At 41.9% G+C, this 144,179-nt stretch overlaps 3 protein-coding genes and 1 long non-coding RNA gene across 7 annotated transcripts; 2 read left to right on the top strand and 2 right to left on the bottom strand.

Moving 5' to 3' along the window:
- Window positions 1-11,976: 11,976 nt before the first annotated feature.
- LOC118386466 (uncharacterized) lies at window positions 11,977-12,946 on the bottom strand. 2 transcript variants are annotated; one of them, XR_008139665.1, is made up of 3 exons: window positions 12,516-12,946; window positions 12,336-12,440; window positions 11,977-12,178 (listed from the first exon to the last, which is right to left on the bottom strand). It is a non-coding gene; the product is annotated as an uncharacterized LOC118386466 (long non-coding RNA). The 2 variants fall into 2 exon arrangements; XR_004826217.2 differs by having other exon boundaries at window positions 12,336-12,946.
- An 11,588-nt stretch (window positions 12,947-24,534) lies between these two features.
- On the top strand, window positions 24,535-63,375 carry LOC118385914 (solute carrier family 35 member F5-like). 2 transcript variants are annotated; one of them, XM_052521916.1, is made up of 16 exons: window positions 24,535-25,997; window positions 26,936-27,008; window positions 27,128-27,269; window positions 27,804-27,953; window positions 28,116-28,181; window positions 28,334-28,415; window positions 35,524-35,714; window positions 36,302-36,383; window positions 36,639-36,726; window positions 36,814-36,878; window positions 37,266-37,370; window positions 57,622-57,781; window positions 58,659-58,749; window positions 59,209-59,366; window positions 59,719-59,819; window positions 60,797-63,375. In XM_052521916.1, exons 3-15 carry the CDS (start codon window positions 27,135-27,137, stop codon window positions 59,798-59,800), a joined length of 1,455 nt encoding a protein of 484 aa, XP_052377876.1. In that variant the 5' UTR covers window positions 24,535-25,997; window positions 26,936-27,008; window positions 27,128-27,134; the 3' UTR covers window positions 59,801-59,819; window positions 60,797-63,375. The 2 variants fall into 2 exon arrangements, with proteins under 2 accessions (XP_052377876.1, XP_052377877.1); XM_052521917.1 differs by lacking the exon at window positions 24,535-25,997 and adding an exon at window positions 26,585-26,599 and having other exon boundaries at window positions 27,125-27,269.
- Window positions 63,376-65,527: 2,152 nt separating this feature from the next.
- LOC118385912 (G-protein coupled receptor 39-like) lies at window positions 65,528-115,634 on the top strand. 2 transcript variants are annotated; one of them, XR_004826122.1, is made up of 3 exons: window positions 65,528-66,822; window positions 94,707-95,298; window positions 114,772-115,634. XR_004826122.1 is itself a non-coding variant. In XM_035773139.2 (2 exons), the coding sequence occupies exons 1-2, from the start codon at window positions 66,036-66,038 to the stop codon at window positions 95,207-95,209; spliced, it is 1,290 nt and encodes a 429-aa protein (XP_035629032.1). In that variant the 5' UTR covers window positions 65,528-66,035; the 3' UTR covers window positions 95,210-99,651. The 2 variants fall into 2 exon arrangements, 1 of the variants encoding a protein (XP_035629032.1); XM_035773139.2 differs by lacking the exon at window positions 114,772-115,634 and having other exon boundaries at window positions 94,707-99,651.
- LOC118385913 (ly6/PLAUR domain-containing protein 1-like) lies at window positions 101,204-134,257 on the bottom strand. Its single transcript, XM_035773140.2, has 3 exons — window positions 133,930-134,257; window positions 127,299-127,433; window positions 101,204-103,599 (listed from the first exon to the last, which is right to left on the bottom strand). Exons 1-3 carry the CDS (start codon window positions 133,976-133,978, stop codon window positions 103,343-103,345), a joined length of 441 nt encoding a protein of 146 aa, XP_035629033.1. The 5' UTR covers window positions 133,979-134,257; the 3' UTR covers window positions 101,204-103,342.
- Between the last annotated feature and the right edge of the window lie 9,922 nt (window positions 134,258-144,179).

Below are 144,179 nucleotides of genomic sequence, written 5' to 3'. Positions count from 1 at the left end.
CATATATTTATATGTACATATTCTTATTCCATCCCTTTACTTAGATTTGTGTGCATTGGTTGTGGAATTGTTGGATTACTTGTTAGATATTTCTGCACTGTCAGAACTAGAAGCACAAGCATTTCGCCACAGTCACAATGAAATCTGCTAACCATGTGTATGTGGCCAATGCAATTTGATTTGATTTAATTAGTGCTCCGAGACAGGATTCTGTCGAGGCATAGACCTGGGGAAGGATACCCCCCCCCCCAAACAATTGCAGCATTGAAGACCCCCAAGAACACATGGAGGTGACCAAGAACCGGTTGGTCACTCTGACAGAGCTCCAGAGTTCCTCTGTGGAGATGGGAGAACCTTCCAGAAGGACAACCACCTCTGCAGCACTCCACCAATCAGGCCTTCAGAAGCCACACCTCTGTAAAAGGCTCATGACACCCTGTTTGGAGTTTACCATAAGCTGCCTAAAGGACTCTCCGACTATGAAATTCTCTAGTCTGAACTCTTTGGCCTGAATGCGAAGCGTCACGTCTGAATGAAACCTGGCACCGTCCCTACGGTAAAGCATGGTGGTGGCAGCTTCTTGCTCTGAGGGGATATTTTTCAGCTGCAGGGACTGGGACACTAGTCAAGATCGAGGCAAAGATGAACAGAGCAAAGTACAGAGAGATCCTTGATGAAAACCTGTTCCAGGGTGCTCAGGACCTCAGACTGGGGTGAAGGTTTACCTTCCCACAGGACAACAACCCTAAGCACACAGCCAAGATAATGCAGGAGTGGCTTCGGGACAAGTCTCTTAATGTCCTTGAGTGGCCCGGTCAGAAACTGGACATGAACCCGATTGAACATCTCTGGAGAGACCTGACAAATAGCTGGCCAGCAACGCTCCCCATCCAACCTAACAGAGCTTGAGAAGATATGCAGAGAAGAATGGGAGAAACTTCCCAAAATACAGGCATGCCAAGCTTGTCGTGTCATACCCAAGAAGAATTGAGGCTGTAATCGCTGCCAAAGGTGTTTCAAGACAACCTGGGCCTTCCTGACCTCTGCTTCTAAGCAGAGCACTGGGTCCATAGTTCCCCTTCCTAAACCCACTCTGATGTGTTTGCATGCTGTTTCTGTATAAGCACTTTGTGACATCTGCTGATGTAAAAAAAAAGGTATTTAGAAATACATTTGATTGATTGATGTGTTGACACTAGCCCCCTGCTCTCCAGGAAGTAAGTTAGTCTCTCCGTAATCATACGTTCCGTAATCTTACATACATGTGATGTTAGGGCTATTGGCCGATAGCTTGTATGCCTCGTTGAGTCCTTCCCTGTCTTCCGGATCGGCACCACTAATGCCTCCTTCCGGCTGCCCACTAGTTTCCCTTCCTCCCACACTTGTACAGACCCAATACCTTCTCCAGCGCCTCATCAATGAGATGAGCCAACATGACATAGTACACCTCATCTTCCCCAGGTGTTAACACAGCCTTGCCTATTGCCCTCTACATCTCTGCCATGGTAAATGGTGCATTCAACACCGCATAATTTACATCCTCCCCCCTTTCCAGCACTCCAGGCTGCTCCTCTCTCATTCTTGCTCTCCCCTCTTCCTCTGACAGATTAACAGAGCTTTGCACTTGGACGAATGCTTTGTCCATCATCTCCAACCTTCTCCTCATCTGTTACTGTCATATCCCCCAATTTTGTCAACACAAGATAATCCTATTCCCTTTGGACCCCACTCATCCTCTTGATCATCTCACACTGCTCCCACAGATGTCACCCTTCTAATGGTATCACAGAAATGATGCCAACATGCCCTCTTTGCCTGATGAATAGTCCTCCTCATCAGGGCCTGCTTATATTGAATTAGATGTTGGAAGTCATTCACCGCCGCGCTCTCCCTTCCTCCGTCCCCTCAAACTGACCAACAGATGCAGGCCATCAGTCCAGTAAAATAAAATAAAGCAAATTATTATACTCACTAAGCTTTGTAACACAATAAATGACATATTACCAGTGTGATCATATACCTACAATTTAAAAAATATATAATTTAAAAACAGTCTGAGAAGAACAAAATTGGCAGGGTAATTCAAGGATAGCCAATATGCATTGATAATGTATTGGGCCTACTGCACAAGCCTCATTACTACATAACTGTTTTTAGTAGATTATTGATGCATAAGTTTATGTTTTTTAAGTCAAGTTTAAAAAAACATCTGAGCGGTAGATCTCGGCTTGCTTTTTGACTCAGAATCAAATAAAATATTATATTTGTCACATGCGCCGAATAAAGCAGGTGTGGACCTTACAGTGAAATGCTTCCTTACAAGCTAGTAACCAAAAATGAAGTTTTAAGAAAAATACAAAAAGAAAAATAAGAAATAAAAGGACAAATAATTACAGAGCAGCAGTAACATAACAATAGCAAGTCAATGTGCCCCGCACAGACTCAATGTGCGGGGGGCACCGGTTAGACGAGGTAATAAATATGTAGGTAGAGTTATTAAAGTGACTTATGCATAGATACAGAGAGAAGCAGAAGTGTACAAGAGGGGGGGACGACAATGCAAATAGTCTGGGTAGCCATTTGATTAGATGTTTAGGAGTCTAATGGCTTAGGGGTAGAAGCTGTTTAGAAGCCTCTTGGACCTAGACTTTGCACTCCGGTCCCGCTTGACATGCAGTAGCAGAGAGAACAGTCTATGACTAGGGTGGTCTATGACTATTTTTAGGGCCTTCCTCTGCCACCGCCTGGTATAGAGGTCCTGGATGGCAAGAAGCTTGGCCCCTGTGATGTACTGGGCCGTACGCACTACCCCATGTAGAGCCTTGCGGTCGGAGGCCGAGTAGTTGCCATACCAGGCAGTGATGCAAACAATCAGGATGCTCTCGATGGTGCAGCTGTAGAACCTTTTGAGGATCTGAGGACCAATGCCAAATCTTTTCAGTCTCCTGAGGGGGAATAGGTTTTATCGTGCCCTTTTCACGACTGTCTTGATGTGCTTGGACCATGCTAGTTTGTTGGTGATGTGGCCACCAAGGAACTTGAAGCTCTCAACCTGCTTCACTACAGCCCCATCGATGAGAATGGGGGCATGCTCGGTCCTCCTTTTCCTGTAGTCCACAATAATCTCCTTTGTCTTGATCACGTTGAGGGAGAGGTTGTTGTCCTGGCAGCACATGGCCAGATCTCTGACCTCCTCCCTATATGTCGTCTCCGTCTCGTTGTTGTTGGTGATCAGGCCTACCGCTGTTGTGTCATCGGCAAACTTAATGATGGTGCTGTGGAGTCGTGCCTGGCCATGCAGTCATGAGTGAACAGGGGGCATGCATCCCTGATGGGCCCCCGTGTTGAGGATCAGCGTGGCAGATGTGCTTTAACCTACCCTTACTACCTTGGGGCAGCCAATCAGGAAGTCAAGGATCCAGTTGCAGAGGGAGGTGTTTCATCCCAGGGTCCTTAGCTTAGTGTTGAGCTTTGAGGGCACTATGGTGTTGAACGTTGTAGTCAATGAATAGCATTCTCACATATTTAGCTACCTTTTGTCCAGGTATGAAAGGGCAGTGTGGAGTGCAATAGAGATTGCATTATCTGTGGATATGTTGGTGGGTTATGCAAATTGGAGTGGGTCTAGGGTTTCTGGGATAATGGTGTTGATGTGAGCCATGACCAGCCTTTCAAAGCATTTTATGGCTACAGACGTGAGTGCTATGTGCGTGAGTGCTATGGGTCATTTAGGCAGGTTACCTTAGTGTTCTTTGGAACTATGGTGGTCTGCTTGAAACATGTTGGTATTACAGACTCAGACAGAGACAGGTTGTAAATGTCAGTGAAGACACTTGCCAGTTGGTCAGCACATGCTCGGAGTACACGTCCTGGTAATCCGTCTGGCCCTGCAGCCTTGTGAATGTTGACCTGTTTAAAGGTCTTACTTGCATCGGCTGCGGAGAGCATGATCACACAGTTGTCCGAAACAACTGATTGTTTCAGAAGTGATTTAGTTTGTTTGGTAGGCTCGTGTCACTGGACAGCTCTCGGGTATACTTCCATTTGTAGTCTGTAATAGTTTTGCGAACCCTGCCACATCCGATGAGTATCGGAGCCGGTGTAGTACGATTCGATCTTAGTCCTGTATTGACGCTTTGCCTGTTTGATGGTTCATCGGAGGAAATATCAGGATTTCTTATAAGCTTCCAGGTTTGAGTCCAGCTCCTTGAAAGCGGCAGCTCTACCCATTAGCTCAGTGCGGATGTTGCCTGTAATCCATAGCTTCTGGTTGGGGTATGTACGTACAGTCACTGTGGGAACGACGTCATCGATGCACTTATTGATGAAGCCAGTGACTGAAGTGGTGTACTCCTTTGAACATATTCCCGTCTGTGCTAACAAAACAGTCCTGTAGCTTAGCATCTGCATTATTTGACCACTTTTTTATTGACCGAGTCACTGGTGCTTCCGGCTTTAATTGTTGCTTGTGAGTAGGAATCTGGAGGATATAATTATGGTCAGATTTACCAAATGGAGGGCGAGGGAGAGCGTCTCTGTGTGTGGAGTAAAGGGGGGGGTCTAGAGTTTTTTTCCCCTCTGGTTGGACATTTAAAATGCTGATAGAAATTAGGTAATAAATATTTAAGTGTCCCTGCATTAAAGTCCCTGGCCACTGTTTGCTTATATACAGCTCATTGAGTGTGGTCTTAGTGCCAGCATTGGTCTGTGGTGTTATGTAGACAGCTACAAAAAATACAGATGAAAACTCTCTAGGTAGATAGTGTGGTCTACAGCTTATCATGAGATACTCTACCCCAGGCGAGTAAAACCTTGAGACTTCCTTAGATATAGTGCACCAGCTATTGTTTACAAATATACATAGACTGCCACCCCGTGTCTTACCAGAGACTGCTCTTCTATCCTGTCGATGCAAGGTGTAACCCGCCAACTGTACTGTATGTTATTCACGTCGTGGTTCAGCCACTACTCGTTGAAACCTAGGATACAGTTTTTAATGTCCCATTGATATGTTTTTGTGTTTTTAGCTTGTCCAATGTATTTTCCAGCAATTGTACGTGGGCCAGTAGTACAGATGGCTAGGAAAGATTAGCCACTCGTCTGCAGACCATCACAAGGCACCCCGATATCTTTTCACAATATCTTTTCCGTCTCTTTCTCGAGAGAGTGACGGGGAAGAGGGCCTGTTCGGCCCTCGACTCATTAAAGAGAAATTCTTCATCCAGGTCAAAGTGATGGTAGCAGCAACATTATATACGGAATAAGTTACAAAAATAATACAAATAATAACAAAATAGCATGGTTGGTTAATAAGAACCCATGAAACGGCAACCATCCTCTCTGGCGCCAGCTGTGCAACAGCTATTTGACGAAGAAAGAGCGGGATGGAGTGCTGCATCAGATGACCTGGCCTCCACACTCACCTGACCTCAACCTAATTGAGATCATTTGGAATGAGTTGGACCGCAGAGTGAAACAGCCAACAAATGCTCAGCATATGTGGAAAACGTTCAAGGTGAAGATGGTTGAGAGAATCCTAAGAGTGCGCCTTGCAGTCATCAATGCGTGGTTACTTTGAAGAAACTCAAAAAGAAAATATATTTTAATTTAACACTTTTTTGGTTACTACACGATTCCATGTGTTATTTCATAGTTTTGATGTCTTCACTGTTATTCTCAAATGTAGAAAATTGTAAAAATCAAGAAAAACCCTTGAATGAGTAGGTGTGTCCAAACTTTTGACTGTTAATGTATATAGCCTCCTGTTCAAAAGTTTGGGGTCACTTAGAAATGTCCTTGTTTTTGAAAGAAAATATATTTTTTTGTCCATTAAAATAACATCAAATTGATCAGAAATACAGTGTAGACATTGTTAATGTTGTGAATGACTATTGTAACTGGAAACGGCTGATTTTTTATGGAATATCTACGTAGGCCCATTATCAGCCACCATCACTCCTGTATTCCAATGGCACGTTGTGTTAGCTAATCCAAGTTTATCATTTTAAAGGGCTAATTGATCATTAGAAAGTCCTTTTGCAATTATGTTAGCATAGCTGAAAATTGGCCTTCTTTAGATTAGTTGAGTATCTGGAGCATCAGCATTTGTGGGGTTGATTATAGGCTCAAAATGGCTAGAAACAAAGACCTATCTTCTGAAACTTGTCAGTGCAGCGAGAAAAAGGTCACTGTAATGACACAGTATTATCAGCTTTAACATTACAGGCTTCACTGTCATGGTGCAGAGTAGAGGTCAGCACAGGACTGGTTTCTTCATCCCGCTCTCCACCTCACCTGCTGGTTTTCTGTTTGACTTCCATCCGCTACCGTAATAACTGGTCCCAAACCCAACTGCAGTTCCGCAATGTTACTTTAGCCATATGTGAAGCAGCTCACTTGCTAGCCATGGTCCCAGCAATTTTGCACCCTATAGGCAATATCAAATGCGCAAAAATAACTTAAGAAATAGGTTTTATTACTAGAGATTCTCACATGGCCCTTACATTGTATTACTGGGCTATATCAGTCAATATGCTAGATGTAGTTTGAAGAGAGCAGAGTTGGAGAGACTTGCACAAATGCTTAAAGATCTTGCCCTTTTTTCAATTTTTGCCTAAAATGACATACCAAAATCTAACTGCCTATAACTCAGGCCCTGAAGCAAGGCTATGCATATTATTGGTACCATTTGAAAGGAAAACTTTTAACTTTGTGGAAATGTGAAGGGAATGTTGGAGAATATAACACAATAGATCTGGTAAAAAAAAATATACAAAGAAAAAACAAACGGTTCTTTTGTATTTTTTTGTACCATCATCTTTGAAATGCAAGAGGAAGGCCATAATGTATTATTCCAACCTAGCTGCAGTTTAGATGTTGGCCACTAGATGGAGTGTATTTGCAACATTTTAGACTGATCCAATGAATTATTGCATTTCTGTTCAAATTTTGTAGCAAGACTGCCCAAATCTGCCTAATTTGTTTATTAATAAATTAATAACTGTCCTCAAACAATATCATGGTATTATTTCACTGTAATAGCTACTGTAAATTGGACAGTGCAGTTAGATTAATAAGAATTTAAGCTTTCTGCCAATATCAGATATGTCTATGTCCTGGGAAATGTTCTTGTTACTTACAACCTCATGCTAATTGCATTAGCCTACGGTAGCTCAACCGTCCCGGGGAAGGGACACCGATCCTGTTAAGCTTTTTTTATATCCTATCTTTTAGGACTGGGAAGATATTCAGTTGGAGAACTATGGGTTATCAATATTTAGGCCTATTTCTAGGCAATGTAGTAAACTAAAGCCTAATCATAGGCCTATTTTGGAAGAACATTTCCTTGGAAAGATAACTGTCTGGTGCTTCTCCGCCCATGTATACATAAGCTATAGCCTACTCTACTTAATTGAGATCACTGTGTACCTGATCTTGCAGATCTGGCTACCGAACTCATTTTTCGTAATCCTATAGGATGTAGCCTACCTTTCAAGAGGATGTTTGCAGGCAGAGACAAATAAATGGGTAATCCATACACTCGCTCAGGTTGTGCCTTTTCAATCATGATTACATTCTTTGATTGCACTTCCACTCATGTAGGTTGAGCGCCCTCCACTTTTCATTATCAATATTTATTTACAGACACTGTAGTAAACTACAGCATAATCATATTTAAGTTCATTTCATATTCAAAAGTCAACTTCCACATGATTCTCCACCCATGTAGGCAGTCTACTCTATTTCAATAATACCACAGATACTAGGCGCACATGAACTTTCACACCCAACTAGGAGAGGTAGGCTACTGAAGTTGAAGCAACAAATTCTGAGTGTGCGAATAATGCAAAAAATATATGATTTTAATACAATAGGTAGGCTAACGCATACAAAGCAGAAAGAGGACTGTTTCAAAATAATCTGTGGGACAACAAAACATATTTTCATCCTAAAGTCATCTGTCTGACCGCCCGCCCGTTCCCGTCTGCAGCATGTAAAATGCAGAATGCGCAGCAATGATATCTGTCAGGACCCTCAGGCGTCCCGTGGGAATGCAGCTGTCTAGTGCACAACACAATGCTTATCATGTCTTAGCAGGATCGGATGGTGACAGGGGTCCCAGCACGATCAGACAGCCGAGGAAGACCAGGCTACAGAGCTCAGGTGAATTTTGCAGTATATTCAGTGTTCCATCTCGAATTGATGGGTAGACCTACAGTAGCTACAGGACAGCAGCTTCAGCTTAAAGCTACAGTCTGTGATCTGGGAATAATGGTAACTTAAATTATTGAAGCTTTGATTATTTTCTGGAATAATATAATGTATAAATGTACACCAAGGTAATTCTTTGTCATGACTCATTTTAGGAGGATCAGATGGTGACAGGGGTCTCCGCAGAGTCAGGCAGCCATGAAAGACCAGTCTGTGACAGACGTGATGTGAAATTGTACAGATACAACACTTTATTCTCTCTGTCTAGAGAACACTGAACAAGCCAGATGCTATTTTAAGTCAGGCTGACAAACCTCCAAAGCGATTTCCAAACTGTAATAAGGGTTGATAGAGGATTTTCCCGATGACACAAAACATATAAAACAAAAATGTGAGGAAGACCTGGGAGACGCAATTGATAGTGACGAATGGGTACAGATGTTAGAATGCCCAGTCATGTTCATATAATCTCAGACATAATTTACTGCAGTTTAAGATCATCCATAGAAAGTACTATATGCCAGTGAAACTGAATATCATGCATTCGGAAATTGTATTACTCTGCATGAGGGATAAAGCACAAAAAGGGACATATTTGCATATGCTGTGGTCTTGAAGGCTGTGGCTGAATTCTGGCAAACAGCATCTTTTATCTCAGCATGTCTACAGATTCCTCCTTCTCCCTGTTATTGCTTGCTTGGAAATATTAATACTGGAAACTGTTGTCAGAAGAAACTGTGTAACCTAGCATTTATAATGGCTAATAAATGCATTGCCATTAATTGGAAGGTTGGTTATCCTCCCACAATGTATGGAATAAATGTCAAGTTATGTACAGTTTCACTAGATCTGTTTTAAGATTAAGGGTATACTGTGCAAATTTCAAAAGGTCTGGATGCCTTATATTGAATACTGTAAGACAAAAGAAGTCTGTATTGAAAACATGCCCACGTTAGGGGAGATTTAAGCAATCCCTAGCTGCTATGCTGCTCAGTCCTGGCCCTGGGGGTCTGCTGTACTGTTGTCACTCTGGCCTTGGCCTAACACATCTGAAACCAATAATGAATGTTTCACTAAGATCCTAAAGCTGAGTGGGGTGTGTTGTGTTGGGACACTATAGGGCCGTGGACCCCTAAGGGCAGGACGGGATTACCCAGCTATATTGTTTGAAAGTAAAAAAGCTCTACAGTACTATTAGGCCTACAATATGAATTATATGGAGGGTGTATTACTTCGGTGTGTTACTCTGTAGGTGTACAGTGGTTCTTCCTTTAAAGATTTTAAGTTTATGCCTGCCGCGACCGTTTGTGGTTGATAGTGGCAGATTGCATCGTTCTGTCATTGCACCACACTATCACAAGGGGGAGTTAGAATGCTGATCTATCGGTAGTCTAAACTGTGGCACAAATTGACTATCTTTTCGTAAATGAATGGAGGTGTTTTCAGTCCGAGAGTCTCTCTTCTCTGGCACTGGTCCCGAATCAGGCAACAACAACAACAAACAACGTTGGTGGTAGTCCTGGAGTTGAGAGAGACTTAGGTAAACACAAATGGGGGAATAACACTTGACATGTGGACTGACGATAATTTGAAAAATAGGCACCTTGGGCTTTTGGTTTCTCTCCCTCTAAAAACATTAATTGTAAATAACAAACTGGATTGATTTACCAGTGTGAAAGAGTGATAGCCCCTCTATATAAAGTGAGTTTCTGAAACATGGAGTCCTTCTTTGCTGATGTGAAGAAGTAGTAGTCTTTCATAAAGAAATGCTTTCACTGTTTTGACCAAATTAATCTGCTCATGCTGTGTGTGTTCAATTATGTGTGACATTGTGGTTACAATGAAGAATGTAAACGAAATAAGTCAAATAAATCCTATTCATAAGGAATAATCAGACACGTGTTGCCAGCTTTATTATATATATTTTTTACTTACTATATCACAAAAAAATATACATTTTACATTACCGTGTAGTTTGCCTTTAAAATGGACTGAAATGATCTCACTCCAATAAATTTTTATAGAAAGTTAGCAAAAATAGTTAAGATCTTGCTACCATGGAAAGGAAAATACCTGTCTATTTGTGGAAAACTCTTTAGTCACATCACAGTTTCCCTATTTACTTACGGTTTTACAAATCAAAAAAGATTCAATTTTATTTGGAATGGCAAGCCAGACAAAATTAAAAGGGACTATTTATATAATGAATATGAATTCTGGGGGCAAAAATGATTAAATATTAAAGCATTTGACCTCTCACTAAAGGCGTCAGTCATACTAAAGTTAGACTTAAATCCGAACTGGTTCTCTAGCAAATCGGTAAGAATGTCTCACCCTATGTTCAAGAAAGGCCTTTTCCCCTTTATTCAGATAACAATCACTCACTTTCGGTTATTTGAAAACTAAATAAGCTCCAAAATATCGTTATTTTTTAAACAAGCCATATAAACTTGATTGCCATTTCAGTTTAATCTACCAGAAAAGACAGAACAAATAATACATAAAATACTTGTGGTTAAACTCAAATACACAAATTGATTTTAAAAAAACATAATTTTTTTATTAAAAAAAGAAAGAAGGTATAATCTTTGTAAATTATATGATATGTAGAACTGGTGGAGTTATGTCACACGTACAGCTAACACAAATATATGGAAATGTCTGCTCTACCCAAAGTTATAACCAACTAATTGCAGCATTACCGCAAAAATGGAAGAGGAAAGTGGAAGGGGGGAAAAGTAAGGAACTTGTCTGTCATCCTTGCATTAAAGACCAAAATTGGTTAAGAAAATTGTGTTGAATAAAAATATATACCAGTTCATTCAAGGACCAAAAAATGGACAGTTGTGCCATGTAGATTGCAAAATAGTTGGGAAGAGATTTTCTATGTACCGACTTCATGGCACAGGCTGTACCCCAACCCGGCCATGATTGGGAGTCCCATAGGGCGACACACAATTGGCCCAGCGTAGTCTGGGTTTGGTCGGTGTATGCCATCATTGTAAATGAGAATTTGTTCTTAACTGACTTGCCTAGTTAATTAAATAAAGGTTACGTGAATCGACACGCAAAATGACACCGGATCTAAAACTCAGAATTGTATTATACAACATTCTTGCAACCAATAGAATGTTTATATATATGGGGGATACAACCTTCCCAGCTCTGCAGATTCTTTTGAAGCTAGAAGCCACGTCTTATTGAGTTCCGAGTGCGGATTTGTTATCCAACAATTATTATTATTATTATTAACCCTGCATTATTATTGTATAAAATCCGCTTTGATATTAATTTAGAATCCTCCAATTCTCTAAATGTAATTAGATCTACAGGAACATTTTATTGATTTTCATTTAGAGCCGTGTCATACCAAATATAATTGGAATTATTCACCATGGCAACCACTTGTTAGTATAACAGATTAAAAAAAATCGAATTCAATAACATATTTGTATCACTGTAGATGCTGTTTTTATTTACAGTAGTGACAGCTGGAGGCATTTTGAAAACATGTTTTCAAACACTTGTTTTTCACAAGTGTAGCAGGTTGTGAACTCTGCAAATAACGTTCTGATGATGGGCTACTAGCAAGCAATAGACTATACCTCCATTTATTTACTAAAGGATTCTCACCTTGCTAGGTGTGAAAAAAAATCCCCCCTATTTACAAGTACTCAAAAATGTTCTCCAAACCTCATGCAACAGCAAAATGTCAGACAAGGCGTATAATTTATTATTTCGTTAATAAAAGAATGATAAAAATACTATTTCAAAATGCAGATGTTTATTTCAACTACTTTACATTTCAGCTACATTTCATTTGCTCCACATGTAAAACCTTTCTGAAATGATCAATGTATTTGTTGCATTGTTGTATCATCCGTTTCTCAAGCCAAAAAGTCTTGATGGCCTTCACTAGTTCATCTTTGCTTGTAGGTTTGGCAGAGTTACAGATGAATGTTTTCAGCTGATGCCAAACAAATTAGATCGGGTTTAAATCAGGAGAACTACATGTAGATATGAAAAAAAAACTAATTTTAAATATACTTCAGGCCTACTGTAGGTGCTGTGAGTCTCACTAGTGTTGAGTAATGTGCTGTTAAAAGTGTTGTACGTCTACTTACTCTGCTGGTGTCTTGACCCAGTTTATGCGCTCATTTGCAATGCAAACCCGGGGCGGCAGTGTGTTTTGGGTCATTGTCATTTGGAGAGAAAAAAACGACATTAGCCTAATAGTCAACATTAGGTAAAATAATAGAAATATACATGTAAATAGGCCTAAACATAACATAACATAAATCTACCTTGAAAGAAACGATGTGGTCCCAAAAACACTTCTCTGACATATGGTCCAGCATATATCTTGATGATGTCATTGAATGTCTCACCAGCTTTGATCCATGCCTGGGCCTGCACTACGCAAAGTTCTTTGGTAGTTCTTTTGTAGTTCTTTGGTTGTCAGACAAATCATTGTGTCGAAACTACAGAACAGTGCAAAACAAGAGAACACACAGTGGTTAGTCCACTCAGTCTTCTTTCTTTTTACCCCCTTTTCTCCCCAATTCTTAGTAGTTACTATCTTGTCTCATCGCTACAACTCCCATACGGGCTCGGGAGAGATGAAGGTCGAAAGCCATGTGTCCTCCAAAACACAACCCAACCCGGAAGCCAGCTGCACCAATGTGACGGAGGAAACACTGTGCACCTGGCAACCTGTTTAGCGCGCACTGCGCCCAGCCCACCACGGGAGTTGCTAGTATGCAATGAGACAAGGATATCCCTACCGGCCAAACCCTCCCTGCTCAAACCCTCCCTGTTCGTGACCATAATCCCTAAATCTAACAGTATTTTACCGACATGTTTAATTATTCAAGGGTGCTTTCTCTTCTCCGTGCTGGAGTTATTTTAAGAATACAAAAGAAGCCATCCACCCTTGATGGGCTATCAGCAGGACAATAGACTCTTACTGAGTTTAGGGACTTTAAACGTATTGATGGATGTTTGCGAGGCATGTTACTACTCCATCGCTTTTGCATAGCCCACCAAATGCATTGTTTTCTAACCACCTCTGGATGGATCCATAACGAATTACTATGGGAATAAATATCACTGAATGACAGAAATATTGGAATAAAGTAGGCAAATTAAGGCAACAAATTGTTGCTTACTGGAACACCCAAAGTCATCCAATTATTATAATAGGATTTGAAGCAATAGCATACCCGCATGTGGTCAACTATTTCAGCACCGTTTTGCATTGCTCTGAGATAAACATGGGGACTGGTCTTGATAAATCAACAATATTTTCATTTTCACTGAATCCTCATTTGGATATTGGTTAGTCTACAATTAGGGTTTGAAATGTGAGGATTATTTTGCTCTTCATTCGCAATCACTTAGTAGCCTAGGCCTATCCTGACCAGTCACGTTGTACAGCATCAGATTTTCCTAACGGAATCCCTGAGGGCTACTGTAAAATGCATTTATGTTTTTCTTGGAATAGAAACACCATAATATTAATTAAATTAATTAAACTACATTTCTAAAAAATCAATCCCATACACTATGTTCTTACAAAAAAAGGTTTTAAATTCTCTAGTACAGCCAATATTAAAAACAGTCGAATGCTTCTCAAAGATGCCCCCTGGTGGTCAAACTAGCACTAACGAGCATTAATGGCAACAATGGCTGACACTTAAATAACGTGCCGTAGAATTCTGTGGCAAGCCCGCAAGCTGTGCTGCAATACGACACAACTTTTAAAGGAAGAACTGCTGTATGTGTGTTTTCATTCAACTTCTGTTTTTCAAAGATGGGAAGGAAATTGTCTTGCGGAGAGAGTTGAGTTATTGAATGGTGGGGGTCAGGCGTGTAGGCGGCACAGGTTGGGTGAGCGGTCTGGCTGAAATTTGATATAGAAGATGCCTTAAAGGAAATCAAGAACTGTCTTTGTACTTTATTTTTTAGAGTTGTTAATTTGTTAGGCTACTTGTTAAAGGTGCAACACAATATTGATTATTTCATTATCATGGATCTAGTTCAGTCTTATCAATCACCTAAAAATATTGAATAATCTCTTACCTGGCTTGACGATTGTGGAAATTTTTGCTTACTTTTTGTTGTTCTAAATAGAGACGCATAGAAGGGCCATTTGTCATAATAGATTGTGTAGAAATGCAAGAAATGTGTTTCAGATGCCCAAAGAAATGTTAGGGCCCCCAGATCCCCTACCATGTTATGTCCCCATCTGCAAATAGCACTGGTTGGTGATTTAAAAAGTCATAGTCAATCAATGATATAATAACTCTTAGCAAAAAAGTTTATTTTTTATTTACAATATGTAGAATCTATGAGAATAGAAAGGTTCAGAACTTTTTGTGAAATATCACAGCTGAAAAATACATGGCAAATAGAACTCAAAAATAGATGGGAGGGTTTGAGTGGATCTGAATTATGGGACTAAAAACAAACAAAAGAGAACTATTGTAAAATGTACTGTATCCGTAAAATGTATATAGTATGTATAAGCTGAAGTCTAAGTGTTATCACCCCTCTGTTAAACACCTTTTTCTTCCCTACTTGCTTTACTTTGAGGGCTTTTCCCCCTTTTATCACATTCATCAACCTAATGAGATTCAGATCCCCAACTCCCTGCCACTTCCTCTATGAACTTCAGTCACTTTGTGCTCACTTGATTGATCTCCTCTTGGCATACCTTGCACTTCCTCCTTGCCTCTCTCTACCTCCAAACTGCATCTGCTGGCAGTGGAAACTACGTTGCTGTCTTCAATATCTCTGCTTCCATAGACCTCTCGCTCCCTCTTTCTTTTTCTGTTTCCTATTCCCCCATTTACTTGTACCTCTATGCTACATACTGGCTTTGTTTACTCTATCACTATAATCTGACTCAGTCACAGCACTGCCGTGCCAAACTGAAGCAGCACCGAGTAATGTTTGCTAGTATGATTGTTTGCTTATTCGAAACGTGTGCCATCAGCAAGCTCTTTTTCTTCGGTGGGGTATATCGGTGGTTGGCAACCAATGTTATGGTGCATTACCGCCACCTACTCTTGTAGCGCATCATAAAGCAGGTCTTGTCTGCTATGTGAGCTAAAGGACTGGAGACTCATCAACACTGCACATGAATTAGAGCAAATAACTTCTCTGTCTGTCTTGACTTCCTCTACCCACTGCAAGGCCAACAGTATGGCCATCAGCTCCGCCGTATATACAGCCAGATGATCTGTAATACGTTTCCTGACTACCACCCTACATTCTTGCACTACAAATGCTGACCCAGTACATCCTGTCCTTGGATCTTTTGAACCATCTGTGTAAATGGCCACGACATCCTGATACACAGTATCCAGACGTCTCTTAAACAAATCAGGTGGATCAACACCCTCCCTATCTTTTTTTAGTCTCTCCAACACTTCTACATCAACTACTGGAGGCAGGAGTAGCCATGGTAGATTTACAGGAATAGCTACAATTGAACTAAACTCCCTTCCATACGGTCCTATCTCCTTCGCCTGGGTATTACCCACCCACCCAAAGCTTGCGGATGAGGATGAGACACCCCATGTCCCTTAAGGTTAACCCAATAATTCATTGCCAGCTGCTGTCTCCTAATCTGCAATGGCATATCCCCTATGTCCACCTGTAGCGCATCAACTGGGGAAGTCTGAAACGCCCCACTACATATTCTGAGTCCTTGCCCCTGTATGACTTCTAGTCTTTTCAATGAGGTCCGGGGTGCCCAACCATACGCTATACTGCCATAGTCTATTACAGATCGGATCAATGCAACATACATGGTCCTCAATGAGGAACGCCCAGCCCTCCACTTCTTCCCCATCAGACAGCACATCACATTTAGCACCTTCTTACACTTGCCCACCATTCTCTCTATGTGTTCTGCCCAGGTCAGTCTAGTAACAAAGTTTACCCCTAGGAACCTGAAGTTTCTCCCATATAACCTCAAGCATACCTCATCTCCCACCTTCCTTCTGGTAAAGAAGTCTGAGTTTTCTCTACAGAGAACCTGGATCCCCACATTAATGCCTACCGCTCTACCTCATCAATTGCTTTCTGTACCTTCCTGACTATGTATGGCATATTTCTTCCCCACTTCCATAAGGCCCCATCATCCATAGTTCCCCTCCCCTTCCTGAACCCACTCTGATGTGGAGATACTAGCCCCCCTCTCTCCAGGAAGTAAGTTAACCTCGCCGTAATCAAACATTCCATAATCTTACATACATGTGATGTTAAAGCTATTCGCCGATAGCTTGTTGACCTTGTTGGATCCTTCCCTGGCTCCCGGATTGGTACAACTACTGCCTTCTTCCAGTTGCCTGGTCATTTCCCCTCCTCCCACACTCTGTTGTACCACACCAATACCTTATTCAGTGCCTCATCACTAAGATGGGCCAACATAACATAGCACACCTCATCTTTCCAAGGTGAAGTTAACCCTGCATTATCTATTGACCTTTTCACCTCTGCCATGGTAAATGGTGCATTCAATGTATCATTTACATCCTCCCTCTTATCCAGCACTCCAGGATGCTCCTCTCTCATTCTCTCTCTCACCCTCTGCCACTCCTCTGACAAATTTGCCGAGCTATGCCCTTGGACAAACGCTTTGGCCATCATCTCTGCATTTTCCTCATCTGTTACTGCCACATCCTTCCCACTCGTCAACACTGGATAATCCCACTCCCCTCTGACCCCACTCATCCTCTTAATCATTCCCCACACTTCTCCCACAGGTGTCGCAATTCCAATGGTGTCACAAAACCAACGCCAACGTGACTTCTTTGCCTGACGAATAGTTCTCCCCACCAGGGTCTGGTGTTCTCACCCAGTTATTCATACTATCCACATCCACATCCACCCAACTCCTGAAAATGATCCCAATTTGCCCTTCCAAACACTCACCTGCCTACTCTATCCACTGACACTTTCTCCTCCCCCCGGCCTACTGTGCATACTATGGGGTAATGATCACTCCCTACTGTCGACTTCTCTCATACCCCCAACTGACAGAATGATCTCCAACTGACAGACTGCCATCACACTAGATACCAGAATGAGGTCCAAGGCAGTCTTCCCCTGTGGCTACATCAATCCTGGTCCCTCGGCCATCATACAGGCACACCAGATCTTTCATTTCTATCAGATTTTCCATCACTTGGCCATTTCCATCCCCCACAGAGTGCGGAATTGTTGGAATTTAAATCCCCAGCACTTCCAGGTCCAATATCTATATTATAGTAGTTCACCAGCAAGCTCACTCAGTCTTCGTCTTCGAATGGTTTTCTTCTTCTTTGGTGGAATTTTAGGGCAGACTGCATCTATTGGATGCAGAAAACAAAAGGGGGGAAATCTAAGAGAGTGAAAAACTATGAAGTTTAACCCATCAAACATCGGAAAAACATCATGCAAAACAAAACCCCAAAAGTAATTCTGTCATTGAAATTCACTCATAGCCCTACACAGATCTAGGTACCTGAGAGGACTGAACTGTTCCAGCCAGTATTCCAAGTAGCTCCTCGCCTGTGACATTCTTCAAACCCAAGAAGAGCAGCTGCAGATATGAAGGTATAAATCTTTCTTGAATTCTTATCCACTCCAGCAGTGCAGTTTATCGCCATAGCAATAAATTCCAAGGGTTTCTGGATGGCAACCGACACACTCCCACTTTCTTTCACTCTTTTGCCACCTCAGCATAAGAGACATTCTGGACAGCTCTAATGGCCGCACTGTTGGCCTTGCAGTGGGTGGAGGAAGTCAAGCTGGACATAGTAGTTATTTGCTCTGACTCGTGCAGTATTGATGAGTATGCAGTCCTTTAGTACTCGAAGCAGACAATACCTGCTTTATGAGGTACTACAAACCCAAGGCTGGATGAGACAGATGAGTATACAGACAAGATTTACTTGGGTCCCAGCCTATGTGGTCGTAGAGGGGAATGAGGCAGCTGATGTACTAACTAAATAGGCCCTCAACAGTGAGGAGGTGGACTTTAAAGTTTTAAATCAAATAAAATGTTATTTGTCACAGTTGTAGACTTTACCATGAAATGCTTACTTACAAGTCCTTTCCCAACAATGTGAGTTAAAAAGTTAAAGAAAATGTGCTAAATAAAAAAAAGGAAATGGTAACACAATAAAATAACAATAACGAGGCTATATACAAGGAGTACCGGTACTGAGTCAATGTGCGGGGGTACGAGGTAGTTGTGGTAATTGAGGTAATATGTACATGGAGGGGTAAAAGGGGGTAAAAGTGACTAGACAATCAGGATAGATAATAAACTGATTAGTCGCTGCGTGTGTGAAAGAGTGTGAAAGACAGGGCTCTAACTCCTTTATCTCCATAATGAGATAGGGTGCAGGCTAGGCAGCAGGATGTTCGCCAGCCTGGCAGCTTAGTGGAGTCTGCCACTAGCACAGTCAGTATAGTCAGCTCAGCTATCCCAATTGAGACCGTGTCTGTGCCTCGATCTTGGTTGGGCAAAACTAAACATGGCGGTGTTCGCCTAAGAAATCTCACTGGAATAAAGACCTCCTCCATTCCTTTCATTATTGAAAAAGATTGAAATATCTCACTTCTCAAAATAGGGCTACTTAATCTTAGATCCCTCACTTCCAAGGCAGTTATTGTCAGTGAACTAATTACTGATCATTGAATTTTTTACATGTAATTTTTTCACCTTCATTTAACTAGGCAAGTCATCATCTTGATGTGATTGGCCTGACTGAAACATGGCTTAAGCCTGATGAACTTGGTTAAATGAGGCCTCTCCTCCTGTTTATACGAGTGACCATATCCCTTGCACATCCCGTAAAGGCGGAGGTGTTGCTAACATTTACGATAGAACATTTCAATTCCCCAACAAAAATTACTGCGTTTTTGTCTTTTGAGCTTCTAGTCATGAAATTTGTATTTGTATTTGCATTTATTATGAATCTCCACTCTTCCTGGGGTACAGCAAAATTAAGGCAGTTTATACCATTTTAAAAACATTACCCATACATTCACAGATTTCACAACACACTGTGTACTAAATAAAAAATATAAAAAATAAAATCAAAATCAAATTTATTTATATAGCCCTTCGTACATCAGCTGATATCTCAAAGTGCTGTACAGAAACCCAGCCTAAAACCCCAAACAGCAAGCAATGCAGGTGTAGAAGCACCTAAATCCATGTGTATGTATAGTGCGTATGTTATCGTGTGTGTGTGTGTGTGTGTGTGTGTGTGTGTGTGCCCATGTTTGTGTTGCTTCACAGTCCCCGCTCTTCCATTAGGTGGTTTTTTATCTGTTTTTTAAATAAAAATGTTCTGCTTGCGTCAGTTACTTGATGTGGAATAGAGTTCCATGTAGACATGGCTCTATGTAGTACTGTGTGCCTCCCATAGTCTGTTCTGGGGGCAGTGAAGATACCTCTTCAAATCAAATCAAATTTGATTGGTCACATACACATGGTTAGCAGATGTTAATGTGAGTGTAGCGAAATGCTTGTGCTTCTACTTCTGACCATGCAGTAATATCTAACAATTAATCTAACAACTTCACAACAACTACCTTATACACACAAGTGTAAAGCAATGAATAACAATATGTACAAACGTAAATGTCCTCTAACAAATCAACTGTAAGTTTCGGTGTTCCTCAAGGTTCTGTTTTAGGACCACTATTGTTTTAAATATATATTTTACCTCTTGGTGATGTTTCGGAAACATAATGTTAACTTTCACTGCTATGTGGACGATACACAGCTGTACATTTTGATAAAACATGGTGAAGCCCCAAAAGTTCCCTCCCAGGAAGCCTGTGTTTTAGACATAAGGAAGTGGATGGTGGCAAATGTTTTACTTTTAAATTCGGACAAAACCGAGATGCTAGTTCTAGGTCCCAAGAAACAAGGAGAACTTCTGTTGGATCTGACAGGCGTCTCAAATAAAACTGTGAAGGACCTCTGCGTTACTCTGGACCCTGATCTCTGTGGAATGGTCTGTCTATCCATGTGAAATATGCAGACTCGGTCTCAACCTTTAAGTCTTTACTGAAGACTCATCTCTTCAGTAGGTCCTAAGATTGAGTGTAGTCTGGCCCAGGGGTGTGAAGGTGAACGGAAAGGCACTGGAGCAACAAACTTTGCCTGGCCGGTTCCCCTCTCTCCACTGGGATTCTCTGCCTCTAATCGTATTACAGGGGCTGAGTCACTGGTTTACTGGTGCTCTTCCATTCCATCCCTAGGAGGGGTGCCTCACTTGAGTGGATTGAGTCACTGATGTGATCTTCCTGTCCGGGTTTGGCGCCTCTCTCGGTTTCGTCCTGTACTCAGCTTGTCTCAGGGTAGTAAGTTGGTGGTTTGAAGATATCCCTCTAGTGGTGTGGGGGCTGTGCTTTGGCAAGTGGGTGGGGTTATATCCTATTTGGCCCTGTCCGGGGGTATTGTCGGATGGGGCCACAGTGTCTTCCGACCCGTCCTGTCTCAGACTCAAGTATTTATGCTGCAATAGTATACGTGTTGGGGGGCTAGGGTCAATATGTTATATGCAGAGTATTTCTCTTGTCTTATCCAGTGTCCTGTGTGAATTTAAGTATGCTCCCTTTAATTTTCTCTTCCTCTCCCTCCCCGAGGACCAAATGCCTCAGGACTACCTGGCCTGATGACTCCTTGCTAACCCCAGTCCACCTGGTCGTGCTGCTGCTCCAGTTTCAACTGTTCCTTCTGCGGCTATGGAACCCTGATCTGTTCACCGGACGTGCTACCTTGCCCCGGACCTGTTGTTTTTTTCGACTGTCACTCTCTACCACACCTGCTGTCTCTAACGCTGAATGCTCGGCTATGAAAAGCCAACTGACATTTACTCCTGAGGTGCTGACCTGTTTCACCCTCTATACAACCAATGTGATTATTATTGGATCCTGCTGGTCATCTATGAACGTTTGAACATCTTGGCCATGTACTCTTATAATCTCAACCCGGCACAGCCAGAAGAGGACTGGCCACCCCTCAGAGTCTGGTTCCTCTCTAGGTTTCTTCCTTGGTTCCCACCTTTCTAGGGAGATTTTAATAGCCACTGTGCTTCTACATCTGCATTGCTTGCTGTTTGGGGTTTTAGGCTGGGTTTCTGTTTATCACTTTGTGACATTGGCTGATGTAAAAATGACATTAAAAATACATTTGATTGATTGATTGTGTGTGTGGCATCAATATGGATTTGTGTGTGTGTGAGCATATGTAGTGTGTGTATGTGTGTGTCTTTTTGAGGTTCTGAGATCCCATGCCAAATCTTTTCAGCCTCCTGAGGGGGAAGAGGCGTTGTTGTGCCCTTTTCATAACTGTGTTGGTGTGTTTGGACCATGATAGTTCCTTAGTGATATCGACACCGAAAGAACTTGAAGCTCTCGACCCGCTCCACTACAGCCTCATCGGTGTGAATGGGGGTGTGATCGGCCATCCGTTTCCTGTAGTCCATAATCAGCTCCTTTGTTTTGCTGATGTTGAGGGAGAGGTTGTTGTCCTGGCACCACACTGCCAGGTTTCTGACCTCCTCGATATAGGCTGTCTCATCGTCGTCAGTGATCAGGCCTACCACCATCGTGTCATCTGCAAACCTAATCGTGTGCGGCCATGCAGTCGTGGGTGAACAGGGAGTACAGGAGGTTACTAAACATGCAACCCTGAGCAAGGCAGAGGCAAATTGCCTGATATGGACAGTGGTGTTACAGAGATGGCAGGAGCAGTGGAATAGATCAAGACACTATTGGCAGGCATCTCTTTTAAATACAGAGAAAAGTTAGGGATGGGAGGAAGACAGCATAAGATAGAAGAGAGGAGTGAAGGTAACCTGTAGTGGACTTGTGATATTTGTTTGTGTTTCTTCTGACCAAAGGGAGCGGGCGCTCTGTGTCATGCAACTTGGGTCAAGATCTGTTTCATGCTTTGCTGTTTCTTGCTTTGCTCTTAGGAACAGGGCACCATTGAAATAAGTGCTTTCTAGGGTAGCGTTAAGTGTGGAGGTGGGGCAATTGAAGTTGAATATCCCTGGTGTATTTGATGCTCGCCATTTGGTGCAAACGCAGACCCGGTGGTGAGCGTGGTGAAACATAGTCACTGTCAGTCCCTTTGAGTTTTGAGGCAGAGTCTTTACCCGACAAAATCATGTTAGGATATATCAAGTGTCATGTTAGAGCTTTTGTGCCAAATCACCTGCGTTGCTTCTGGTGCAACGTTTATGGTCATGTCTCAGCAGTTTGTAGGAGGGAGATTCCAAGATGTGGGAAGTGTTCAGGAGGCCATGGGATAGAGGATTGTGTAGTTTTGGTGGATAACGTTGTGTGTGTCAACTGTAGGGGTGCCTATGTTGCTGGGGATTGGAAGTGTCTGGTGAGGGAGACGCAGGTTGAGGTGTGTTGTGGGAATTCAGTACTGAGAAAAATTGTGTAATTTCTTCAAACAATCATCTATATTTAATATCGATTAATTATTACAATAATGAGGCTGGTTGACCCCCCCACCCTTGAGTGTTGGACCGGGTAATCTAACCTTTACACAAATGCAGAATACTATATATAGCTGACACTAACAATGCTCAGTCATGGTTGGTTCAACCCCCCTTATGCAGACCAAGGAGCATCATTAGCCACTCTGGGTTCATCCTGTCATTATCTGCACATGGGTTGTCGTCTAAACCCCACCCTGGCTTATTTTCCCAGATGCAAGGAAGATTTAGAGACAATGAGGAATTTCTCTAAACTCCTCCTGGCTATCTCTATCACACCCACCACATCTTGTCTATGTAATGCAGTCTTTAACTCATTTGTCAGCTCAAGCCATCTCTAGTGACCATACACCCAGATAAGCTGCAGGGAACTAGAGTGGAGACCATAAAAACACAGACACTAATAGGGCAGAAATATCCCCCTACTTGGTAAGTATTAATCGCTAACTATTCATTTCAAACAAATTAGGTAAATGTGTCATTTTTTCTATCACAGGTGGCTAGTCAGAGTAGTGCAGAAGGTGTCACATGCTGAGGCAGTGAAGAAAGTAGAGGAGGATGGGCCAGGATGGGATGAGTTCAGAAGACTTCAGAAGAGTTACAGGGTGTGTTGAGTGATGGTGTCCCATCCTCCCAGTTCTTTGGTTTTGGTTTTATTTTTCCCTTTCGACATTTGGTATCACAAAGTATAATATATTTATATTATTCTCTAGTTCCTTGCGGCAATGCAACATATTTTTATGCCAACTGCCGTTAAACTTCAAAGAAGAAGAAGAATGATGTAGCTGCAGGAAGTGAACAGCATAGTGGGTAAATTTCTGCAACCACTAAGATCGTTGAAGCGCAAGGCTCAGCTTCACTGCTGTTTTGGTGCCCTGGCTACCACGTTGTGAACAGCATGAAGCAAACCTGTGTGTTACTGTAACCATGTTTCCATCCAACCATTTCATGTGGATGAATTACCTAACACATGAAAAAATTAAGGATTGGGCTGATGTAAACATTAAATGCCGACAGAACATTTGTTCATTTGATATGGTGGGGTCTTTTTGTGTCGGTAAAATGTATAATGCAATAAATGGTGATATGTTGTAGGGTCACTATGGCTTTGGAAAGCATGCCTTTATTAAAGGAAAACTCAACCCAAAACTATAATTTGGTATTTGTTTCATTAGTCCATTGTTGACATAGTCCCAAAATGTTTTGCTTGCCAGCAATCACGTTTTCAAGATACGTAACTTTGAACATACAGACATCATCCCTGTATGATGCATTTTGCATCATATAATACTGCAAGACTATGTCAACAATGGTCTAATTAAATACATACCAAAATATAGTTTGTGTGTGAAGTTTTCCTTTAAGCTACAGATTAAACCAATTATGATGACCTTCATAGGGAGATAAATGTGCAAGGTGATGAGTTTGATGCTCCTTTCCAATAAATATTGAGGGTCTTATTCTGGTGACATGATGATCGATGCTTGGCTGCAGTTTGACAAATACAAATAATATCGCTCTTATCCTTAATAATCTCATAATGTAGGTAGCCTACCTGCACTGTACATGCGAGCTGTTGTTTAAAGCGCATGTGCCAAGACCAGAGTGGGCACATTTGCTATATAACGCAACCGTTTTTGTGACAAAACCATCAATAGATTTGAAAATGTGATGGCCATTTAACTTGTATTTTTCATTCGGTACATGGGAATTTAATGCACTACGTCATCACGCACAGCGTTTTATCCGTTAACCGCAAAAAGTCAGTTGGATGGAAAAACATCTCTGGTGGAAAATGGGCATGTTGTTTTATGCCGATTTTTGAATATTCACATATTCTGTTTCAAATTGGATGGAAACCTAGCTAATGAGAGCGAAGTCTTGCATCTTGCTCATCTCAATATCTGCGGTGCTGCTCGTGGCAACGTAATTATGCTAAATCTACCTTTAATGACAAGTTGTATTGAATGATAGTGTCCTAGGATCAGAAGGGCCAAAGTAGTGGAATAGTGGTGAGGTTTTAATTGATGTAGGGTTAGTTGGTAGGGATTTAAAAATATATATAATTTTCCCCTACCCTTTTTGTGTCACAAAGTGTAATGAACTAATTCCACACTCCAGAACGGTAGGCGGACACACAGCCCACACAGGTTGGCAACATGCACCTCTAACGTATGCTTGGGGACTGCCATAATATCATAGAACAAGAAGAAGAATTAGGAGTGTTAATGGGAGGCATTAATGTTATGAAGAATCGAGAGACAGGGTGTAGTAGTGCGATTCTGCTGGGTCCCAGACCATAGCGTTGAGTGTAGAGGTGGATCAAATTAAAAGGAATATTCCTGGTGTTTGTGACACCTGCCGTTTGGTGAGATGTAGACCCGGTGGCAATGGCACAACTGAGAATACCGTCTCTCTTGTTGAGCTTTGACAGAGTGTTTTTACCCGATAAAGTCAGGTTAGGCTATATTTGCTATTCTGTCAGGTCCTATGTTCCGAACTGGCTACGTACGGTGCATTAGGTTCCCACGATGTGAGAAATGTGCAGGAGGGCATAGTTAGAGGAACATTACAGTTGAACATTACAGTTGGAATGAGAAAGTACGTGTGTCAACTGTTGGCGTGCCCATGAAGCTGGGGATCCAAAGTGAGGTTACCAGAGTTTGAGAGGGTACGTTTCCTATGGTGAGGCAGTGAAAGCGAGTAGAGGACTGAAATGTGACCGAAATGTGCAATTCGCACTCTGACCTGCGAAAGACAGCAATATGCAACACAGCGTCCAGTCTGCCGGAAAGCCACAAGAACAATTTCGCCACAGTTATAAACTGTATATCACAAGTCTCAAAGGAGTCTAAAAACTGGACATTATTGTGGCTGCAGCAGAAACGATTTTGGGATTTAAGGATTTTACATTTGAAGACCGGAAAAACTGCACTCCCAGGTTCCCCTTGAGCCTACGTAGTAGGTATCCGATCTGTTTTTATTTTATTTTTTATTAGCAGAAGGGGAATCCTGTTTCCATCCCGCATAGTAGATGGCGGGATGCACATGACATTCTGTGATCGCTAATAATATACCATAGAAGAAGAGAAGGAGCGTTCATGTTTATGTTTACATCCAAACCAGTTTAGATATTTGTGTTATCGCATACTGTACGTTTATTACTGATGATCCAGCAGTTGTATTTTTCTGCAAAGGCGAAGAAGTAACGACCACGTCAAGAAGAACGAAGCCTACTTGCCATCTAACGGTAGCTAGGTAAATACGAATGGTTTGTTGTTGATGTTGCCGGCTAGCTAGCCAATTTAGCCTGCTAAGTTAGCTGTAACGTTAAACTTCGAGATAGCTAACATTAGCTAGCTAACAATGGCCTCCGTATGTTTCTACAGTACTACAGGTCTTATATTGCAACAAAGACATTGCTACCTATATTGTAAACTAGCTAGCTAGCATCTGTCTAATTTGCATGTAGCTAACACGCTTGTTAGTCGTGGTGAGCAGAGGAAGAAATTGTTGCTCTTGCTAGCTCACGTTAGGTATTGAAAGGTCTTCATTTGAAGATGATGGGGCCTTATGGTTAGAAGGGAATACATGTACCATACGCTGTCAGGAAGGTACAGGAAGCAATCGTTGAAGTGGAGAATCAGGTTTTCTATAGATAACCCAGACAGTGTTCTTTATCAGACTGAAGGTACGCCTGAGGGTGGAGACGATCGGGTTCCTAGAGGTGTACTTTGACACTAGGCCAACCTGGGCAGAACGCATCGAGAGACTGGTGAGAAAGTGTACGAAGGTTCTAAATGTGATACGCCGCCTGACAGGGATAGAGTGGGGTCTGGGCGTTCCTCACTTAGGACCATGTATGTATTTGTGGGGAAACCAGTTCAAAAGAGCAATTGAATATATGTGAAAATAATGTGTTAAATTGAGTTTGTAATGTCACAAGAAAGACAGTAGCTTTGGTTGATGTTGCTCTGAACAAAAGCCACATGTGTGTGTCCTAGGAAACTGTTTTCACCAAACAATTAGGCCTAGCCTATGTCATCTTTCTTGTTTCCAGATGGATTTTCACCCCAACAGCAACGTTCAGCGTTACATAACAATATTAATTGATAAGAGATTGCAGGTGATGAGCTCTGTGCACAGCAGATAGGAGGACTGTTGCACAATTTTTCTCATTATCTACTTTGACACAGTTTCAGATTCCTGCCTGACTGAGGAGAGTCAGAACGTCCAAAACGCTGAAGAATCCTGTATTAGGATTTCCAGGTACTGTCACTGTGTCACATCTGAAAAACATCTGACTTTTTTTTTTTGTTATTACAGTTTGTGAAAAGTTTTTAAAAAATGTGTTTGTGCGATAACGAGTTTGTGTGTTTGTTAAGCAGTGTCCAGATGGTGTGGGTGTTCCTCATGAACCGCATGGGGTCTCAGGGCAGCACAGTGGCCCAGCGGAGACGCATGGCCCTGGGGGTGGTCATCCTCCTGCTGGTGGACATCATCTGGGTGGTCTCCTCTGAGCTCACCTCAGTAAGACACTAGCACTTCCTGTAGTCCCCTGGTTCCGCAGGCCACAGGCCTACTTATTCTTGTATTTGCATTTTAGCTTGGAACTGATTGTCAGGGGCACTCTCCAGACAGAAGGTGCACAGGGAGACATGAAAACCAGCAACACTGCAGAACTGGATGGCCTGGGTTAGGCAACCCTTATTTTGGCTAATATGCTAAAGCTTAAGACTCGTGCTCAATTATAAGACAATGCTTGACCCCTAACCCCTACCCGATAGATTTAAAAGGATTGAATAAGAATATGGTAGTAGCTTCACCTTGCCTTCCAGTGGGGTCAGGGTTTCACTATGTTGCTAATAATATCTGTCCAGCCTTTGCAGAACTACACAAGTAGGGACTAGGTGGCAGTTTTGAGTACTTGGATTAGTCACATCTCATTAGTTTCAAAGTGACCTCTCCCTATTTATAAAAAAAAAAAAACTGCACTGGATCGGTTTTAAGTTCCAGCCATTCATACAGTAAGTCATGAGTATTTTCTCTACCCCCCCCCCCCAGTACATATTCAAGCGGCAGGAGTATAACAAGCCCTTCTTCAGCACGTTCACCAAGACCTCCATGTTTGTGCTGTACCTGTTGGGGTTCCTGCTGTGGCGGCCATGGAGGCAGCAGTGCACGGGCAGTCTCCGGGGACGACACGCAGCCTTTGTACGTCTTGCACTGATGTCTCGGGGGGGGCAGCGATACATTGTTGTTTCCATCTAAAGATGAATTGTTGCTTAATGCAGTATCTTAGTAGTGGTCGTTGATACTATGTTGATTTGCTATGATAAAACAGCCCATTCTAACCTATAGCGCCTCTCTCCACAGTTTGCTGATGCCGAGGCCTACTTTACCCCCTGTATCAATGACACCAGTTTGAATGACCATACCCTAGTGAGTATAATTGATTTGCTTTTTGTATTCTCTCTTACTCTCAATTTGATTTTACTGTTGGCTGGCTGAATATACTGTAATGAAAATAAATGGGATGATAAGTAATGCTTTTAGTTGAGTGCATTAGTTGAACTCTATATTTCTTTCTTCAGAGTGAACCCTTGTATGTTCCAGTGAAGTTTCAGGATCTTCCGACTGAACAGACAAACTGTGCCATTGGAGATTGTGATTCCAGTGAGTAATACAACTTTTAAAAAATAGAGAAATAAACATCTTTAGAAGACTAATCAACAGTCTGATCTATAAATAATGCAATGTATTGCCTTTTGCTGCTGGTCAATGAAGCTTTCAAACTGATACAGTGCATTCGGAAAGCATTCAACCCCTTTTGCTTTTGTTACAAAGCTGGATTAAAATGAATTTAATTGTCATTTTTTTGTCAATGATATACACAAACTGTCAAAGTGGGGAAAAATAAAAGTAACACTCCTATAACTTGATTAGTATTCAGCCCCCAGAGTCAATACATGTTAGAAACACGTTTGGCAGCAATTATAGGTGTACGTTTTTTGGGGGTAAGTCTCGTAAGAGCTTTGGACAAGAGGTGACAACTAGACCCGTTCCGTATAGACCTTGTCAGATCCAGACCTGATTCAGGTGAGGGAAGGAGCAGAAAAGTTTTTTTTTTAAAAGCTACTTTATGAATAGGAGCTGATAAAGCGCGAGAGGAGGGAGAGAGGTGCCACTCAAGCAGGTGGGGGAGTGAGTGACACAGGGAGGAGGGAGGAAGAGACAGCAACCAACCAAGCCGATTAGCACTATACTAGACTAATAGCTGCCATAGGTTATTTATAATCAAATATAATTATGTAGTACCTGTCTGTGACTGTAGCCTATTGCTGCTTTATGAATAGCCAACAACAAGCTACATGCGCCACACTTCACTCTCTTGAAAAGCAAGAGCATCTCTGTCTACTGCAGGAGTCTTGTTTGGATCTGTACGGGCCCTTCTGGACAAGTCAGTTAAAATTCCACATACCCGATACCTGTGACAATCAGATCCGACACAGACCCATGACATTATTTAGAATTCTGGATCCGTCTTTCAAAGCACATTTTTACTCCTGAACTTATTTAGGCTTGAATACTTATTGACTCAAGACATTTCATCTTTTCATTTGAATTATTTTGTAAAAATTTGTCAAAACAAAAACCCACTTTGACATAATTGGATATTGTGTGTAGATTAGTGATATACAATCTCAATTTAATCCATTTTAAATTCAAGCTTTAGAAGTCGTCAAGCCAATGTGGAAAAGGTACTGGGGTTAAACACTTTCTGAAGGCACTTACATTTACCAGATAGAAATAATGAGTGTTGTTGAAAGAAACCCTTCAATAATCAATTTTTTATCACTTTGGAGAATAGGAATCCTGTGAACTGTCTTGGTATTTGATTTATTTCATAACATTTCAAGAAAGCATAAAAAAATGATGTAGAAATGATGTAGAAACATGAAAGAAGAAGAAACATGTAAATAATGAAGTTGTAGAATGGAAAATACACTTTGCGGTGTTGACCAACAGAGGGGGCTGTTGAGCTGTTCGATGTGATGGCCCTCCCAGGTTTGACTCAGGAGAGTGAGTCGATAAACAATGTGAAAGGAAAGGTTGTCTCATAGGAACTCTGTCTGACCATTGAGTGACACTGGAGCTTAGTTTTCTATGACACAATGACAGGATTTCATATTTCTCTGTCTTTGCTGATCGATATTGGCTGATTACAGTATGTCGCTAGAGGGCTGCCCTGACAGAGATCATTGTGGCGCGGTCACCATTTTTCATGCTGCAGGCGGGACCGGGTGGTCAGACTGACAATTTTAGGATTAACATATTTTTAGACCCGCAGATTATTTGGAAACTGTCGTCTTTGCGCTTTGTATGCGTTAACTTATCTATTTTATTAAAAGCACATCTCTGTCACACTATTCACCAACTCTCATCATTCGCTGCTTCAAGTTAAGTAGCCTATCTATCGCAACAGTGGTAGGCCTATTTGGATCATCATTCTTTGCACCTTTTCCTTTTCAATAAATAGCCTATTATCATGTATTTGTCTCTGCCTGCAAATCGTCCCGCTCCTAAAGGTAGGCTATTTGCAAAACGTAGCTCAAGAGAAAGTCCGTGTCCGCTCTCATGATTCTTACTGCTTCAAGTTCAATAGCTTACCTTCACTCTCCTAGTTGGACATGCGAGATCAGGTGCTCATGTGGTCTCAATTCAATAGAGTAGACCTATCGGCACTAGGCTATGTATGGGTGGTGAAGCACGGGACAGTTATCTTTCCATTTACTTCATAAACTTGATTAGGCTAAATCATCCCACTCCTAAAAGGTAGGCTATATGCAAAACGCAGCTCAAGAGAGAGTGCAAATGTCCGCTCTCCAACTTTTGAACTATGTTTAGCCTATTGGTTGATATAGCCCATTAGGCCTAATACCGATAGCCTAATACAATGGGCGGAGCGATAATCTCTGGTAATTCTTGTATTTCTTAAGTTATGTTTGTGTATATAAGGCCCAAAATTGCTGGGACCAAAGCTGCCAAGCGAGCTGAGTCAGATACACCTAGAATAACATTTGCAGGACTGTAAAACCTGTTTTTGTGGGTGTGGGTGGGAGTCAGACAAAAAAGCCATCGGGAGCAGGCGGGTGATGTATGAAATCAGTCCCACAAAGACCTCTAGGGGTCTCACACATTCAAGTCAATCAATCAAATCACATTTATTTATAAAGACCTTTTTACATCAGCAGTTGTCGCAAAGTGCTTATACATAAACTGAGCCTAAAACCCCCAAAGAGCAAGCAATGAAGATGTAGAAGCACAGTGGCTAGGAAAAACTCCCTAGAAAGGCAGGAACCAAGGATGAAACCGAGAGAGGAACCAGGCTCTGAGGGGTGGTCAGTCCTCTTCTGGGTGTGCTGAGGTGGAGATTATAAGAGTACATGGCCATTAAGGCCAGATCGTTCTTCAAGATGTTCAAACGTACATAGATGACCAGCAGAGGAGGGTTGTAACAGCAGGTCCAGGACAAGGTAGCACGACCTGGTCAGGGTTCCATAGCCACAGAAACTGGATCAGCAGCACAACCAGGTGGACTGGGGACTGGGGACAGCCAGGAGTCGTCTGGCCAGGTTGTCCTGAGAAATGGTCCTAGGGCTCAGGATCTACGAGAGAATTACACCAGATATGACAGTATTAAAACATAGGTACTGGGGACTGAGACAGGGGTGGTCGGAGGACACTGGCCCCATCCAAAGTTAACCCGGACAGGGTAACCCGGCAGGATATAACCCCACCACTTGCCAAAGCACAGCCCCCCCACACCACCAAAGGGATCAACACACTAACTTACTACCCTGAGACAAGGCCGACTATAGCCCACAAAGATCTCCCCCACCGCACAAGCCTGAGGACAGTAAGTATGGGAGAGCACGAGCAAGCCAGTGACTCTTGTAATAGGGTCAGAGAATCCGAGGGGAGCCGGCCAGGCAGAGACAGCAAGGGTGGTTCGTCACTTTAGTGCCTTGCCGTTCACCTTCGCACCCCTGGGCCATACTGCACTCAATCATAGGACCTACTACAAATGTTTATGATGGCGCGAGAGGGGATGGCTGCAGTCTTATTGGCTCTTAACCAACCAACCATGCTATTTTGTTAGTTTTTTCGTGTTGTTCGTAACTTGTTTAGTACATAATGTTGCTGCTACCATCTCTTATGACCTAAAAGAGCTTCTGGTCATCAGAACTGTGATTACTTACTTCAGATTAGACGGTTTTTCTTCAATGAGTCAGACGGGAAGGATATACTACAGACACCCGACCAGGCCCAGAACCCCGTCATTCGCTGGAGGAAGAAATTGAGATTTTGCGTATAAAGATCAGGGTGCCTTGTGAGGATCAGCCTTTGCCTTTCGTCCTGCTAGCCAACGTTCAATCGCTGGACAATAAATAGGACGAACCACACTATCTTCCTAGAGAGTTTTCATCTATATTTTTCGTAGCTGTCTACATACCACTGCAGACCAATGCTGGCAATAAAACCACACTCAATGAGCTGTATACCACCATAAGCAAACAGGAAAACACTCATCCAGAGGCGGAGCTCCTAGTGGTCTTGGACTTTAATGCAGGAAAACTTAAATCAGTTTCACCTCATTTCTATCAGCATGTTAAATGTGCAACCAGAGGTAAAACATTCCAGACCACCTTTACTCCACACACAGAGACACGTACAAAGCTCTCCTTTGCCCTCCATTTGGCAAATCTGACCATAATTCTATCCTCCTGATTCCTGCTTACAAGCAACAATTAAAGCAGGAAGCACCAGTGACTCGGTCTATAAAAAAAGTAGTCCGGTGAAGCAGATACTAAGCTACAGGACTGTTTTGCTAGTACAGATTGGAATATGTTCTGGGATTCTTCCGATGGCATTGAGGAGTACACCACATCAGTCACTGGCTTTATCAATAAGTGCATTGAGGACTTTGTCTGTTCCGGACGACTGTGTTATCATGCTCTCTGCAGCCGATCTAAGTAAGACCTTTAAACAGGTCAACATTCACAAGGCCGCAGGGCCATACGGATTACCAGGATGTGTACCCCGAGCATGTGCTGACCAACTGGCAAGTGTCTTCACTGACATTTTCAACCTCTCTCTGTAATACCAAAATGTTTCAAGCAGACCACCATAGTGTCTGTGCCTAAGAACACTAAGGTAACCAGCCTAAATTACTACACGTCTGTAACACTCACGTCTGTAGCCATGAAATGCTTTGAAAGGCTGGTCATGGCTCACATCAACACCATTATCCCGGAAACCCTAGACCCATACTAATTTGCATACCGCACCATCAGATCCACAGATGTAATCTGTATTGCACTCCACACTGCCCTTCATACCTGGACAAAAGGAACACCTATGTGAGAATGCTATTCATTGACTACAGCTCAGTGTTCAACACCATAGTGCCCTCAAAGCTCATCATTAAGCCAAGGCCCCTGGGACTAAACACCTCCCTCTGCAACTGGATCCTTAATTTCCTGACTGGCCACCCCCAGGTGGTAAGGGTGGGTAACAACACATCCGCCACGCTGATCCTCAACACGGGGGCACGTCAGGGGTGCATGTTCAGTCCACTCCTGTACTCCCTGTTCACTCATGACTGCATGGCCAGACCCGACTCCATCACCATCATTAAGTTTTCTGATGACGCAACAGTGGTAGGCCTGATCACCGACAACAATGAGACAGCCTATAGGGAGGAGATAAGAGACCTGACCGTGTTGTGCAAGGACAACAACCTCCCCCTCATCGTGAGCAAGACAAAGGAGATGATTGTGGACTACAGGAAAAGGAGGACCAATCACGCCCCCTTTCTCATTGACGGGGCTGTAGTGGAGCAGGTTGAGACCTTTAAGTTCCTTGGTGTCCACATCACCAACAGACTAACATGGTGCAAGCACACCAGACAGACAGTCTTGAAGAGGGCACGATAAAACCTATTAACCCTCGGAGGCTGAGAAATTTGGCATGGGTCCTCAGACCCTCAAAAGGTTTTACAGCTGCGTCATCGAGAACATCCTGACGGGTTGCATCACTGCCTGGTATGGCAACTACTCTACCTTCGATCGCATGGCACTACAGAGGGTAGTGCTTACGACCCAGTACATCACCAGGGCCAAGCTTACTGCCATCCAAGATCTCCATACCAGGCGGTGGCAGAGGACGGCCCTAAAAATAGTCAGACTCCAGCCACACTAGTCATAGACTGTTCTCTCTGCTACCGCATGGCAAGCAGTACCGGAGTGCCAAGTCTAGGTCCAGGAGGCTTCGAAACAGCTTCTACCCCCAAGCCAATAGACCCCTGAACAGCTAATCAAAGGGCTACCCAGACTATTTGCATCGCTCCCCCCACCCCCTTCTACACTGCTGCTACTCTCTGTTATTATCTATGCATAGTCACTTAAATAACTCTACCTACATGTACATATTACCTCAATTACCTTGACACAGGTGCCCCGCACATTGACTCTGTACCGGTACCCCCTGTATATAGTCTCCACATTGACTCTGTACCGGTACCCCCTGTATATAGTCTCCACATTGACTCTGTACCGGTACCCCCTGTATATAGTCTCCACATTGACTCTGTACCGGTACCCCCTGTATATAGTCTCCACATTGACTCTGTACCGGTACCCCCTGTATAAAGCCCCACTATTGTTATTTACTGCTGCTCTTTAATAATTTGTTATTCTTATCTCTTACTTTTTGGGGGGGTATTTTATTAAAGCTGCATTGTTGGTTAAGGGCTTGTAAGTAAGCATTTCACTGTTGTATTCGGCATGTGACAAATACAATTATATTTTATTTGACTAAAGAGATGAGTCTTCACTAAATACTTAAGGGTTGAAACCGCGTCTGCAGTTCTAACATGGATCGGCAGACCATTCCATAAAAATTGAGCTCAATAGGAGAAAGTCCTGCCCCCAGCTGTTTGCGTAGAAATTCTAGGAACAATAAGGAGGCTTGCGTCTTGTGACCGTAGCGTACTTGTAGGTATGTACGGCAGAACCAAATTAGCGAGATAGGTAGGAGTAAATCCATGTAGGTTAGCAGTAAAACCTTGAAATCAGCCCTAACCTTAACAGGAACCCAGTGTAGAGAGGCTAGCACTGGAGTAATATGATCAACTTTTTGGTTTCTGGTTAAGATTCTAGCAGCCATTTTTAGCACTAACAGGTTTATTTAGTGCCTTATCCAGGTAGCCATGAGTAGAGCATTGACATAGTCTAATCTTGAAGTGACAAAAGCAAGGATTAGCTTTTTCCGCAGTGCTACGAAGATGAAAAAAGTAGAGATCGGGGTCAAGAGTAACGCAGAGGTCCTTCAGTTTTATTTAAGATGACTATACAACCATCGAGATTCATTGTCAGATCCAACAGCAAGATCTCTTTGTTTGGACCTAGAACTAGCATCTCTGTTTTGGCCGAGTTTACGTGATGGGTCACATTTTGAGGAAAGTGGTAATTGTGGTTTTAATTCGAAAGCTGTCTTATTCAATCCCAGGCTATTGTGCCTAAAGCACAGTATAGGGTATGAGATGCTTTTCAGAGAATGACTGTGCAACATTTTCTCATGGTTTTGGTTCCTAAAACAATGACATAAGCTAACGCATGCTTTATTTCTACTTAAAGTTTTCATTGTCTGGTTCATTCTATTGGTCATGCTGTGACCCATCTACCACTTTACCCCCTGTCCTTTCCCTCCAACCTCTCAGCCTCTAAAAAGCAACGGGTGCGCTTCAGCAACATCATGGAGGTGCGCCAGCTCCCGTCCACACAGGCCCTGGAGGCCAAGCTATCGCGCATGTCCTACCCCGCCGCCAAGGACCACGAGTCCATGCTCCGCACAGTGGGAAAGCTCACCGTCACCGACGTGGCCAAGATCAGCTTCTTCTTCTGCTTTGTGGTAAGTTAATTCAAATAACTTAATTTTTTTATCTGTTTGAGGGGAACTTTTTTTGTCAGTGTGTGTAGACATATGACTTGTTAGACTCTCAGACATTCTGTATACTAGCTTGGAACTTCCTTATTAAGTTGGAGGGGGGACAAATTTATATCTAAAATGAGTCTGTGGAGTACCTGCATTTGGGAGCTTTTTGATGTCTCTCATTACTGACATTACTGTCAATTTGCTAGGTAAGTTAACCAAAACCTTTCTGTTTTTTTTCATTGAGTTATTGCTGGTGATACTACTCATTTTGCTGCAGAGTGTGTTTGCTGTACACTCAACATGTCATGGCTTTGGACTTCTCCCTTCATGAATAGTGTAAATGAGTATAAATGAACACATTATGCATGTAAGAATCTTCAACTCGTTTGTCTTACTAACTTTGGGCTTGTAAACACATCTTTGTATAATAACTCATTTCCCACATGAGCAATGACCCAGAACTGAGGGTAGACTACACACACGAAGAGTAATAGTAAGTAAACTACCATCTTTGGTACAAATCAGAGGTGTCATGCTGACACTTCTACTTCTCTCCTTCACAGTGGTTCCTAGCAAACCTCTCCTACCAAGAGGCCCTGTCGGACACGCAGGTTGCCATAGTGAACATTCTGTCCTCCACTTCAGGTGAGTCCAAATACTAAATGTGATTTTACTCAGCGAAATATACATGTAGGATCTTACAATGAATAGCAAAAACACTGATGATTATTACTTTTTTGTAATACAGTCATTATGGGCCTTTTTAATAACATTGTTGCAAATAAATGTTCCAATGTTGGAAAGTCACAGCATGTGTATTTAAAAATGTCACCTTGAACAGGTTGAACTCTGTACAGGATGTGTTGTGAACAGTCTCGCTGTTATTGTCCTCCTCACCAGGTCTCTTCACCCTCATCCTGGCGGCCATATTTCCCAGTAATAGCAGCGACCGCTTTACTCTGTCCAAGCTCTTAGCTGTGGCTCTGAGGTAAGCCTTGACATCAGCTGAATTATTGTAGTTACTCTGGGTTGCTACTCTATAGTTACACTGTTTCTCTGGTCTCTTTCCCTGTAGCATGGGAGGAGTGGTTCTTGTCAGTTTCTCCAGCATGGACAGCCCTGACGGAAAAGGCACTATAGGTAACCAGGGAGATAAAAGTGCTGCAGATGATAAACTTCTTTCCTCAAAATGTTTTGTTTTTGTTAGGCTTTTTTCCCCACTATATTCCTTATTCCTGCCTCCTGTTACCCTCCTATCTCACTTCATATTGGTTGTATTTGTCATGTCTTGTACTGTACTTGATGTACTACTTTAACGTGTCCTTGTGTCATATTAATATGCTATGTAAAACAATGTATTATTAAACCATTAAATCTACTCTGAAAGTGCAAGCCATGCCACAATGTTACGTTTGCTTGCATTGCTAGCAGAAAAACCCTTTGGAGTGTAACCATGAGAGTTGTAACTCATGATACAGGGATGTATTAGCGTAAGATAATGTGATGATGAAGTCATGTTGTGTTCAGGCTCTCTGTGGTCATTGGCTGGGGCTGCTCTGTACGCAGTCTACATCGTCATGATCAAGAGGAAGGTGGACCGGGAAGACAAGCTGGACATCCCCATGTTCTTTGGTATGTAGATCATAGTTATATCTATGACCTTTCTTACTAGAGTCAACTGTGGCAGCTTGGTCTGCTGCTGATTTTCATATGCTCTTTTATTTCCTGATATAACTCTATGATCCTGAATTGATTATAGGTATATACAGTGCCTTCGGAAAGTATTCAGACCCCATGATGTTACAGCCTTATTCTAAAACGGATTAAATAAATAAAAATCCTCGGCAATCTACACACATACCCCATAATGACAATGAAAAAACAAGTTTTTGGAAATTTTACCAGATGTATTAAAAATAGAAAACAGAAATATTAATAGTATTCAGACCCTTTGCTTTGAGACTCGAAATTGAGCTCAGATGCGTCCTGTTTCCATTGATCATCCTTGAGATGTTTCTACAACTTGATTGGATTTTCCACCTGTGGTAAATTCAATTAATTGGACATGATTTGGAAAGGCAAACAACTGCCTATAAAAGGTCCCACAGTTGATAGTGCATGTCACAGCAAAAACCAAGCCATGAGTCGAAGGAATTGTCCTTGGAGCTCCAACCCCCGATTGTTTCGAGGCACAAATCTGGGGAAGGGTACCAAAAAGAAAATGTCTGGACTTGAACCCGATCGAACATCTTTGGAGATACCTGAAAATAGCTGTGTAGCGACGCTCCCCATCCAACCTGACAGAGATTGAGAGGATCTGCAGAGAAGAATGGGAGAAACTCTCCAAATAAATGTGTGCCAAGCTTGTAGTGTCATACCCAAGAAGACTCAAGGCTGTAGTCACTGCCAAAGGTGCTTCAACAAAGTACTGAGTAAAGGGTCTGAATACTTATGTAAATGTAATATTTCATTTTTTTATTCTTATAAATTGGCAAAAATGTCTAAACTATTTTTGCTTTGTCAGTATGTTGTATCGCGTAGATTGAGGATTTTTTATAAATATATTTTTTGTCCATGTAATGTAACAAAAATGTGTCAGTCTGAATACTTATCGAATGTACTGTTTAAACATAGCCAAAAAAGTCAGTGATAAGGTGTCTCCTTGTTTTACACCCGAGGGTGTGGGAAACCAATCTGTTTATGATATTAATTTACATGCACACAAGCAATCGGTACTTTGTAAAGAGACTGGATTGCGTGATAAAATTTCCCATCAACCCCCTACCTTTAACAAACTCTAGGCTAAAATATACCTATTTACAAAATCAAAAGCTATTGGGAAATCAATTAAGAATGCAAAAGTAGGCTTGTCTTCATGTAATCTATTTCTGATTATTGTACAGACCGAGAAGATATGATCTATACATACTCTGGATTGACGAAAACCATTTTGTTCTTCCACTAGAATGGGGATCGATGAATATAATTTATAGACTGTACATAATAATCTTATGCCTCAATTGTTCAGTGGCACTTTAGGGTCTTTTTTTTTTTAAAGATTTGGGAATGTGATTCACTATAGACTTATACCAAGTGGATGGCAGTATACTGTACTCAAAACAAATTAGGAGCAAATCATATAGGACGTCATTTAATTCAGGGGATTTTAAAACTTCATTAGGCTGTTCATCAATGTCAAATGCGTTCCCATTTTTTGCAGGGTTAATCACCTTAACTTCTGCCACAGACAGCGCCTCATCTAAGTACGGGTTACATATATAAGAGGCTTCTAACATTGTGTTTTCCAGTTTAGTTCTCAGGTAACATATGTCTTTGTAAAATTCTTCCTCCAAAATATGCCACATTTTCGTTACCTGAGAACTAACAATCCCCTTCTCCCACTCCTTAAGTACCTGCGTAATATGAGAGTTCAGCCACCCCTGCTATTTTCTTATGTCGTTTTGGACCTAACTTGTTTATTTGGCTCAAACTGTTGAGGATTTCTTGTCTGTATCTCCTCAAGCTGCAATAACTGCCCTCTCTGATATCTCCGTTTCAATAGGCACAGACTTTTATCAAACACATGCTGTTTTTTCTTGAATTCCTTCTTACGCTGTTCTGTTGTATTCCTTTTCACACTGTAAAAAATTAGTAATCAGCCTTGCGCATTACAGACCGTAGGTACTGTAACTCATCATTCCAGTAAGGCTTGTTCGGCTTGTAAACTTTCCTGGACTTGGGGGTGTATTCTTTTATTCACATAATTTTTCCCCATTTCAGAATATATAATATCACAAAATGTTTCATACCACACATCTAAATCAAATGTTGTTTCTTGGCATCTTTGCAGAGTTTTGATGAGTTCCACCAGAGCTCTACATTTCAGAACATAGCAATTTGGCACATTTATTAAATGTATCGGTATGTATCTGTTGCCCCAAATAATGCACAGTAATACCTGGTTGATAAAGTTTGTGGCCAACACAAAATAATAATAATAAACGAGAATGATCAGGAAGTAAAAAAAAAATGTTCTCTCCAATTAAGTCAAAACATCCGCATTCTTCAATCATCTGTGTAGGGGGTAACACCTTAAACTAAACAAGTTTAGATAGTTGTGGGGGGTAGCCCCTGCTCAAAAAAATAAAGGGAACACTAAAACACATCCTAGATCTCAATGAATGAAATATTCTTATTAAATACTTTTTTCTTTACATAGTTGAATGTGCTGACAACAAAATCACACAAAAATTATCAATGGAAATCAAATTTATCAACCCATGGAGGTCTGGATTTGGAGTCACTCAAAATTAAAACAGGAAAACCACACTACAGGCTGATCCAACTTTGATGCAATGTCCTTAAAACAAGTCAGGCTCAGTAGTGTGTGGCCTCCACGTGCCTGTATGACCTCCCTTACAACACCTGGGCATGCTCCTGATGAGGTGGCGGATGGTCTCCTGAGGGATCTCCTCCCAGACCTGGACTAAAGCATCGGCCAACTCCTGGACAGTCTGTGGTGCAACGTGGCGTTGGTGGATGGAGCGAGACATGATGTCCCAGATGTGCTCAATTGGATTCAGGTCTGGGGAATGGGCGGGCCAGTCCATAGCATCAATGCCTTCCTCTTGCAGGAACTGCTGACACACTCCAGCCACACGAGGTCTAGCATTGTCTTGCATTAGGAGGAACCCAGGGCCAACTGCTCCAGCATATTGTCTCACAAGGGGTCTGAGGATCTCATCTCGGTACCTAATGGCAGTCAGGCTACCTCTGGCGAGCACATGGAGGGCTGTGCGGCCCCCCAAAGAAATGCCAGCCCACACCATGACTGACCCACCGCCAAACCGGTCATGCTGGAGGATGTTGCAAGCAGCAGAACGTTCTCCATGGCGTCTCCAGACTCTGTCACGTCTGTCACATGTGCTCAGTGTGAACCAGCTTTCATCTGTGAAGAGCACAGGGCGCCAGTGGCGAATTTGCCAATCTTGGTGTTCTCTGGCAAATGCTAAACGTCCTGCATGGTGTTGGGCTGTAAGCACAACCCCCACCTGTGGACGTCGGGCCCTCATACCACCCTCATGGAGTCTGTTTCTGACCGTTTGACAGACACATGCACATTGTGGCCTGCTGGAGGTCATTTTGCAGAGCTCTGGCAGTGCTCCTCCTTGCACAAAGGCGGAGGTAGCGGTCCTGCTGCTGGGTTGTTGCCCTCCTACGGCCTCCTCCACGTCTCTTGATGTACTTGCCTGTCTCCTGGTAGCGCCTCCATGCTCTGGACACTACGCTGACAGACACAGCAAACCTTCTTGCCACAGCTCGCATTGATGTGCCATCCTGGTGAGCTGCACTACCTGAGCCACTTGTGTGGGTTGTAGACTCCAGAGTGAAAGCACCGCCAGCATTCAAAAGTGGCCAAAACATCAGCCAGGAAGCATAGGAACTGAGAAGTGGTCTGTGGTCACCACCTGCAGAACCACTCCTTTATTGGGGGTGTCTGGCTAATTGCCTATAATTTCCACCTGTTGTCTATTCCATTTGCACAACAACATGTGAAATTTATTGTCAATCAGTGTTGCTTCCTAAGTGGACAGTTTGATTTCACAGAAGTGTGATTGACTTGGAGTTACATTGTGTTGTTTAAGTGTTCCCTTTATTTTTTTGAGCAGAGTATATACTCCACCACAGCTTTTCCTTTGCCAGATATGGATGTAAAGTTATCGCTTCAGGGGCATATCCTTCCATTAATGATACACATTTTAGTGTCCTGAAGGAATTCTATTAGGGTTTCAAATCAAATCAAATCAAATTTATTTATATAGCCCTTCGTACATCAGCTGATATCTCAAAGTGCTGTACAGAAACCCATGATGGGTTTGCCCATGATGATTAACAATGTCATCCAAAGCAATACGCAATGGAATATTATCAATATCATTTATAGTCAGCTAACCTCCCAATTGGAGTAAATATCTCTGCTATATCCTTTTCCCTCTCGCTCTCATCCAACACTTCCCACACTGCCCCTACTCGGATGGTATCGCGCCGTCCCAACCTTCGCTCTCTCTCCCCCGCTACTCTCTCCTCTTCCATCCTATCATCTCTTCCCTCTGCTCAAACCTTCTCCAACCTATCTCCTGATTCTGCCTCCTCAACCCTCCTCTCCTCCCTTTCTGCATCCTTTGACTCTCTATGTCCCCTATCCTCCAGGCCGGCTCGGTCCTCCCCTCCCGCTCCGTGGCTCGACGACTCATTGCGAGCTCACAGAACAGGGCTCCGGGCAGCCGAGCGGAAATGGAGGAAAACTCCCCTCCCTGCGGACCTGGCATCCTTTCACTCCCTCCTCTCTACATTTTCCTCCTCTGTCTCTGCTGCTAAAGCCACTTTCTACCACTCTAAATTCCAAGCATCTGCCTCTAACCCTAGGAAGCTCTTTGCCACCTTCTCCTCCCTCCTGAATCCTCCTCCCCCTCCCCCTCCTCCTCTCTGCAGAGGACTTCGTCAACCATTTTGAAAAGAAGGTCGACGACATCCGATCCTAGTTTGCTAGGTCAAACGACACCGCTGGTTCTGCTCACACTGCCCTACCCTGTGCTCTGACCTCTTTCTCCCCTCTCCAGATGAAATCTCGCGTCTTGTGACGGCCGGCCGCCCAACAACCTGCCCGCTTGACCCTATCCCCTCCTCTCTTCTCCAGAACATTTCCGGAGACCTTCTCCCTTACCTCACCTCGCTCATCAACTCATCCCTGACCGCTGGCTACGTCCCTTCCGTCTTCAAGAGAGCGAGAGTTGCACCCCTTCTGAAAAAACCTACACTCGATCCCTCCGATGTCAACAACTACAGACCAGTATCCCTTCTTTCTTTTCTCTCCAAAACTCTTGAACGTGCCGTCCTTGGCCAGCTCTCCCGCTATCTCTCTCAGAATGACCTTCTTGATCCAAATCAGTCAGGTTTCAAGACTAGTCATTCAACTGAGACTGCTCTTCTCTGTATCACGGAGGCGCTCCGCACTGCTAAAGCTAACTCTCTCTCCTCTGCTCTCATCCTTCTAGACCTATCGGCTGCCTTCGATACTGTGAACCATCAGATCCTCCTCTCCACCCTCTCCGAGTTGGGCATCTCCGGCGCGGCCCACGCTTGGATTGCGTCCTACCTGACAGGTCGCTCCTACCAGGTGGCGTGGCGAGAATCTGTCTCCTCACCACGCGCTCTCACCACTGGTGTCCCCCAGGGCTCTGTTCTAGGCCCTCTCCTATTCTCGCTATACACCAAGTCACTTGACTCTGTCATAACCTCACATGGTCTCTCCTATCATTGCTATGCAGACGACACACAATTAATCTTCTCCTTTCCCCCTTCTGATGACCAGGTGGCGAATCGCATCTCTGCATGTCTGGCAGACATATCAGTGTGGATGACGGATCACCACCTCAAGCTGAACCTCGGCAAGACGGAGCTGCTCTTCCTCCCGGGAAGGACTGCCCGTTCCATGATCTCGCCATCACGGTTGACAACTCCATTGTGTCCTCCTGCCAGAGCGCTAAGAACCTTGGCGTGATCCTGGACAACACCCTGTCGTTCTCAACTAACATCAAGGCGGTGGCCCGTTCCTGTAGGTTCATGCTCTACAACATCCGCAGAGTACGACCCTGCCTCACACAGGAAGCGGCGCAGGTCCTAATCCAGGCACTTGTCATCTCCCGTCTGGATTACTGCAACTCGCTGTTGGCTGGGCTCCCTGCCTGTGCCATTAAACCCCTACAACTCATCCAGAACGCCGCAGCCCGTCTGGTGTTCAACCTTCCCAAGTTCTCTCACGTCACCCCGCTCCTCCGCTCTCTCCACTGGCTTCCAGTTGAAGCTCGCATCCGCTACAAGACCATGGTGCTTGCCTACGGAGCTGTGAGGGGAACGGCACCTCAGTACCTCAGGCTCTGATCAGGTCCTACACCCAAACAAGGGCACTGCGTTCATCCACCTCTGGCCTGCTCGCCTCCCTACCACTGAGGAAGTACAGTTCCCGCTCAGCCCAGTCAAAACTGTTCGCTGCTCTGGCCCCCAATGGTGGAACAAACTCCCCACGACGCCAGGACAGCGGAGTCAATCACCACCTTCCGGATACACCTGAAACCCCACCTCTTTAAGGAATACCTAGGATAGGATAAAGTAATCCTTCTCACCCCCCTTAAAAGATTTAGATGCACTATTGTAAAGTGGCTGTTCCACTGGATGTCATAAGGTGAATGCACCAATTTGTAAGTCGCTCCGGATAAGAGCGTCTGCTAAATGACTTAAATGTAAATATGTACAGTACCAATCCGAAGTTTGGACACACCTACTCATTCAAGGGTTTTTCTTTATTTTTACTATTTTCTACATTGTAGAATAATAGTGAAGACGTCACAACTATGAAAGAACACACATGGAATATGTAGTAAACAAAAAAGTGTTAAACAAATCTAAATATATTTATATTTGAGATTCTTCAAAGTAGCCTTGACAGCCTTGACAGCTTTCGCGTTTATCGTCGAAGGAATGAGCGTTACACCGAGGCCTGTACTCTGGTGCGGGATCGATTTGGAGGTGGAGGGTTCGTCATGGTCTGGGGCGGTCTCTCACAGCATCATCGGACTGAGCTTGTTGTCATTGCAGGCAATCTTAATGCTGTGCGTTACAGGGAAGAGATCCTTCTCCCTCATGTGGTACCCTTCCTGCAGGCACATCCTGACAGACAATGCGACTAGCCATACTGCTCGCTCTGTGCATGATTTCCTGCAAGACATGAATGTCAGTGTTCTGCCATGGCCAGCGGGATCTCAATCCCATTGAGCACGTCTGGGACCTGTTGGATCGGACGGTGAGGTCTAGGGCCATATCCCCCCAGAAATGTCCGAGCAAGCAAGAACTTACAGGTGCCTTGGTGGAAGAGTGGGGTAACATCTCACAGCAAGAACTGGCAAAACTGGTGCAGTCCATGAGGAGGAGATGCATTGCCGTACTTAATGCGCCGAGGAACTTCCACCTTCTTCACCCGCCGATTTTGATAAATTGTTTAGCTTGGTTCAAATGTTTTGGCCCATTCCTCCTGACAGCTGGTATAACGGAGTCAGGTTTGTCGGCCTCCTTGCTCACACACACTTTCAGTTTTGCCCACAAATGTTTTATAGGATTAGGTCAGGGCTTTGTGATGGCCTCTCCAATACCTTGACTTTGTTGTCCTTAAGCCATTTTGCCACAACTTTGGTATGATTGGGGTCATTGTCCATTTGGAAGACCCATTTGCGTCCAGTTTTAACTTCCTGACTGATGTCTTGATGTTGCTTCAATATATCCACATAATGTTCCTCCCTCATGCCATCTATTTTGTGAAGTGCACCAGTCCCTCCTGAAGCAAAGCACCCCCACAACATGATGTTGCCACCCCCGTGCTTCACGGTTGGGATGGTGCTCTTCGGTTTGCAAGCCTCCCCCTTTTTCCTACAAACGTATTGATGGTCAGTATGACCAAACAGTTATATTTTTGTTTCATCAGACCAGAGGACATTTCTCCGAAAAGTACGAGCTTTGTCCCCATGTGCAGTTGCAAACCGTGGTCTGGCTTTTTTTGTGGCGGTTTTTGAGCGGCCTTTCAGGTTATGTCAATATAGGACTCGTTTTACTGTGGATATAGATACTTTTGTACCTGTTTCCTCCAGCATCTTCGCAAGGTCCTTTTGCTGCTGTTCTGGGATTGATTTGCACTTTTCACACCAAAGTACGTTCATCTCTAGGAGACAGAATGCGTCTCCTTCCTGAGTGGTATGACGGCTGCATGGTCTCATGGTGTTTATACTTGTGTACTATTGTTTGTACAGATGAATGTGGTACCTTCAGGCATTTGAAAATTGCTCCCAAGGACGAACCAGACTTGTAAATGTCCTAACTGACTTGCCAAAACTATAGTTTGTTGACAAGAATTTTGTGGAGTCGTTGAAAAACGAGTTTTAATGACTCCAACATAAGTGTATGTAAACCTCTGACTTCAACTGTAAGTAAGTAGCCAAATCCCAAATTAATTAGTTGTCACATGATTCATTTAAATTGGGTAACAATTAAACATAGTTAGTGGATTAAATAAATAACAGTCATCAGATTAATCAAAGTAAAGTCACGACAGTAGTATGGATTTGAATGCTGACCTATGGTCAATGAACAGCATTCTTACATAGGTATTCCTCTTGTCCAGATGGGATAGGGCAGTATGCAGTGTGATTGGATTTATGCATCGTCTGTGGATCTATTGGGATGGTACGCAAATTGAAGTGGTTCTAGAGTGTCAGGTAAGGTAGAGGTGATATGATCCTTCGCTAGTCTTTCAGAGTACTTCATGATGACATAAGTGAGTGCTATAGTAAATTATTTCAAGTTAGCTTTGGTCTTTTGTGGGTGCAGGACCAATGGTGGCCACCTGGAAGCATGTGGGGACATTAGACTGGGATAGGGAGAGATCAAGTATGTCCGTAAACACTCCAGCCAGCTGGTCTGCGCATGCTCTGAGGACGCGGCAAGGGTTGCCATCTGAGCCGGTAGCCTTGCGAGGGTTAACACACTTAGATGTCTTACTCACATCGGAGGAGAGCCCACAGTCCTTGATAGCAGGCAGCGTCGGGGGCACTGTTCTCCTCAAAGTGGGAGAAGGTGTCCGTGTCCGTGACGTGGCTGGTTGTCTTTGAAGTTTGTGTCTGAGCCGTTGAACTCCACTTTGTCACTATACTGATGTTTTTTACCTTTCAGAGGGTACGCTTTGATTGCCTTACAGAGGGAATAACTACACTGTTTGTATTCGGCCATATTCCCAGTCACTTTGCCATGGTTAAATGCGGTGGTTCGCGCTTTCAGTTTTGCGCGAACACTGCCATCTATCCATGGTTTCTGGTTAGGTTAGGTTTTAATATTCACAGTGGGTACGACCTCTCCTATACACTTCCTGATAAACTCAGTCAACGTGTTAGTGTATTCGTCGATGTTATTCTCGGAGGCTACCCGGAACATATATCAGTCCGCGTGATCAAAACAATCTTGAAGCTTGGATTCTGATTGATCTGACCAGTGTTGACTAGTCCTTAGCACTGGTACTTCCTGTTTGAGTTATTGCCTATAGAAGGGAGTAGCAAAATGGAGTTGTGATCAGATTTGCCGCAGGGAGGGCGGGGGAGGGCCTTAGGCATCTCGGAAGTTGGAGTAACAGTGATCAAGTGTTTTAGCAGCGCGAGTACTACAGTCAATGTGTTGATAGAACTGCAGTAGCATTTCCCCATTTGCTTTGTTAAAATCTCCAGCTACAATAAATGCGGCCTCGGGATATGTGGTTTCCAGTTTGCATAAAGTCAGGTAAAGTTATTTTGAGGGACGTTGTGTTATCTGCTTCAGGGGGAATATACTTGGCTGTGAATATAACCAAAAAATAATTATCTTTGGAAGTAATACAGCATTTGATTGTGATGTATTCTAGGGTTCCTGTATGTTATCACAATCACACCATGAGAAGTTAACCATGAAACATACACCCCCACCCTTTTTCCCGGAGAGATATTTATACCTGTCTGTCGCACTGAACTGAGAACCCAACTGGCTGTACGGACTCAGACAGTATACCCCAAGGGAGTCATGTGTTTGTGAAACTGAGTATTTTACAATCCTTGATGTCTTTCTGGAAGGAAATCCTCGCCCTGAGCTCATCAACTTTATTGTCCAGAGACTCAACATTAGCGATCAATATACTCTGAAGCGGTTGGTGGTGTGCACGCCTCCTGAGTTGGACTAGAAGTCCACTCCGAATACCTCTTCTCTGCCGGCAGAGTTTTGGATCGCCCTCTGGAATCAGTTCAATTGCCCTGGGGGGTGCAAACAAAGGATCTGATTCGGGAAAGTCGTATACCTGGTCGTAATGCTGGTGAGTTATCACCTCTTTGATATCCGGCTGTATGTAATAACACAAAAACAATTCTGGTCTAATAATGTAAGAAATAACACATTAAAAATCAAAATGCTGCAAAGTTGCCTAGGGGCTAGAAACACGGCTTCCCTATCTATCGGCGCCATTTTCCCTAAACCCTCAACCCTTGCTCTCTCTCCATGAAGCATGCAAGCATCACATTTATGTGATTAATAGGACCTGACCTAATAGGACCTGACCTATAGCCTATCATATCACATCAATAAATTGGTTATAACAAACTCCGAACACAGTAACGTGAAAGCAAAATGGATGCGGAGGACGTGAAAAATAAACTCAATGGGAGAATGTTTACTGGTTGCTCAGGAGGGTAAGGTGAAGTCATCTGTGGAAGACGGCCTGGCTTAGTTGTTGAAACTACTGGTAGTCAATAAAAAGGAGGGTACAGGAGCAAGCATTGTTTGAGTATTATGTGTGCTAAACAGTTGCTGTTAGATTACAATATTATTCTGACATTTTGGAACAGTGTAAACAACAATAAATAAATTAGGGTACCGGAGTCTGTTCTAATGATGTAAAAAAAAAAGCCTTACAGCAGACTAAAAACAGTTGCATGCATTCATGAATTGTGGTTTATTTATTGTTTAGGCTAATTATTCAAAGCTCCCTTTTTGTTATTTAATTTTAAAACTAAAATGCTTGATGACATTTCAAATCATGAATCTCGTGTGATGGCATGAACGAATGAATGAGTGTGCAAGATGGCGCCGACAGAGATGGTCACCTCGCTTCGAGTCCTTAGGAAACTAAGCAGTATTTCGTTTTTTTATGTATTATTTCTTAAGATTTCCTGGGGTAACAATGTAAGTGTTTTTACATATAGCCGGTAAGAACTATTGGATATAAGACCGACGTCAACTTACCAACATTACGACCATGAATACGACTTTCCCGAAGCGGATCCTCTGTTTGGACCACCACCCAGGACAATGGACCTAATCCCAGAAGCCGACCCCAAAACAACAGTGCCGCAGACAGAGAGGCCTCCTGGTCAGGCTCCATAGATGTGCACATTGCTCACAGCTCCGGGTATACTACTCGCCAATATCCAGTCTCTTGACAACAAGGTAGATGATATTTGAGCAAGGGTTGCCTTCCAGGGAGACATCAGAGATTGTAACATCCTATGTTTCACGGAAACATGGCTCTCTCGGAATATGTTGTCTGAATCGGTTCAGCCACCGGGCTTCTCCATGCATCGTGCCGACAGAGAGAAACTCTTCTCTGGGAATAGGAAGGGCGGGGGTAAATGCCTCATGATTAACAACTCATGGTGTAATCATAACACAGGAACTCAAGTCCTTCTGCTCACCTGACCTAGAATTCCTTACAATCAAATGCCGGCCATATTATTTTCCAAGGGAATTATCGTCAGTTACGTTACAGTGGTCCACATTTCCCCTCAAGCAGACACCAAGGAACTTCACTGGACTCTATGTAAACTGGAAACCATATATCCTGGGGTTGCATTTATTGTAGCTGGGGATTTTAACAAAGCAAAATTGAGAACAAAGCTACCTAAATTTGATCAGTTTATTGATTGCACTACGCACGTGTCTAATACACTCGATCACTGCTACTCTAACTTCCACGATGCATACACAGCCCTCCCCCACCCTCCCTTTGGCAAATCTGACCACGACACCATCTTTTGCTCCTACCGTCTTATAGGCAGAAACTCAAACAGGCTGTACCAGTGACTAGAACCATTCAATGCTGGTCTGACCAAGCGGAATCCACGCTTCAAGTTTGTTTTGATCATGCGGGCTGGAATATGTTCCGGTCAGCCTCAGATAACAACATCGATCTATACGCTGACTTCGAGTGCATTGGGGATGTTGTACCCACTGTGACTATTCAACCTACCCTAACCAGAAACCGTGGATGGATGGCGGCATTCGCGCAAAACTGAAAGCGCAAACCACCGCATTTAACCATGGAAAGAGGTCTGGAAATATGGCTGAATATAAACAGTGTAGTTATTCCCTACGCAAGGCAATCAGACAAGCGAAATACCGGTGCAGGAACAAAGTGGAGTCGTAATTCAGGGTCTGCAGGAAATGGCAGGGTCTAAAGGAAATAACGGACTACAACAAAGAACCAGCCACGTCACGGACACCAACGTCATGCTTCCAGACAAACTAAACACCTTCTTTGCCCTACTCTGAGGATAATACAGTGCCACCGTTGTGGCTCACAAACAAGGACTGCGCCGGCCGACCCCCATGTTAAACCTCGCAAGGCTTCTGGCCCAAACACCAACCATTGCCCGCATCCTCAGAGCATGTGCAGACCAGCTGGCTGGTGTGTTTACAGACATATTCAATCACTCCTTATCCCAGTCTGCTGCCCCCACATGCTTCAAGATGGCCACCCTTGTTCCTGTACCCAGGAAGGCAAAGATAACTGAACTAACTACACCTGAAGCACTCACTTCTGTCATCATGAAGTGCTTTGAGAGACTAGTCAAGGATCATATCACCTCCACCATACCGGCCTCCGTAGACCCACTTCAGTTTGCGTACCACCCCAACAGGTCCACAGACGATGCAATCGCCATCACACTGCACACTGCCCTATCCCATCTGGACAAGAGGAATACCTACGTAAGAATGCTGTTCATTGACAACCGCTCAGCATTCAACATCATAGTACCCTCCAAGCTCATCGATCTGGAGGCCCTTGGTCTCAACCCCTCCCTGAGCAATTGGGTCCTAGACTTTCTGTCGAGCCGCCCCAGGTGTTGAAGGTAGGAAACAACATTTCCACTTCGCTGATCCTCATCACTGGGGCCCCACAAGGGTGCGTGCTCAGCTCTCTCCTGTACTCCCTGTTCACCCACGACTGCGTGGCCATGCCCGCCTCCAACTCAATCATGAAGTTTGCAGACGACACAACAGTAGTGGGCTTGATTACCAAGAATGACGAGACCGAGAGGAGGTGAGGGCACTCAGTGTGGTGTCAGGAAGTGTCAGTATCTCACTCAACGTCAACAAAACAAAGGAGATGATCATGGACTTCAGTAAATAGCAGAGGGAGCACCCACCTATCCACATAGAAGGGACAGCAGTGGAGTTGGAAAGATTTTAAGTTTCTCGGCATGGAGGGCAGGTAGTTTGCCCCCAGTGATGCGTTGTGCAGACCGCACCACCCTCTGGAGAGCTGTTGCGCCTTCTTCACCACACTGTGTGTGTGGGTGGACCATTTCAGTTTGTCCGTAATGGTCCACTGAAATGGTCCACCCACACAGACAGTGTGGTGTAGAAGGCGCAACAGCTCTCCAGAGGGTGGTGCGGTCTGCACAACGCATCACCGGGGGCAAACTACCTGCCCTCCAAGACACCTACAACACCCGATGTCACAGCTAAACAGTAATCACTAACTCAGAGAGGCTGCTGCCTTCCTTGAGACCCAATCACTAGCCATTTTAATAAATGAATCACTAGTCACTTTAAATAATGCCACTTTAATAATGTTTACATATCTTATATTACTTCATATGTATATACTGTATTTTATACAATCTACTGCACCTTGCCTATGCCGCTCGGCCATTGCTCATCCATATATTTAAATGTACATACACCCCTTTTAGATTTGTCTGTATTAGGTAGTTGTTGGGAAATTGTTAGATATTACAACACTGTTGGAACTAGATGCACAACATTTCACTACACTCGCATTAACAACTGCTAACCATGTGTATGTGACCAATACGATTTGATGATTTGGTTGATACAGTAGCCTATGTATTGAAGTATATAAATAAGTAAGTTACGGTACTAAGACTGAACAGGACATGCCTACAGCTCGATGGTGGTTATACAAGGCTACTATACAAAGCCTACTAATGACAACAACATTACTTATTATTATAATGATGATCATAATAATAATTGTAATAATAACAATAAAAGGAGATCAAGAAAAAGGAGGGTATAAGAGCGAGAGCTGCGTGCTTTTATTGTGTGACAAACGGGCGATGTTAGATTGCCTATTTGGAACAGTGTAAATAACACTAAATAAGTATTACCAGTTTGTTCTAATGAAAGCCTTTATTACAGCATAGCAAAGAGCAAAAACAGCCAAATCTGTGATATGGCTTTATCATACATTTTACCGTTGCATGAGGCCTGGTGCTCTTGGAATCAGTAGGCTATTAAACAACCACTCAAACAGGCAACAGGTGCAAGATCTGTCTTATTTTTCTAGAGATATATGGATGATCATTAAGCCAGGCATATTTACCAGTTAGGCTATTGATTATAGACCGAATTAAGTTTGGTTTTCCTACATTTTCTTAGCCTGTCTAAGTCGAGCTGTTTCCTCCTCACTGTTCTCAATCCCAATATACTGGTTAACTTTGCTATTATGCACATGGCAACGTAAGGAAAGACACCAATGGATTAGCAGCTGGGTCTGGTCTGCTTAGTTCACGTGCTGTAATGTAACCAGACATGTGATGAGTGGAATACCTCTCTTCCTCTTCCGTCTCTCTGCTGTGTGCGCTCGGTCTCGGCAACTAACAGCTGCTGTATAGCTGCCAGTTTCTCTTGTGATGCTTAAACATCCACTATGCGTGCAGCTTTGAGCAACAATCTTGAACGAAAACGTACAGAAAGTTCATCCATCAGCACATTCCCAGGCATTTCTTTAGATAACAGCAAAACTTTTGAATTCCTCTTGTTTCAACTCTAAATTTCCCACAATGATTTTAATCAGAATATCCATTCAATTTAGCTACATTTTTTGTTGTAGTTCTCATGTCAAATGATTTAAGCCAATTATCCCAGTTCTAGTAGTATCATCTTGCAACTAGTGCATGTTGAAGAACATGGATAAGTAGGCTAGATCTATTAATAGTTGTATGATATTTTACAAGAACTTAGACCTGATCTGTTGTTATTGTCTTAGAATAGAGTTTATTTGGTGTTTTCTTCCCCTATAATCAAAAGACACAGTGTACAAAATATTAGGAACACCTTTCTAATATTGAGTTGCACCCACTTGCCCTCAGAATAGCCTCAATTCATCGGGGCATGGACTACAAGGTGTCGAAAGCATTCCATAGGGATGCTGGCCCATGTTGACTCCAATGCAGTTGTGTCAAGTTGACTATTCTTAATACACACAGGAGACTGTTGAGCATGAATAACCCAGCAATGTTGCAGTTCTTGACACACACAAACCGATATTTTGTCATGCCCAATTTTTATTTAACCAGGCAAGTCAGTTAAGAACAAATTCTTATTTTCAATGACGGCCTAGGAACAGTGGGTTAACTGCCTGTTCAGGCGCAGAACGACAGATTTGTACCTTGCCAGCTCGGGGGTTTGAACTTACAACCTTCCGGTTACTAGTCCAACGCTCTAACCACTAGGCTACCCTGCCGCCCTCTGAATGGCACACGTACACAATCCATGTCTGAAAGCTTAAAAATCATTCTTTAACCTGTCTCTTCCCCTTCATCTACGATGATTTTTGTGGATTTAATAGGTGACATCAATAAGAGATCATAGGATTCACCTGGTCAGTCTGTCATGGAAATAACATGCTTTTTCCACATTCTGTTACGTTGGAGCCTTATTGTAGAATGGATTAAATCGTTGTTGTTTTTTTATCAATCTCCACCCAATACCCCATAATGACAAAGAAAAAACAGTTTTAATTTTTTTTTTTTGCAAATGTATTAAAAATAAAGAACTGATTTCACATTCAGTGGTCCTTCTGTAGCTCAGTTGGTAGAGCATGGCGCTTGTAACGCCAGGTTAGTGGGTTCGATTCCCGGGACCACCCATACGTAGAATGTATGCACACATGACTGTAAGTCGCTTTGGATAAAAGCGTCTGCTAAATGGCATATATTATTATTATATTATATTATTATATATTATTATTCACAAAAGTATTAAGAATCTTTACTCAGTACTTTGTTGAAGCACCTTTGGCAGCGATTACAGCCTCAAGTCTTCTTGGGTATGACGTTACAAGCTTGTGTTTGGGGAGTTTCTCCCATTCTTCTCTGCAGATTCTCTCATTCTCTGTCAGGTTGGTTGGGGAGAGTCGCTGCACAGCTATTTTCAGGTCTCTCCAGAGATGTTGGATCGGTTTCAAGTCTGAGCTCTGGCTGGGCCACTCAAGGACCTTCAGAGACTTGTCCCGAAGCCACTCCTGTGTTGTCTTGGCTGTGTGCTTAGGGTTGTTGTCCTGTTGGAAGGTGAACATCGCCCCAGTTTTGAGGTTCTGAGCGCTCTGGAACAGGTTTTCATCAAGTATCTCTCGGTACTTTGCTCCGTTCATCTTACCCGCTATCCTGACTGTCCCTGCCGCTGAAAAACAATCCCACAGCATGGTGCTGCCACTCATGCTTCACCTTGGATGGTGCCAGGTTTCTTCCAGACATGGCATTCAGGCCAAAGATTTTAATCTTGGTTTCATCAGACCAGAAAATCATGTTTTCCTTTAGGTGTGTTTTGGCAAACATCAAGTGGCCTGTTGTGCCTTTTACTGAGGAGTGGCTACCGTCTGGCTATAAAGGCCTGATTGGTGGAGTGCTGCAAAGATGGTTGTCTGTCCTTCTGGAAGGTTCTCTCATCTCAGCAGAGGAACTCTGGAGCTCTGTCCTTCAATTCTGCAGAATTTTTGGTACCCTTCCCCAGTTCTGTGCTTTGTCACTATCCTCTCTTGTTCTATGGACAATTCCTTCAACCTAATGGCTTGATTTTTTGCTGTGACAGGCACTGTCAACTGTGGGACCTTTCCAAATCGTATCCAATCAATTGAATGTACCACAGGTGGACTTCCAATCAAGTTGTAGAAACATCAAGGATGATCAATGGAAACAGGATGCACCTGAGCTCAATTTTGAGTCTAATGGCAAATGGTCTAATTTACTTATTTAAATAAGGTATGTTTTAATTTTTTATAAATTTGCAAAAATGTCAATAAACTGTTTTCGCTTTGTCATTAAGGGGTATTGTGTCATGCTGCTAGGTGACCTAAACTGTGATGCCCTCAATCTCACACAAATTATCAATGAACCTACCAGGTACAACCCCAAAGCCGTAAACACGGGCACCCTCATAGATATAATCCTAACCAATTTGCCCTCTAAATACACCTCTGCTGTTTTCGACCAAGATTTCAGCGATCACTGCCTCATTGCCTGCATCCGTAATGGGTCAGTTGTCAAATGACCTACACTCATCACTATCAAACGCTCCCTGAAACACTTCAGCAAGAAGGTTTTTCTAATCGACCATGCCCGGGTATCCTGGAAGGATATCGACCGCATCAAGAAATTTAGAACCAGGAACAGATATAGCCCTTGGTTCTCTCCAGACCTGACTGCCCTTAACCAACTCAACGTTGTGGAACATTGTAAAGTCCATGGAGAATAAGAGCACCTCTTCCCAGCTGCCCACTGCACTGAGGTTAGGAAACTCTGTCACCACCGATAAATCCACTATAATTGAGAGTTTCGATAAGCATTTTTCTACGGCTGGCCATGCTTTCCACCTGGCCACCCCTACCGCAGTCAACAGCACTGCCACCCCCCCACAGCAACTTGCCCAATCCTTCCCCACTTCTCCTTCTTCCAAATCCAGTCAGCTGATGTTCTGAAAGAGCAGAGAAATCTGGACCCCCACAAATCACCGGGCTAGACAATCTGAACCCTTTCGTTCTAAAAATGATCTGCCGAAATTGTTGCAACCCCCAACGACCCAAGAAATGGTTTCAACCCCTGATAATTTGTGTGAGATTGAGGGCATCAAGCTTAGCCTGTTGAACCACTGACGTCTGAGATTCCCAAAGATTGGAAAGCAGCTGCGGTCATCCCCCTCTTCAAAGGGGGGGACACTCTTGGCCCAAACTGCTACAGACCTAGATCTATCCTACCCTGCCTTTCTAAGGTCTTCGAAAGCCAAGTTAACAAACAGATCATCGACCATTTCGAATCCCACCATACCTTCTCCGCTATGCAATCTGGTTTCAGAGCTGGTCATGGGTGCACTTCAGCCACGCTCAACGTTCTAAACGATACATTAACCGCCATCGATAAGAAACAATACTGTGCAGCCGTATTCATTGACCTGGCCTAGGCTTTCGACTCTGTCAATCACCACATCCTCATCGGCAGGCTCAACACCCTTGGTTTCTCAAATGATTGCCTCGCCTGGTTCACCAACTACTTCTCCAACAGAGTTCAGTGTGTCAAATCTGAGGGCCTGTTGTCCGGGCCTATGGCAGTCTCTATGGGGGTGCCACAGGGTTCAATTCTTGGGCCGACTCTCTTCTCTGTATATATCAATGATGTCGCTCTTGCTGCTGGTGAGTCTCTGATCCACCTCTACGCAGACGACACCATTCGGTATACTTCTGGCCCTTTTTTGGACACTGTTAACAACCCTCCAGACGAGCTTCAGTGCCATACAACTCTCCTTCCGTGGCCTCCAACTGCTGTTAAATACAAGTAAAACTAAATGCATGCTCTTCAACCTGCCTGCACCTGCGCGCCTGTCCAGCATCACTATTCTGGACGGTTCTGACTTAGAATGTGTGAACAACTACAAATACCTAGGTGTCTGGTTAGACTGTAAATTCTCCTTCCAGACTCACATAAAACATCTCCAATTCAAAGTTAAATCTAGAATTGGCTTCCTATTTCCCAACAAAGCATCCTTCACTCATGCTGCCAAACTGACCATCTTACCGATCCTCGACTTTGGCGATGTCATTTACAAAATAGCCTCCTCCACCCTACTCAACAAATTGGATGTGGTCTATCACAGTGCCATCTGTTTTGTCACCAAAGCTCCATATACTACCCACCACTGCGACCTGTACACTCTCGTTGGCTGGCCCTCGCTTCATACTCGTCACCAAACCCACTGGCTCCAGGTCATCTACAAGACCCTGCTAGGTAAAGTCCCGTCTTATCTCTGCTCGCTGATCACCATAGCTGCACCCACCTGTAGCACACTTTCCAGCAGGTATATCTCACTTGTCACCCCCATAGCCAATTCCTCCTTTGGCCGCCTCTCCTTCCAGTTTTCTGCTGTCAATGACTCGAACGAACTACAAAAATCTCTGAAACTGGAAACCCTTATCTCCCTCACTAGCTTTAAGCACCAGCTGTCAGAGCAGCTCACAGATCACTGCACCTGTACATAGCCCATCTATAAATAGCCCAAACAACTACCTCTTCCCCTATTGTATTTATTTATTTTGCTCCTTTGCACCTCAGTATTTCTATTTCTACTTTGCACACTCATCTACTGTCAAATCTACCATTCCAGTGTTTTAATTGCTATATTGTATTTACCTATTTATTGCCTTTTACCTCTCTTATCTCACCTCATTTGCTCACATTGTATATAGACTTATTTTTCTACTGTATTATTGACTGTATGTTTGCTTTACTCCATGTGTAACTCTGTGTTGTTATATATGTCGAACTGCTTTGCTTTATCTTGGCCAGGTCACAGTTGTAAATGAGAACTTGTTCTCAACTTGCCTACCTGGTTAAAGGTGAAATAAAAAATAAATGAAAAAATTCTAACATTTATTAAATAGTCAAACAAAGTATGGAAAAAGTCTAGGGGTCTGAATACTTTCCGAATGCAACTCAATGGGATGTTAAATATATATATATATACTTTAAGTTCAAATTTGAACAATTGAAAAAAAAGAGATTGATGGAGTTAATCGCACAGAAAAGCATGTGATTAACTAGATACTTAAAAAATCCTATGGCATCCCTAATTATATTATTGAATGTTAGTAATATGTAACTTGTAACATTTTTACCTGTGAATAGTGATAAATGTTAATAACATATAAGTAGTAATATAGTTGTTATTTTCTGTTATCTGTATCTCTTAGGGTTTGTGGGTTTGTTCAACCTGCTCCTCCTGTGGCCAGGGTTCCTTGTGCTTCACTACACAGGCTTCGAGGCCTTTGAGCTGCCCAGCAAGCTCGTGTGGATCTACATCCTCGTCAACGGCCTCATCGGTACCGTGCTCTCCGAGTTCCTCTGGCTCTGGTGCGTGTCGGTTGATGGATGGATTGAACGATTGAATTATGTGCACTACACCTTGTCTGCTCTGCTATTCACACTGTGTGGAAACACACACTGTTCAAAAACCTGTTTCTTTAATCCAAACTTGATATTTGTGTGCATAAATTGGCCTTGTGTGTAAATCATGCATTGATTTCAATGGGAGATATTCACGAAAATTAGAGTTACCCGGACAGATCTCGAGTTAAGATTCGGCCCCATGGGGTATTCAACCGGGGGTCTGCGGCCCACAAGAGAGCCCTTGGGGCCCCCAATTGGAGCCTATTACACTCACTAGAATATTTCACATGGGCTTTGTTTAACCAGCTAAACAGCTGCTCTTAGCGAAAATGTGTTTGGAGTTACCTTTCTTGCAAATAGGCTGTTAGAGTTTTGATTATATTGTGGGGACTGGAGGTCAAAATTATCTACCAAATTTGTATTTTATTTTACCTTTATTTAACTAGGCAAGTCAGTTAAGAACAAATTCTTATTTTCAATGACTGCGGGTTAACTCCCTGTTCAGGGACAGAACGACAGATTTGTACCTTGTCAGCTCGGGGGTTTGAACTTGCAACCTTCCGGTCACTAGTCCAACGCTCTAACCACTAGGCTACCCTGCCGCCCCTCTGCTCATTTCACCTGATAAGACAAGATGCGGGAATGTTTTATTTTTGCTAATGTATGTGGTTCGCCGGTGTGCCTGGGAAGGGGTCCCTGGCCAAGAAAAAGGTTGAAGACTGCTATAGGATGTTATGCAGAGTTGTGCCCGAGTGATAAACATTTGAATTATTGCTTAAAGCTAGCATTTGATTGAATTGCTTGTGTTCTTTATAATGTTGTCTGTTACTTCTTTCCATAGGGGCTGCTTTCTCACCTCCTCCTTAATAGGCACACTGGCCCTCAGCCTCACTATCCCACTCTCCATCATAGCAGACATATGCATGCAGAAGGTAAGAGGGGGCACTATTATTGCCAGACACACATGTTGCCGTCACACTCTTTAGCATGACTGGTCTACCAAAGGTGTTGTGTAAAAATGGTTCATTGGTCTAATAGTGGGACTGGGTTGTGATGGATGCTATGTCACATGCCACTTAGCGTAATTCTGTTTTGTGACAGGGTATCACCTAGGAATGTGATGAGAGAGCTTTGTCTGTATATGCTAAGTTTCAAATTAGCATATATTTTTGTGTGGCAATAGTTTAAAAAGTTGAGATGTCAAGACAATGCACTACTCTTCTTTAAATCAGTCCTGAGATGGTTGGGATTGCTATACCTGTAGCTTTTCTTAAAACCGTAAGTTCATTGCAAATATTGGATAATGTTTCTGACCCATTGTTAGGCAACTGGCCCTTCCTTCTATAAATGTGCTATTTAAGCAGCTATCACTGCTATGTTTCTGTCCCCAGGTGCGTTTCTCCTGGCTGTTTTTCGCTGGAGCGGTTCCCGTATTCCTCTCCTTCTTCATCGCCACTCTGTTATGTCACTACAACAACTGGGACCCTGTTATGGTGGCGCTACGAAGAGTGTTTGCCTTTATATGCCGCTCGAAACACCGGATTCAAAGGTACTAGGGAAACCACTTGCTACTCTTTGTATTGTGCTGTTAACTTGGCCGATGCTTTGCAAAGTTTTACTTTCACAATAGTTGTAAACACACACATGCATGTACGCACACACACAGAGAATCACTCTTATATTATCCAAATCTCTGTTATAAAGTCTCTTCCCTGACATTGAATCAAGGACAATGGTTAGCGTTGGTTACTTTTAGGTTTGTGGAGATCGTTGTATTTCAATTTGTTTGCCTTTATGACGTTAATTTATTTGCATTATTGTGACGGCCCTCAATTTTCAACTGAATGCTAGTTGTTCCCATTCAGGTAGTGATTATGATCATGATAATCCTCTTCCGTCAGATTGCCAGAAGACTGCGAACAGTGTGAAAGCCTTATTCCCTTACACACCGTCTCCCATGACAATGAAAGCTTCTGCTTGTGATGCACCAGCCAATCACAAGGTAAGGAGACATCCAACTTCCTGTTTTTTTACGCCCTGTTACAATCTGAGGTTACCTGTGAAATAATAATGAATGTTTTTTTAATTTTTATTTAGAACTGTTATTTACAAACTAGTGTTTCCAATCAAGTAGTATACAGAGAATGGTCAATTTATAGTATTGATGAATAGCTGCATAAGAGACACAAACGTGATCTATTTTTGTCCAATGCTATTTGCCACATCATCAGGAAAACACTGGATTAACTCGCTTCTTATAATCACAACTTGTTTGTCTTTGAGCATCTGTTATGCATTTATCTAGGCCTACTTTATTAAATGTTTATACATAGTGTCGAGTGAGAGAGGTAGGACATGACGTAGAGGATGTTCATAATGTAAATATTTTAGATTAGACCATCGCCCACCCACTCCAAGGAATCTGGATTTTACCATGAAAAAAAAGATTTTTTGATTTGTTTTCCCTGTTATTCGTTTTCGATACATTGTAAATGAAGACATGGTGTCTCATAGATGTGCCATTGGTGAATGCTGTATTAGAACTACCCAAGGATATTATTCCTATCCTATTCTGAGGTTCCAGGCTTATCCAGGATTTGTCTGATAAGTACCCTCCTAGTATTCTGCTGGATTTATGCTGATAATGATGTAGCTAGGTTTTTATCAAAGAAACCAGCTGAAGGCTGTCAGTGGTTTCCATAGCAAAAATTATGACTTATCATTATGATCAAAATGTAGGAGTACATCCATTTGTACCCTTCTTGGGACATCAAACAGCCCAACCACCGGCAAGATGGAAAATGTGATCATTTGAGTCAATAACAGACACACGAAATGGCTGTCTCTCATCTCGCCCATTTTATAACAGAGTAAAGTCCATTACAGAAAAATGTGCGGTGCATGGGTGAGTCTGTTTATATTGGTCTCCAATAGAGAAAACTAGGTATACTCCTCAAATGTGTGTCTTTCTCTCACCAGATGGTGAATACAGCGCAGAGCAGTGCGCAGAAGGTGAAGTGACAATCTCAAAACGACCAAACAGAGACCTTACCCCCAGTGCCTCTCATTCAACCTATATATTCTCTGCAGTGTGGAGATGACCGATCCATCTCTACAAGATGAACTCTTTTTCCTTTGTACAACGTTGACGCGACTCGGGGGAAACCCACCTGGGGACAGAAACATAGCAGTGTGTTTTGTTATGTCGGATTTCGTTGTGTAAAAAGAAGGACTTTATGGTACTGAAAGTGCCAGCCTTTTATCAATGGCTCATACTGTCATGTGGCCACTTGAAATGGTACAAGTTTTTAAATAATGAGACAGAGGCTTCAGTCAGACCATAAGGAGAAAAGCAAAGGTGTTGTTTTTGTCGTGAGGGGAAAAGTGCTCTGATTGGCTAATGTAGATGTATCCTCTTGTTGGTTGGCTAATGTAGATGTATCCTCTTGTTGGTTTTCTATAGCCTCACTGCTTGTTCACAGGTGTGGGTTTGGAGCAAGCACAATTCAGACCTGTTCATCTAGAAATAGTATGGGTGTAAAAAGTTGGTAATGTACTTCATTATCAGGCTGTTTAGGTGATTTACGAATCCGATTTACAGATCTGTCCATATTCATAAATGGTCTCAGAGTAGGAGTATTGATATAGGATTTGTTTAGCCCTTTAAATCATAATGACTATGATTATATGGACACAGGGGACCTGCACTATATCAGCAATGCTACTCTAGGACACTTTTTTTTAAATACAGGTCCATTTGTGCAGTGCCTGCTCAGAATCACTGTGAACAAGCAGTATCTGAAGTTTGAGATTAGAAGAGAGCTGAGCACAGCTGTTGACTACCGCCTTTGATTTCTCCCCCATACTCTACATCCCTCTATCTCTGGCCCCTGGCAGCCAGGCAATGCTGGATCATGAAGGAAATCTGTGATGAAGACGTTTGTATGCGTTCTAATGTGAACTAAGACTAACCCCTCAACTAAACTAAGCTGCAAAACAAAAGTTCTAAATGCTGCTGCCTTTTCAACTGAAAACAGATGCCATCTCCAAACAGGTGTAAGTACTGTACTACGTCATGAAATGCAAATACATTGTTACTTTAGTTTGTATTTCACATAATGACCCTTCTATACAAATAATAGCTTCGATGTTCTCAGATGTTTTACTCCACTTGTTTGTGTAAATCTTAACATGTTATGACACTAAAAAAGGTGGCATGGATTTAAGACAGACCAAGTAAATAGATTTTGCAGTATGTTTAACAAAAGCACTATTTTACCATCCAATTAAGTTCCCTTAGTCTTAATAGAGACCATTACCTAATAATGATCTGTTTTATCATTTCTACCACTCCTCGGTGGGCATTAGGAGCCATGAATGGAGACTTTATCTGATTTGATTATCGTTCAAAAATTATGTTTAATGGTAAAATTTATGCCATGATAATGTTTGTATGTCCAACAATTCTATTTTAGACACATTTTGTTTGATCAGCACCTACAATGCAAATCAATCACCCACTCACTCTTATTCTGCTGCTGATTTCATTTGATGAGTAAAAGCATATATTTTTAGTTTTTTTTGTCTCTGTAACCCTTCCTGTACACCATGACAAGGAGCATGTTATCAATATTTTTCCATCAACTGTCAACCTGTGTACAGAACTGTTTTCCCAGTGCTCGGTATGGATAGGACACATTTTATGACTGGCGATAATTGCAGGAAGTAATTACTTGCCCTGTAAAACTGTAAAAAAAAAAAAAAAAAAGTTCAGCCCCTTGAGCCATCTTTAACTTTGTCTAACTCAGTTTTTACTTTCACATTGTCAAAAAAAAATGTATACCTTAGCCAATAGCTTTTGTCACTATCAGCTGTGATTAATGCACAAAGGAAATCAGCTGTGAGATGTATTTGGTTGTTTAATTCATGGGGTTCCTGTAGTCTATTTATATTTGCAAAAACAGGAACTCTGGAACTGTACATCATATGATCATCGGTAAGCTAAAATGTAGATATGAAACAAATGATCATATCATCCATTTATGGAGTTTCTTATCGATGGGCAGGGTGCCAGATACATAAGTGCATTGTTTGTAATTTTTTCAAAACTCATGTTTTTAAAATGTGTATGTTTTCAAAAATTCAAAAAAACAATCAATGGTGCTTACGGAATGTGCATATATCGTATACAGTAGTTTTTTTTTTCTCAGGTACTTTTACTTTGTCCAATCAGATTTTGTTTTGATAATGTCCCTTCCTTTATTAATGGATCTCTTTTTAAAAGATGTATGCTGATTTATAAAAGTGTGATTATCATAGTTTACTGTATCATCACAAGCTCTTTTGATGTGAAGATTCACCCATTTTCAAATGTTATATCGTTTTTGTGCATCTCTGAGCGATGTTCTATTTATTCTTGGGAACATGCACAAAAACAATGTAAAAAAATAAATAATAATAAATGGGTGAAAGTGAATCTTTTGTTTGTCTTTGTTGTTCCGTAAGTCCCTTTTCAATGTTATGCTGCACTATTAAAACTATGTGAAGATGTATTTTCATTCTTGTCTCTGCCATAATTGTCTTTTCAATGTAAGAATGATGTCTTAATAGTGATTTTTGTCCTGGTATCCCCACCTTCTCCCTAAATGAACATACTTTTTTTTGCCATATAATTTACTATTGTGATTTTAAAATATAAACCTATTTAAATAAAATCACAAAAAATGTTGACTGGTCAAAAGCTGGAAAAGCTAAGAAATTCAAATGAGCATCGTCACATCCTGAAATTCACATATGCACTAGGAAGGTTTTCCAGCAGCTTTGACACCTGCTAAATTACTGTAGTTATATTGGTCTACTGTGCTTCAAACAACATGTACTCACTACATGGCAGGTTGCTTAGGATTTGTGAGCCACAGTTTTGTGTTGTGTGTTGGTTCACACTTTTCAATTTTGTGTGTGAGGTGTTCTGTATCTGTTATTGGACACAGGGCGGCCTACAAAAGACCCAAGGCTCAACTCAGGACGAGTGTTGTACACAAGATAGAAGAGTCATAGCGAGCTAACTTTGGACAACTGACTTTAACTCGGGCTAGCTGGTGACACAAAAGTGGTTTACCTTTTAGACATTTTTATATGGCAACTAATCCTTCAGAGCTAACCTGCTCCGCGGCAAGCTAACTCAGGGCTAACCCCATTTACCCTGAAAGAAGTATCTGAGCCACGAGTTGAGGACCAACATTCCCTCTGTCTCGCAATGATTGCGTCATCATTCCCTTCATGAGGAAGACGACTCATCTTGGAATAGCCTGCAGAACTCCTTGCGTCTTGATTCCTTGTTGCTGCCAGGACAATTTGAGACTAGTATTAGATGTGTTGAATGAGAGGTGCATATGTTTTGACTGAATTAAGAAATTGTGGTTGTAATTTGGGGTGGCAGGTAGCCTAGTGGTTAGAGTGTTGGGCCAGTAACCAAAAGGTTGATAGAACGAATCCCTGAACAAGGCAGTTAACCTACTGTTCCTAGGCCCTCATTGTAAATAAGAATTTGTTCTTAACTGACTTGCCTAGTTAAATAAAAAATAATGTTGAAAGTTGTAACTTTTGTTTATATTATTTCATAATTTTACAGTTGTATTGCTCAGCTTGGGCACCTTTGATAATGAGACCCTAGTCTCTGATTTCTCCTGACTAAATAAATCAAATAAAATTATATGGTATTAATCAAGAACTTAGGCATTTTAATATTACTGTTAACAAAAAAAACTATCAAATCCAATCTAATCCATCCACATGCGCTGAATACAACAGGTGTAGCTCATACAGTGAAATGCTTACTTAATGGCTCTAACCAATAATGCAAAAAAGGTATTAGGTGAACAATAGGTAGGTAAAGAAATAAAACAACAGTAGAAAGACAGGCTATATACAGTAGAGAGGCTACAAACAGACACCGGTTAGTCAGGCTGATTGAGGTAGTATGTACATGAATGTATAGTTAATGTGACTATGCATATATAATAAACAGAGAGTAGCAGCAGTGTAAAAAGTGGGGTTGGGGAGGCACACAATGCAAATAGTCCGGGTAACCATTTGATTATCTGTTCAGGACTCTTATGGCTTGGGGGTAAATACTGTTGAGAAAGCCTTCCCAGAAGAGTGGAGGCTGTTAAATCAGTAAAGGGGGGGCATCTCAATATTAATTCCAATGATTTTGGAATGAGATGTTCAACAAGCAGGTGGCCACATACTTTTGGTCATGTAGTGTACCTTGAAGAGATCCTGAGGCCCATTTTTTTCCCCCCCAGTCATGTGAAATCCATAGATTAGAGCCTAATGAATTTATTTCATTTGACTGATTTACTTATATGAACTGTAACTCAGTAATATCTTTGAAGTTGTTGCATGTTGAATTTATATCTTTTTTCAGTATAGTTTAAATGTATGTAAATAAGCCTAAGAATAATGACATGACCTTAGTTGAGTTGTTCTGGCCCGTAGTCTCCTCTACATATAGGCTAAGGCGTATTCACCCAAATGGGAGGTGATAATGTTCGAGTAAGGAACAACTCTGTATGACTAAAGAGATGTGTAGAAACCCTTGGTCCCGCCTACACACAATCACCCTTTACCTTGAAGTAGAGCCATACTAGACTTGAGTAGTGATAACAGAACAGGGCTGTGATCTATCTCCCCTGCTCTGAAGTTTAATGTTTAACTAGTAGGAGGGAGGAGATCAGTGCCTGCTGTCAGAGTGCAGCTTGAAGCATGGTCCAAGCCATGTAAATCCACTTTCTGGAAGAAGAACTGCACGGACGACCTATGGCTGCCTACAAAACTCAAGTCCTGCCACTTTGAGAGCTTATTCACAGGGGTGTTTCTCGGAAAACCTGAAACGAGGAAGAAACTTTCTGGTATGGCTAATGTGATCCTAATATTCTTCTGTGATATAGTTTATCTGGGCAACCAATTGGTCCATGGTGAGAAATGTGTTGTGTCGCAACAAACGTGGGATAATTTACTGTTAAATCAATCACAGTTTTAGACGAAGTTGTCTGAAATCTATTATTTTATCTCTGAAAAATACATTTCTCTCTGGCTGTTTGGATTGGATTTCCTCTTGGAATTCATTACAAAGACTCTGCCCTGCTAATCTGAAAAGCTTTTTTTTTTAAGTATATATTTGGAAATCGAAGCTCTAACAGATAAATCCGTTACTATGAATGAGGGGGAGGCCGAGATTTCTAAGGAGAAAGACTGGAAAGATCTGGAGCCCAACTATGCCATTAAAATCTTCCTCACCGTCCTGTACAGCCTCATCCTGCTCATAGGCATTGTGGGTAATGGAGTCACCATCCAGGTGATGCAGGTGCTGCAGCATAATGGCTACATGCAGAAGTACGTGACGGACCACCTGGTGAGCCTGGCGTGCTCCGACCTTCTGGTCCTCCTCATAGGCATGCCCGTGGAGCTCTACAGCGCCACATGGTTCCCCTTCACCTCCACCTCGGGTGACGCTTCCTGCAAGATCTACAATTTCCTGTTCGAAGCCTGCAGTTATGCCACCATCTTGAATGTGGCGACACTCAGCTTTGAACGCTACATGGCCATTTGCCACCCATTCCGCTTTAAGGCCCTGGCAGGAGAGCGAACAGGGGGCCTCATTGCTCTCGCCTGGGTCACGTCTGTGTTCGTGGCTATCCCGCTGCTGTTCACCACGGGAATGGAGGGCCACGTCATAGAGCCAGACGTTGGGCCAGTCCAGAACCTGACATTCTGCACCAACCTGAGGGAGAGGTGGGGGGTGTACAGGGCCAGTATCTTTGTGGCGTTCATCGTGTACATGGTGGTGCTGGTCAGCGTTGGGGTCATGTGTCGGGGCATGATCCTGGTCCTTCAGAAAACCATGAGGCCCATGGGAGGAGGGGTCAACGGAGCAGAGGGCACACCAAAACACGAGAGTGCCCGGGTCAAAGCCGCCAAGAAGCAAACCATACTTTTTCTAGGTATGTTAACACTTACAGTATATACTCTACCCAAAATATCTAAAATGTTACCGATTGCAATTTGGAATGGATGTTGATACATTTTGTTAAGCCAGCTGGTGGCCACAATGTGTGTGTGTGCGTGTGCATGTTTGTGTTACAAAGGGGGTGAACACCATTGCATTCCAACTCGAGTTGTTGAGATATGTCTGTCTGACTTCACCTTTGTTTACCTCACAGTGGAAACACCACTCTGGGCCATAACCTCTGATTGACTCCACAAGACACATGTTGAAACAAACCATTTTGAAATGTTATGACCATTCAAATGATTGATTTCCAACACGTCTTCTGTTTGGAGTGGTCTGTGCCATTACCGTCCACAGATAATCTCAAGGGAACTCACACAAAGAACATTCTTTGTTTTGGTCATGTTATATTGATTTCACGTGTAGAAATAAATATAGTGCATTCAGAGCCCTAAACTTTAAATATTAATTAAATATTTTTTCCCCCTCATCAATCTACACACAATACCCCATAATGACTAAGCAAAAACAGGTTTTTAGACATTTTTGCAAATGTATAAAAATAACAAACTGAAATATGACATTTACATAACTATTCAGACCCTTTACTCAGTACTTCGTTGAAGCACCTTTAGCAGCAATTACAACCTCAAGTCTTCCCGGGTATGAAGCTACAAGCTTGGCACACTTGTATTTGGGGTGTTTCTCTCATTTTCTCTGCAGATCCTCTCAAGCTCTGTCAGGTTGGATGGGGAGCGTCGCTGCACAACTATTTTCAGGTCTCTCCAGAGATGTTCGATCAGGTTCGAGTCCGGGATCTGGCTGGGCCACTTCAGGACATTGAGATTTGTCCCAAAGCCAGTCCTGCATTGTCTTGGCTGTGTGCTTAGGGTTGTTGTCCTGTTGAACCTTTGCCCCAGTCTGAGGTCCTGAGCGCTCTGGAGCAAGTTTTCATAAAGGATTTCTCCTTCGACCTCATGGCTTGGTTTTTGTCCTGACATGCACTGTCAACTGTGAGACCTTATATAGGCAGGTGTGAGCCTTTCCAAATCATGTCCAATCAATTGAATTTACCACAGGTGGTGATGATCAATGGAAGCAGGATGCACCTGAGCTCAATTTCGAGTCTCATAGCAAAGGGTCTGAATACTTCTGTAAATAAGGTATTTCAGTTTTTTAGGGTTTAATCCATTTGCAAAAAATTCTAAAAACGTGTTTTTGCTTTGTAACAAAATGTGGAAAAAGACATAACAAATAAGACATAACACAACAAATGTGGAAAAAGTCAAGGGATCTGAATTATTTCCGAATGCACTGTAAATACTACACAACATTTACTATTCAAAGTTATTTCTTAATTTTTTCCGGACTGTATTATTGTATTTCCTTGTGTTGAATTGTTGTAAAGTACTCGGGTATTGGTAGCAGGTAGCCTTGTATACATTTGTTCACAAAGACCGAGACATTTGTCTAGAATGGGAGGCCTGTAAATCCAACCTCTTATTAAGGATTCAACCTTTTTTTTCAATCCAAATCTGCCTTTAGCTCAGAACCTGAAGCAAGGATATGCATATTCTTTATACCATTTTAAAGGACACCGATCCCGTAGAGGTTAACAATGTCTATAGGATTAACATGTGCGGCTACGTGCAGTCAAATCAGCATGTACTTAAATGTAAACTGTTTGCTCTAAATTGGTTACAGGGTTTCCAGGCAATAGTTTATCCCAACAGCAAATATTACCGCATGGCGAAGGGAATCGGAAGCCAATGTGAACATAATGTATGAACTTACAAGTTCAGTAGTTCTCTATGGGGGTACTTGCTGTGTAATCTAAATGAAAATGGGCAGATTTACTTCAATTTGGCACTTGATAATGTAGACGGAGAATTGTTAACCTCATATCTCCTCATAACTGCTCTCTACTCTTCTCAACCACCTATTCGACCCATTCAGAGTGGAAATATTAATATTTAAAATGCAGAAAACATATCCCTGCATATTTTGCGTTTCGGTGTGTCAACATATTTGTCCACTTATCTATTATTAAATTAATCAACTAAATCTGTTTGCAGGATGTCCAATATTCTAAGAAATCAAATGTAGCCTATGCTTGCAGTAGCATCCAAGCTAACCATATTGTGTAAGCTTGTAAACCAGCCATGCTAAATCATCATTGTATTCACATTAGAAATTAGTATTCTCTTTTGTTACCTTGTACCTGTTTATCTTAAGGCTTCTCCATTCCTAAATCCCATCACAGCCCTTTCAGGCGACAGCAATCTCCACAATTGGTGGTGCCATCTCGGCTTCCATTCCACTACTAGCCCAGTGATCACTACTTGAAGGTTTAACAGCTCATTGAGTGGTGCCTGAAGAGCTGTGTTTCAACTGATTGCAAGGTATAGATTTCAGTGCCTAGCTGGTCTGCTGCCTCTTGACAAGTGACAGGTCTCACCGTGCATTTGTTTTCAGAGTGGTGCGGTTGTATTCAGCAGCTAGTATTGCAACAGCATCCTTGAGTTTGTATTCCACTCAGAATGTAGTTAGCTTATGTACCAGTCTATGGTCAAAATAAATAAACAGTGTCATGGAGTAAGTGCCATTTTGGGAAAAACTGTAAAAACAGTCCCTGGTCGATGGTTGCTGGTCTTGGGTAAAATTCTAGTCTGGGCATCCGCCCAAATTTGCTATGGGGTGTTCATAAAACCCCCATTGTCTCATCTAGTCTTAATTGTGTGGGATGATTTATCCTGTCAGGATTTGTACCATCTGCTCCCTCTTTTCATTAGAAAGGGCTCGACTACATAATGTTCCATTAGCTTGATTGCAATTTAGCCAGTAGCTTCAGTAATTTATCAGCCTCCCAGTAAGTTGGGGAAGGAAGAATTCCTCAGCCAGTCTACAACAGCGTTTCTCACGAACTAGGCTAATGTGAGAGAATAACTAATGCAACCAGCCTGCTGATTTAAGTAGAGGGTGCAATGCTACCATTTCTAGCCCTGTGACAAGATGCTGTCGTATCAAACACTTGTGCTTTTGTTGTATTAACACAAGACAGACACATTGATGTACAGTAGCACATTGGTTTTAACAGTTGCATCCTCTTTTGAAACCTTATCCTAAACTTGTGCAGCTAATTCAGCAAAAAATATAAATTTATTAGCAGCTTCCCCCAAGCTCACTCATATGTGCACATATCACATGCATTATGCAATATATAATAGTATATTTTATTATTATTATACTATTTTTATTTTTCAATTGGGAATGTGTACTTCTGACTATTCTCATTACATTTACATTTAAGTCATTTAGCAGACGCTCTTATCCAGAGCGACTTACAAATTGGTGCATTCACCTTATGACATCGAGTGGAACAGAGGTGATGATATTAAAACCAAATAGTTATGCGATTTATTTAACCATCCCTTGAAAATGGCACATAGTTGTCAATGGTTTTAATGGAGTTGGTGGTCTCCTTGCCCCCCAGCAGCCAAATTGAATGCTATTGTGACTTTTTTATTGATAACGACCTTTTGAAACAGGATGGGGCTTTCTTACGAGTATCTTACGACACTGATCAAAAATGAGTTACAGTTCATATAAGGAAATCAGTCAATTGATATAAATTCATCAGGCCCTAATGTATGGATTTCACACGACTGTGAATACAGATATGCATCCGTTGGTCACAGATACCTTAAAAAAGGAGAGACGTAGAGATCAGAAAACCAGTCCGTATCTGGTGTGACCAGCATTTGCCTCATGCAGCGAATAACATCTCCAATGCGTAGAGTTGATCAAGCTGTTGATTGTGGCCCGTGGAATGTTGTCCCACTCCTCGTCAATGGCTGTGCGAAGTTGCTGGATATTGGCAGGAACTGGAATACGCTGTCGTACATGTCAATCCAGAGCATCCCAAACATACTCACCAAACATGTTTGGTGAGTAATACAGGCCATGGAAGAACTGGGACATTTTCAGATTCCAGGAATTGTGTACGGATCCTTGCGACATGGGGCCATGCATTTTCATGCTGAAACATCTCTGTGCATTCACATTGCCATCAATAAAATGTAATTGTGTTCGTTGTCCATTGCTTATGCCTGCCCTTACCATAACCCCACCACCACCACCACCATAGGGCACTCTGTTCACAACTATTGACATCAGCAAACCGCTCGCCCACACAACACCATACACGCTGTCTGCCATCTGCCCAGTATAGTTGAAACCGGGATTCATCCGTGAAGAGCACACTTCTTCAGCATGCCAGTGGCCATCGAAGGTGAGCATTTGCTCACTGAAGTCGGTTACAACGCCGAACTGCAATCAGGTCAAGACCCTGGTGAGGACTACGAGCACGCAGATGGGCTTCCATGAGACAGTTTCTGACAGTTTGTGAAGAAATTCTTTGATTGTGCAAACCCAGTTTCATCAGCTGTCCGGGTGGCTGGTCTCAGATGATCCCGCAGGAGATCCTGGGCATTGATGGTCTGCGGTTTTGAGGCCAGTTGGACGTACTGCCAAATTCTATAAAACAACGTTGGAGGCATCTTATGGTAAAGCAATTACCATTAAATCCTCTGGCAAAAGCTTTGGTGGACATCCCTGCAGTCAGCATGCCAATTGCATGCTCCCTCAAAACTTGAGACATCTGTGGCAATGTGTTGTGGGACAAAACTGCACATTCTAGAGTGGCTTTTTACTGTCCCCAGCAAAAGGTGCACCTCTGTAATGATCATGCTGTTTAATCAGCTTCTTTATATGCCACACCTGTCAGGTGGATGGAAGTATGCACAACATTTTAGAGAAATAAGCTTTTTTTGCATATGGGTAATTTCTGGGATCTTTTATTTCAGCTCTTGAAAAAATGGGACCAACACTTTACATGTTGTGTTTATATATTTCTTCAGTATATTATCGGTGTTATAGGGCCGAACTGGTGGCAGAAAGAATTTAGACATTGTTTTCATTATTTAGGCTTTTTTCTCCTGAACCACATGGTCTATGTATAAGAAAGACATGGACAACATGGACACAAATATAAAGATCATGAAGAAAATATGAATACATATTAAAATAAATATGAAATGATAAATGACCAAACTTGTCATCCCTTTTGCATCCCTAGGTATTAATAATGATATCCCTGAAAGCATTATTTATACTAAACTATATCAACTATTTCATACAAATGTATTTACATAATGATACATTTCTTGTTTTTACAGTCAAACTGATTGTTATACATTTTAATATATAATTAGCAAATAATGAAAAGGATGAGTAAGAATATTCTCGCAATCTGCTATTGCCTTAAAAGTCATAGCAGCTAACTATGAATTACAAATCCAAATATCCATCCAAACCTGCTACATCTTCGATGGAAGCCAGTGCAGTGCTCTCGCTGTAGAATTTATGACAAGCTGTGCAGTTCATCAGGGTGTTGATGTTGAAGAGCTCTCTCACCAGACCGGAGGCCAGTCCACAGATACTGTAGCTGTGATGAGGAGGCCAGTGAATTCCCCTTCATGGTACCTCGGTTTTATGATGCCCCTTTGTCTTCTTCCTCTCTTACCGTGGGTCACTGCCTTTGCCCCCAGCCTTGTCCCTTAAGCAAATCGCCCCTCTGACTCTCTGGCAAATTCTTGGACTCATACTCCTGACGAGTATGTTGGATGGACATGGGGGGAGAAATGACCTGGAACCTATTTTAAGTGATGATCTGTACATTCGTCATGCTTCTTTGACACAACTAACTTTGTCAATGAGTTCGGCGTAGTCCTGGTAAAATATGTTTTTTGGAGTCGTCTTAGATTAGGCATGTTTACTTTGGATTAATCTAGCAGGTCTAATTGTACTGCTTCACTTTTAAGAGAATGGTATTTTATGAGTATAAATTAAATTACAATAGTATGCACAATTATTGTTGCCTAATAGTATGTTGCATTAACTGCTGTCTGATCAACTTCACAGGAAATCTAATCTTTGAACCTCAGTGTTTGTTAGGGCTGATGAATTCTGAGATTGTTCGAAAAGCACAACTATTCTTTCAAGTGGAGATCGGAGATGAACAGTTGTTCTCATTCAGATTACAACAGATACTCAATCAGACTAATGTCCCCCACTTGAGAGAGAACAGCAGGCAAATCACAGCTATGTGGGACGTTTGTTTGAGAATATGCAAAACCCCACTTAACCAAATTAGAAAGGATTTTATGCCACTTTTCAGCAAGTTTTTACAGTGATACTGTAGTTCAGTGGAAATAGTTCCATACCTTGAAATTAATGCATGGAAGAGCACTGTTTCTGTCCCATTGTTTCTTTACCTGGCTATATGTTGAAAATGGTTAATGGGGTTAATGTTTGCCTAACTCTTAAATAGCAAGAAAACTGTAAAAATACACGCACGCACACACACACACACACACACACACACACACACACACACACACACACACACACACACACACACACACACACACACACACACACACACACACACACACACACACACACACACACACACACACACACACACACACACACACACACACACACAAAGTCATAGGCCATATTTTTATTTGCAATAGCATTACCATGTATTCCCCCTAGAGTGTGTTGTGTTTTCAGTATATTTGTATATTAGTATTCTCCACTGATACGCTAAATCATTTACTGTATATACTCTGTCAAGCTCATGCATGGGGAAAAAAATCTTCTAAATTTGTATTCTTTACTAGAATTTGTTGGACTTTTGCCTTGTGCAAAGATGTTGATCCTTGTCTCTTACGTTGTAAACTGATCAATCATTCAGAATGCTTTTTTTTGTGCTGCATCACTGTGTTTTGTGTTGAGCGGTTGAAGGACTTGCTTTACTCTGCTCCTATAAACTAACATAGTACATTAGTCAATCTCGACTGCATTTAACCAGAAGATATAATAGATATAATAAACTCCCTATAATAAACGTCAATTTCAAAAAATATAAATTGTCTATGCATGTGTAGGCTTATGTATTTGTGTGAATGTTATCAGTAGGTCTTTATTAGTGCCTTTTCCTAGGCCTACTTTACTAAGATGTAGGCATATATACAGCCCTATGTACTGTATATTAGTTGATAACAGTATATAGTAATTGGTTTAATTTGAAATGGGTGGCACATAGGCCTACAATAGCCTTAATCTGTACCTTTCTTCCCCGTGAATCAAAGTACAAAACAATCAAATTATGCATAGCTAATTAGAAAGATAATGAATCCAACAAGTTTTGCTGAAATTCAATTGGATTTAAGCTTAAGTGCAACTAAGCAATATTAAGCAATTGGAATATTCCAAGAGCCACTACACAGACCCTCAGTGCAAATGATGGCCATGGGTAAAAAAGAAAATGGGTGCCATTGCCTCCGGTTTATTTTAATCAATCTACTTCACCTGGCTTTTCCTCGCTCACCTCAGCATCATAGAATTATCATATCACTCTCAGCTACTATAAAATTCATAACTGCTTAATATTGAGAGACAGGAAGTGCAGCAGCAATATACTCAGAGATGCATTGCACCATTTTCCTCTGTGTTATCGAGTGTTATTGAGTTTAGGGCCAACTTTGTGCTTGCGTAGATTTTTTTTATATAACTCAAAGCGACGTCCTTCTACAGGAGACTTACACAAAGCTAAAACATATTTAAATGTGTATCATAGTATATTTCTCTGCTAGGATTTCAACTAAAGTTAATCAAGCTGACATGACAATATTGTAGTGAATGGTAAAAGCGCATGCAGGTTTCGAATGCAGTTCTCCCATCTCGTAGGCAAACTTGCTTACTACTGGTCCAATATGGTTAAAGGCCTTTGGGATGATAGTAGTGAACCTACAGTATACACTGAGTGTACAAAACCTTAAGAACACCTTCCTAATATTGAGTTGCTGAAATATTTTGTCTTGCCTTCCCTTCATCTACACTGATTGAAGTGGATTTAACAAGTGACATCAATAAGGGATCATAGCTTTCACCTGGTCAGTCTATGTCATTGAAAGAGCAGCTGTTCTTAATGTTTTGTACACTCAGTGTACTGTATAGGCAAGGCCTATATAAGAGCTCAGATGGTGAGAGTAGTCAAAATGTATCTGTAAGTGGTTATTCGACGAGCTCACTGAAAAAACCCCGGCTGTGGTGATTACCGTTGTCAATTATCTCTGAAAGGGCGAGTCACGCCCCTGTCACTGTGCCACTTTACCTCCAAAATAACTTTTAATCTCGAGCCGACTGTGACTTTGGAGAGTAATTAAAAGCAGTGTGCCACCTTGTTAAGTTGCCCACAAATCACAGCTAGGACACAAGGTTAATTGCTTTAGATATTTTTTGTCAGTCACAGGCAGCTTGCTTATCTGAAACGAATATACATTTTGTTTTGCCGCCTTTAGCCTTTGACACGTGCCCTGATGTGAACATTCTCTTTCTGTGTATTATCTCACACTGGTCGAATAGAGATGTGGAGTGGTGAAAGCTGTAAGTGCTTTGAGGCATAGGCATACAGAGTTGTTGGTTTGATTCCTTTCTCTCAGTCGGTGGCTTCAATATTATTATTTTTTTATAGTAGAGGGCAATTCCACGGTAACAAAATTACACGTTGACTCAGATTTTTCCATTTAAATGTATGCTAAACAACAACCCAATGATTTCAAAGTTTAACAAACCATACCAACTATGTACAAGGTCTACCTTGAACAATTTACACAGAAAATGTCACAAAAACACATGTACTGGAAGAACTGTGCAGATGCAAATTTGGTAACAGAATTACGATAAAATCTCCCTCCGTTTTTTATGCAACCACGTTTTCCCAAAACTCTGTTAAATATCTGCTCTAAATTAGGATTCAAAGATGTCTGCAGAAAGAATGAGGTGTCAGCGATGACATGACACCTTAAGTTAGAAAACATTTATTTTGGTTATTGAACTACAGTAGGCAAAGTGGATTTACATCCGCTAACAGAATTAAGATAATGGAATAGCATCATGGGTCCCTGATCTGTATTATACAGAAATGCATAATTATGCATATGAATGTCATTCTCTTCATGGTGATGTATCCTGAATAGGTACACTAAGGTAGAAATATGCAATATCCTTCTTTTGCATATTTGAGTATTGTTCAACACATTGGCAGTTATTTTAATGAGTTCAGCCCCCAAACAAGACCACAAGACCAAATCTCAGAGTAGAGTATAGTACAGGGAAGTAGATATGTACAGTACAGTAGTACTATCTATCTTGTTGCCTAGTCATGACTGTAAGTCGCTTTGGATAAAAGCGTCTGCTAAATGGCATATATTATTATTATTATTATTAGTCACTTTCAGATATTTTTAAAGATATGTGGGTTTTTGATAACGGAATATCATGGCAACGTTTCTTAGGCAAATAATTTCCCCAAAACTAAATGTGTAGATATTAGTTGGCAGGGGTCTTTACTACAACATTATTGTGTTTCGATTTACGGTACCAGTAAAAAGTTTGGACATCTACTCATTCAAGGGATTTTCTTTATTTTTACTATTTTCTACATTGTAGAATAATAGAGAAGACATCAAAACTATGAAATAACACAAAAGTGTTAAACAAATCAAAACTTATTTCATATTTGAGATTCTCTAAAGCACCCTTTGCCTTGATGACAGCTTTGCACACCCTTTAGTAGTGGTTTCTTTGCAGCAATTTGACCATGAAGGCCTGATTCACGCCGTCTCCTCTGAACAGTTGATGTTGAGATGTGTCTGTTACCTGAACTCTGTGAAGCATTTATTTGGGCAGCGATTTCTGAAGCTGGTGACTCTAATGAACTTATCCTCTGCAGCAGAAGTAACTCTGGGTCTTCCTTTCCTGTGGTGGTCCTCATGAGAGCTAGTTTCATCATTGAACTTAATGGTTCTTGCAACTGCACTTGAGGTCTGTTTTTGAAAAATAATGCCTGTTTTTCTTTTGAAGCCAAAATGAGGCTAGTATTATGTACATTTATACCTATTGTAGACTGTTGTGATATTTTATATATGAACGTTTCCACTCAGTGTTTGAGATCAATTGACACCTTTTACCATGGATCATTGAGATTTATTTTAAACTGCAAAACCCTTACGCACCACTGCACTTTATATACCAGGGTTGTCTCACTCGTAGGCTCAGTCACTGATATAATTTAATTTACAAAGCGATATTTGGTTTATTACCATTTTATTTGGGCATTTTTATTCTTCACAAATGTGGTGGGTATTGTCTTTGTTCGCAGGACTTTATCCTGCTAACTGTTTCAAATGTCCAAACTGAATTTGGTAAAAGGGCTTTTATGTACTCTGTGCCATCAGCTTGGAAGCCTTACAAAATAGTTTTAAACTGGAAGAACATGTCCCGATTGATGTTTTAAAATCATTGATGAAGGATTTTGTGGCTGATTCCTTGACCTTGACAATGTTTTTAATTTGTTGTTTAAGTATTTCGTTATGCTCCCTGTGATTTCTATGCTTTTTACTAGATTACTTGTAGTTTTTCATGTTGTCTGTCTGTTTATTTTTATTTATTTTATTTAACCTTTATTTAACCAGGTAGGCCAGTTGAGAATAAGTTCTCATTTACAACTGCGACCTGGCCAAGATAAAGCAAAGCAGTGCGACAAAAACAACAACACAAAAGTTGCACATAAACAAACGAACCGTCAATAACACAATAGAACAAATCTATATACAGTGTGTGCAAATGTAGGAGAGTAGGGAGGAAAAATAGGCCATAGAGGTGAAATAATTACGATTTAGCATTAACACTGGAGTGATAGATGTGCAGATGATGATGTGCAAGTAGAGATACTGGGGTGCAAAAGAGCAAGAAGATAAATAAGAATAATTGTAATTGTGTAATGACTTGGTGCTGCCTATCTCGGCCAGGAAACTCTTGAAAAAGATATTTAAAATCTCAATGAGCCCTTCCTGGTTAAATAAAAGGCTAAATAAATGAAATAAAAAAATTCATCCGGATTAACTGACCTTCATTTCTTAAAGTAATGATGGACTGTCGTTGATGGAGTAATGATGGACTGTCGTTGATGGAGTAATGATGGACTGTCGTTGATGGAGTTATGATGGACTGTCGTTGATGGAGTTATGATGGACTGTCGTTGATGGAGTAATGATGGACTGTCGTTGATGGAGTTATGATGGACTGTCGTTGATGGAGTAATGATGGACTGTCGTTGATGGAGTAATGATGGACTGTCGTTGATGGAGTTATGATGGACTGTCGTTGATGGAGTAATGATGGACTGTCGTTGATGGAGTTATGATGGACTGTCGTTGATGGAGTTATGATGGACTGTCGTTGATGGAGTTATGATGGACTGTCGTTGATGGAGTAATGATGGACTGTCGTTGATGGAGTAATGATGGACTGTCGTTGATGGAGTAATGATGGACTGTCGTTGATGGAGTTATGATGGACTGTCGTTGATGGAGTTATGATGGACTGTCGTTGATGGAGTTATGATGGACTGTCGTTGATGGAGTAATGATGGACTGTCGTTGATGGAGTAATGATGGACTGTCGTTGATGGAGTAATGATGGACTGTCGTTGATGGAGTAATGATGGACTGTCGTTGATGGAGTTATGATGGACTGTCGTTGATGGAGTTATGATGGACTGTCGTTGATGGAGTTATGATGGACTGTCGTTGATGGAGTTATGATGGACTGTCGTTGATGGAGTTATGATGGACTGTCGTTGATGGAGTTATGATGGACTGTCGTTGATGGAGTTATGATGGACTGTCGTTGATGGAGTAATGATGGACTGTCGTTGATGGAGTTATGATGGACTGTCGTTGATGGAGTAATGATGGACTGTCGTTGATGGAGTAATGATGGACTGTCGTTGATGGAGTAATGATGGACTGTCGTTGATGGAGTTATGATGGACTGTCGTTGATGGAGTTATGATGGACTGTCGTTGATGGAGTAATGATGGACTGTCGTTGATGGAGTTATGATGGACTGTCGTTGATGGAGTAATGATGGACTGTCGTTGATGGAGTTATGATGGACTGTCAAGGAAAAGGGTGGCTACTTTGAAGAATCTCAAATATAACATTTGTTTAACACTTTTTGGGTTACTACATGATTCCATATGTGTTATTTGATACTTTTGATGTCTTCACTATTATTCTACAATGTAGAAAATAGTCAAAAAGAAAGAAAAACCCTTGAATGAGTTGGTGTGTCCAAACTTTTGACTGGTACTGTGTATATTGTACGTGTGATAAGGTCACACAGAGGGCCAGAGATAATTACAGACACCAGTGAAATTCTGAAGTACCTAAAAAGGTCACTAGATATCCTCTAATAACATTCCATATATTCCTTGAAAGTTACCAACATTCTCGTAGTTTACTTATAAATGTATACCATTTCCAGTAATATACTGTAACCTTCCTTTGCAACCCTACCTCTGCCAGGAAGCTGAAACTTGGTTTCAGAATAACTGATTATTCCAGCAAAACAATAACTCCAAGCACAAATCAAAATCCACAAACAAGTTGATAATTGGCCCTCTCAGTATCCGGACTTGAAACCCACTCAAAACCTGTGGTTTGAATTGAAGAGGGCAGTCCATAAGCGCAGACAAAGGATATCACGGATCTGGAAGGATTCTGTATGGAGGAATGGTCTAAAATCCATTCCAATGTGTTCTCCAACTCATTTGAGAAAAACACTCAGGGCCGTTATCAGGGCCATTGTAAGGAATCGAAAAGTATTGACATATGGGGTGTCAATAATCTTGACCCCGACCTTTTTGAGAAAAAAAGTATTACTTGTTATTAAAGGCGACACATACACTTATATGTTAATATTCTCTTTTAACGGAGGGTCCTGTATACCTGCTGTGTTTTTCCTAGAGATGATTCAAGTCTTTTCCTTTGTGGGTAGATTTTTGAGAATATCTATCTCGTCTAGTCAGATATGAAGGAGTAAATAATAGAGACTAAACACATCAATATGGTCAAGAGAGGCAGATGGCCACAGCTCCAGTCATGCAACAGGTAACATCGTCTAATGTTCTGCATCATGGAACAGTCCACAGTGTTAGTAGCTTTTAGCATTGAGCAGTGTTTGCTAATTTTTCTGTTGGCATGTTCAATTAGTCCTAAAGCTTTATAGTTGAGATTTATCATACCTACCAGAGCACTTCTGGAAGTCAAAGTTTTAAACAGACAAAAGGTGTGTTGTATGCCTTTAGCTTCCCAGTTGGCATATCAGAAGCGTCTCGCAAGATGTCCGTAAACTTACAAACAACTTTTATCCACTCTTTATTTCTTTCCTTCTCTCGCTCCTGACATCCCATTCGCCTTCAGGCTGTGACTGTGAAATGACCTGGAAATAAGAATCTGTTCCTTATTGCCACTCAGCTGTAAAATGCCTTGAGGACCAGCATGAGTCATATTGAGAGATGAATGGATGGAGCAAGGGAGGCATTCTTCTTTTTGCTCTGGACTGCAGCAACCCGCAGTCATTGTTTTCCATAAAGCATTGTTATGGGCCTCCTGTTTTAATCAGGGTAAAACCAATGGAAGCCAGGGCCCAGGTTCCCTCTACAGCATTAGCATGATTAATACAGAGCCATTACTCCTCTCTGTTCATTTGGAGGTGTGAGGTAGTTAGGTGTCAGTGCCAGTGCCAGTAGCCGTGATTGGTGGTCCTATGACACAGATACTACCGGTACCCCTTCTTTATATAGCTGCACCACTTGAGGCAACTTGACAAAACAGCTTTGTGGCATTGTAATGAGACAGTATTGTCATTATACCTTTTATGTAGTCACATTCTGCCTACTATGCCAGTTGTAAACTGGATCAAAAACACTTTCATGTGGTATGACATCTTTTATGACATGACACTACCAGTCTTTTCAGATCCGATTCTGAAATGTTCCAATGCCTAGTGATTCTTCCGAAGAAATCACACAGGCCGTGTCCAAATACCAGTACTTTCGTTCTGAATAGTAGGCATTTTGGGTATGCAAAAATAGAACATTTTGTAGCGTGAAATTTGAAAAATGTAGTATGCTTTAAATGCCAGGATGTCATAATAATTTCGGCTATTCATCAAGTAAAATGTGCTGCACACTATAAAATAAGAGAATCATCTTTCCAGACCCACATATGTTTGAAAACAGCTGATAATCAGAGAGGGGGAAAGGTTCTCAAAACGAACGAATGGCGGGAATCAATTAAATCGCACACTAGATACAAATTATCAGTGTGGATGACTGTAGCATGTTGATATTTGTTGCTAGCTGTATTCGTTTTTCTGCTAAGCATTACATTCTAAATAATATGTATCACGATTACTACACAGCACAGTATGCCGTTTTAGTAAGTAGTAGGCAAGACAGATTTTGGACATGGCCATAGCAAATGTAGAAACTCTGTTTGCCTCTGGACGTTGCAGTCCAGTATCATTGCTTGAGGAAGTCTGGAGAAAAGATGCAACATAGAGAGAACAAAAAGTGATGCTCAATCAAAACAAACAGTTGTGTGAGAAAATCTCTTCAAAGATCAGCGCAATATCACTAATATCCTCTTCGGAATGAATGAAGTTGCTCGAGTGGTTTAACGACAGAGGATATTCTACTAGCTAGGAAATTAATTTGCTCACACTCGGTAGCTAGGGCAGCCAGTACATTTGTGACTGACAGATTTGAAAAAGACTGGAGATTTTCCCAGGCTTATAAGTGTCCCTACTGGATCCATGGACTTAGATATAATGAAGACATATTATCTTCCCCAGGCAGGCAGGCAGGCAGGCAGGCACGCACACACACACACACACACACACACACACACACACACACACACACACACACACACACACACACACACACACACACACACACACACACACACACACACACACACACACACACACACACACACACACACACACACACACACACACACACACACACACACACAGATTACACCATGTGATACTCAAGCACTTACAAACTTTAGGGCCTAAAGACAAACCGTTATTTGCATGCATCTCTACACCTCACATTTGCTTACAGGTTTTATAACTTGTTTGCAGTACGTAACAACCACAGAGCGATGTCTGGCCCCACAATAGAAACAAAAGGCTCAATCAGAGATTCCAATTACAGAAGAGACATGGGATGAATTGGTTGAATAATCAGCTTTAATTGCTTTCTAATTAGCAGCTTGGCATATTGTCCATATTTACGGGGCTCTGTGGTGTCGTGTGTGTGTGCAGCAGAGGGGGCTGTTGGGAGGAGCTGTAGGAGGATGGACTCATTGTAATGACTGGAATGGCATGAAACCACGTTTGACTCCATTCCATTTATTCCATTCCAACCATTACAATGAGCCTGTCCTCCTATAGCTCCTCCCACCACCCTCCTCTGGTGTGCAGGGTTGGGCAGGTTACTTTCTTAATGTAATCCCTCACAGTTACTAGTTACTTGTCCAACATTGTAATCAGTAACATAATTTTTGGATTATCCAAACTCAGTAACGTAATCTGATTACTTTACTTTTAGATTACTCTCCCTTTAAGACACTTTAGAAGAAGACAAAAATGTATATTACTAATGGAATGACATCTATTGCAGGACAAATCAATGTTAGAGTTTCATAACTGGCCCTGAATGGATGTTGCATTACTTTTTCTAACCCATTGCTTGTACTACAAATAATAATATGATTAAAAAACATAATACATAAACAAACAAAGTCTGTGAGATTTCCATCATTCCAAGTCATGGAATACCCCTTGATCTTCAAGAATAGGATATGGAAAATATGTCATTACAGATTATCCTAATTGTTTTATCTGAACATAACCCCAAAACAAAGGACTTATACGCTGACTACCATGGCTGTTTAGTCAGCAAAGAACTTATTGGGCTGCCCTACTCTGTTGTTTATGATTTTGTTGTCATGGAGGTCTGATTGAGCTTTTATTAATGCCATATGTTGCATTTGCTATCGGCATTTTGTTTTACGTTTTTTTGTTAACACTTTGATAACTTGACGGTATCAAAACAGCACAAGTTTTAAGTCTGTTCAGCACGAATTAGATTGAGCAATAAAAGCCCCACTCGATGTCATTTTTGACAGTATGTGGATCACAATACCACTGAGAAGTTTACAAGGGAGGAAATCCCTCAAACTTTTATTCGATAGCCTGGGATCCGCACTATGCAGCTGTTGCAAGAGCACATTTTTCACTGGCTCTCCAATAGTCTCACAAACAATGACTGATAGGCATCTTAAACTTCTTCACTTCAACCTTTAAAATACTTGAAAATACACATATACGACCTCCTGGGTGGCACAGTGGTCTAAGGCATTGCATCGCAGTGCTAGCTGAGGTTCTGGGTTCGAGCCAAAGGCTCTGTTGCAGCCGGCCGCGACCGGGAGTCCCATGGGGCGGCGCACAATTGGCCCAGCGTCGTCCGGGTTAGGGAGGGTATGGAAGCCAGGGTTATCCTTGTCTCATCGATTCCTGTGGCGGGCAGTGCACGCTGACCAGGTTGCCAGGTGTACGGTGTTTCCTCCGACACATTAGTGTGGCTGGCTTCCGGGTTGGATGTGTATTGAGTCAAGAAGCAGTGCGGCTTGGTTGGGTTGTGTTTCGGGGGACGCATGGCCTCTCGACCTTCGCCTCTCCTGAGTCCGTACGGGAGTTGCAGCAATGAGACAAGACTGTAACTACTACCAATTGGATACCACGAAATTGGGGATAAAAAGGGGTAAAAAATACATGAATAAAAAAAGAAAATACACATATGCAATGCATTTGTGAAAGAATTCAGACCCCTTGACTTATTTCACATTTTGTTATATTACAGACATATTCTAAAATATATATATTTTTAAATGCCTCATGAATCTACACTCCCCATACTAAATAAGCAAAAACAGGTTTTTAGAAATTTGAGAAATTGTATAAAATGAAATGTAAATATAATTACTTTTTTTACGTAAGTATTCAGACCTGTTGCTTATGAGACTCGAAATTGAGCTCAGGTATATTCTGTTTCCGCTTATCATCCTTGAGATGTTTTCTATAACTTGATTGGAGTTCACCTGTGGTAAATTCAATTGGATTGGACATAATTTGGAAAGGCACACACCTGTCTATATAAGGTCCCACAGTTGACAGTGCATGTCAGAGCAAAAACCAAGCCATGAGGTCAAAGGAATTGTCCATAGAGCTCCGAGACAGGAATGTGTCGAGGCACAGATCTGGGGAAGGTTATCAAAATATAGACTCTTCCTTGATCTTGGCCGCCCGGCCAAACTGAGCAATCGGGGGAGAAGGGCCTTGGTCAGGGAGGTGACCAAGTACCCGATGGCCACTCTGACAGAGCTCCAGAGTTCCTCTGTGGAGATGGGAGAACCTTCCAGAAGGACAACCATTGCTGCAGCACTCAACCAATCAGGCCTTTATGGTAGAGTGGCCGCTTGGAGTTTACCAAAGAGGCACCTAAATGACAAAGATTCAAAGATTCTCTGGTTTGATGAAAGCAAGATTGAACTCTTTGGCCTGAATGCCAAGCGTCACGTCTGGAGGAAACCTGCATCCCAACGCTGAAGCATGATGGAAGCAGCATCACACTGTGGGGATGTGTTTTAGAGGCAGGGACTGGTAGACTAGTCAGAATAGAGGGAAAGATGAACGGAGCAAAGTACAGATAGATCCTTGAAGAAAACCTGCCTCAGAGCGCTCAGAACCTCAGACTGGGATGAAGGTTCACCTTCCAACAGGACAGGACCCTAAGCACACAGCCAAGACAACGCAGGAGTGGTTTTGAGACAAGTCTCAATGTCCTTGCATGGCCCAGCCAGAGCCCAGACTTGAACGCACTTGAACATCTCTGGACAGACTTAAAAATAACTGTGCGGCGACGCTCTCCATCCAACCTGACAGAGCTTGAGAAGATCTACAGAGAATAATGGGAGAAACTCTTCAAATACAGGTGTGCCAAGAAGACTCAAGGCTGTAATCGCTGACAAAGGTGCTTCAACAAAGTACTGAGTAAATGGTCTGAATACTTATGTAAATGTGATATCTTCTTATCTTTTTTATTTTTATACATTTGCAGAGATTTCTAAAACCTGTTTTTACTTTGTCATTATGGGTTTGGTATTGTAGATTGATGAGGGGGGAAAACAATTCAATCCATTCTTTAATCAGGCTGTAACATAACAAAATGTGGAAAAAGTCAAGGGAATACTTTCCGAATACACTGTACACTGAGCATACCAAACATTAGGAACACCTTTATAATATTGAGTTGCACCCCTTCCCCCATTTTGCCCTAATAACAGCCGGAATAACAATAATCGTCTGGGCATGGAATCCACAAGGTGTCGAAAGCGTTTCACAGGGATGCTGGCCCAGGTTGACTCCAATGCTTCTCACACAGTTGTGTCAAGTTGGTTGTAGTCCTTTGGGTGGTGGACCATTCTTGATACACACAAGAAACTGTTGAGCATGAAAAACCCAGCAGAGTTACCATTCCCCGCACCTACTACCATACCCCATTCAAAGGCACTTAAATGTTTGTCTGGCCCATTCACCCTCTGAATTGTACACATACACAATCCGTGTCTCAATTGTCTCAAGGCTTAAAAATACTTCTTTAGCCTGTCTGCTCCCCTTCATCTACACTGATTGAAGTGGATTTAACAAGTGACATCAATAAGGGATCATAGCTTTCATCTGGATTCACCTGGTTAGTCTGTCATGGAAAGAGCAGGTGTTCTTATTGTTTTGTATACTCAGTGTACATAGCCATCCACAACAACCACAATCAGTAAGGCGCAAATAGCTAAGGGCTCTATTCGATCTGTCTTCAGCTGTCTTCATCTTCAGTGTTACAGATTTAACAACGGAAATATAAAGGTAATTTTCGATTGAGCCCGACATATGCAGTGTTTACCATGAATGCAGTCTCCGCTAAAATAGAACAGTTGCCTTTAAATTTCAATCACGCAGTAAAGCTGAACTTCCGCGTTGCGAATTCAATAGAGCCCTGAATGAGAGAGCAGCAGTGTAATTCCTGTCAATTCGCTATGTAGATATCAATAATAATTTATATCTGTATCGCAGATAGGCTACAACACTGCTGTCATCCTTACCTGCAAGCGTTTATTCAAGTTGGATAATCTTTGGCTGCCGACAGCAGTCGCACCATTGGAAGACATAGCTTCGATTTACTCCTGCTCTTTTCCCTCAATTCATCAAACGCATTCGGTGTGTCACCATAGTAGTCTCTGTCTTGTGGTCAGACCGATGATGTAAATAAACCCTGGATTGTTGATCCAATGTATTGGCCATTGAGAGGCTTTGAAGCCACCCAGTGGGAACAGTTCTAGCATATCTGTTTTGTCCGAGTTTGAAAGCAAAACATTTGTCGCCATCCACTTCCTTATGTTTGAACACAGGCTTCCAGGGTAGGGAATTTTGGGGCTTCACCATATCTCATCAAAATATACAGCTCTGTGTTGTCCGCATAGCAGTGGAAATTGAGCTTGTGTTTCCGAATGACATCACCAAGAGGCATAATATATAGAGAAAGCAATAGTGGTCTTAATTAAAACGGAATATTGAGGAACAACAAAACTTACAATTGATTTGTCAGAGGACAAACCATCCACAGAGACAAACTGATATCTTTCTGACAGATAAGATCAAAACCAGGCAAGAACTTGTCCGCGTAGACCAATTAGGGTTCTCAATCTCTCCAAAAGAATAAAGTGATCGATGGTATCAAAAGCGGCACTAAGGTCTAGGATTACGAGCACAGGTGCAGAGCCTTGGTCTGAAGCCATTAAAAAGTAATTTATCACCTTCGTGAGAGCATTTTCAGTATTATGATGGGGTCTAAAACCAGACTGGAGCATTTCATATACATAATTTGTCTTCAGGAAGGCAGTGAGTTGCTGCGCTAGGGGTTTTTAATACATTCCGGGTCAATGTTTGGCTTTTTCAGTAGAGGCTTTATTACTGCCAAGTTTAGTACACATATGGAGGATAGGGAGCCGTTTATTATCATCAACATAGGAGGGTACAGGAAGTAGCTCTTTTAGTAGTTTAGTTGGAATAGGGTCCAGTAGGCAGCTGGAAGGTTTAGAGGCCATGAATATTTTCATGAATGTGTCGAGAGATACAGGATTTAAAAACTTGAGTGTCTCCATTGATTCTAGATCCTGGCAGTTCTGTGCAGACTTAGGACAACTCCGTTTTGGATTCATATGCAGATTCAAAGAGGAGTCCATAACTTTCTAATAATCATGATCTTTTCGTCAAAGAAATTAATGAATTCATCACTGCTGAAGTGAAGGCCATCCTATCTTGGGGGATGCAGCTTTTTAGTTAGCTTTGCGACAGTATCAAAAATAAATGTTTTATTGATTTTATTAAGTTTTATTAAGTTGAAAAAGTAGACTGATCGAGCAGCAGTGAGGGCTCGTTGATATTGCACGGTACTGTCTTATTAAGCTAGTGTAATGAACACGATGGGAGACCGAGAGCTGGCGCAGCAGGTGTATATTGTAAAGGACCATAGGGGGCAGGTAGCTGGGTCCAGGGGCAGGCAGAAGGTCATACACAACAAAGCCACAGTACAGGCAGGAAAAGGCTAGTAACGTCATCCGGGAGATTAGGCAATAGGTTGATAACAGGAAATCCGATAGGCTAAGGTACAGGCAGGGAATAGGCAAAAGGCGTCATTAGTGAGGCGGCAAAAACTATCATACACAGGGAAGATTATATTATGGGGAAACCAGCGCTCTTAAATAGAAGTGTGTCACAAAACAAACAATGCCTCACAATGATGGGGTGCAAAGAACTGAACTAAATAGTGTGTGATAATGACATACAGGTGTGTGAACAGGTGATCAGAATTCAGTTGATTGGGATCTGGAGAGTGAGCTGCGTTCAGGAGATCTATGTATGAGTGTGTATGAGTGCGAGTTGGAAAGTGGGTTGGAAAGTGAGCTGCGTTCAGGGGATCTACGTGTTTGAGAGTGTGAGTTGGAAGCAGACATTACAGCTAGTTTTTCTATTTTTTAGCTGGCTACAGGTAATTTTTCAATATTTTTTTGTATTTTCTGCATTTTCTGCATAACAGAGCGCCTCAGCGCTCTGTTATTTTCTATATACCAGGGAGCTAATCTCTTGTGACATACGTTTTTGTTTTTAGAGGTGTGACTGCATCTAGGGTATTACGCAAGGTTTAATTTGGATCCTTGGTTAGGTGGTTAACTGATTTTTGTACGTGGACGTCCTTGGGTAGGTGGAGGGAGTCTAAGAGGGCATCTTGGAATCTTTAGGTTGTGAAGAATTGGGTTGTCCCAGCTTTTGATAATTCTTGGTTGGATTATTTGTTATTTGTGATCCGACAGTCCAGGATTATGAGAAAAACATTTAAATACACAATATTTATTCCACAGGACAACACTACAGTAGATGTTGGATAAAACCCACTGAATTGATGATGGTTCCAAAACTTTTGGAGTTGGTCTGTGGACTATCCATGTGAATATTGAAGTCACCAAAAATTACTACAAGGTCTATGAAGAAGTGAGGAACGCTGTATAGGGCCCAGGAGGCCTCTGAACAGTAGATATAAAAAGTAATTGAGTAGGCTGCATAGATTTTATGACTAGAAGCTCAAAAGACGAAAACCGTCCATAAAGAAATTACTGTCGTAAATGTTATACTTCCGCCTTTGTGGGATATGGTCACTAGTGTAACCAGGAGGGGAGGCCTCAATTAACACAGTAAATAAATCAGGCTTGAACCAAGACAGGCCAATCTCATCAGGATATGATCAGTGATTAATTCATTGACTCACTGTCTTGGAAGTGAGGGATCTAACATTAAGTAGTCCTATTTTGAGACGTGAGATATTATCACAATCTCTTTCAATAATGACAGGAAAGGAGGAGGTCTTTATTCCAGTGTGATTGTTAAGGTCGAACACCGCCATGTTTAGTTTTGCCGACCTAGATCGAGGCTTAGACACGGTCTCAATGGGGAAAGCTGAGCTGACTACATTGACTGTGCTAGTGGCAGGCTCCACTAAGCTGGCAGACTGGCTAACTGCCTGCTGCCTGGCCTGCACCCTATATCATTGTTGAGCTAGACCCATATATACGTTGATAGATAAGATGAGAACACCCCTCCAGCTTCGATGGAGTCTGTCACTCCTCAGCAGGCCAGTTATCTACAAATTCTCTCTTTTGGGAGGGACAGAAAAACACTTTTCAATCAGCGATTGAGCTGCTGTAGAGCTCACCACTCCCTCTTACTGGGAGGGGGCCAGAACAATTACTCGATGCTAACACAACTTTCTAGCTAAGTTACACGCTGAATGTTGCGCTTGGCTGAAACAAATGTAGACATCAATAAATGCATTTCTAAAGCTTCCAAAATATTTTTTACACTGATGGGGGTTTGCTAAGATGGAGGCATTGTGGCTTCAACACAGCACCTCCCTATCAGTCATCTAGTGTATATATATAACACACTGGTTGAACAAACTTAAACTTGCACCTTTTTTATGCTGATTTGAATGTCATTGAGAGAAAAAAAATGTTCTGAATTTAAAAGTAATCCTAGAAGTAATCATTTAGTTTTTAAAAAGTGTCTGTAATTGGAATACAATTACAATATTTTAGCAAATCAGTTACTTACATGTAATCCGTTTCTCCCAACCCTGTGCATGCCTGTGTGTGTGTCAGGGGACCAGGATGTCTAGACTGTTCTTTCATATGCAGTGTGAGGCAGCAGGAGTGCCCAGCAGGATAGCCGAAGAAAAAACAGACCCTGAGCCAGAATATGAGTGTGTGTTTCGCCAAGTACTCGCTTTTAAAGGATGATAATGGTGAATGGTGGTGGTGTACTGTGTGTGTGTGTGTGTGTGTGTGTGTGTGTGTGTGTGTGTGTGTGTGTGTGTGTGTGTGTGTGTGTGTGTGTGTGTGTGTGTGTGTGTGTGTGTGTGTGTGTGTGTGTGTGTGTGTGTGTTCCTGCGTGTGCATGTGTGTGTAGATGTGCACCATGTGTGTACCTTTTGTGTGCCTTGACAACCAAATCTTACTACAAATGTTTTGAGGTGTGTGTGTTTTTGGCATTATGTGTTATATTGTTATGGCATAAGACAGATACTAGACACTGTATTCAACCAAAGACCCACAACACAAAAATACATAAAAATAAAACATCCATCAACAGTCATTGACAACTACCATTACGGAAGCTATAACATTTGAATGTTTTACAGTTTAATTCTATTATGGTTTTACTGCACCAATCCATGCTGGCCCAATGCCAATTTTCCAGGTGACTGGCCACTAGAATGAGGAAGCCTTTGGGATAGGAAGAACCAAACTCGAATCGATCTCCTCCCCGGGAATTTGGAGCAAATAGCTGTCGGGAATTGTCTTCATGGTTCTCTGCTCAACATTTGGACATGGTATTAGTTAAAAGGTCACGCGAAGGATAGACTTAATCAATTCTACAAGAATGGTAAACCTATCAGGGAGAACCAGTGTTGACATCCAAGGGGCTCTGTTTGACAATAGTGTGCCAACACGTGGACTAGGCACTGGCAGAGCCATGTTGTTCTGAATAGGCGGCCTTGGTATTTCATAGCCTGTGCAGAACTAACAAAAACAAATATTCCACACAAAGGGGATTAAACCATTTTCAGACTTCATAGATGTCACCACAATCAAATAAATTAATAATTATGTTCCATCAAACATGCACCACAGAGTGGTGTATTTCCATGTCCCAAAACCCACCTCCAGCAGTTTCACTGGGTCTTATGCCAAGCTCCAGTCCCATATGTATGATGAGTAATGTGTGTATGTGTAGGAATAAAGCACAGGAGCAGTGTATACAGTGTTTTAATTCCAGCCCCATTTGTCCTTTTGCAGCATTGTTGGAAGGGTGGCCACTGATGGCATTTGGTAGCTGTCTGCATGTTGTGTGTTGACTAGGAGGGAAAGTATAAGTGAAGTAGTGGCTTTTATGAGCAGATTAGACTCGTTCCAGTTCAGGCATTGTTCTCTAATTTCATTAGTTGTCTGTAAAAATTATATGGCTCAAACCACATGACAGTTGAATGAGAGGAATGAAAAACACTTCTCAGGATTATAAAGCTCATTTTAAATTATGAAGTAAAGGCCAACTTCCACAAGAACAACTTGGTCTGCGGAAAACAAATAGCCATCTATTATTGATCGTCAAATTACCACAAAACCCTTGGATATAATGTAACAATGTTTGTTATAATAATGTCAAGATATCTCTTAAATATTAATGCACAGCCGTACACACTGAAAAACTTGACACATTTTTACAAAACTGTCTTACATTAGGACTCATAACAGCATTCATATCCATTCATTAATAATGTATATATTCAAAATGTAAGAAAGTTTCTAACACCATTGGAGTCTTTTTGATGAAATAAGCAAATTCTGCTTTGAAAGTTTTGATATTCGTATGTTCCCGCTGTCGTGGCGTTGTATTAGTTAATGTGACGACTGTTGCTCATTAAAGGTTTCCAATTGCGTGATTAACTGAATCAAGCAATTATTAACCTGGGGCACCATGGGAAAATTCGTTTTTATTGAGTTTCTATTTCCCAAATTAACTCAAAGAATATCAGAATATCGATTTTACAGTTTCCTCTACAGTCTCATTCTGAACGTTGCATAATCCGGGAATCTGCACAAACCCGGGTCTCACCAATGAGTTCGTACCACACCAATCTTAGTTGAGTATTTACTTACTAGAAAGCTAATATAAAGATACATATACACAAAACACATTCTTGGCTATTGATTAGAACTTAGTATAACGGCCCGACACCCAAAATGGGGATTTAAAAGAGAGAGAAAATGAGAAAGTACACGAGAGAAATATACATTTGGGTGCATTTGTCAGCTACGCTTATTTTAACCCTAGCCTTGCCCCAAACTGCCGCTCTTATGGGTCAGAATATAATGATGTAATTACGTGTGGGAGGTCTCAGATGGGAAGCTCCGCGTGGGCCGTTTAGGCTTCTCAATGACGCACTTCTCCGGCGCAACTCTCTGGTCATCCTCACAATGTCAGTGTCCTTTTGGTCTGATTCCTCACCCTTGCTCCGGGAAGGCTCTTCTGAGGACAGACAGCTCTGTAGCTCAGGGCTCACAGCATAGGAATGAAACAGTGTAGATACCACGATTCGATGGATAGTGGAGGTTAGGTGGTCTGGCTTGAATTCACTCGCTTAGACACAGCTACTCATCAGTAGCATGGGTAGAAAAATATTTCTTTGTCTTCAATCTTGGGTTGAGTTTTGGGTTCGTTGAGTTTTTAGACCTCGGCTGCAGTCTTATACCCTTGGGTCAGAAGTGGGCGTAACTGCCTTTAGGGCAATTCTCTGGGCGTACCAAGTTAAGAGGCAAGGTCTAGATTTGACTCAAATCCAATTTTAGACAACTAACTTCACATTTCATCTTTACCAAAATATTCTCTTTGATTTGGACATTTTACACACAACGTACAATGTATAAATATCAAGCATATCCTAGGAAAACTCTTACAGTTACAATGTTTTCGCAATGAAGTCATCTATTAACCTTTAATAACAAAACAAAAATGACATACATTGTCATATTCCATCTATCGTCACGACCACCATTGTGGCTGACGGAAACCATTGTTCCAAAGTCCCTTTATTTCATGTTTAATGTTCTGTGGTTGGTTCAGGAGGACACAGGAATGTTGTCTGTGGCCTAAGATTACCATGGCCGTGAGGGGTCATAAAACCCCCACATCTCCAGAACCTGAGATCTCTCCTCCTCTGTTGGGGTTGAGAGATAATCTGTAGGGTTGTGACCTGATCAGGACAGTCATGACATTGCTAAATATTCTGTGAGAAGTTTCCATTTGACTTATAGTATCTCTATGAGTTTTCGGTTTACCCCTTTAGGCATGTATTGTCTTGAGACATGTTTGAGAAATTAATAAAATATTTGAGTAAAACCAGACGTTTTTTTTTTTGCCTCCGATGTAACTTGACTAGCCCATTTCTATTTCCTTAACTTGATTTCAGTTGGGAAATTGTAGCCCATCGACCTGTTACGTTTGAGTTTGTGATGCAGTGGATCAATGCTCTCAGGAATGTGTCTCTTCGGGAGGCATTTGTTGATGTGGAACGAAGCATTATTCATTTAGCATTAGAAATATGGTTGAGTGTGGATATTGTATCTTCAACACAATTCCGGCATGTTTGTAGGTAATAGAATAGCTTAGTTATAAGAGTCCAATCTCACTACCACCAAGGGGTTGGAGTTTAATCTCCACATACTTTACTGTCAGCTTAGTCTACTTTAGCATGAGGCTTAAAGCATATGATAAATATGTGCTGAGATCATGCTTCATGGTTTATGCACCTGCTATAGCATACACATGACATATAATCTAAGCCTACTTTCCAGTCATAAATAGCATACTGTACATTTCACAATTAAAGTTTCTCTGTCTTGTGTTTTCTGAGACCCATTCCTGACACTTGCTACTGTATGACTTTGCCTCGTGGTACATTCACACTTCGGAAGAATTCTGTAAGATCAACCTGCATTCAAGTCTGCACAAAAAAAAGATGTATAAGCCAAAGGGACCCATATGCAGTGAGATTTGACCAATTTGCATGTGGATTTTTAGATAAGCAGCATAGTATGTACTGGAGATAAGAACAGTGCAGATATGTATGTCTAGAATCAACAACTTCATGTACATGTTGGTAAGCAAACTAAACAGTTTAAATTATTTCAACACTTAAAAAGTGTTTGTTAATTAAACAGTGTTAAACATGTATTGTAACACCTAAAAATAGTTAGACTACAGTATGTTTAATACTTATTTAATTTAAACACAAAAAAAATCAATTGCGAAGATAGGTAACTGTGTGTGCGGGAGTTATTCCACCACCACTTTTTCATGCAGAGTATAACCTATTCATCAGTGTTTTCCCCAAAGAGTACATACAACATTAGCCAGGGAGGGATGTTTCTAGAACCTGAACCTCATCATCACAGAGAACTTATACACTCAATGAATGTTTTTTTTTTTTTCATTCTTATTAAAACCCCATTTTATTTATTTTGGCAAGGATAATGTTCAAACAATGTTTTTCAGCAGTTGCCTTTATTCTGAGGTTTTCTTTTGAAATAATTGTTACACATCAAATAACACCCCCATGAATGAAAACATAAATTGGATAAAAAGACATTTCCCGTTGATGTTTTTTCTTTATGTGTTGTATAATTTTGACCATTAGAATGGGTACTGTTGTAGTCTTGAGATTCACTAAAACAATCAAGGAGTCAGTAAGAATGTGTAATTACCCTCTCTAATGGCCTACTCACTGTCGACTTATAATGCACCTCTTCCACTCTCAACTCCACTTCACTGTGACACAGGGCTGAATAAAATATTTATGTAGCTCATCATTTATTTTCGGATTTCACAGCATTTCAAGCCCTCAATTCATAATCAGTGGACCATTTAGTAGTTTGCCAATATGAATATAAATACAACTAAATTATTGAAATGTCATTTGAAATCAACGCAATCCCCTAAGAACTAACTGGCTGTTTTTTGTACACCAGCACAGACCTCCATGCACTGACATTTATTAGCATTATTCATTAGTCTACTTCCCTATTCTTAATTACTTACTCTCCCTCTCTCTTCTTCCCCCTCTCTCACTCCCTGTCTCCATCCCTCTTTTCTCAGGTTTAATAGTGGGCTCCCTCACCATCTGCTGGCTTCCCAACCAGGTGCGTCGCCTGATGACCGCCGCCGTGCCCAAGTCCAGCTGGACCATGCCCTACTTCCGCAGCTATGTGGCGCTGCACCCTGTGGCCGACACCTTCTTTTACCTCAGCTCCGTGCTCAACCCCTTCCTGTACAACCTCTCCTCCAGCCAATTCCAACAGGTCTTTGTCCAGGTGCTGCGCTGCCACCTCACCATTGAGCATGTCAACAAACGGACTCTGAGGAGCTCAGAGGAAAACTCGAACCGCTCGTTGCGGCCCCTGCTAAAGTCGCTGCGTTGTGGTCATGGCGGCAGGTCTACTCAGACTCAGAGCATGGAGTTCAAGATGCCTACGTTCACTACCTTACATATTCCTAAGGACACTCCAGCTCCCAGCCCTGAGGAGGCCCTTCCCACAACCGATGAATCACGCTCGATTTCGGTGCGAAAGGGAAATGAGCCTGATGAGACTGAAATATAAGGGGAGGCATTCGGTGCTTTGAAGATTATTCAAATCCGAACGAGATGATCCGATCACTATCTGATTGAGATTTGTTGCTTCGACACATGGTAATAACATTTAGTCCGTATTGTGACCAGATTCCCTGGTTCCCTCCCTGTATGCAAATTAATCCAACCTGCCGATATGACACAAACTGTACAAATCGACAAAATAGCGCACTTTTATAGTCAATAGTTTTATACTCTCATCATTACAGCCTAATTTTGTTATCCACAGTTCAAGACTGAGCGTAATAGCCCACTGGGCAAACCACGTCATTTCAACGTGGATAATTGGGTAATATTTGGTTGAGACGTTGATCAATGAGATTGCAACCTTTATTCATCCACTCCAAAGACAGTCAAAAGTTAGTTGAATTTCCAGTGTGTTAACACTATGCTTTCAACCATCTGCAATCGGGTTCATGTTATCAATCAACCAACCAGAGTTCCAAAGCCTGGGCCTAAAATTGTGTATAAATTATCATTTTGCAATGACATCGAAGATGTGAAAAATATTTGATCGTCTGATGAGTGTAATGAGGAACATCCTGAATTTGCACTTGAAGCATTTATGAAACGACTTCTTCCGGTTAATGATAGGCATGCGCCCATCAAGAAACACTGTTAGAACTGATAAATCCCCATGCCTAGATGATTAAATGAAAAACTGTATGTCTGAGGGGGATGAGGCAAAGGGAATAGCAAATAAGTCTGACAACACAGCAGACTGGCAAACATACAATAAATTGAGAAATCACATAACTAAACCGAAAGACGAATAAACTATACTATGGAACAAAGATAAATGATATAAAGAATGATAGTAAAAAGCTCTGGAGAACTTAAAATGAAATTCTAGGCAAAATAGCAAACTCAGCTCCATACTTCATTGAGGCAGGTGGCTTGTTCATAGCAAAACCTTTTGGGGCGGCAGGGTAGCCTAGTGGTTAGAGAGGTGGACTAGCAACTGGAAGGTTGCAAGTTCAAACCCCAGAGCTGACAAGGTACAAATCTGTCATAACCCACTGTTTCTAGGCCGTCATTGAAAATAAGAATTTGTTCTTAACTGACTTGCCTAGTTAAGTGAAGGTAAAAATAAAACCTACCAGTTAGAACTTTAAAAAAAAAGATTTGCATGACATGCAAACAACAAATGCTGAGCCTTCATATTCATGCATAATGGACCAAATAATGAAAGATGAACACTGTAATTTTGAGTTCCACAATTTGGGTGTGGAAGAGGGGGATTTGTTTTCTTCCTATCTATAAATAAAGACAAACCACCTGGTATCGACAACCTGGATGGTAAAATTGCTGAGGTTGGTAGCGAAATAAATTGTGACTCCTGTTTGCCACATCTTCAATTTAAGCCAAGAAGACTCAGACATGGAGGGAGGAAAAGGTCACTCATCTACTCAAGAAGAGCAGAACACCCTTTAATGGTTCAAACAGCTGACCAATTTACAAGTGCTTAGCAAACTGACACAAATGACTGATGATTCGCTGAATTCAAATTGTGATTCATTTCAGGAAACTAGGCATATGTCATTACTTCACAGGAGAGCCATTTGAATGTAAAACCTTTTTTAAATTTTTTTAATCAAAATGCGTTTTTGGGCAGAAATGCCTTCTGGAACATGTGAACTTTTGTGTGCCTTAATAACAAACTTTTATGCCATATGTAAATACGAATACAATTGTTAAATTACAAGTTTCAGAAAAAGACAAGAACCTTCCCGCTAGCCATGAGTTTTGAAATCAGTGGAATTAGAGTATGATAGCTAAGGAGATGGAGAAAATTCTGGCGTTTGATTGCAAATATGCAGACAGAGTTGAAAAGAGAACACATAGAAGGCTGTGGTATAAAACACCTGTTTCCGGATTACATCTTCAAACTAAGGGCAACCATGGCATCGGAGACAGATGGGGAGAAGCGTCCACACATGTAAATGGGTAAGATAGTCTAGCTAGCTACATTTTCAGATATTACATATTTCAAAAGTTGTTTCATTTTAAGTTAAAGCGTACTGTTAACTAGCTAGCTAACGTTAGCTGACTGGCTCGCTAGCTAACGTTACGTGTATGATCTGTGTAGTAATATTATTCTTATCTCAGAGCCATTTGCATTGCTAGTTATAGCCTAATGTTAGATAGCTAGCTATCATTGAACCTGGTTGGTTAGGTACCTGCAGATTCATGCTGGGATTATGGTTCATTGTTTAGCTAGCTATCATTTTTTTTACAGACTCCACTAGACAGTAACTATTTCAATAGAATGTTCATGATGTCACTGCGACAACTGTTGATAGACGTAGCTGGTAAATTCACTCTGGCTATCTAGTCTAAGAGCAGTCTCGTCTGAGTGTGCCAGAGCACAGAATAACTGACGAATTTATGAACGCTCAACACCTGTTGAATATGGCCGGTGTCAGTAAACATTGTAAAAAAAAAGTGTCATTAAATTGTTGCCAGCAGCACAGTTACAGTCACTAATGCTCTGGATAACATATAAACTGCCCAACCAGCTCTGCTAGGGAGAGTAAAATGGTCAGCTTGTGCTGTTCTTTCATTTGTGTCTGGAAATAGCTATCAAGCTAGCCAACGTTAGCCAGTTAGCTTGGGTGCTTGACTGCTGCTTGGTCAGAACGCTCAGATCAACCCTACTCCTCGGCCAGAGCATCCAGTGCGTGCTCTGAACACTCCAAGAGCGAAACACTCTGAGTTTACGAACACCCAGAGCACACTTTGCCTTCTCTGCCTTCTTATGGATTGAGAGTTACCCATCTAATAGAACACAGAGGCTTTTCGTTATGGAAGCCTCTGTCATGTAAATTCAGTTAAGTGTGGTGTACCGTAGGGCAGCCAGCTAGGGCCATTATTGTTGTCTGTTTTTAGTAATGACCTTCTACTGACCTTGAATAAAGCCTGTGTGTCTATGTATGCTGACGACTCAACAGTATACACGTCGGCTGCAAAAGTAAATTAAAAAAAGTAAAAGTAAATAACTTAATAGAGCTTTAGTCAGTTTTAGAATGGGTAACTAACAATCGGCTGGTGTTAAATATCTACAAAACTAGAAGCATATTTTTTGGGGATAAATCACTTAATTTAGATCTGTTATTGCATAATGTGGCGATTGAGCAAGTTGAGGAGACTAAACTGCTGGGTGTAACCCTAGATAGCAAGCAATCATGGTCAAAACATATAGACTCAATTGTTGCTAAAATGGGAAGAGGTTGGTCCATGATACCCTAGGGCGTAGATGCCTTCTTGACATCTCAGTCGACCAGACAGGTCCTACAGACCATAGTTTTGACTACTGCCCAACTGTGCAGCAAAACGGAACATAGGTAAATTGCAGTTGGTTCAGATCAAAGCAGCACATATCGCACTTAGATGTACACGAAGGGAAAATGTCAGTCTCTACTTGCTCAAAGTTGTGAAGCGATTGACTGCATCACTATTGGTCTCTGTGCAAGGTTTTGGTGTGTTGAAGGTACCACATTTTCTGTTCAAGCAGTTAGCACACAGTTTGGACACTCATTGGTACAACACATGACATACAATCAGAGGTCTCTTCACAGTCCCCAGGTTCAGAACAGAGGCTGGGAAACGCACAGTATTAAATACAGAAGTGACTATATGTAACTTTCTACCACCCCGGGTAACTCAAACTAGCAATAAAACCAGATTTTAAAAAACAGATAAAAGAACCTTACTGCACAAAAAGGGGACTGTGAAGAGACTCAACCATTTTATATATATTCTAATAAATACCAAACACCGATCTAAATTCTTGCTCCGGTACTTCGGCGTCTAAGATTTTTTTTTTTAAACCTCCTGCGTTGTGCTAGATGTGTCAATGTGTAGTTCATATATGCATGCCTAATCCATGAGCAGAATTAGTGTTTTATCTCAATTAGCCACAAAAATCCTAGTTTGAATGAGTATGCTTTCTTGAAGCTGTGCCACGCCATTCTCCCTACATTTCCCCATACGTGGGCCAGCCCCTAGCAATTCCAGTTCTAGCTAATGGGCTTCAGCATCTCGATTTTGAGTGACAAGTTGGCCTGCCCTGCGTTATCCAATGAGGTTGCAGGGTGGGCCCAACGGCTCAGTGGACACAACAGAGAGGGAGAGAGAGCAATGACGTGGTGCACATATGTGACATGGTATGCAGTGTTCACAGCCAAATTCATATTTATTTTTTGTGCTTTCAACCATTTAAAAGCACATCAAAGTTCAAATGGGAATACAATGTCAGATGTTTTGTTTATTTATGGGATAAATGCCTACATTACCTTGGAAATAATGGATGAAATAATGGATGATGAGTTCATTTTTCTAAAGTAATGTACAGAACAGTGGCATTTATCACGCTTGTACCACAGTTGCCAAATAAAACAATATGAAAGCACACATTTACTGGTAGAAATACTTTTTATTTATTTATATAAGCGAATTCATACCTTTGGTTGCTAGAGATGCGACCCAGTCATTCGATCTTTATGTTCCATTGCCATGCTCAGTGGCAATGTTCATATCCCTTGCTTGCTGCAAGCTAGCTACAGCTACACAACTTCTTCAGCCAGAATAGCAGTATATTTTATTCTGTTGCGTTTGTTTAAGCTTTTATCCTGCTTATAACACAGTTGCCAAAGAAAACAATATTATAAGCATACATTTACCAATACAAATAAAAACATTCCGTTGATATTTTCATCTTTTGGTTGCTTGAGACGTGACCCAGTCGTTTGTTCTAAATATATGGATACAATGTCTCTGCAAAAACAAAATCTATGTTAGCTAGCTACATGTTTTAGTCGTTGGACCTGCGTTTATAATGTATCCAATTTCAGTTTGTGTGACTGTTGGTTTAGCTTTCTGTCATTTTGTAGCAAGTACGGTCTGCGTGTAGGCGCTTATTGCATCATGATTGCAAGGTGTCCCAATATGTCCCAATATCTCTTCGAACTGTCCTGTTATCTTGCTTTAATGTACATTCTAGATTGCCCTTCTAGCCAATCAGCAATGAATATTCAACAAAGCGGTCATCAAATAGCAGAACCATGATTGGAGTTGAGATTAAATTAAAATTACATAGTACAAGTGATCATTGTCCTTTGAGATTCTCTACAGATTATTACAGCAATTGTGAAGATCTCCACAGACCTGCGATGACCTATGCATGCTATCGTGAACATGCGCGCTTTATGAGGAAATTAATAGTTTGAGTGACCTCAAAATGTGTCCATGGATGTGTTACTCATTTTAAGGTTGAATGTTACATTAGTCTTAACTTGAGACTATTTTCTGTATTACAAAAGTAATATTGAATTGCGTTTGGTTAACACAACCAACATTTAAAGAAGATTTATCTACTGCTTAGATGGTACCATCTGAGCCACTGGCTTAATCCCATTCTTTAACCTTTGTTTTTGGCTAAATTGGAGACGTTTATCCAACAAATAATTGGTTAACAAGTTAGTAGGCTATTTATTGAATTTCATAAGTTATATTGAATTGTGTTTTGATGTCAATTTAACCAAATGTCAAAATTTGAAGGAGCTGCATCTTCTGCTTGGATAGTACCATCTGTGCCACCGACTTAGTCTGGCTTTAATTCCAGTTTGTCCACAAATGTATAATTGATATATTGAAAAAAGTGCAAAGGAGCAGGCATGCATTGCAAATGGATTTATAAAAGGAAGAAAGTTAAAAATCTAAAAGTCATCGGAAGTTTCCTTTATATTGAAGCCTACATTAGCGTATATTAGACAGTGGCCGCACATGCTCACAAAAAGCTATTTGCTTTTACGCATTAGTTTGGACAATTTCTGCACTTTATTGATCGCTGCAAAATACCCCCAAGCCATAAGAATGCTGAACAATTAATCAAAAGGCTACATGGACAATTTGCATTGATCCCCCCCATATTACCTCAACTAACCTGTACCCCCACCCCCCCGCACATTGACTCAGTACCGGTACCCCCTGTACATAGCCTCGTTATTGTTCTTTTATTGTAACTTTTTTAAACTTGAGTTTATTCAGTAAATCTTTTCTTAACTCTTATTTTCTAAAAAATTGCATTATTGGTTAAGGGCTTGTAAGTAAGCATTTCATGTTGTGTTTGGCGCATGTGACAAATACAATTTGATTTGATAAACGTGACAAAATATGCTTCTTGGCTTCGGTTATGAAGTAGAATTGATCGGGTGAGTCAAATACAGTCAAGAATGACTTCTAGGTGACCATGAAAATTGAACCCAAGGAGAGCCACTAAGCTGTCTTCTCTATTACAGTATTCAATCAATCAACCAGAGAGGAATACAGCATATCCTCCAACAAAGACTGCAACAATCTGTCACAAGCTGATAAGTGTGGTGCCTCTACAGACTAAAGACGTGAGGAGTCTAACATATTACATGCAGTCAAAGCACAGTCAGGATCATTTTTACCAATTCCATCTCATACTGTACATTTTAAAAGTTGGAGCATTGGAAAAGGTTCGTATTGGAAGTGTTGATTACAGTGATGTGTTTCCTTGACAAGAGATAAACACTTCTCCATACTGTAACTCATATTATCACATTCACAAAATGTTCTCAACACTGTTCATCATGACCTGGTGACTGCATTGTACATTGTGTCCAAAGTATTCTTTTCCATTGATTTGCATGGCATCCATAACTGACCACTGACAGAGTTGACGACTTCCTAAAATGGATGTCGTAATACAAAAAATGGTCAGTTACTCTTTGTTGGTTTATTTGTGTTTTTTGTTCATTTTGTGTCTGTAGTCCAGTTCAGCTTTAAAGCATGATTCACAATTAGAGACAACGTTCCCGCTGTCGCAGAGAACATTTGTACAGTAGCACGCAAAATTTTGCGCTTCAGCGATACCGATTGAATAGGACCCTCTTATAATAATATACAGTTGAAGTCGGAAGTTTACATACACTTAGCTTGGAGTCATAAAAACTAGTTTTTCAACCACTCCTCAAATTTCTTGTTAACAAACTATAGTTTTGGCAAGTCGGTTAGGACATCTACTTTCTGCATGACACAAGTAATTTTTCCAACAATTTTTTAAACAGATTATTTCACTTCATCAAAATTCCAGTGGGTCAGAAGTTTACATACAGTAAGTTGACTGTGCCTTTAAACAGCTTGGAACATTCCAGAAAATTATGTAATGGCTTTAGAAGCTTCTGATAGGCTAATTGACACCATTTGAGTCAATAGGAGGTGTACCTGTGGATGTATTTCAAGGCCTACCTTCAAACTCAGTGCCTCTTTGCTTGACATCATGGGAAAATCAAAAGAAATCAGCCAACACCTCAGAATTTTGTTTGTAGACCTCCACAAGTCTGGTTCATCCTTGGGAGCAATTTCCAAATGCCTGAAGTTACCACGTTCATCTGTACAAACAATAGTACGCAAGTATAAACACCATGGGTCCACGCAGCCGTCATGCCTCTCAGGAAGGAGACGTGTTCTGTCTCCTAGAGATGAACGTACTTTGGTGCGAAAAGTGAAAATCAATCCCAGAACAACAGCAAAAGACCTTGTGAAGATGCTGGAGGAAACAGGTACAAAAGTATCTATATCCACAGTAAAACGAGTCCTGTATTGATATAACCTGAAAGGCCGGACAGCAAGGAAGAAGCCACTGCTTCAAAACTGCCATAAAAAAGCCAGACTACAGTTTGCAACTGCACATGGGGACAAAGATCGTACTTTTTGGAGAAATGTCCTCTGGTCTGATCAAACAAAAATAGTTTGGCCATAATGACCATTGTTATGTTAGGAGGAAAAAGGGGGTAAAATGTGACCCATTAGAAGTGATATTGCTCCATGGCCACCTCACTTCCACTCGCCAAAGTCCTTTCCTGTGGTGCATATGACTGACACTATAAACATATTTGGGAGGTTCCTTCAGAACCTTTCTTCAATCAATGCCCTTCGACCTTTCGTTGCTGTCCTTATTAAGACATCATCTAAATACCGTGTCTATGTTAGGACAGTGTCATACATCCATTGACCGTATCAAGCCTAAAATTTTAACCACAGTCTTGATGAGACCAAACCAGCCAATCATAGGCTCTCAGCTGAATATGGAGGGTGGGCGCAGAAGGAAGGGAAGAAAAAGGATGGAGAGGCTGTGTAGTGGGCTTAGGGACGAGGCGGCAGAGGGAACTCTGTTTCCGGCACTCTGTTTCTTCTGACGGGGTCCATTACAGAGGGGAGTGTTGCAGCAGCTGATGCACACTGAGTAGAGCTTCCCTGTGCAGAACTGCTGGTAGCCAGAGGAGGCGATGAGGCAGGCCCCAGACGATGCGCAGGACTTGCGGTAGTGCTTCCCTGGAACAAGAACAGAAACGTAGCCATTAGATGCTATTTGCGCAGCACGGGTGTAGTGCTGCCAGAGCGCGGGGGAGTGGCACTCCCTCACTTTTTTAAATTTGAGGATACACAGAGCTAGTAAAACTAATAAATACTATTTAAAGGGAAACTTCACTCTGGCTCAGCCACGGCATATAGTCATTACTATATTAACATTATTACGTTATCATAAACATAAAAATGATCGTAACCACAACCTAGAATGAACACATTATCATTTCATTGCAAGATTCAAGACGTTTCGACTTCCTGGGTATTTGGCTGCTCATAGTGAACCACAAAGTCCGGCATTTGTAACGAATGCAGATACCACTCCTAGATGGGACGTGCCCACAAACTTGGATGATGGCATTGTTTACTCTTACAACACAATAATCTCATTACTTCTCTAGGCAATTTTTTGGGAACATTTTTCTCTAAATTTTGTCACATGCCCATGTTATGTTCTCTGTCTGGCTATGCTAATTACCAACAAGAGCAATATGACTTATGTTTCAGCATTCTACATTCCAGAGATTTACCCCGATGCTGCCAGTGGCTTGCGGCTATCAAGAATGATGTTGCAATGTTCATGATATTGGGCTCTTGAGAATGATTTAGTAAAACATTTGGTCAGGATTCATTTGCTACAGTTGTCAGTTCTAGTATAATCGTTTTGTGAGAGGATAATGCTTATCTTTTAGACCTCAATGTACATGTAGGCCTGTGGCATACAATGTAGGAAAGACAATTTGCCATATCAGACTGATACTTATGGGGGAATAACCAGTGTTAACAGTACATGCAAAGCATGAAATGCAGTAATCGGGAGATGCCTAATACGCAGGGGCAACCCGTAGTTCAGGGTCGCCACTGTTTTGAGCCCCACCTGTTTAGCAAAAAATAAATACATATTTTACATGTTTTGCATGTTATTTTGGCATTAATATGTGTCACATATCAGTTTGCAAGCAATGAAGAAAACATGTTTTGTTAAAAAAGCTGCATACAAACATGCTTATTTGCTTTCTTGAATAAGGCAGTGCTTTCTGTAGTGGTGGGGCAGCCAGCAGAAAATACGGAGCATAGGGGTTAGTAATGTTCTCTAATTGCACCGTGATTAGCTCAGTGTTCAAATCACGTTATATCTACAGTAGCTTTGATTGGACTGGACATTATACAGTCCAATCAAAGATGCATGCCAGCAAAGCCACAACACAACACTAAACAATATATTAATTGCACTATAACGGTGGCAAACGGGCAGTCAAGTAAACAAGGCATCTGAAAATTGACTTGAAAGAGGCAACAATAGATATTTCTTATTCCAGTACTCACATTCTTTAAAGAAGCATTTTACAAAAAAAAAAAAACATTTTTCAATTCCTGTCAGTTCACTATATCCCCTTATTGTCTCAAAATAGCATTATTTTACCAATACGAATATCATTACAGCTACCTATCATTATAGCAGATCTGTTCCACTTCCCAAAAAAGTATGTCAAAACGTATCATAAAGACCTTTTGCTCTTATTTGATGGCTATCTATTCTTCTGAATAGAAAGTATCCTGCAGCTACAGACTCCATACCAAAGATGACCCAGTTTATTAAAACCATCTTTTTGAAAAACTTGTTGACTTACCTTCGCATTTAACTCACAGAGAGACGTTCTATGGTACTTAGTGGCAGCATATTTCGGACTCCAATTCTGGCAAAAGCAGCTGAGTGAGTGAATTTCTAACATTTGATATGTCTTTTCATTTAAAGTCCTGAGCCCTAAATTGTTATGACTGTCACCATTACACAATCTATTGACGAACCACAGTTCATTCTGTCACAAACATTGCTTCCAATGTGATGGTTGAATCAACTTGGAAAAGTGATTGGATTTGCAAAAAGTAATCAACGTAAAAGGAATTTAGTATTTTCTTTCACCCAACTTTTAGCCTAAATCCAATGACATGGTGATATTTTCTGGTTATTTCACATTGAATTCACGTTAGTTGACAACTCAACCGAATAAAAATCTAAACTAGATGTTGAACTGATGTCTGTGCCTATGGGGAGACATCATTTCAGATGACAATATGTTAGAAAAGACACATAAAAAACACTGTCTCACAAAGTGACAAATGTTTAACTAAGACTTGAAACTATTCCTATTACGATATATTGAATAAGCTAAATATGATGAACAATATATTATTAATAAAAACTTCAGCTGCAGAAAAGGATGCTGGGGAATATGCTCATTTTTGTGCACATACGTTTCTGAAAATATACTAATATATATTTAGTGGACATTTAAGTATACTTTCAGTATATATTTTCTTGAGATATGAAAAAGTATACTCTCAGCAGGGCAATAAACAACCGTTGTCAACTTTCTCTGCACTCCTCTGAACAGGAATTCAGAAAGTACAGTGCCTGCCAAAGTATTCATACGCCTTGGATTTATTCAAATGTTGTTAAAAAGTTGGATTAAAATGGATTTAATTGTAATTTTTGTCAACAATGTACACAAAAATACTTGAATGTCAAAGTGGAAGATTTCTATTTATTTTTTAAAAGATTGATAGAAATTAAGTAACTAAAATTGTCATAGCATACATGTTAGAAACACCGTCGGCAGCGATTACATCAGTGAGTCTTCTTGGGTAAATCTCTAAGAGCTTTACACACCTGGATTATGCAATATTAGCCCTTCAATATTTTCATAATTCGTCAAGCTCTGTCAAGATGTTGGTGCCTACACAGCAATTTTAAAGCAAGCAGATTTTTGTCACAACTGTAACCATTCAGGAACCTCCACTGTCTTCTTGATAAGCAACTCCAGTGTAGATTTGACTTTGTGTTGTAGGTTACTGTCCTGCTGAAAGGTGAATTCAAATCATATCAAACTTTATTGGTCACATACACATGTTTATCAGAGGTTATTACGGATGTAGTGAAATGCTTGTGCTTCTAACAAGTAATATCTAAGTATTTCACAACATATACCCAACACACAAATCTAAGTAAAGGAATGGAATTAAGAATACGTAAATATATGGACTAGCAATGTCAGAGCGTCATAGACTAAGCTACAGCACAATAGTATAGAATACTGTATATACATATTAGATGAGTAATGCAAGATATGCAAACATTATTGAAGTGACATCAAAGTGACTAGTGTTCCATTTATTAATGTGGCCTATGATTTCAAGTCTGTATATATAGGCAGTAGCCCCGCTGTGCTAGTGATGGCTATTTAACAGTCTGATGGCCTTGAGATAGAAGCTGTTTTTCAGTCTCTCGGTCCCAGCTAGGATGCACCTGTACTGACCGCGCCTTCTGGATGATAGCGGATGAACAGGCAGTGGCTACTGTGGTTGTTGTCCTTGATGATCTTTTTGGTCTTCCTGTGACATCGGGTGCTGTAGGTGTCCTGTTGTAGGATTTTGCCTGTGCTTAGCGCCATCCTGTTTCTTTTTACCTGGAAAAACTCAGTATTTTGCCTTTGTAACGCATACCCATAACATGATGCAGCCACCACCATGCTTGAAAATAAGGCGGCAGTTACTCAGTGATGTGTTGGATTTGCCCCAAACATAAGACTTTGCATTTATTCTGTATATTTGTATTATTTCACTGTCATTTAACAGGTTCAAACAGTTGCCATTAATACAGGTAACGAGTGGAGGACAGAGGAGCCTCTTAAAGAAAAAGTTACAGGTCTGTGAGAGCCAGAAATCTTGCTTGTTTGTAGGTGACCAAATACTTATTTTCCACCATAATTTGCAAATTAATTAATTAAAAATCCTACAATGTGATTTTCTGGATTTCTTTTCTCATTTTGTCTGTCATAGTTGAAGTGCACCTATGATGAAAATTACAGGCCTCTCTCATCTTTTTAAGTGGGAGAACTTGCACAATTGGTGGCAGACTAAATACTTTTTTGCCCCACTGTACATGCCTGAATGTCAAAGTATACCGGTGCTAGCAAACCTTTGAACATTGTGTCAAAACAAATATTGGTGCCGAAAAAGTGCTCAGCTGACACCTTGTCTCAGAAAGCCCATATAGCACTCCTATTAGTGTGCCATTTCAACCATAGAGTTTACAATGTCACGGTGCCTTTCCATCATAAAAGTGGAAACTGAGGCTGACATAATTACAATTAAAGGTCTTTGTCCACATATTTGTCATCGCAGTGTCATCCTAAGCAGGTAAACATGACAGTTTTTGAAAAGTTCTGGAAAAAAAGAAGAAGATCTTCAATGAGTACTCTATGGAAGCATAGCATCCAGAGAAGTATGCAATAGTTTGTTTTCTATTGTCAGGCTACAACAGTGCAACATTAAATAAACAAAATTCAAGAACTATTCAAACTGTCAATTTGTGTTTGTGTCTGATGTACGTATGTCCAATAATTGGTATGTCCAATAATTGGTACCTCGTGAGATCATAGAAATATGCATAACATATTTTTAAGCTATTATTTCAATAATATGGATGACTGCATGTATTATCCTGAACTTTGTATACGATTACTGAGGCACTGTTTGCCATCATTTAGATAAGAAGTCAAATAAAATAAAATCACATTTTCAGCAGATGTTATTGCGGGTGTAGAGAAATGGTTTTGTTTCTAGGCCAACACATCCAGTAATATCTAACAATTTCACAACAATGCACACATATCTAAAGTAAAGGATATTAAGAATTAAGAATATATAAATATTTGGACGAGTAATATCGGTGCGGCATAGACTAAAATGCAGTAAAATAGAATAAAATATAAACATGAGTAATCCCGTTAGCGGGATCATTTTCATCAACACCTGCTGAATTGCAGTGCACCATATTCAAATAAAATTACTAAACATATTTAATTTTCATGAAATCACAAGTGCAATATAGCAAAACACAGCTTATCTTGTTGTTAATCCACCTGTCGTGTCAGATTTTGAAAATATGCTTTACAGCGAAAGCAATCCAAGCTTTTGTGTGAGTTTATCGATCACTAGACAAAACATTATGAACACCTAGCATCAAATGCGAACACCCAGCTATCCACTGAGGCACTGTTATCTTTCTCGCTAATTTTTCAAAATAAAAGCCTGAAACTATGTCTAAAGACAGTTGACAACTTGAGAAAGCGATAGGAAAAGGAATCTGGTTGATATCCCTTTAAATGGAGCAAAGGCAAACTATGGAACATGGAGCTTTCAAAATAGAAGCCACTTCCTGGTTTGATTTTCCTCAGGTTTTCGCCTGCAATATCAGTTATGTTATACTCACAAACAATTTTTGGACAGTTTTGGAAAGTTTAGAGTGTGTTCCATCCTAATCTGACAATTATATGCATATTCTAGTTTCTGGGTCTGAGAAATAGGCAGTTTCAAATGGGTACGTTTTTCATTTAAAAAATCTAAATACTGCCCCCTACACTCAACAAGTTAAAGTGACTAGTGTTCCATTATTAAAGTGTCCAGGAATTTTAAGTCTAAGTAAATAGGGCAGCAGCTTCTAAGGTGCTAGTGATGGCTATTTAACAGTCTGATGACCTTGAGATTGAAAACCAGATTCTGTGTCCCGGCCCCAACTTTAATGCACTTGTACTGACCTCGCCTTCTGGATGATAGCAGGGTGAACAGGCAGTGGCTCAGGTGGTTGTTGTCCTTGGTCTTTTTGGCCTTTCTGTGACATCCGGTGCTGTTGGTGTCCTGGAGGGAAGGTAGTTTGCCCCTGGTTATGCGTTGGGCAGCACCACCCTCTGGAGAGCCCTATGGTTGTGGGTGGTGCAGTTGCCGTACCAGGCGGTGATACAGCCCAACAGGATCCTCTCAATTGTGCATCTGTAGAAGTTTGTGAGGGTTTTAGGTGCCAAGCCAAATTTATTCAGCCTCTGAGGTTGAAGAGGTGCTGTTGAGCCTTCTTCACCACACTGTCTGTGTGGGTGGACCATTTCAGTTTGTTAGTGATGTGCACGCCAAGGAACTTGAAGCTTTCCACCTTCTGCACTGCAGTCCTGTCGATGTGGACAGGGGAGTGCAACCAATGCTGCTTCCTGAAGTCCATGATCAGCTCCTTTGTTTTGTTGACATTGAATGAGAAGTTAATTTCCTGGCACCTCCTCCTTGTAGGCTGTTTCATCATTGTTGGTAATCAGACATACTACTTTTGTGTCGTCTGTAAACTTCATGAGTTGGAGGCGAGTGTGGTCACGCAGTCATGGGTGAACAAGGAGTACAGGAAGGGGCTGAGCACACACCTTTGTGGTGCCCCTGTGTTGAGGATTTTGTTTTAGTTTCCTACCTTCACCACTTGGCGGCGGCTCGTCAGAAAGTCCAGGACCCAGTTGCAGATGGCGGGGATCATACCCAGGGCCCCAAGCTTAATGATGAGTACTATAGTTTTGAATGCTGAGCTACATGTATAGTCAATGAACAGCATTCTTACATAGGTATTCCCCTTGTCCAGATGGGATAGGGCAGTGAGATGGTGATTGCATGGTCTGTGGATCTATTGGGGCGGCAAGCAAATTTAAGTGATTATAGGTTGTCAGGTAAGGTAGAGGTGACATGATCCTGACTCGTCTCTCAAAGCACTTCATGATGACAGTGGTGAGTGCTATGGGGCGATAGTCATTTAGTTCAGTTACCCTTGCTTTCTTGGGTACAGAAATAATGGTGGACATCTTGAAATATGTGGGGACATTGAATATATCCGTAAACACTCCAGCCAGCTGGTCTGCGCATGCTCTGATGACGCGACTAGAGATGCCGTCTGGGCTGGCAGCCTTGCGAGGGTTAGTCACTACACCTTTATGTATTATGCATTATGATTGTATTCCTTACCACCAGTAATGCAGTTGTAACTCAAAAAGTGTGTGTTTGATGAGCCGGGTATGTTTGGTCAATATCATTACAATAAATCTCACAACACAAGGCAACGGTGAAACACTCCATTCATATTGCATGAACGACCATAAAGATTTTTAGACCATTTTTCTGCTAGAGGGATTTCTTTCCAATTTCAGAGTGGAACTCCAAAGTGTCTGTAGCACTACCCAGTCTAAAATATAATGTTGAGGTGTTGTGGGCAAAGAGTTTACAAACAACAATACATCTCAACCCTTGTGTAGATCGGTAGGATTGAACTTTTACATGAGAGTTCTGCTGTTTCATTAAGGCAGAGAAGCAGACACCCCTACTCAATGGCCAAACTAGCCCCCCCCAAAAAAGCATGTGGCTAGAACATCTACTGTGGTTTAATAAAGGCACTGCAATGTATTTCAGCACAAACAATCAATATTCAATAGTTATAGTAAATGTAATCTCTGAGATGGCTGAGACATCCTTGAAGGACTCACTGTGTAAAAACAAATTCAGCAAAAATAATAAAACGTCCTCTCACTGTCAACTGCTCTTTTTTTATAGCTAAATTAACATTTGTAAATATTTGTATGAACATAAGATTCAACAACTGCGACATAAACTGAACAAGTTCCACAGACATGTGACGAACAGAAATTTAATAATGTGTGCCTGAACAAAGGGGGCCTCGGTGTAACGCTCATTATCTCGACAATAAACGCAAATACAACCATCCCCCCTGGTGAGACAAAACCGCGACTCGTCAGCGAAGAGCACTTTTTGCCAGTCCAGCGACGGTAGGTTTGTGCCCAAAGGCAACGTTGTTGCCGTTAGGTCTGGTGAGGACCTGCCTTACAACAGGCCTACAAGCCCTCTCAGCTGATTACGGACAGTCTGAGCACTGACAGAGGGATTGTGCGTTCCTGGTGTAACTGGGGCAGTTGTTGTTGCCATCCTGTACCTGTCCCGCAGGTGTGATGTTCGGATGTACCAATCCTGTGCAGGTGTTGTTACACATGGTCTGCCACTGCGAGGACGATCAGCTGTCCGTCCTGTCTTCCTGTAGCGCTGTCTTAAGCGTCTCACAGTACGGACATTGCAATTTATTGCCCTGGCCACATCTGCAGTCCTCATGCCTCCTTGCAGCATGCCTAAGGCAGGTACACACAGATGAGCAGGGACCCTGGGCATATTTCTTTATATATTTTTCCAGAGTCAGTGCAAAGGCCTCTTAGTGTCCTAAGTTTTCATAACTGTCACCTTAATTGCCTACCGTCTGTAAGCTGTTAGTGTCTTAACAACCGTTCCACAGGTGCATGTACGTTAATTGTTTATGGTTCATTGAACAAGCATGGGAAACAGTGTCTAGGGCAGGCGTCCCGCTAGCGGAACCCCTCGACAACATTCCGCTGAAAAGGCAGTGCGCATTTAAAAATATTTTTTTGAAATATGTAACTTTCACACATTAACAAGTCCAAAACAGCAAATGAAAGATAAACATATTGTTAATCTACATATCGTGTCCAATTTCAAAAAGGCTTTACAGCGAAAGCACAACATAGGGTCATAGCCAAGTCAAAAAAACTGCCATTTTCCCAGCCAAAGATGGAGTCACAAAAAGCAGAAATATGGATAAATTAATCACTAACCTTTGATGATCTTCATCAGATGACACTCATAGGACATCATATTACACAATATATGTATGTTTGTTTGCGATAATGTGCATATTTATATCCAAAAATCTCAGTTTACATTGGCAGCTTACGTGCAGTAATGTTTTGATTCCAAAACATACGGTGATTTTGCAGAAATACTCATAATAAACATTGATAAAAGATACAAGTGTTATTCACAGAATTAAATATAGACTTCTCCTTAACTTCTTGGATATAGGGGGCGCTATTTTAATTTTTGGATGAAAAGATGTAACCTCATACAGGAAATGAGCTGAACTTTTGAAGCTCTGTTTTACTATCGTCTCCTTATACAAACGCTTGTCTTGCTTTGGCTGTAAAGCATAATTTCCAAATCTGAGATGACAGGGTGATTAACAAAAGGCTAAGCTGTGTTTCACTATATTTCACCTGTGATTTCATGAATATGAATATTTTCTAGTAATATTTTTTGACTATTGCGCTATTCTAATTAGTGTAGTTGATGATAATTCTCCCGGATCCAGGATGGGTAGTTCTATTAACTGACTATGTGGAGTGGTTGACATTTGTGGTTGAAAAACAAGTTTTAAAGACTCCAACCAAACTCTATGTAAACTTCCGACTTCAACTGTCGGTCACACACGCTAACAGAATAGGACCGCCAAGTGCTGAAGCGCATTTTGAGTAAAAATAGTCTGTCTTCGATTGCAACACTCACTACCGAGTTCCAAACTGCATCTGGAAGCAACGTCAGGACAATAACTGTTCATGGGGAGCTTCATGCAATGGGTTTCCATGGCTGTTTCCATGCGCAATGCCAAGTCTTTGCTGGAGTGGTGTAAAGCTCGCTGCCATTGAACTCTGGAGCAGTGGAAACGCGTTCTCTGCAGTGATGAATCACGCTTCACATCTGGCAGTCTGATGGACAAATCTGGGATTGGCGGATGCCAGGAGAACGCTACCTGACCCAATGCATAGTTTCACACCAGCCTTCGCTTTGGCACCCACCCGCCGGCCAGCTCAGGCGTCTCTCACATGCAGAGACCAAAGCCAGAATGCCTACGTCCAGGAGGTGCAGGCCCAAGGATTCATCCGTCTGTCCAACTCTCCTACCGCCTCCAGCTTTTTTGTCATGAAGGAGGGAGGTCTCCGCCCTGTATCGATTACCAGACACTGAATAAGGCTACTGCTAAATTCAGTTATCCCCTGCTTTTCATAGCATTGTGCATCTATTCGATCACAGTGGGTAAGTACTTTATTAAATTGGACTTACGCAGTGCCTACAACCTGGAAGCGCATCAGCGAGGGGGATGAATGGAAGACCGCCTTCAGCACCAGCACCGGGCACTACGAATACAGAGTAATGCCCTACGGCCTGACAAGTACACCCTCTGTGTTTCAATCATTAATTAACGAGGTGTTTAGAGACATGTTGGGTAGCTGTGTAGTGGTGTACATATACGACATCTTGGTGTACTTCACTAAATGCGAGCAACATGTCTCATGCCAGGTCCATTTTGGAGAGGCTGATAAGGCATCACTTGTACGGCAAGGTGGAAAAGTGCCTTTTCTTTCAGCAGGCAGTCTCCTTCCTGGTATATCGGATATCCACTGCGGGAGTGGAGATGGAAGAGCAGAGGGTCAGTGCAGTACGGTCTTGGCCTGTTCCATCCAACATCAAGGCGGTGCAGCGCTTCCTTGGTTTTGCAAAATATTTCAGGCATTTCATTAGGGGTTTCAGCACAGTGGTGAAACCCTCTCACCTCCCTCCCGAAGGGAGGTCTTCGACAGCTGGGCTGGACTAGGGAGGCCAATGAAACCTTCCGTGTGCTTAAGGAACCTTTTACTAACGCACCTGTTCTGGCTCACCCTGAACCGTCTCTGCCCATCATCGTGGAGGTGGACGCCTCCGAGGTTGGAGTAGGGGCTGTTCTCTCCCAAGGCACTGGATCACGGCCTAAACCCCATCCACGCTCCTTCTACTCAAGGAAGCTGTCTCCTGCGGAGCGGAATTACGACATGGTGGATCATGAGTTGTTGGCCGTCAAGAAGGCGCAGGAAGCATGGTGGCACTGGCTGGAGGGTGCTAAACACCCATACATTGTCTGGACGGACCACAGAAACTTGGAGTACATTTGAGCAGCGAAGAGGCTGAACCCGTGTCAGGCCAGGTGGGCCCTATTCAAATTTTACTGTACCCTCTCCTACCGGCCGGGGATCAAAGAATGTTAAGGACGATGCATTGTCCCGGGTGCATGACACAGAGGATCGGAGGGAGAAAGTCATACCCATTATTCCCCTGTCCCACATTGTGGCTCCTATTGTGTGGAATGTGGACGTGGACATCCGTCGAGCCCTGCGACAGGAGCCCTCACCTGACTACTGTCCCAAGGGGCGTATCTACATGCCCTCTGATGTGCGTCTCCTCGCCTGGGCACACACAGCACCTGTGTCGGGGCACCCAGGTATAGCCCATGCTATCGACGGTCTCTCCACCTTGGCCCGGGATATCCGGGTTTGTCACAGACCTTCCCCCCTTGGAGGGGCACACTCGCAATGCTGTTGTGGATCGGTTTTTCCAAAGCCTGTCGTTTGATTCCTCTGCCTGGTCTCCTTATGCCCCCTACAGATCGCGGAGGCTCTCTTCTCTCACGTCTTCCGGCACTATTGGATCCCGGAGGACATCGCGTCTGACCGTGGTCCTCAGTTCACTTCATGGAACGACTGGGGATCACGGTCAGCCTCACCTCTGGGTACCGTCCCCAATCAAATGGGCAGGTGGAAAGGGTACATCAAGAACTGGGTAGGTACCTTCGTAGTCACTGTCAGGACTGGCTGAGGGAGTGGGCTGCATTTCTATCTTGGGCAGAATACGCACAAAACTCCCTCCGTCACTCCTCCACTAAACTCACACCCTTTCAGTATGTTCTAGGCTATCAGCCGGCCCTGGCACCGCGGACACCCGTCTCCGGCGGCCCAGGTCTTTCACCTCGGTGACAGGGTCTGGCTTTCTATGCCCCTCCGCCTGCCCTGCTGGAAACTGAGCCCGCAGTTTATGGGGCCGTTCAAAGTCATGAGGAAAGCCAATGAGGTGACGTACAGATTACAGCTCCCTGTCAATTACCGTATCTCACCCTCATTTCATGCATCTCTCAGGCCGGTAGCAGCTGGTCCCTTGGCTAGTGTTGGACCCCATGACGTACGCAGCCTGTCGGACTCACGGCGTTGTGGGGAGCTTCGCCAGTACCTGGTCGACTGGGAGGGGTACGGTCCCGAAGAGTGGTGCGGAGTTCCCGAGCGGGACATCCTGGATCGTCATATTACAAACACCTGGTTCCAATCCCCACTCTATCACTGTATATGTACTCCCTCTGCCATTTGTCTTTGTAAATGTTACTTGTTTTCCTGAGAGGAATCTCTCCTACTATGTCCTGAATATTTTATAATATGCACTTTGCATTCGCCCTGTGCCTTTTTGTTTATGAAGATATATTTTGAGCACAACAGAGTTTGGGTTTCGTCCCGCTTTGATCTATGGTGCTTAAATAAATTCAGTAGTTCTAAACGAGCGACTGCCTTTTGCCTTCTCCTTTCCACACCAGTGACACATAGTGCGAACTGTAAAGTTTGGTGGAGGAGGAATAATGGTCTGGGGCTGGTTTTCATGGTTCGGGCTAGGCCCCTTAGTTCCAGTGAAATTAAACTTAACACTACAGCAACTCCGTATTAATTCCCATGATTTTGGAATGAGATGTTCGCCGAGCATGTATCCACATACTTTTGGTCATGTAGTGTAAATTCATTTAAAGTTATGCAATTTGGTTTATGTAGATACAACATTTCAATGTTGTTAACACACAGTAAACAAAAACCTGATTTTGTTGGCAAATTCATACTGCGTTTGCAGCAAACAGAATGTTCGCCACAAAATTTGCCAGAATTGTTTGCCAAAGTTCACAAGTTGCCGCAACAGTTTGCCACAAAATTAATTTGCATGCGAAAATCTGAGCTTGCCGCAAATTGGTCATAGGTTTGCCACAACTGTTTGCCAGAAGCATGTTTTTTTCGGTAAGGGCGGGCATTCAGTTTGCAGTTTATACCGTTTCCACAGTAACATGTATTTACATGACGTGATGAAACATTGAAACTAAGTTGCAAATTACTTTTGTAGCAAGGTGTTGTAGAACAAGTGTCTTATGAATGTTATAACGGTTTGACAGATATCAGCTAGTTAGGATAGCTAGATGCAGCTATCACCAAGCTATGCTAGCTAGCTGAAGTCAACTTGGCGAAACAAGATCAGCGCATGCTTTTATAGAATAGAATATAGAATATAGCCTTCATAGAATTGAATTAGCTGACCATCCTGAGGTGGCGAGTCAGGAGGAGAAAGTCCTCAACTTCAAAACTGAATTCTCTCCATAGCAAAGATAGCTTAGCGAGCTGTACTTACTACTTTTGTTGAGATTGAATGACAAAGTTACACCCTAGAAAAACCCACATCAAAACACATTCAAGACAACTCTGGTTTGTAGTCAGTCTGGCTGCTAGCATTTCTTAGTGAGCATTGATGAAAAAAAGGCCAAATCAGGAAGTAAAGTCGCTCTTTAAAAAGGCATTTGTATTATCTATGACTCTATTCAAACAAAGTACCCCAGCGAATTAGTTGAATAATCAAATATACCAAAACAACTTATCAACAACCTTCACAAGGACATAGGATTCTGAATCTCAACCAGACTAAATTACAAAGTACTGTGCTCACATTACCACAGGGTGAACTTCAATAATAATTTCAGGTCTTTACAACCTAAGTAAACAGTGGACTTGACACCTTGTGACTAACTGCATTCTAATTTGACTTATACGGTAAATTAATCCTTATTAATAGTAATTCCTAATTTAGATAAACTGCTAAATAAGGTGGGGTATTTCTGCTGAGAAGCTAGTCCGTGCTCTGTCCAGGACTCTACGATTTCACAATGGCACAAACTACAACATTTTCTGAGTGCATAGTAAATTGTATTAACACAAAGAGGATGTATGCTTCCCCAAATACATAACTATCAACAAGGTGACCTTCGCTTCTGTGCATATCTCTTTACTTGGATCGGATTACAGGACCAACACAAAATATACAGAAGCTTTTATCACATCATATGGTATTTTGAAACAAAATGCCTCCTTTTAGGTAAGCCTATAGCTGATTATTGACAGAACAATATATGTCATAATAGCTATCATTTTCATTGAAAACGTGTTGAATGGAGCAAATCTTTATAAGCACCCCCGTTACATGTTTTTTTTTTCTGCTCGGCTGGTGGGACGGTACTTCTCTATGGATACCGGTACCACCTGGAAAGCCTCAAAGCACAAGTGATTCACTGCTATTGCTTGGTATTCAGATTGTCCTTCAGCCAAATCGAAATGGAATCATTACACTTATTTGTCTTGTCATCAAGGCCGCGCTTAGCACACCGCCTCTCCCAGTTAATATTCACAAGTGACAATAGAATGAACAGATCCCTTCGAATAGACAAGCTGAACAAGTGACATACTGTATACACAGCAAATAAGGCAGACTAATTGTAAGCATATCACTGGTCTGTATGTCATAAAACATGTATATGAAACAGTCGTAATTGATGTTACTGCTGCTTACCATGTACATTAAATCACATTGTATGAATTAAGGAGTTGACACATTAATGTTCATATGTTATGCTACCTTTACTGCATGTGGAGTACATACATAGCAAGATCTACCATATAAAAGTAATTAATGGACCACATCAGTAAACCTGTAGCCTACAGCTCCGAATGGTTGTCAGGAATGTTTACCTTGTAGTAAGGCAATCAAATTATCTTTCAGTAATGTCGTATACTGTCCAAAAATAATACATACATGTCCCACAGAAATAACCACATGGGTAGGGGAATTGAATTTTATCAAAGCCTACTAGATGACAAGCAGCACTTAATTAAACAAGACATGAGCATTCTGGGTTTGAACCACTATTAACAATATGCCCACTCAGAGAGAGGCAGGCAGCATCCATCAATTTTACATTTATGCCTTGATTTCCCATCCTGTTTGTATGATTATACTGAATTATTTACAAGCTATTGTAAAGATGGCTGCCAACATACTGTATGATGGGTGGCCATTTCTCCTAAATAGAAATTCCAATTAAATTAACCCAAGAAGGGGAAATGTTGAATTCAATGAAAATTTCAATAATATTCAAGTTATGGAATTTAAGTTATATTTTTTCCAATTCAAACAAATCTGTATTTTTGGAATTCAATTTTTGCACATTTCAGAGTGAATTTCCCAAAATATTGCATGTTTAGCCATTTGAAGCTGGGTTACAAAACCAAAAGACGCAAAAACAAAACTTAAACACAGGAAACTTAGAAATAGAGCACATAGAACATCTAAGACTTACATTTCAATGAGAATGACAGAACTATAAATCACATTTCTATGTTAATTTGGTGGAGTCGCACAAAAAGTTACATATTGCAGCTTTAATGGAATGAATGCACTTGGTATCAAAAAATTGACTGCAAGAGTCACTTTAAATAATTTAAACTTCTATATTTCCTGTATAGCAAGGCTGTCTTAGTGACATGATCAGCCTGAAAGCCTGAGGGAATTTTATTTGAATTTGTGAATTTGTTGGGGAATATATTGAATTGGGAATTCTTGGAATTTACCTAACAATGGAATTTAATTACTGAGACTGACCTAGAAATTGAATTGAATTAAATGGAGCGGGAATGTAATTAATGGAATCAACCCTGGTGGCCATATTATACATTATTAATGACAAACCATCTACGCAGGGGAGAGACAATTTCTCAGCCACTGGAGTCCTCAAGTAGTCCATGCTTGTTTGGATGAAGCGCTCCACAAAAGAACAAGCAGCCATTGAAATTAACTGCTACCAAGCAGAGACAAGCAATCATCATCCCAGCCAGGAGAGTTGAGAAAGCACTCCAGGCCAAGTGAAGCAGTCGCACACCCTGTAATTTCTCAAGACCTATAATCAGAGGTGGGCAAGGAGGGAGCATGGCTGAATATGACCATCCTTTGAATATGAAGTGTTGATTTTTTTCCTCAGATAGATTTTCTTCATAGATGGCTCTTTTGGGCGATGTCCAATATTCTACCATCAGCCACTTGGCTGAGAAGAATTGGGATTGTTCATGGAAGTAGACAGATTAAGGACTAGATCCCAAGCCAGGTACTAGAACACACACTTCAGACACTTCCATCTTTCTATGAAGCTCTTTCTAGGAAGCCAATGAAATGCTGGAGCTAAGTTAACTTACCTAACTCAAACAGACTGATTGTGGTTTTTAATTAATGTTGCCCCAGAGAGTCCTACAAAATTGGAAATGTATGTGTTACATTTCAAACAGTGATAAGGCTTAAACTGGTCAGAGGAATTCCCAAACCTTGTGGCACAGCAGAGCCGATAATGATAAAAGCGTAAATATACATGAGCATTCATGTGGACATTTTCTTATTAAAAGAGCTGTCAACTCCGCAGTACAATGTTCATGTCCTTTGGATCTGGAATCACGTCATATAGATGTAGGATCTTAATTTGAGCCAGTTTGCTACAGCAGGAAAATAATCCTGCAGCAACAGCAAATGTGAATTAGTATGTAGATTATAATTAACGGACATTTTCAGTAGGGGTTGACATTTTTCATTAGGGCAAATCAAGTCTGACATTTTCAGCACCAAAAAGAGTGATCAAATTAAGATCCTACATCTGTACATTCAAAGACAGGTGCTTATTGCTTTTGTTCATCTGGAGGGGAAAATGCCCCCTAACAAAATTACCCAATTTCAAGGAGTATGATAACAAAGCAGACCCAGGGCTAAACAGATGATAGACCAAACACCAGGGAGAAGCAAACAACCCAAAAGAACAACATACCCATAGGAAAGATAACAGCAAAACAAATTGTGTTGGAGTCATCTTGGAATCTGTTTTAGGTCTTTATTGTCCTCAGTACTATTTAATTTATTTTTCTCTATTTAATAGGTTCTTACTTCTTCATCCCCCCCTTTCCTTTATTTTGTAATGTGGCTGAAGAGGAAGGAAACCGCTCAGGGATTTCACCATGACGCTAATCTCCTTCAACCTCCCCCTGTTCCTCACAGTCCCTGGTATTACATATCCATGGACTTTGTCACGAGTATTCCCCCGTCTGATGGCAACATCCCCATCCTGACAGTAGTGGACCTGTTTTCCAAAGCCGTCCACTTCATTCCTCTCTCCAAGCTACCCTCTGCCAAAGGGATGGTCCAGCTCATGGTGCAGCACATCTTCCAGATCCATGAACTCGCAGTGGACATAGTCTCCAACCGGGGTCCTCAGTTCCTCAATGATGTCACCATTGCTCTTGATTCTAAGCAATGTTGCCCTTCTATTTTTATTGACTTGGCCAAAGATTTTGATACGGTAGACCATTCCATTCTTGTCGGCCGGCTAAGGAGTATTGGTGTCTTTGGCCTGGTTTGCTAACTAGCTCTCTCAAAGAGTGCAGTGTATAAAGTCAGAACATCTGCTGTCTCAGCCACTGCCTGACACCACTGCCTGTCACTATCAACAACATAGTTCAGGCAGTAGGAAGCTCTCACCCATTTATATGCAGATGATAGGGTCTTATACTCAGCTGGTCCCTGAATTTTGTGTTAAATGCTCAACAAAAAGCTTTCTTCGTGTCCAACAAGCTTTCTCTGCCCTTAACCTTGTTCTGAAAACCTCCAAAACAAAAGTCATGTGGTTTGGTAAGAATAAGGCCCCTCTACCCACAGGTGTGATTACTACCTCTGAGGGTTTAGAGCTTGAGGTAATCACCTGATACAAGTACTTGGGAGTATGGCTAGATGGTACACTATTCTGCTCTCAGCACATATCAAAGCTACAGGATAAATTTAGAGGAAACCAAGTCTAGATCTATCATAAATCGCTCCTCTTTCACACCAGCTGTCAAACTAACCCAGATTCAGATATCCATTCTACCCATGCTAGATTACGGAGACGTAATTTATAGATTGGTAGGTAAGGGTGCTCTCGAACGGCTAGATGTTCTTTACTATTCGGCCATCAGATTGTCCACCAATGCCCCTTATAGGACACATCACTGCACTCTATACTCCTCTGTAAACTGGTCATCTCTGTATACCCGTCGCAAGACCCACTGGTTGATGCTCCCCCATATTTGAGATATCTACTGCAGCCCTCATCCTCCACATACAACACCCGTTCTGCCAGTAACATTATGTTAAAGGTCCCCAAAGCACACACATTCCTGGGCCGCTCCTCTTTTCAGTTCGCTCAAGCTAGCGACTGAAACGAGCTGCAAACACTCAAACTGGATAGTTCTGTCTCAATCTCTTCATTCAAAGACTCAATCATGGACACTTACTGACAGTTGCGGCTGCTGCAAGTGATGTATTGTTGTCTCTACCTTCTTACCCTTTGTGCTTTGGTCTGTGCCCAATAATGTTTGTACCATGTTTTGAGCTGCTACCATGTTGTGCTGCTGGCATGTGTTGCTAACATGCTGTGTTATTGTCATCTTAAGTCTCTATGTAGTGTTGTGTCTCTTGTCGTGGTGGGTTTTGTCAAAAAAAGAATTGCTCAGTCCCTGTCCCCGCAGGAGGCCTTTTAGTAGGCTATCATTGTAAATAAGAATTTATTTAACGGACTTAAATAAATATGAACATTTTAAAAAGCACACAGTCAAAAGTTGACACCTACCCAAGTTGTTTTGTTTTGTTTTGTTTATTTGTACATTGTAGAAGACATCAAAATGATGAAATAACATACTGTATGGAATCATGTAGTAACCAAAAAGTGTTTATTTGTTTATTTCAAAATATTTTTTATTTGAGATTCTTCAAAACGTAGCCACTCTTCGCCTTGACAGCTTTGCACACTCTTGGCATTCTCTCAACCAGCTTCTTGAGGTAGTCACCTGGAATGAATTTCAATTAAACAGGTGTGCCTTGTTAAATGTTAATGTGTGGAATTTCTTTCATTCTTAATGCCTTTGAGCTAATCAGTTGTGTTGTGACAAGGTAGGGGTGGTATACAGAAGATCGTCCTATTTGGTAAAAGACCAAGTCCATATTATGCCAAGAACAGCTCAAATAAGCAAAGAGAAACAGCCCACCATTGTTTAACACTTTTTTGGTTACTACATGATTCCATGTGTGTCATTTCATAGTTTTGAAATCTTCACTATTATTCTACAAAGTAGAAGACTTATGCTATACAGTAAATGACTTTGTACACAGATAGATGGTGGCAAAATTAGTTCAAGGGGGCAAACAACAAAGCAATAAAACATTGGAAGTCCTTGAATAAAAATACCATTTGGTTTGCATTGCATGAAGATAACACGTTGGGTGCCCTGTAACCAGTTCTTTGGTCTTTGTGGTTTAAATTTTGAATACTGTAACATGGTTCCGTTTTAACTTCAACAAATATTTTTACTTGAAAAAATATATATATATATATTTTTTAAACATTTGCCAGGGTTTATTATACTCAGTTAAAGCATTGGAACCACCTGATGCACAAATGAGATGTTCTAGTTGCAACAGCTATGCAAAAAACGGAAACTGAGGGCCAAGCACGCCCCCATTCCCATTGACGGGCTGTAATGGAGCGGAAGCTTCAAGTTCCTCTGTGTCCACATCACATCACTCTCTCATGGTCCACACACACACACAGTCTTGAAGAGGGCACGACCACACCTCTTCCCCCTCAGGAGGCTTAAAAGATCTGGCATGGGCCCGCAGATCCTCAAAAAGTTAAACACCTGCACCATTGAGAGCATCTTGACAGGCTGCATCAACAGCCAGTATGTCAACTGCTTGGCATCTGACCACAAAGCATGTTGGGGTTCGTTTCCTTGTTCGTTGTCAATCATTGGCTCATTGGTGAAATTCGCATTATGACAATATCTTTAATTAAATCATTCAAAAACCTTCGTTAATGGAATTCCAGACAGAAGTTGACAACAGGAACATAACGCATGTTTTCGAGTAAGTGTAACGGATGTGAAACGGCTAGCTTAGTTAGCGGTGTGCGCTAAATAGCGTTTCAATCGGTTACGTCACTTGCTCTGAGACCTTGAAGTAGTAATTCCCCTTGCTCTGCAAGGGCCGCGGCTCTTGTGGAGCGATGGGTAACTATGCTTCGTGGATGACTGTTGTTGATGTGTGCAGAGGGTCCCTGGTTCACGCCCGGGTATGGGCGAGGGGACGGTTTAAAAGTATACTATTACATAAGTTCTGCATCAAAGAAAAGGTAAAGTTATTTTATTATACCTGAAGTCCAGCCCTAGTTATGTCACTGCTTACGTCATTGTCTTCTACTTATGAGACCAAAACCATGCCTACTCAACACTAAAACACTTGTTTATATAGCTATCTAAAAAGGTTAGCAGTAAGTGTCCAAGTTGATTTATAGTGGAATGTCTGACTAATAATCTCTTACACTCCCCTGCAGAGTTCTGTCTTCACAGTCACGTTTCATCATAGTCAGAGAGTAGAATAGTACTGTGGAACAATATTAAACCGCATGCATATATATATATATATATATATATATATATATATATATATATATATATATCGTATAACCCCTCCCCTTCTATGAATACAACATAAGCATAATCAAATTATTATAATACATCAAACATTTGGTACAGCCCCTATCCTGACCCCTAGGTGAACCCATTTCAAGCGCTACAGAGGATAGAGCGCACGGGCGGCAGGGTAGCCTAGTGGTTAGAGCGTTGGACTAGTAACCGAAAGGTTGCAAGTTCGAATACCCGAGCTGACAAGGTACAAATCTGTCGTTCTGCCCCTGAACAGACAGTTAACCCACTGTTCCTAGGCCGTCATTGAAAATAAGAATTTGTTCTTAACTGACTTGCCTAGTAAAATAAAGGTAAAAATTGTAAAAAAATTACTGGGGCCGAGCTCCCTGCCGTCCTGGACCTCTATACCAGAGATAATGACGTAACAGTTTCAGAGGAAGGCCCTAGAAATTGCCAAAGACTCCAGCCACAAATGTGTCTCTATGCTACGCACAACAATCGGTACCGATGCACCAAGTCTGGAACCAACAGGACCCTGAACAGCTTCTACCCACAAGCCATAAGACTGCTGCTAAATAGTTAGTCTGTATAGATATTTGGTTATCTGCACTGAACCTTGTTTACTCACCACATACACTGCTGGTACTGTTTATCCCTGTTGCCGAGTCACTTTATTCCTATGTACATATCTACCTCAATTACCTCATACACCTGCACAGCGACGCGGTACTGGTATCCCATGTATATAGCAGAGTTAGTTATTGTGTATTACTACATGTTTTAGAAAGGGTTATTACTTATTGCTCTATTTTATTTCACTCTGCATTGTTGGGACTGGCTGGTAGCATTTCCCTGTTAGTCTACACATGTGTATACGAATAACATTTCATTTTTTCACTGGTTTTGTAATTTTCTTTGACGCATACGATCACATATTTGTGATCACCGTTGAGTGGTCCCTGTAGCGTACGATCACAATTATGCAATTGGAACAGTAGCAACAGAACGTACGATGCAACAAAGACGTCAAAACATTGTCTGAAAAGCATCGAAAACTGATGGGAAATTTTTAAAAAAGTCCTCAAGTTCACCTTTTATTGTATAAGAAAAATGTGAACTTCATAATCCAAACATCACATATCCACAGCTAAATTCATTCCATAAACCAGTCGAAATAACAGGTTGTGCTGACCAAAAAAAAAAAAATAATGTTTGTAAAAAATTTAGCGACCTAACAGCTAGACTTGTTTACAATGTACCACATCTCTGGTGAGCACAAGGGGAAAATATTTTATTGTTTAGAAAAGAGATGCGTCAGCTAAGCTAACAGGACATACATTCTTTGATGGCAGCCACATTATTTTATGTTAGCGAAAACTCGCTAATCCCAGAATTCACTTTAAGACACAAATAAAAAGTCAAAAGATGGCTGTGCCCATTGCCTGAACAATGTGAACTTAGTTTAGACACTTTTCAGCATAATACAAATCTTCAATGTACTTGTTACAGTGTACTCAAGAACCAGAGCACATGACTTGACAAGTCATTTAACATTGACAAATCACAAAGCAAATAAAATCTTATACCTCGGAACATCAGACCAAATACAAGCCTACTGCCTAACCATAGCGCAAAAGATAAAACAGGGATGAAACCATTTTAGGGGGGGGATTGATTTCATATGTGGGGGTTGTTCAAGTCCATTGGGGAAGGTATTGTGGAGGGATATGATGAAGGAAATATTACGATCATAAATCCTCTATCAATAAATGGGGGGCAAACACAAATGTGTATGCTAAATAAAATAAAGGAGGGTCTAAGCTGGTAACTCTGAGGTGCCAAAGTTAGACTGATGGCACGTTCAGAACTGGGAACTTGGAAATCTGACTTCAGTGGGTTCAAGACAACTGGGAAATCTGAAAACTAGCTCCGACTGGGAAAGGTTGTATTTAACAGTCATCCAACTCGGGCCACTATCTAGAGCTCTGACGATCACGGACGTCATGATTTGACCTAGTATTTTTCTGAGTTCCCAGTTGTCTTGAAAGCACCATATCAGTCGAGTTAACTAATCCCTTGTTATAACATCTTTGGTCTGACCAACGCTTGCGTGACAACCAGAATGCATTGTATAATGTCAACAAACATGGTGCCGCACATAGCTGGCAAAAAGCTTAGCTCATCATAATCAGTACAACTTTCAAAAAAGTATCACTCACACACACACACACACACACACGTGTCCATTACAATCTATGCAAGAATTGGAATGCATGCTTTGTCACCAGTACTTGAAAACACATGCATTAAACAGCAAATACATTATGATCCATACATACATTTGGTATGATACTGTAGAAACGACAACACGATATACAGAAAATAAGTCTCTTACTTTGATAGAACCACACGGCCAAAGTCCAGGTTGTAAGGAAAACAATGAAAGCAATGTGGGCGCCCTCCAGAAAATGTGCAAGGCCTGTTTTGACTGGAGATGCGCATTGTCTTCATATTTGATCTTTGGAAACACTGGGGAAGTGTTTGGGCTATCGTTGAAGAGAGAAGTTTGTCCGGCTCAGTAAAGCATCAAATAAAATGGTCCACAAGAGTGGAATGGAATACTTGTTATGTGAATTAATGAGGCGGAACACACCTCAATTCAAACTGTTAGAAAATTATTTGAAATTGACTAGTTGAAACATAGATAATTAGCAGGCAGCGTACCTTGGTTTGAGAGCAGTAAGGGTTAACTGTCCTATTGTATAACAAACACATTTTGGAACATTGAGTGCATTGACAACACACACACACACACACACATACATACATACATACATACATACATACATACATACATACATACATACATACATATTTTTTTTAAACTAGCGCTGGGGTGACCGTTAGAGTAATTTGGAACTCACACGTGAAAACGTTAAACATGATTTACCTTCTACTCACTACTTAGTTTTTGTGAATGTTTCTTTGTCCAAAGCTATAAAAACACAAATTAAAGAATACAAAGGGTCATGTGTATTAGTTGAGATTACAAGTCTGACTTGGCCATAATGGTCTGATGAATGTTTTAATATTTTAATTTCACATTCATTATGGTTAACTGACTATGATTTTGAATACTGATTTAATGCTGCACTGCAATCATTTTGCCTTTCATCAAAACCATTGACTACCGTGGGCTAATTCAAACTCTGCTGATCCTGGGTCTGTGAACCCAGTAGACAATAGAAGTAGGTGGATAGGTTGAGGCCGGACCGTCCTTCATGTTCTTGCATTTGGATGCATTCCTTTCTTATTCAAGACAGAGCATATATCCACCTATTTATGTATAATTTTTGTACAGGTTACAGATAGAAGGCACCTTGCGGAAAGATCAACACATTCGTCAGCAAGAACAAACCACCAAAACAACTCTTTCTCAGCTAGGAAGACTTATTGTATGTTCCTCACAGAGTAGAAGGGTTTAAGTCAAGTAAATTCATATCACATTTGGCTTACCGTCTTCTGTCACTAATACCTCCTTCTGGCACATGTCCTGAACGTTGACAGTGCAGTTGACAATGAACTCAGGTGTGGAGCAGTCATTTTGAGTGACCTCTTCACAGTGATAACACTGGATCTGCAGAGCCAGCCCTACAACATACAGGAGTAACACAGGTTGTCATTCCGAATCTGTTCTTAATTGACTTACCGGCATGAATTGCAAAGTACAATACAAAAGTATAAAGTGAGACACTGGTATACCTATTGTTACATTCTTCAGCAAGAAAAGCAAAAACTGTCACTCAAACGGATGAATGATCTAAAGGTCAGTGGACCAACGACCAAAACGAAAAAGATGGGGTGTAACGATTCTCGTAAGTGGAAGAAGGAGAGGCCGTGGTAAGTGTTCGTCATATTTATTACACTGAACACAGGAAACAAACAAACAAATAAATACCTTAACAGTCCCGAATGGTGAAAAACACTGAAACGTAAAATAACCACCCACAAACAAGAGTGGGAAAACAGGCTACCTAAGTATGGTTCTCAATCAGGGACAGCGATTGACAGCTGCCTCTGATTGGGAACCATACCAGGCCAAACACATAGAAATATGAACACAAGAACAAAACATAGAATGCCCACCCCAACTCACACCCTGACCAACCTAAAATAGAAACATACAAAAGCAACTAAGGTCAGGACGTGACATGGGGGTTTAGAAGGGGATCTGAAAGACACTCATGGGGTGACCACTGAAAGTCGACTAGCAACAACAACTGGACCCTAAAAAAATAAAAACATTTTTAAAAAAACAGACCCACTAAATTTGCCCAAGATGAGGTAAACAAAAGAAATGCACAGGCCAAACTTAAAGACAGGGAGCAAACCAAAAAGGTAGAGCAAAACTAAGTCAGAGAAATCAGATAACAGATTGTTTGTCTAGGAATAGGGAGCAAAATAGGGAGCACCAACTAAAAGGTGTTAACCCAAAGAATATATCAAGATACCTGGAGTACTGGGTCAGCCACTCTTTAAAAAGCACCTGGGCCAGCACAGGTGAAACACCTTCCTACTAACGAGATGGACAAGCCAGCACCGGTGTAACACATACTGACTAATCGGTGTGACTAATCGGTGTGCAGTACGTGCTAAAGTCCAACCTCAAAACATAATTGGAAAAACCAAAGCCTGTTACACCATGGACAATGAAATATACTGTACAGAGGGCATATGGCATGGTAATACTATCAAACAGTTCACAAATGTGTTGATATGTCCAAACTCTACTACACTCTTAGAAAAAAGGGTTCCAAAAAAGGTTATTCGGCTGTACCCATAAGATAACCCTTTTTGGTTCCAGGTAGAACTATTTTGGGTTCCATGCAGAACCCTCTGGGGAAAGGTTTCTACATCAAATCAAAATGTATTTGTCACATGCTCTGAATACAACATTACAGTGAAATGCTTACTTACAAGCCCTTAACCAACAATGCTTTAAGTTAAGAAACATTTTTTAAGTGCTAAGTAAAGAAAAAAAAGTTTTAAAAAAACAAACAAATAGAACAGAGTCAAACAGAGTCAATGTGTGGGGGCACCAGTTAGTTGAGGTAATATGTATATGTAGGTAGAGATCAAGTGACTATACATAGATTATAAACAGAGAGTAGCAGCAGCGTAAAAGAGGGGTCTGGGAAGCACTTTGATCAGTGGTTTAGGAGTCTTACGGCAGGGGGGGGGTAGAAGCTATTAAGAAGCAATTTTGGACATAGACTTGGCGCTCCGGTATCGCTTGCCGTGCGGTAGTAGAGAGAACAGTCTATGACTAGGGACAATTTTTAGGGCCATCCTCTAACACTGCCTGATAGAGGTCCTGGATGGCAGGAAGCTTGGCCCCAGTGAGGTACTGGGCCATTCAAACTACCCTCTGTAGTGCCTTGCAGTCGGAGGCCGAGCAGTTGCCATACCAGGCAGTGATGCTCTCGATGGTGCAGCTGTAGAACCTTTGAAGATCTGAGGACCCATGCCAAATCCCGTCAGTCTCCTGAGAGGGAATAGGCTTTGTCTTGCCATCTCTTCTCGACTGTCTTAGTGTGTTTGGACGATGATAGTTTGCTGGTGATGTGGACACCAAGGAACTTGAAGCTCTCAACCTGATCCACTACAGCCCGTCGATGAGAATAGGGGCATGCTCGGTCCTCCTTTTCCTGTAATCCACAAATCATCTCCTTTGTCTTGATCACGTTGAGGGAGAGGTTGTTGTCCTGGCACCACACACCCAGGTCTCAGACCTCCTCCCTATAGGCGGTCTCATCATTCTCGGTGATCAGGCCTACAACTGTTGTGTCATCGGGAAGAACTTGACAATGGTATTAGAGTCGTGCCTGGCCATTCAGTCATGAGTGAACAGGGAGTACAGGAGGAGACTGAGCACTCACCCCTGAGGGGCCATTGTGTTATGGATCAGCATGGCGGATGTGTTGTCCCCTACCCTTACCACCTGGGGGCGGCCCGTCAGGAAGTGCAGGATCCCGTTTCAGAGCGAGGTGTTTAGACCCAGGGTCCTTAGCTTAGTGATGAGCTTTGAGGGCACTATGGTGTTGAGTACACGTCCTGGTAATCCGTCTGGCCCTGTAGCCTTGTGAATGTTGACCGGTTTAAACATCTTACTCACATCGGCTACGGAGAGCATGATCCGACAGTCATCTGGAACAGCTGGTGCTGTCATACATGTTTCAGTGCTACTTACCTCAAAGTGAGCATAGAAGTAATTTAGCTTGTCTGGCAGGTTCGTGTCACTGGGCAGCTTGTAACTGTGCTTCCCTTTGTAGTTTGTAATTGTTTGACCTGCCACATCCAATGAGCATCAGAGTCGGTGTAGTACGATTCAATCTTAGTCCTGTATGCCCGTTTGGTGGTTTGTCGGAGGGCATAGCGGGATTTCTTATAGGCTTCTGGGTTTGAGTCCCACTCCTTGAAAGCGGCAGCTCTACCCTTTAACTCAGTGCGGATGTTGCCTGTAATCCATGGCTTCTGGTTGGGGTATGTACGTACAGTCACCATGGATGCACTTATTGATGAAGCCAGTGACAGATGTGGTGTACTCCTCTTTTTTAAACTTTTTTTACTTTTCTTTTAATTTTTACCCCCCTCTCTCCCCAATTTCGTGGTAGCCAATTGTTAGTAATTAATATCTTGTCTCATCGCTACAACTGCTGTACGGGCTCGGGAGAGACGAAGGTTGAAAGCCATGAGTCCTCCAAAACACAACCCAACCAAGCCGCACTGCTTCTTAACACAGCGCGCATCCAACCCGGAAGCCAGCCGCACCAATGTGTCGGAGGTAACACTGTGCACCTGGTGACCTTGGTTAGCGTGTACTGCGCCCGGCCCGCCACAGGAGTCGCTGGTGCGCGATGAGACAAGGATATCCCTACCGGCCAAACCCTCCCTAACCCGGACGACGCTAGGCCAATTGTGCGTCACCCCACGGACCTCCCGGTCGCAAACCCAGAGTCTCTGGTGGCACAGCTAGCGCTGCGATGCAGTGCCCTAAACCACTGCGCCAACAGCCTTGTGGCATACTCATCAATGCCATCGGAAGAGTCCCGGAACATATTCCAGTCTGTGCTAGCAAAACCAGTCTGTGCTAGTATCTATTGACCGATTCACTGGTGCATCCTGCTTTAGTTTTTGCTTTAAAGCAGGAATCAGGAAGATAGAATTGTGGTCAGATTTGCCCAATGGAGAGCGAGGGAGAGCTCTGTACACATTTCTGTGTGGAGTAAAGCTGGTCTAGAGTTGTTTCCCCTCGTTTTTTCCCTAGTTGCACATTTAACAGACTGATAGAAATGATGTAAAAATGATTTGTTTCCCTGCATTAAAGTCCCCAACCACTAGGAGTGCCACTTATGGATGAGCGTTTTCCTGTTTGCTTATGGCCGTATACAGCTCATTGAGTGCAGTCTTAGTGCCTGCATTGGTCTGCAGTGGTAATATAGACCGCTACGAAAACTACAGATGCAAACTCTTGGTAAATAGTGTGGTCTACAGCTTATCATGAGATACTCTACCTCAGGCAAACAAACAGTCGAGACTTCCTTAGATTTCATGCAACAGCAAACAAATAAACAGACCCCCACCCCTTGTCTTACCAGCTGCTGTTCTATCCTGACGGAAAAGCTTAAAACCCGCCATCTGTATGTTAATCATGTCATCGTTCAGCCACGACTCAGTGAAACATAAGATATTACAGTTTTTAATGTCCCGTTGGTAGGATATACGTGCTCGTAGTTTGTCTATTTTATTATTGATTGATTGTACATTGGCTAATAAGACCAATGGTAAAGGTAGATTATCCTCTCTGTGATAGATCCTTACAAGGCACCCGGACCGTCGTCCACGATATCTTCATCTTTTCCTCCTGCAAATGACGGGGATGAGGGCCTTTTTGGGTGTCTGGTGTAAATCCTTCCTGTCCGATTCGTTGAAGAAGAATTCCTCCAGTACATGGTGAGTAATCGCTGCCCTGATATCAAGAAGCTCTTTTTGGTCATAAGACATGGTGGCAGAAACATTGTGTTCAAAATAAACATACACAATAGGTTACGGGATTGTAAAGTGGCGGCCATCTCCTTCGGCGCCATTAAATACCAGAACCCATTAAACAGGGTTCTAAATTGGAACCAAAAAGGGTTCTTCAAACAATTATCCTATGGGGACAGCAGAAGAACCCTTTTAGGTGAATGCATGTAGGCATACCTTTTCATAATATGATTCATAGCTGATGAAGAAATTAAGGGACGATCTTATTGATTTACAGTGGTGGAAAAAGTACCAAACTGTCATACTTGAGTAAAAGATACCTTAAAAGAAAATGACTCAAGTAAAAAAGTCACCCAGTAAAATTCTACTTGAGTAAAAGTCAAAGTATTTGGTTTAAAATGTACTTTTGATACATAAGTATTAATCATTTCAGATGGCACCATTTTTATTTATTTATGGAAAGCAACAGGCACACTAACATTTAGACATAATTTACAAATGAAACATGTGTTTAGGCAATACGTATGACCAGGGATGTTCGGTTGATAAGTGCGTGAATTGAAATATTTTCCTGTCCAGCCAAGCATTCAAAATGTAACAAGTACTTTTGGGTGTCATGTAAAAAGTGCAATATTTTCATAAGTAATGTAGTAAAGTAAAAGTAGTCAAAAATATAAATGGTAAAGTACAGATACCCCAAAAACAACTTATGTAGTACTTATGTACTTTACACCACTGTTGATGAATAGATAATGGTGATAATGTGCAAGTGGCTTATTAGAGTTGACAATATTACTGAATTACTTAACTGTGGCTGCAATTACTGTGGTTAAGTCATAATCATAAATCTGTTGTAATTCACCAAAACCATATACCTTGACAATGACAGACATGGAAAGAAACATTTACCTGATGCACTGTGCATGTTGAAGAATGTGCTCCCCTGACAGATAATCAGATATTACAACATGGTAGATGCAAATACAATTTTCTTCACGAGAGAAAGAAAGCCCTGTCAGAACTTATTCAACATGAAAATGGACCTGAATAAAATCTAAATGCAGACTATTCACTTCCTACCAACTAGGACACAGCAAGCAACTAAATCCATCAACAGTTGAGTAGTGACTCAAAGAAAAAGAATGACTGCACAATCAGTACTGCTCTGTTCCCTGGGTGCCGAAGACATGGATGTCGATTATGGCAGCCCCCCGCAACTCTCTGACTAAGAGGAGTTGGGTTAAATGCGCAATACACATTTCAGTTGAATGTATTCAGTTGTACAACTGCCTAGGTATCCTCCTTTCCATCATCCAGTGTGCAACAGTAGCCAAAACCCAATCCAAATGTCACATATTCTGGAGCTCTGCTTGGGTAAACATACATCTTAAAAACTGTTAGTAAATGACAGACAGTAGGCAAAATGTCACTGTACATGGGGATTCCTCAACTAAATCAGTCAAACCAGCTTCCAGGGATAAATCAAACATTATTGCCAGGCAGACATAACTATTTCATATGTAGCACAGCGCAGTGCTATTAGCATTAAACTCATTCTGTATTTGTGAACAAAACACATTCATATGTTGAACTACCCATAATCTATTCTCAAACAAAACAAAAAACAGATATACCATAATGTACATATCAATACACACCAGGTTCAATCTACGGGTAGTTTACCCTTATTTGTGAAACATTTTCGAACAATGTTTCCATCGGAAATCAAGCCCGCATGGTTCTCTTCACATCCACAAGCTGGTGTGAAAAATAATTTTGCGTTCACACATCAACCGTTCCAAACCGTGCGTAAAGACGCAGTAGGATAATGTCACAAAATAGTACCGAAAAGTTTGCTATTACAACGGTTTCAACGGATGACCCCCAAATGTTGTTTTATCTAAACAAATAACCAAGTAGCATTGCCTGCCCTGCATGGTAGCCTACTGGCCATCAATAACCCACCCTGAGCTTCTCTTCCTCTCAAAATATTGTTAGATCGTTAAACAAACAATTAGTACATTGATGTTATTACAAATAATTTAGGTAGGCTAGCTATTGCGCTTGTCATTGCAATTAACACATCCCGGGGGTAACATACCTGACTTGAGCATAAACCAGAACAAACTTGCGTAAGTAAGCAGCCGCATTCTCTCGCTGGTGTCACTTGGTCAGGAAACATTAGACCTGGCAAAGTTGCGAGGAGCTCAAAGTTAGAGTTCATACATGGATCCGACGAACGTCCACGGTAGCCTCCTATACACGTCCAGCGCTGGAAACCTCAGATTTTAAGGGAACACACTCTTTTCACTCCATTTCATGCGGTGCCACACGTCACGATGGGCGTGGGTTTCAAAGTGCAAGGACTGTCCGATGCGCGTCCACGTTCAACCGAGAACCCTCTGACTGTGCAGTCATTCCTAACTTCTTCACCGACATCATTATGGTGGGTTCATGCTTTATAGTTTACTGTTGCACTTTTAATATTTGTACACAATTCAGCTTTATTTGAACTAACGATAGCTACCAAGTGGCTGGACCCGTTTTCCCAAAAGTGAACGAAGTTTTGCATGCGAGCCAACCAACAACGTCAATGCTGCTATCAAGCCAATCTACTAAATTTACCCGAATGAAATACATGAAACTGATCATGACTATATTTAATCTAATTTTACTGTAATTGGTTAGTCAACATGCAGTAATATACTGAACAAAAATAAACGCTACATGAAACAATTTCAAAGATTTTACTGAGTTACAGTTTATATAAGGAAATCAATTCAATGAAAGAAAGAAATTAGGCCCTAATCTATATGGATTTCACATGACTGGGTATACAGATATGCATCTCTTGGTCACATATACCTTTAAAAAAGGTAAGGGCGTGGATCAGAAAATCAGTCAGTATCTGGTGTGACCCTCATGCAGTGCAACACATCTCCTTTGCATAGAGTTGATCTGGCTGTTGATTGTGGCCGGTGGAATGTTGTCCCACTCCTCTAACATGGCAGTGCAAAGTTGCTGGATATTGGCGGGAACTGAAACACGCTGTCATACATGTAGTCCAGAGCATCCTAAACATGCTCAATGGGTGACATGTCTGGTGAGTATACAGATCCCTGCGAAATGGAGCCGTGGATTATCATGCTGAAACATGAGGTTATGGCGGCAGATGAATGGCACGACAATGGGCACCCCCAAAAAATACATTTGCCCACACTACAGATGGCTACGTCGTTCTGCTAATACAGGCCCAGTGAAAATTGTGAAAATAGATTTTTTTCTAATATACAGTATATACATTTTTTTCTGATTCATATTTTCAGGGGGTGCTGCAGCACCCTCAGCATCCTTATTACCCGTGGTGGCTATGCACATGTAACCGATGTGAAATGGCTAGCGAGTTAGCGGGGTGCGCGCTAATAGCGTTTCAATCGTTGACGTCACTCGCTCTGAGACCTTGAAGTAGTTGTTCCTTTTGCTCTGCAAAGGCCTCCCACGAGAGAGGTCAGGCAGGCGGGCTCAGAGTCAGGACAGGCAAGGGTGAAAACCAGGAGGGCAAGAAAAAGAGAGACTGTGGAAAAGCATGACCTGAGACAAAACGCTGGTTGACTTGACAAACAAGACGAACTGGCAACAGACAAACAGAGAACACGGGTGTATGTACCCAGGGGATAATGGGGAAGATGGGTGACACCTGGACGGGGGTGAAGACAAGCACAAGGACAGCTGACCATTTTTTTTTTATATCCAGTCGTCTTTAATATGACGTTCAGGAACAAAATGTTTCCAATAGTTGTTTTTAATTCATAAAAAAAATATTAATTGGAATAAAATATTGGAATAGAATATAACTAATAGCATTAAATTAAATTGGAATACCATTTAATAACAATAACTTAACTAATTAACTCAGTGTAACATTGATGTGGCAACTCTCTTATGCTCCGCTATTGCACGATGCTAATTTGTACATAGGTTACAAATAAAGCTATCCCCAGTAAATTTTCATCCCAACTCATGAGTCCACCACTTCACTGCTCACACCTAATCCAGTCCCCACCTGTGAATGAAAACAGGGGGAGCGATACCAATTGAAAGTTCTCTCTTCAACACGTAGCTAGCTATCTAGCGTAGCATTCCGTATTATCGGCCTATTCAACAATGTTTAAAAAATACATTACCTTCATCAGTGTTATGTTGTAATCAAGCCATCAATGTTTTGTGATTATTGGTCCGTTAAAATGTTAGCTAACGGGTTAGCAATTAGCATGTTTAACATTTCAGTGTAAATACTATATTTTTGTCCACAAACTGTGATGACACAGAGGACCTTTTTGTTGAGCAAGAACAGTGGCAGCCAGGGAAAGTGTTGGAAAAATACATTTGTGACATCTTGTGGTCGTAATGTTAATCATTGTCATGTGTTTAATCAAAAACAATGGATGTTTTTCAACTAGGTAAGTCAGTTAACAACAAATTCTTATTTACAATGACAGCCTAGGAACAGTGGGTTAACTGCCTTGTTCAGGGGCAGAACGACAGATGTCAGCTCAGGGATTTGATCTAGCAACCTTTTGGTTATTGGCCCAACACTTTAACCACCTGTACACTTTTGCTAGATCATCAACCTCTGCCATATTGACACATTGATACAACGTGATAAATTGCCGGCCATTGCTCTATCACACCGAGGATGGTTGATTGTCGAAGGGGAGATTGTTGGAAAGATGTTTCAAATAGCTTACTAGGGACGCAGTCCCTCAACATTATCAGGGCAGAGAAACAAGACATATGCTCATTGCTCACATGCACTCAAAACAAAAGACAATGAAAGTATTTACAAATCTAGTAAATGATGGTTATGAAATAAACCCATACTTGTTTTGTTGTGAACTCTGAAACCAATGTTTCCATTCCAAGAATGACAACGGTAAATGACTAAGTAATACATGCATTAACAGAAATTTATGTAACCAATTTATGTAACCAAACAACTGGGATTAACAGTATTTACAGGGCCTTCAGCAAGTATTCAAACCCCTTGTCCTTTTCCACATTTTGTGTTACAGCCTGAATTTAAAATGGATTACATTTAGATTTTGTGGCCTACACACAATACCCCATAACGTCAAAATGGAATTATGGTTTTCGAAAGTTCTACAAATTAATAAGAAATCAAAAGCTGAAATATCTTGAGCCAATAAGTATTTAGTCCCTTTGTTATGGCAAGCTTAAGTAAATGTAGGAGTAAGAATTTGCTTAACAAGTTACATAATAAGTTGCATAGACTCACTCTGTGGGCAATAATAGTGTTTAACATGCGTTTTTAATGACTACCTCCTGTACCCCACATAAAATCTGTAAGATCCCCCAGTTGAGCAGCGAATTTTAAACAGATTCAACCACAAAGACCATGGAGGTTTTCCAATTCCTTGCAAAGAAGGGCGCCAATTGGTAGATGAGCAGCCATTGAATATCCCTTTCAGCATGGTGAAGTTATTAATTACACTTTGGATGGTGTATCAATACACCCAGTCACTACAAAGATACAGATGTCCTTCCTAACTCAGTTGCCAGAGAGGAAGGAAACCGCTCAGGGATTTTCACCAGGCCAATGGTGGTTTTAAAACAGTTCAAGTTTAATGGCTGTGTTAGGAGAAAACTGAGGATGGATCAACAAAAGTGTAGTTACTCCACAATACTAACCTAAATGACAGAGTGAAAAGAAGCCTGTACAGAATAAAACATGTTTGGAAACATGCATCCTGTTTGCAAAAAGGCACTAAAGTAAAACTTCCAAAAATGTGCCAAAGAAATTCACTTTATGTCCTGAATAAACAGAGTAAAAACTGGTTTAGTCTGCCTTTCACCAGACACGGGGAGATGAATTTACCTTTCAGCAGGATAACCTAAAACAGAAGGAATTCAGTCTGTAACACAGCGAAATGTGGAATTAGTCAATGGGTATGAATACTTTCTGAAGGCACTGTAATACTGGTGAAATACAGTGCATTCGGAAAGTATTCAGACCCCTTTACTTTTTTCCAAATTTTGATACATTACAGCCTTATTCTAAAATTGATCAAATCATTTTTTCCCCTCGTCAATCTACACACAATACCCCATAATGACAAAGCAAAAAAAGTTAAGACTTTTATGCTAATTTATAAAAAATTACAAAAATGAAATCTAATTTACATAAGTACTCAGTACCTTGTTGATGGACCTTTGGCAGTGATTACAGCCTCGAGTCTTCTTGGGTATGACGCTCCAAGCTTGGCACAACTGTATTTGGTCTGTTTCCCCCATTCTTCTCTGAAGATCCCCTCTCAAGCTCTATCAGGTTGTATGGGGAACATCACAGCACATCTATTTTCAGTTCTCTCCAGAGACCTGAACCTGTTCAACCGGGTTCAAGTCTGGGCTCTGGATGGGCCACTCAAGGAAATTCAGAGACTTGTCCCGAAGCCAATTCTGTGTTGTCTTGGTTGTGTGCTTAGGGTCGTTGTCCTGTTGGAAGTTGAACCTTTGCCCAGTCTGAGGTCCTGAGCGCTCCGGAGCAGGTTTTCATCCAGAATATCTCTGAACTTTGCTCCGTTCATATTTCCCTCAATCGTGACTATTCTCCCAGTCCCTGCCGTTGAAAAACATCCCCACTGCATGGTGCCAGGTTTCCACCAGACATGGCGCTTGGCATTCGAAGAGTTCAATCTTGTTTGCATCAGACCAGGGAATCTTGAAACTCTGGAACTCTGTCAGAGTGACCATCGCGTTCTCCCCCGATTGCTCAATTTGGCCAGGCGGCCAGCTCTAGGAAGAGTCTTGGTGGTTCCAAACTTCTTCCATTTAAAAATGATGGAGGCCACTGTGTTCAAGGGGACCTTCAATGCTACAGAAATTCTTTCCCCCAGATCTGTGCCTCGACACAATCCTGTCTCGGAGCTCTATGGACAATTCCTTCGGCATCATGGCTTGGTTTTTGCTCTGACATGCACTGTCAACTATAGGACCTTAAATAGACAGGTGTGTGCCTGTCCAAATCATGTCCAATCAATTGAATTTACCACAAGTGGACTCCACCTGTTTTCAATTTGTTAATATGGGGTATTGTGCGTAGATTAATGAGAATGTATTAGTTTTTCTTCGATTTTAGAATAAGGCTGTAATGTAACTGTCATGTTTTGTCTTATATTGTCTTGTCATTATGCTTTCCCTTCTGTTCGTTTCCCCCTGCTGGTCTTATTAGGTTCGTTCCCTTTTTCTATCCCTCTCTCTCCCCCTCCCTCTCTCTCCTCTCTCTATGTTCCGTTCCTGCTCCCAGCTGTTCCTCATTCTCCTAACTCACTCATTTAGTCTTTTCACACCTGTCCCCTATTTTGTCCTCTGATTAGAGTCCCTATTTCTCCCCTTGTTTTCCGCTTCTGTCCTTGTCGGATCCTTGTATGATGTTCGCTGTGCTGTGTCTTTGTCTCGCCCTGTCGTGTCTTGTCTCCTTCAGATGCTGCGTGTGAGCAGGTGTCTGAGTCCGCTACGGTCGGTGCCTTCCCGAGGCAACCTACAGTTAATGGTCGAGTCTCCAGTCTGTCCTCGTCACTACGAGTGGATTTAAGTTTTTATGTTTTGTTTTCTGCTCTGATTGTCCAGGAGTATTGCTTATATCCTTTACTGGAATAAAGACTCTGTTTTCGCCAAGTCGCTTTTGGGTCCTCATTCATCTGCATAACAGAAGGATCCGACCAAGAATGGACCCAGCGACTACGGATTCTCGTAACACTGCCGTCGAGATCCAGGGAGCCATGCTCGGCAGACACGAGCAGGAATTGTCTGCTGCTCGTCATGCCGTTGAGACCCTGGCCGCTCAGGTTTCCGACCTCTCTGGACAGTTCCAGAGTCTTCGTCTCGTGCCACCTGCTACTTCCTGGTCTGCCGAGTCTCCGGAACCTAGGGTTAATAACCCACCTTGTTACTCCGGGCAGCCCACTGAGTGCCGCTCTTTTCTCACCCAGTGTGATATTGTGTTCTCTCTCCAACCCAACACATACTCAAGAGAGAGAGCTCGGGTTGCTTACGTCATATCACTCCTTACTGGCCGGGCTCGAGAGTGGGGCACAGCTATCTGGGAGGCAAGGGCTGATTGTTCTAACAATTACCTGAGCTTTAAAGAGGAGATGATACGGGTTTTTGATCGTTCAGTTTTTGGTAGGGAGGCTTCTAGGGCCCTGGCTTCCCTATGTCAAGGAGATCGATCCATAACGGATTACTCTATAGAGTTTCGCACTCTTGCTGCCTCTAGTGACTGGAACGAGCCGGTGCTGCTCGCTCGTTTTCTGGAGGGACTCCACGCAGAGGTTAAGGATGAGATTCTCTCCCGGGAGGTTCCTTCCAGTGTGGACTCTTTGATTGCACTCGCCATCCGCATAGAACGACGGGTAGATCTTCGTCACCGAGCTCGTGGAAGAGAGCTCGCGTTAACGGTGTTTCCCCTCTCCGCATCGCAACCATCTCCTTCCTCCGGCTCAGAGACTGAGCCCATGCAGCTGGGAGGTATTCGCATCTCGACTAAGGAGAGGGAACGGAGGATCACCAACCGCCTGTGCCTCTATTGCGGTATTGCTGGACATTTTGTCAATTCATGTCCAGTAAAAGAGAGCTCATCAGTAAGCGGAGGGCTACTGGTGAGCGCTACTACTCAGGTCTCTCCATCAAGATCCTGTACTACTATGTCGGTCCATCTACGCTGGACCGGTTCGGCTGCTTCATGCAGTGCCTTGATAGACTCTGGGGCTGAGGGTTGTTTTATGGACGAAGCATGGGCTCGGAAACATGACATTCCTCTCAGACAGTTAGGGAAGCCCACGCCTATGTTCGCCTTAGATGGTAGTCATCTCCCCAGTATCAGATATGAGACACTACCTTTAACCCTCACAGTATCTGGTAACCACAGTGAGACTATTTCCTTTTTGATTTTTCGTTCACCTTTTACACCTGTTGTTTTGGGTCATCCCTGGCTAGTATGTCATAATCCTTCTATTAATTGGTCTAGTAATTCTATCCTATCCTGGAACGTTTCTTGTCATGTGAAGTGTTTAATGTCTGCTATCCCTCCTGTTTCTTCTGTCCCCTCTTCTCAGGAGGAACCTGGTGATTTGACAGGAGTGCCGGAGGAATATCATGATCTGCGCACGGTCTTCAGTCGGTCCAGAGCCAACTCCCTTCCTCCTCACCGGTCGTATGATTGTAGTATTGATCTCCTTCCGGGGACCACTCCCCCTCGGGGTAGACTATACTCTCTGTCGGCTCCCGAACGTAAGGCTCTCGAGGATTATTTGTCTGTTTCTCTTGACGCCGGTACCGTAGTGCCTTCTTCCTCTCCTGCCGGGGCGGGGGGTTTTTTTGTTAAGAAGAAGGACGGTACTCTGCGCCCCTGCGTGGATTATCGAGGGCTGAATGACATAACGGTTAAGAATCGTTATCCGCTTCCCCTTATGTCATCAGCCTTCGAGATTCTGCAGGGAGCCAGGTTCTTTACTAAGTTGGACCTTCGTAATGCTTACCATCTCGTGCGCATCAGAGAGGGAGACGAGTGGAAAACGGCGTTTAACACTCCGTTAGGGCATTTTGAGTACCGGGTTCTGCCGTTTGGTCTCGCTAATGCTCCAGCTGTTTTTCAGGCATTAGTTAATGATGTACTGAGAGACATGCTGAACATCTTTGTTTTTGTCTACCTTGACGACATCCTGATTTTTTCACCGTCACTCGAGATTCATGTTCAGCACGTTCGACGTGTACTCCAGCGCCTTTTAGAGAATTGTCTCTACGTGAAGGCTGAGAAGTGCGCCTTTCATGTCTCCTCCGTCACTTTTCTCGGTTCTGTTATTTCCGCTGAAGGCATTCAGATGGATCCCGCTAAGGTCCAGGCTGTCAGTGATTGGCCCGTTCCAAGGTCACGTGTCGAGTTGCAGCGCTTTCTAGGTTTCGCTAATTTCTATCGGCGTTTCATTCGTAATTTCGGTCAAGTTGCTGCCCCTCTCACAGCTCTTACTTCTGTCAAGACGTGCTTTAAGTGGTCCGGTTCCGCCCAGGGAGCTTTTGATCTCCTCAAGAAGCGTTTTACGTCCGCTCCTATCCTCGTTACTCCTGACGTCACTAAACAATTCATTGTCGAGGTTGACGCTTCAGAGGTGGGCGTGGGAGCCATTCTATCCCAGCGCTTCCAGTCTGACGATAAGGTTCATCCTTGCGCTTATTTTTCTCATCGCCTGTCGCCATCGGAACGCAACTATGATGTGGGTAACCGCGAACTGCTCGCCATCCGCTTAGCCCTAGGCGAATGGCGACAGTGGTTGGAGGGGGCGACCGTTCCTTTGTCGTTTGGACTGACCATAAGAACCTTGAGTACATCCGTTCTGCCAAACGACTTAATGCACGTCAAGCTCGTTGGGCGTTGTTTTTCGCTCGTTTCGAGTTTGTGATTTCTTATCGCCCGGGTAATAAGAACACCAAGCCTGATGCCTTATCCCGTCTCTTTAGTTCTTCTGTGGCTTCTACTGATCCCGAGGGGATTCTTCCTTATGGGCGTGTTGTCGGGTTGACAGTCTGGGGAATTGAGAGACAGGTTAAGCAAGCACTCACTCACACTGCGTCGCCGCGCGCTTGTCCTAGTAACCTTCTTTTCGTTCCTGTTTCTACTCGTCTGGCTGTTCTTCAGTGGGCTCACTCTGCCAAGTTAGCTGGCCATCCCGGCGTTCGAGGTACTCTTGCTTCTATTCGCCAGCGCTTTTGGTGGCCTACTCAGGAGCGTGACACGCGCCGTTTCGTGGCTGCTTGTTCGAACTGCGCGCAGACTAAGTCAGGTAACTCTCCTCCTGCCGGTCGTCTCAGACCGCTTCCCATTCCTTCTCGACCATGGTCTCACATCGCCTTAGACTTCATTACCGGTCTGCCTTCGTCTGCGGGGAAGACTGTGATTCTTACGGTTGTCGATAGGTTCTCTAAGGCGGCACATTTCATTCCCCTCGCTAAGCTTCCTTCCGCTAAGGAGACGGCACAAATCATCATCGAGAATGTGTTCAGAATTCATGGCCTCCCGTTAGACGCCGTTTCAGACAGAGGTCCGCAATTCACGTCACAGTTTTGGAGGGAGTTCTGTCGTTTGATTGGTGCTTCCGTCAGTCTCTCTTCCGGTTTTCATCCCCAGTCTAACGGTCAAGCAGAAAGGGCCAATCAGACGATTGGTCGCGCATACTACGCAGCCTTTCTTTTAGAAACCCTGCGTCTTGGGCAGAACAGCTCCCCTGGGCAGAATACGCTCACAACTCGCTTCCTTCGTCTGCTACCGGGCTATCTCCGTTTCAGAGTAGTCTGGGTTACCAGCCTCCTCTGTTCTCGTCCCAGCTCGCCGAGTCCAGCGTTCCCTCCGCTCAGGCGTTTGTCCAACGTTGTGAGCGCACCTGGAGGAGGGTGAGGTCTGCACTTTGCCGTTACAGGGCGCAGACTGTGAGAGCCGCCAATAAACGTAGGATTAAGAGTCCTAGGTATTGTCGCGGCCAGAGAGTGTGGCTTTCCACTCGTAACCTTCCCCTTACGACAGCTTCTCGTAAGTTGACTCCGCGGTTCATTGGTCCGTTCCGTGTCTCCCAGGTCGTCAATCCTGTCGCTGTGCGACTGCTTCTTCCGCGACATCTTCGTCGCGTCCATCCTGTCTTCCATGTCTCCTGTGTCAAGCCCTTTCTTCGCACCCCCGTTCGTCTTCCCCCCCCCCCGTCCTTGTCGAGGGCGCACCTATTTACAAGGTACGTAGGATCATGGACATGCGTTCTCGGGGACGTGGTCACCAGTACTTAGTGGATTGGGAGGGTTACGGTCCTGAGGAGAGGAGTTGGGTTCCATCTCGGGACGTGCTGGACCGTTCGCTGATTGATGATTTCCTCCGTTGCCGCCAGGATTCCTCCTCGAGTGCGCCTGGAGGCGCTCGGTGAGTGGGGGGGTACTGTCATGTTTTGTCTTATATTGTCTTGTCATTATGCTTTCCCTTCTGTTCGTTTCCCCCTGCTGGTCTTATTAGGTTCGTTCCCTTTTTCTATCCCTCTCTCTCCCCTCCCTCTCTCTCCTCTCTCTATGTTCCGTTCCTGCTCCCAGCTGTTCCTCATTCTCCTAACTCACTCATTTAGTCTTTTCACACCTGTCCCCTATTTTGTCCTCTGATTAGAGTCCCTATTTCTCCCCTTGTTTTCCGCTTCTGTCCTTGTCGGATCCTTGTATGATGTTCGCTGTGCTGTGTCTTTGTCTCGCCCTGTCGTGTCTTGTCTCCTTCAGATGCTGCGTGTGAGCAGGTGTCTGAGTCCGCTA

The sequence above is a fragment of the Oncorhynchus keta genome, chromosome 7 (assembly GCF_023373465.1).
Source record: "Oncorhynchus keta strain PuntledgeMale-10-30-2019 chromosome 7, Oket_V2, whole genome shotgun sequence".
NCBI lineage: Eukaryota > Metazoa > Chordata > Actinopteri > Salmoniformes > Salmonidae > Oncorhynchus > Oncorhynchus keta.
Note: the sequence above shows the minus strand (reverse complement) of the source record. Positions and strands in the feature narration are given on the sequence as shown.

Bases quoted from the DNA above. Each gene is read 5' to 3' on its own strand.
- LOC118385913 (XM_035773140.2), bottom strand. From the start codon at position 133,978: ATGCGGCTGCTTACTTACGCAAGTTTGTTCTGGTTTATGCTCAAGTCA. The intron at 127,434-133,929 runs GTATGTTACCCC...TGTATGTTGTAG, and splicing joins CTGGTTTATGCTCAAGTCAG to GGCTGGCTCTGCAGATCCAG. The intron at 103,600-127,298 runs GTAAGCCAAATG...TTCTTGTTCCAG, and splicing joins GGTATTAGTGACAGAAGACG to GGAAGCACTACCGCAAGTCC.
- LOC118385912 (XM_035773139.2), top strand. From the start codon at position 66,036: ATGAATGAGGGGGAGGCCGAGATTTCTAAGGAGAAAGACTGGAAAGAT. The intron at 66,823-94,706 runs GTATGTTAACAC...CTCTTTTCTCAG, and splicing joins GCAAACCATACTTTTTCTAG to GTTTAATAGTGGGCTCCCTC.
- LOC118385914 (XM_052521916.1), top strand. From the start codon at position 27,135: ATGGTGTGGGTGTTCCTCATGAACCGCATGGGGTCTCAGGGCAGCACA. The intron at 27,954-28,115 runs GTACGTCTTGCA...CTCTCTCCACAG, and splicing joins GGGGACGACACGCAGCCTTT to TTTGCTGATGCCGAGGCCTA. The intron at 36,727-36,813 runs GTAAGCCTTGAC...CTTTCCCTGTAG, and splicing joins CTCTTAGCTGTGGCTCTGAG to CATGGGAGGAGTGGTTCTTG.